The sequence below is a fragment of the Salvelinus fontinalis genome, chromosome 22, assembly GCF_029448725.1.
Source record: "Salvelinus fontinalis isolate EN_2023a chromosome 22, ASM2944872v1, whole genome shotgun sequence".
In the NCBI taxonomy this organism is placed as follows: Eukaryota; Metazoa; Chordata; class Actinopteri; order Salmoniformes; family Salmonidae; genus Salvelinus; species Salvelinus fontinalis.
In genome coordinates, this window is record NC_074686.1 from 13,717,908 (window position 1) to 13,832,622 (window position 114,715).

General features: G+C 46.3%; 4 protein-coding genes across 10 annotated transcripts; 2 read left to right on the forward strand and 2 right to left on the reverse strand.

The window, feature by feature from the left end:
• Positions 1 to 14,419: 14,419 nt before the first annotated feature.
• On the forward strand, positions 14,420 to 20,814 carry LOC129819885 (serine/threonine-protein kinase DCLK3-like). Its single transcript, XM_055876539.1, has 6 exons — positions 14,420 to 15,057; positions 15,291 to 15,422; positions 15,498 to 16,817; positions 16,970 to 17,102; positions 19,133 to 19,300; positions 19,522 to 20,814. Exons 1-6 carry the CDS (start codon positions 14,860 to 14,862, stop codon positions 20,523 to 20,525), a joined length of 2,955 nt encoding a protein of 984 aa, XP_055732514.1. The 5' UTR covers positions 14,420 to 14,859; the 3' UTR covers positions 20,526 to 20,814.
• A 60-nt stretch (positions 20,815 to 20,874) lies between these two features.
• Positions 20,875 to 64,018, reverse strand: arhgap4b (Rho GTPase activating protein 4b). Of its 4 annotated transcripts, none has more exons than XM_055876536.1 (23): positions 63,562 to 64,014; positions 62,177 to 62,306; positions 37,197 to 37,368; positions 36,786 to 36,948; positions 36,533 to 36,595; positions 36,241 to 36,414; positions 35,635 to 35,763; positions 35,093 to 35,314; positions 34,779 to 34,880; positions 34,493 to 34,678; positions 34,141 to 34,225; positions 32,994 to 33,021; positions 32,638 to 32,734; positions 31,279 to 31,417; positions 30,877 to 31,005; positions 30,404 to 30,509; positions 30,038 to 30,265; positions 29,424 to 29,479; positions 28,553 to 28,724; positions 22,444 to 22,530; positions 22,118 to 22,231; positions 21,840 to 21,930; positions 20,875 to 21,632 (listed from the first exon to the last, which is right to left on the reverse strand). In XM_055876536.1, exons 2-23 carry the CDS (start codon positions 62,244 to 62,246, stop codon positions 21,429 to 21,431), a joined length of 2,817 nt encoding a protein of 938 aa, XP_055732511.1. In that variant the 5' UTR covers positions 62,247 to 62,306; positions 63,562 to 64,014; the 3' UTR covers positions 20,875 to 21,428. The 4 variants fall into 4 exon arrangements, with proteins under 4 accessions (XP_055732511.1, XP_055732510.1, XP_055732512.1 ...); XM_055876535.1 differs by having other exon boundaries at positions 62,177 to 62,310; XM_055876537.1 differs by lacking the exon at positions 32,638 to 32,734 and adding an exon at positions 31,570 to 31,597 and having other exon boundaries at positions 62,177 to 62,310; positions 63,562 to 64,011.
• A 3,549-nt stretch (positions 64,019 to 67,567) lies between these two features.
• zftraf1 (zinc finger TRAF-type containing 1) lies at positions 67,568 to 74,771 on the forward strand. Of its 4 annotated transcripts, none has more exons than XM_055876541.1 (6): positions 67,568 to 68,733; positions 69,447 to 69,541; positions 69,699 to 69,857; positions 70,460 to 70,680; positions 70,818 to 70,996; positions 71,071 to 74,771. In XM_055876541.1, the coding sequence occupies exons 1-6, from the start codon at positions 68,431 to 68,433 to the stop codon at positions 71,281 to 71,283; spliced, it is 1,170 nt and encodes a 389-aa protein (XP_055732516.1). In that variant the 5' UTR covers positions 67,568 to 68,430; the 3' UTR covers positions 71,284 to 74,771. The 4 variants fall into 4 exon arrangements, with proteins under 4 accessions (XP_055732516.1, XP_055732519.1, XP_055732520.1 ...); XM_055876544.1 differs by having other exon boundaries at positions 67,570 to 68,733; positions 69,699 to 69,842; XM_055876545.1 differs by having other exon boundaries at positions 67,571 to 68,733; positions 69,699 to 69,842; positions 70,460 to 70,671.
• A 1,437-nt stretch (positions 74,772 to 76,208) lies between these two features.
• arpp21 (cAMP-regulated phosphoprotein, 21) lies at positions 76,209 to 88,821 on the reverse strand. The gene is made up of 19 exons (XM_055876540.1): positions 88,397 to 88,821; positions 83,873 to 84,019; positions 83,710 to 83,754; positions 83,479 to 83,562; positions 83,180 to 83,352; positions 83,025 to 83,084; positions 82,756 to 82,893; positions 82,519 to 82,615; positions 82,131 to 82,229; positions 82,002 to 82,024; positions 81,828 to 81,881; positions 81,490 to 81,692; positions 80,607 to 80,699; positions 78,782 to 78,915; positions 78,520 to 78,573; positions 78,235 to 78,402; positions 78,041 to 78,128; positions 77,630 to 77,763; positions 76,209 to 76,729 (listed from the first exon to the last, which is right to left on the reverse strand). The coding sequence occupies exons 2-19, from the start codon at positions 84,005 to 84,007 to the stop codon at positions 76,547 to 76,549; spliced, it is 1,965 nt and encodes a 654-aa protein (XP_055732515.1). The 5' UTR covers positions 84,008 to 84,019; positions 88,397 to 88,821; the 3' UTR covers positions 76,209 to 76,546.
• Between the last annotated feature and the right edge of the window lie 25,894 nt (positions 88,822 to 114,715).

The following is a 114,715-nucleotide window of genomic DNA, read 5'->3' on the forward strand; positions in this document are numbered from 1 at the left end:
GTGCTACTACAATGGTATGCTTCTACAGTGCTACTACAGTGGTATGCTGCTACAGTGATACTACAGTGGTATGCTACTACAGTGGTATGGTACTACAGTGGTATGCTTCTACAGTGGTACTACAGTGGCATGGTACTACAGTGGTATGCTACTACAGTGGTACTAGAGTGGTATGCTACTACAGTGGTATGCTACTACAGTGCTACTACAGTGGTATGCTACTACAGTGGTATGCTACTACAGTGGTATGCTGCTACAGTGATACTACAGTGGTATGCTACTACAGTGGTATGCTGCTACAGTGGTACTACAGTGGTATGCTACTACAGTGGTACTACAGTGGTATGCTACTACAGTGGTACTACAGTGGTATGCTGCTACAGTGGTACTACAGTGGTATGCTACTACAGTGGTACTACAGTGGTATGCTGCTACAGTGGTACTACAGTGGTATGCTGCTACAGTGGTACTACAGTGGTATGCTACTACAGTGGTACTACAGTGGTATGCTACTACAGTGGTATGCTACTACAGTGGTATGCTACTACAGTGGTATGCTACTACAGTGATACTACAGTGGTATGCTACTACAGTGGTATGCTACTACAGTGGTACTACAATGGTATGCTACTACAGTGGTACTACAGTGGTATGCTACTACAGTGGTATGCTACTACAGTGGTACTACAGTGGTATGCTACTACAGTGGTATGCTACTACAGTGGTACTACAATGGTATGCTACTACAGTGGTACTACAGCGGCATGCTGCTACAGTGGTACTACAGTGGTATGCTACTACAGTGCTACTACAGTGGTATGCTACTACAGTGGCATGCTACTACAGTGCTACTACAGTGGTATGCTACTACAGTGGCATGCTACTACAGTGCTACTACAGTGGTATGCTACTACAGTGGCATGCTACTACAGTGGTATGCTACTACAGTGCTACTACAGTGGTATGCTACTACAGTGGCATGCTACTACAGTGGTATATTACTACAGTGGCATGCTACTACAGTGGTATGCTACTACAGTGGTATGCTACTACAGTGCTACTACAGTGGTATGCTACTACAGTGCTACTACAGTGGTATGCTACTACAGTGGCATGCTACTACAGTGGTATGCTGCTACAGTGGTACTACAGTGGTACTACAGTGGTATGCTAATACAGTGATACTACAGTGGTATGCTACTACAGTGGAATGCTACTACAGTAGTATGCTACTACAGTGCTACTACAGTGGTATGCTACTACAGTGGCATGCTACTACAGTGGTATATTACTACAGTGGCATGCTACTACAGTGGTATGCTACTACAGTGGCATGCTACTACAGTGCTACTACAGTGGTATGCTACTACAGTGGCATGCTACTACAGTGCTACTACAGTGGTATGCTACTACAGTGGCATGCTACTACAGTGGCATGCTACTACAGTGGTATGCTGCTACAGTGGTACTACAGTGGTACTACAGTGGTATGCTAATACAGTGGTACTACAGTGGTATGCTACTACAGTGGTACTACAGTGGTATGCTGCTACAGTGGTACTACAGTGGTATGCTGCTACAGTGGTACTACAGTGGTATGCTACTACAGTGGTACTACAGTGGTATGCTACTACAGTGGTATGCTACTACAGTGGTATGCTACTACAGTGGTATGCTACTACAGTGATACTACAGTGGTATGCTACTACAGTGGTATGCTACTACAGTGGTACTACAATGGTATGCTACTACAGTGGTACTACAGTGGTATGCTACTACAGTGGTATGCTACTACAGTGGTACTACAGTGGTATGCTACTACAGTGGTATGCTACTACAGTGGTACTACAATGGTATGCTACTACAGTGGTACTACAGCGGCATGCTGCTACAGTGGTACTACAGTGGTATGCTACTACAGTGCTACTACAGTGGTATGCTACTACAGTGGCATGCTACTACAGTGCTACTACAGTGGTATGCTACTACAGTGGCATGCTACTACAGTGCTACTACAGTGGTATGCTACTACAGTGGCATGCTACTACAGTGGTATGCTACTACAGTGCTACTACAGTGGTATGCTACTACAGTGGCATGCTACTACAGTGGTATATTACTACAGTGGCATGCTACTACAGTGGTATGCTACTACAGTGGTATGCTACTACAGTGCTACTACAGTGGTATGCTACTACAGTGCTACTACAGTGGTATGCTACTACAGTGGCATGCTACTACAGTGGTATGCTGCTACAGTGGTACTACAGTGGTACTACAGTGGTATGCTAATACAGTGATACTACAGTGGTATGCTACTACAGTGGAATGCTACTACAGTAGTATGTAGTAGCACTACTACAGTGGTATGCTACTACAGTGATACTACAATGGTATGCTACTACAGTGCTACTACGATGGTATGCTACTACAGTGATACTACAATGGTATGCTACTACAGTGCTACTACAATGGTATGCTACTACAGTGGCACTACAGTGGTATGCTACTACAGTGATACTACAATGGTATGCTACTACAGTGCTACTACAATGGTATGCTACTACAGTGCTACTACAATGGTATGCTTCTGCAGTGCTTCTACAGTGCTTCTACAGTGCTACTACAGTGGTATGCTACTACAGTGCTACTACAAAGGTATGCTACTACAGTGCTACTACAATGGTATGCTACTACAGTGGTATGCTGCTACAGTGATACTACAGTGGTATGCTACTACAGTAGGTATGCTGCTACAGTGGTACTACAGTGGTATGCTATTACAGTGGTACTACAGTGGTATGCTACTACAGTGATACTACAGTGGTATGCTGCTACAGTGGTACTACAGTGGTATGCTACTACAGTGGTACTACAGTGGTATGCTGCTACAGTGGTACTACAGTGGTATGCTGCTACAGTGGTACTACAGTGGTATGCTACTACAGTGGTACTGCAGTGGTATGCTACTACAGTGGTATGCTACTACAGTGGTATGCTACTACAGTGGTATGCTATTACAGTGATACTACAGTGGTATGCTACTACAGTGGTATGCTACTACAGTGGTACTACAATGGTATGCTACTACAGTGGTACTACAGTGGTATGCTACTACAGTGGTATGCTGCTACAGTGCTACTACAGTGGTATGCTACTACAGTGGCATGCTACTACAGTGCTACTACAGTGGTATGCTACTACAGTGGCATGCTACTACAGTGGTATGCTACTACAGTGCTACTACAGTGGTATGCTACTACAGTGGCATGCTACTACAGTGGTATGCTACTACAGTGGCATGCTACTACAGTGGTATGCTACTACAGTGGTATGCTACTACAGTGCTACTACAGTGGTATGCTACTACAGTGCTACTACAGTGGTATGCTACTACAGTGGCATGCTACTACAGTGGTATGCTGCTACAGTGGTACTACAGTGGTACTACAGTGGTATGCTAATACAGTGATACTACAGTGGTATGCTACTACAGTGGAATGCTACTACAGTAGTATGTAGTAGCACTACTACAGTGGTATGCTACTACAGTGATACTACAATGGTATGCTGCTACAGTGCTACTACGATGGTATGCTACTACAGTGATACTACAGTGGTATGCTACTACAGTGATACTACAATGGTATGCTACTACAGTGCTACTACAATGGTATGCTACTACAGTGGTACTACAGTGGTATGCTACTACAGTGATACTACAATGGTATGCTACTACAGTGCTACTACAATGGTATGCTACTACAGTGCTACTACAATGGTATGCTTCTGCAGTGCTTCTACAGTGCTTCTACAGTGCTACTACAGTGGTATGCTACTACAGTGCTACTACAAAGGTATGCTACTACAGTGCTACTACAATGGTATGCTTTTACAGTGCTACTACAGTGGTATGCTTCTACAGTGCTACTACAGTGGTATGCTACTACAGTGGTACTACAGTGGTATGCTACTACAGTGCTACTACAGTGGTATGCTACTACAGTGGCATGCTACTACAGTGGTATGCTGCTACAGTGGTACTACAGTGGTACTACAGTGGTATGCTAATACAGTGATACTACAGTGGTATGCTACTACAGTGGAATGCTACTACAGTAGTATGTAGTAGCACTACTACAGTGGTATGCTACTACAGTGATACTACAATGGTATGCTACTACAGTGCTACTACGATGGTATGCTACTACAGTGATACTACAATGGTATGCTACTACAGTGCTACTACAATGGTATGCTACTACAGTGGTACTACAGTGGTATGCTACTACAGTGATACTACAATGGTATGCTACTACAGTGCTACTACAATGGTATGCTACTACAGTGCTACTACAATGGTATGCTTCTGCAGTGCTTCTACAGTGCTTCTACAGTGCTACTACAGTGGTATGCTACTACAGTGCTACTACAAAGGTATGCTACTACAGTGCTACTACAATGGTATGCTTTTACAGTGCTACTACAGTGGTATGCTTCTACAGTGCTACTACAGTGGTATGCTACTACAGTGGTACTACAGTGGTATGCTACTACAGTGGTACTACAATGGTATGCTTCTACAGTGCTACTACAGTGGTATGCTTCTACAGTGCTTCTACAGTGGTATGCTACTACAGTGAGTGTCTTCTGCTCTCTGGTGGTGAGATAGACAATGTTTCATTCCTCTGATAGTTAACGTGGACTCAGCATTATGACATCATACAGAACAGGTCAACTTCCTGCTTGGAGAAATCAACAACAGAATTCACATCTGGCCAGACTGCCCCTATTGGTGATTCCCAATGTAGGCAAGCTCCAAGACCCTCATATACCCGTACCCCTCCTGCAGCATGCACTACCTCGGTATTGACAAACACTAAAGGCATCCGGTGGAACCTTAATTGGGGAGGATGGCTCATAGTAATGGCTGTAACGGAATTGATGGTATGGTATCGAACACATCAAACACATGGTTTCCATGTGTTTGATACCATTCCATTCCCTCCATTTCAGCCATTATTATGAGCCATCCTCCCCTCAGCAGCCTTCTGTGACACACACACTCACACAAACCCACCTACCCACACATACATCCTGTTATCTGATGAATAGATCCAGGATGAGTATCCGGAATGAGACTCATCGCCGGGTACCCGGTGTTAGCAGTAACCGTGGTAACTGACCTGGTGTTAACAGTAACCATGGTGACGGACCCTTGGGGAGAGCGGGACAAAGAGACGGGCCAGACAGAGGTGGGATTCCACCTCAGCTACGCCTGAAACTAGAGAGACCACCACTCTAACTCTCTCTTTCTCTTTTTCACCTCCCCCCTCTCTCCTCTTGTCTGTCTGTCTGCCTGCCTGCCTGCCTGTCTGTCTGTCTGTCTGTCTGTCTCTCTGTTTTTGTTTCTTAATTTCTTTGTCAGTTTATTTTTCTTCCTCTCTCTGTTTCTCTCTCTCTCGCGCTCTCTCCCTCTCTCTCTCTCTCGCTCTCTCCATATCTCTCTCCCTCCCTCTCTCTCGCGCGCTCTCTCCCTCCCTCTCTCTCTCGCGCTCTCTCCATATCTCTCTCCCTCCCTCTCTCTCGCGCGCTCTCTCCCTCCCTCTCTCTCTCGCGCTCTCTCCATATCTCTCTCCCTCCCTCTCTCTCTCTCGCGCTCTCTCCATATCTCTCTCCATATCTCTCTCCCTCCCTCTCTCTCTCTCGCGCTCTCTCCATATCTCTCTCCCTCCCTCTCTCTCTCTCGCTCTCTCCATATCTCTCTCCCTCCCTCTCTCTCTCCGCTCAGCGAATCTCCACCACACATCTGAGGGACAGAAACACACATTTTCAAATCAAAAAAATTCCTATAAATTTGTTTTCACAAACTGTGTAGGGCTACACTGTAAAAAAAACAAAACAAGCACAAATCTAGTTGTTTCAACTAATTATTACTAGGGAATCTTCACTACAAAAGGCTGTGAAACTGGTGACACATAAATAGTGCTTTTAACACAATGTTTTCAACTTACATATTTTACAAACAGTACATGATTACATTGTGCATGTTAATTCATACAGTAGTTATTATTCATCATGTCCTCACCTGGGATTTAAACTCACAATCTCTTGGTTCATGGCATTCCGATCTTCTTGATATGCCATATTCTCTCATCACTGCTTTGCAATTGTAGTTTTTTTGCTGTATAGCTGTCGAAGATAGGTGGTGCATACTACTTTGTTTAAATGGTACTCCATAACCTGTCGGATAAATACAATTGTTTTTCTTGAATGTTCTTTTAACAGAGCTGAGATTTACTTTGAAGTGCAAAGTGTAGCAATGCAGGTGAAATCAGTTATTGACACAGGCATGGTGGCTTAGCAGGAAGACTGGAATGCTGTGAACTAAGAGGTTGTGAATTCAAATCCCAGGTGAGGAAATGTTGAACATGAATTACTGTATAAATAAACATGTACAATATAATAAAGTATGTGAAATATGTAGAGTACCAGTCAAAAGTTTGGACACACCTACTCATTCAAGGGTTTTTCTTAATTTTTACTATTTTCTACATTGTAGAATAATAGTGAAGACATCAACACTACGAAATAATACATATGGAATCATGTAGTAACCAAAAAAGTGTTAAACAAATCAAAATATATTTGATATTTTAGATTCTTCAAAGTAGCTACCCTTTGCCTTGACAGCTTTGCACACTCTTAGCATTCTCTCAACCAGCTTCACCTGGAATGCTTTTCCAACAGTCTTGAAGGAGTTCCCACATATGCTTAGCAATTGTTGGCTGCTTTTCCTTCACTATGCGGTCCAACTCATCCCAAACAATCTCAATTGGTTTGAGGTCGGGTGATTGTTGAGGCCAGGTCATCTGATGCAACACTCCATCACTCTCCTTCTTGGTCAAATAGCCCTTACATAGCCTGGAGGTGTGTTGGGTCATTGTCCTGTTGAAAAACAAATGATAGTCCCACTAAGCGCAAACCAGATGGGATGGTGTATCGCTGCAGAATGCTGTAGTAGCCATGCTGGTTAAGTGTGCCTTGAATTCTAAATAATTCACAGACAATGTCACCAGCAAAGCACTGCCACACCATCATACGTCGTCCTTCATGCTTCACGGTGGGAACCACAGTAATGTCCATTGCTCGTGGTTCTTGGCCCAAGCAAGTCTCTTCTTTTTATTGGTGTCCTTTAGTAGCGGTTTCTTTGCAGCAATTTGACCATGAAGGCCTGACTCACAAAGTCTCCTCTGAACAGTTGATGTTGAGATGTGTCTGTTACTTGAACTCTGTGAAGCATTTATTTGGGCTGCAATTTCTGAGGCTGGTAACTCTAATGAACTCATCCTCTGCAGCAAAGGTAACTCTGGGTCTTCCTTTCCTGTGGCGCTCCTAATGAGAGCCAGTTTAATCATAGTGCTTTTTTGCGACTGCACTTGAAGAAACTTTCAACGTTTTTGAAATGTTGGGCACAAATTTGTTTACATCCCTGTTATTGAACCTTTCTCCTTTGCCAAGATAATACATCCACCTGACAGGTGTGGCATATCAAGAAGCTGATTAAACCGCATGATCATTACACAGGTGCACCTTGTGTTGGGGACAATAAAAGACCACTCTAAATTGTAAAGTTTTGTCACACAACACAATGCCACAGATGTCTCAAGTGTTGAGGAAGCATGCAATTGGCATGCTGACGGCAGGAATGTCCACCAGAGCTGTTGCCAGAAAATTAAATGTTAATTTCTCTACCATAAGCCACCTCCAACATCCTGTTTAGAGAATTTGGCAGTACTTCCAACTGGCCTCACAAAACAAATGTATTTATAAAGCACTTTTTACATCAGCAGATGTCACAAATGGCTTATATAGAAAAACAGACTAAAACCCCAAACAGCAAAAAATGCAGATGTAGAAGCACGGACCAACTGCACACCATGTGTAACCACACCAGCGCAGGACCTCTATATCTGGCTTCTTCACCTACGGGATTGTCTCAGAACAGCCACCCGGACAGCTGATGAAACTGTGGGTTTGCACAACCAAAGAAATTCTGCACAAACTGTCATAAACCGTCACAGGGAAGCTCATCTGCGTGCTCGTCGTCCTCACCAGGGTCTTGACCTGACTGCAGTTCTGACTTCAGTGGACAAATGCTCACCTTCGATGGCCACTGGCACGCTGGAGAAGTGTGCTCTTCACGGATGAATCCCGGTTTCAACTGTACCGGACAGATGTTTGGCGTTGTGTGGGTGAGCAGTTTGCTGATGTCAACATTGAACAGAGTGCCCCATGGTGGCGGTGGGGTTATGGTATGAGCAGGCATAAGCTACGGACAATGAACACAATTGCGTTTTATCGATGGCAATTTTAATGCAGAGATACTGTGATGAGATCCTGAGGCCCATTGTCATGCCATTCATCCGTCACCATCACCTCATGTTTAATGCACTTCCCCATGTCGCAAGGATCAGTACAGAATTCCTGGAAGCTGAAAATGTCCCAGATGATGGCTTCATGGCCTTCATACTTCATACCAGACATGTCACCCATTTAAAAAAAAAAATTACTTTTATTTAACTAGGCAAGTAAGTTAAGAACAAATTCTTAGTTACAATGACAGCCTAGGAACAGTGGGTTAACTGTCTTGTTCAGGGGCAGAATGACAGATGTTTACCTTGTCAGCTCAGGGATTCGATCTAGCAACCTTTCAGGTTACTGGCCCAACGCTCTAACCACTAGGCTACCTGCCGCCATTGAGTACATTTGGGATGCTCTGGATCGATGTATACAACAGCGTTTTCCAGTTCCCTCCAATATCCAGCAACTTCGCACAGCCATTGAAGAGGAGTGGGACAACATTCCACAGGGAACAATCAACAGCCTGATCAACTCTATGTGAAGTATTCCCAGTCATGTTAAATCCATAGATTAGGGCCTAATGATTTTATTTCAATTGACTGATTTCTTTATATGAACTGTAACTCAGTAAAATCTTTTAAATTGTTGCATGTTGCATTTATAGCTCCACAGCCTTTATTTAGGTAAGATGGCCAATTAAAAATTTCTAGTTGAATGAACATGAGACAATTTGAGCAAACACATCGTTTTAAGTTGAGTGAATTTTGCCTATGTTTTGGCATCCAGTAAGGACATCTGGTCATGTGGATGGTGGTCATAAACCTTCCACCTCCATGAAGAGAAAAACTCCTCTATGGGGTTTAGGAAGGGGGAATATGGAGGCAGGAATAGAACTGACATCCTGGGATGTGCAGCAAACCAGTCTGACTGCAGCAGAGTGGTGGAATGCCACATTATCCCACACAACAACGAAGTAGGGGAGTTTCTTGCCCCTCTCTCCTCTGCTGGCACAAGTTGATTATGCAGGTCATCCAGAAAATAAATTAGCCTCTCTGTATTGTAGGGGCCAATGAGTGGTTTGTGTAACAGCAAACCATCATTGGACAGTGCTGCACTCATTGTGATGTTAGCTCCTCTCTGGCCTGGGACATCCACAGTTGCTCTCTGTCCAATCACATTTCTTCCCCTGTAGCGTGTTTTTGCCAGGTTGAACTCAGTTTCATCCACAAAGATGAATATCTGTGTAGTTTGCCTGGCTTCCATCTCTATTACTCTCTAAAATACAGTAAATCCACAGTACTTTACATTATGCATAGCTGTGTATGTACCCTGTTTGGTTATTGAACATCTTACTAGACATATTGATACCGGAGTTCTTCACACGTTCACCGTTTCTCTCAAAGGGTACAGTGTACAACTGCTTCCTCCTTATTTTTTGTTTCTCTAGGACTCTGGCAATTGTCGTTGTGCTGACCGTATTCACATTCCCAAAAGTGATATTATCTGCCAGCACTCTGTCCCGAATTTCCAGCAGTTTTATTGTATTGTTGCCAATTACCATGTCAGCAATGGCAATTTCCTGTGCATCTGATAATATTCTGCCTCTCCCTCCTGTGGGAGGCAACCTTTGGATCCTACTGAAAAACACAAAACAATCAATATATTTCAAAATGTCAGTACATGTAAAAATGTGAACATACTGTATTGTACTGTAATATGTAGTTCAATTATCATTGAAGGATGCACATCTCACCTGTTGTTTTGCCGGAAAATTCGTACTATTGATGCAACTGTTGAACGCTGCAGATTTGGTTGCACCCTTAAACTAGCCTCTCTCAAAGAGAGACCATGGTTTACAACATGGTCAATAATTGTGGCCCTTATCTCATCAGAGACCACTGCTCTTCGTCTTCCTCTCCTTTGTCCTCCACGCATTCTCCCTCTCCCTGCCACTCTTCTTTCCCCACCAACCTGTCTTCCTTGATCCATGTTTCCAAACTAAATCATTCCGAAGCTGTCCTCTTTTGTCTGTTTGGTAAGGAGACTAAAAACAGGACACTTGGGTAGGGTAACTTGGGTAGCTGAAATTGCAATCAGCTGTGTTTGGAATGATTTGTCTTTTTAAATCGCTAGGACCCATTTCTTAATACTTAATTCACTTTTCAAAACTCTTTACACAGTTCTCCTAACCAACTTTCAGCTTGGGACAGCAGTTAATTTCACATTCAAAATGCCCTAAAACTACCAAAACACTTCATACATGTCTCAAATCAACTCGTTCTTCCATAAAACTAGCAAAGGTTCTCCCAACAAGCACACGTTGTCACCCATAAAACAATGACCTAAACAACACTAACAACAGGTAGCATTACACAATGTTTTATTTTGTCAAATGTTTTTACAAAACAAGAGTGACACCTCTCTACTGTTTAGAATACATTTACATTTAAGTCATTTAGCAGACGCTCTTATCCAGAGCGACTTACAAATTGGAAAGTTCATACATATTCATCCTGGTCCCCCCGTGGGGAATGAACCCACAACCCTGGCGTTGCAAGCGCCATGCTCTACCAACTGAGCCACACGGGACCACTAGAATACACTGCAGTATATGTTACAGGAATGAATCAGACATGAAGCAATATGCTTTAATATGTTTTATGTCATTTTATGGCATTGAGTGATTCCAAAATACAAGAATTTGTATATACACCATCTACCAATACAGATACAGTAGCAATACTAGTCAACCCCGTCTTATGCATTTGGCCACAGGTTCCCATCCACGTCACATCTTATGTCATCTTGGGCAATACACCTAGGAAATAATATTTTGGCATGCCTGGTCCATCCCTGGAAATCTTCTGCAAATATGTCCAGGCATCCAGCATTCATTGCGTCCAGGAGGGACATTTGATCATGTGAATGGTGGTCATAAACCTTCCACCTCCATGAGGAAAATAATTCCTCTATGGGGTTAATAGAGAGTAAGGAAGGAGGAAAAGTGGCATCATCCTGGGATGGGCTGCAAACCACTCTGTGACTGCATGGGAGTGGTGAAATGCCACATTGTCCCATACAATTACAAACGTTGGACGATTTCGCCTCACTGCAACCCTTTCCTCACATGGCACAACCCTTCCATAGAGGTCATCCAGGAATGAAATGAGACGCTGTGTTGTATGGCTCAATTAACGGTTTGTGTAACAGCAATCCATCAGAGGATATTGCTGCACACATTGTGATGTTGGCACCCCTCTGGCCTGGGACATCCACTGTGGCTCTTTTCCCAATCACATTCCTTCCTCGCCGCAGTGTTTTGGCCAAGTTGAAACCAGCCTCATCCACAAAGATGAATATGTGGGGTGTTTGCCTTGCTTCTATCTCCATGACTCTCTAAAATAAATCCACAAGGCAACATAAGAGTTAGGCTATTACGGTAGTTTACATTATACCTTAAAACATGCCATTGTGTGCCTCTGCCCTGTTTGGTTCTGTTCAAAACCAGTTCTGTATTTTATAGTCATTTTACCTGGACATATTGGTTCCTGAGTTGCTTGACTCGTTCAGAGTTCCTCTCAAAGGGGACAGTGTACAACTGCTTCATCCTGACTTGATGTTGTTTCAGGACTCTAGAAATAGTTGTTATGCTTACATTGTGAATATTTCCAAATGCAATGTTGTCTGCCAACACTCTGTCGTGAATCTCTGTGAGTTTTATGCCATTGTTTCTGATGACCATATCAACGATTGCAGTTTCCTGCACAGCAGTGAAAATCCTACCTCTCCCGCCTGTAGGAGGTAACCGTTGGGTCCTAAGCAGAAATGCAAAAACAATTACACACAAGTGGGTTTGTTGGCTTTGCTCAATTTACTTCTGTAATGTGCAGTTCAGTCAGATGCCCTTGCAGAATGCACATCTTACCTGTTGTTTTGCCGGACATTTCTCAGAATAGATGCCACTGTTGAGCGTTGCAGATTTGTCTGTACTCTCAGACCAGCCTCTCTCATTGATAGACCAGGATTTATTACATGATCAATTATAGTAGCCCTAATCTCATCTGAGACTACAGCTCTTTATCTTCTTCTCAGTCTTCTTCCACCACGCATATGTACTCCTCTCCCTCTCCCAGCCACTCTTCTTCCTCTGTCAGCCACTTCTCTATCTCTGGCTGGGTCCATGTTTACATTACAGTACAGCATTATTCCTAAGATGTACCCATTTGTCTAGATGGTAATGAAATTGAAAGACTAACACCTGGATAGGTGTTCAGCTACAATGGGAATCAGCTGTGGTTGGTCTAAATGTTTTTGTAACAGATGTGAAATGGCTAGCTAGTTAGCGGGTACTCGCTAATAGCGTTTCAATCAGTTACGTCACTTGCTCTGAAACCTAGAAGTAGTGTTTCCCCTGGGTGACTGTTGTTGATGTGAGGGTCCCTGGTTCGAGGGTGTGAGGGTCCCTGGTTCGCGCCCGGGTCGGGGGCGAGGGCCATAAAGTTAAACTGTTACATTTTGATAGTATAAAGTTTTTTAGATTTGGAATATATTTCAATACGGTATTACTGTAGAAATGTAGCAAATTGCTGTCTTATTCAATTTTGTGTTATTTTAGGTTTTGAACTTAAGTTTAACCGTTTTGAAAAGAGTATGTAAACATGTGCAAATTGGGTTTTGGTGGTGGTTGTGTCTGAGTGAGAAAAGAGTTAATGAAAATTGAAAGATGTAGTCATTGAATGCATTTTGTGACCGGGGCTGTTTGGAAACGGGCTCGAGCTGTGCTAGAGCGGTGACGCATCTCTCCCGTTATCCTGGCAATGATCACCTGGACTCACCTTGTTATTGTTACCGTCCCGGTTTGGCGGTAGTGTTGTTGTACGCTAACATCCCATTCGACGCACAGGTTTCGGTTGACCCTGCCCGCCTTCCCTTTCTTATAACTTTCGAGAGAGCGTTTTAAGTTGTACAACTGGACTCCTCCCACGCGCACCCGTAGCAACCCGGGTGTTCCTTCTATGTTCTGGTCAAAGCCGTTCAACGCGCGCATCCAGTCAACTACTGTAGCCCTATCCCTCATCTCTCTTCCAAAAACGGAAAAGGAAGACGATATTGCATTGAAATAATGACCACCGCTGCCGGTAAAGAAATGTCCAACTGAAACTCCGAATGATTGTGCTAGAAGTGAACAGGTAGGCTATGACGCCCGTGTGGAAACAACCGTTCGGATGCGGTTACGCGGCGCCAGGCACGAGACGGAGAACGGCATGCCAGTCAAGAGGTGAAAACGCTCAATCTTAATGCTTTATAAGTAAAAATTATAATTTCTCTCAAAATATATATTGTTTAGTCTTTATTTCTTATTTTTAGTCTTTATTTAAATTTCTTCTGTATTTTAGAAAAATATATAGATTATTTTTATGTAAAAAAAAAGTAGCAAATTGTGAGGCTCATCCCATGAAGAATGAGCATGCCGTTGTGGCTTCATCTGTGCATAAACCTCAGCGCTGTGGCCTTGTTCTTATTGTTGTGTTAGAGTTATTTTTTATCAGGTGTTTGTTTATAGGAGGTTAGGATCTGCCTCAGTGAAAAGCTGACAGAACAACTGTTTTGTAGCTTGGTGGGATATGGTGAATTTTTGGGATAGCCTTGTTATAGGGGTAAAATAGGTTCATGGCACATACTGGATGGAGTGTGTGTCAGGGACGGATCCCATACCTCCTCTCCAACTCCATGGATAACACAGGTGTGTGTGTGTGTGTGTGTGTGTGTGTGTGTGTGTGTGTGTGTGTGTGTGTGTGTGTGTGTGTGTGTGTGTGTGTGTGTGTGTGTGTGTGTGTGTGTGTGTCTGAAAGTGAAACATCTTCAACTTTGACACTGTGTCTAATGCTTCATTAATCATGCAGCTTCAGGAAAGAACTAGGCCACGCTTTTGTTGTTGTAGTTTGTGTGTGTGTGTGTGTGTGTGTGTGTGTGTGTGTGTGTGTGTGTGTGTGTGTGTGTGTGTGTGTGTGTGTGTGTGTGTGTGTGTGTGTGTGTGTGTGTGTGTGTGTGTGTGTGTGTGTGTGTGTGTGTAAACAAATCCGGCTGATCAGATTTGAGCCTTTTCCATGGACTGCATGAGATTCTTTGAGCGCCCCGCTCTCCTGCCTAAATTATTAACGCTTCCTTAAGACACACATACACACTCATACATACACGATGAGGACCACGCATCATGTTACTTCCTTGCTTATCTAAAGAAAAGCAATAACTCAGTTAACCTATACAGACAGTTGATGATGACAAATTTGGAAAGTGGAAAGAAATCGTCTCAACTAACTTATCTAACTAACCCGTTGATTCTTTCATCTCTCTCTCAACCCTACACTCTTTACCCTCTTTTCCGGCACCCTCTCTTTCTCACCCCTTTCCCCACATCTTTCATTTCTCTCTCTTCCTGCCTCCCCACCATCCTCTCTCCCCCCATCTCTCTCAGATTCCTCCCTCTCTAAACGTATGGGGGGTATTCCTCACCCTCAGGCCTGGCCCTCTCTCCCACTCCCCCTCCCCCACATTGACCCCCTCCCTCCAGCCACTAGGACACATCTCCCTAGTCCTTTTCCAGTCTTCCACACTCGTCATGCTGAGCAGAGTGCCGAGCGACCACGCTTGGTTACTGTGGTCCGACCATGCAGTCACAGCACCCTCATGAAGGTAACGGTCCAGAATGAAAGGATTAATGATTACAAAGAAGTCATCAACCCTCTTTCTGGAGAGCTACTGGATCTGCAGGATTTTGTTCCATTCCTGCACTAACACACCTGATTCATAACGGAAGAAGTTGGCTTCAATTACATTTTATTCAATTGTAATGATATGGTTGGCTTGGCGCCCACATGTTCAGTTCTTCCTGGTTTCTTGATGACATCATCTTTATGCCTGGTCAGGTGACATTGCTGTTGAACCGTAGGAGCGTGGTCTCGTACGAGCAGCTTCTATTGGACGTCTCCGAGGCGCTGGGGTTCCCTCGCTGGCACAGGGCCAGAGTCACACGCCTCTACACACCACACGCACGAGAGGTAACTACACACACACACACACAACAGCAACAACAACACACCTCTAAATCCAGGTGCTTGTGTCTAACCCTCCAGGTGCGGGGTGTGTGTGATTTCTTCCGTGGCGACGCAGCGTTCCTTGCATTGGGAAAGTCTCGTCCAGAGCTCCGGAGTGTCGAGGAGGCCCTGGAGGAGCTGTTTCCACAACATTCCTGTTACCGCAACGACGCACTCCAGGCCTGGGAGAGGAGATTACAACCTCCACCTGATAAAGCTGCCAAGGCCGACAGCGGATACAGCGAGGGGACAGACATACACACACACCCTGACAAGGATACACACACAAGCCTCGACACGAACACACAGACATACAGTGTTACATACACACAGGGATGCAACCTGGACACACACACACATACTCACCAAGACACACTGACACAAACCAATACACACCCAAAAACACTGACACACAACAATAAACACCCAAACAGGCACTCCACACACAAAAACAAACACCCAACTAGACAGCCCATACACCCTATTCACACCCACCTCGATACGGATGCGCACACACATACACACCCTAACACGCATTCTAACCAACACTCCACACACCCCTCTCGCCCCCCCAATCACCTTCAGAGGGTCAAAGTGAAAGTTGCAGCCAGAGAGATTCTCTCCTCACCGATAGGTCCCTCCACCCAGGGGGAGGAGCTAGGGGGAACTGTACTCTGCAGGAACTGTAAGCCTTCTGAAGGACCCAATCCGAGAGCAGGGAGGGCTCTACTTCCTCCCGTAACCAGGAAGCAAACAGGAAATGGACCAAACGACCAGGAAGTAAAGAAACCTCACGTCGGTCCCACCACACTCCACACTGGACCAATCTGCAGGCTTGAGCAGGAGTCCCTCAGCCAATCAGAACCTTCATCCTCAGATTCTAAACAGGAAGAGGCAAGGACTAAACAGGAAGTGATATATGATCTCCAAACTGATGGTAGCGATGTCACCCTGTCAGACATTGAGCGTTGCTATGACATTGGCCGCATGGTCGGAGACGGGAACTTTGCTGTTGTGCACGAGTGTCATCGGCGCGACAATGGGGAAGCCTTCGCTGTGAAGATTGTGGAGCACTCAAAGCTCATTGGCCGAGAGCACATGATGCAGAATGAGCTGAGCCTTCTGGGTAGCCTGTCACACCCCCGCGTGGTTCGCCTTTTCACACACCACCACACACACACACACTCCTATCTCGTCATGGAGATGGTTGCCGGGGGCGACCTGTTTGAGGCAATCGCGGTCCGTGGGAAGTTTCCAGAAAAGGAGGCAGGGCTGATGGTGTGTGATGTCAGCGAGGCTCTGAGATACATCCATAGCAAGACCATAGTACACAGAGATCTGAAACCTGAAAACCTACTGGTGAGGGAGAGGGTGTGTGTGTGTCTGTGTGTCTGTGCAGGTGCGTGTGTGTGTGTGAATACAAGCATTCCAAGCATCTCTCTCTGTAACCCACTCTCTCCTTGCTGCTCTCTCCCCCCTCTCTCTCTCTCTCCCCTCCCTCTCTCTTCTAGGTGGAGTTCAGTAGTGATGGTGTCAGTAGGTTGAAGCTGGGTGATTTTGGTCTGGCCATGGTTGTAACAGAACCCATCTTCACTGTGTGTGGAACTCCCACCTATGTCGCCCCGGAGATCCTCTCAGAGACAGGTGACTATGTCTATCACTTTATTTATACCTTTATCTATCGCTCTACAGTAGCTGTGCCTGTGTTGTGACAATTGCGATGTTTGCTCTGTAACCTATTAGTTCATATGCCTTGCTTAGACAATAAGAAGACACAGTGGCAGATTAAATTCAACCACACCTTTGTTTCATCACAAAACCGGAGAGCAACATCTGTCTGGTGAAGTCCACAAACCCACCATTTTGCATGTAACACACAGTAAAATGACCTACAGCATGGTCAAGCAAGTTAATGAGTATGTTAACATGCACACTAATAATTCGATATTAAATGTATTATGACATTAGTCATGTAAACACCTTACTCTGCTTATCTTAATCAGCGTAAGGTCATAATCGAAGTAAGCATGTACCAATTAAAACACCTGGTTTTGTGTGCAATCTTTAGATTTATTAGGACACGTAAACAGCTTAATTGGCATCCCAGTGGTGTATTTGATCTGCACATTGGCCAGCAACGGTTAGCGCAAGCTTCCCTAAAATGGACGAGTGAAGTGAGTTTGGAAAAACTGAAAGTATGCATCTTATAAATAGTTTTCACATACAAACTTTATATATCCGGACTCAGAATCTAATAGTCTTCGCAAAAATATCATGGTCACTGTGGTAGAACATTTATTTTGATTGGCGATTTTCAGCATTTATCAAAAGTCCCATCAGTAGCTTGATTTCAGATGTGTCCATGTAAACAGGAATATTAGAGAAACCGTTCTTCTTGCAAAGTATGTAAACGTTTTAAACAAACTATTATATTAACCTATCCACAAAAATCATATTATTGTGTGCATGTAACTTTGCTCAATGTTTCCAACATTTTCAGACCACTAAACAACCATTGATTTAGAACCACAGAGAGTTACCGCAAGTCACAAAGAAACCAGGAGCTGCCTCCACTATTCCAGCACCATTTCAACTTCAACATTTTAACATCATCATATCACCTCTGCTTAGTCTAATACAGTGACAACTAAAAGATACCAAAAACAATGTAGTCCAATCAACGTAAACTAAATATGATGTGGCCGTCCATGGTATTGATTTGTGTGTGTGTGTGTGTGTGTGTGCAAGTAGAAAAACATGTTGACTCACCCTACTGGTAGAGAAATGCTAATGACATCCTCCTCTCTTTCATGTTGCCGAAACGGTCTATGACAGTCATACAGTACACACTTTTAGTTTTTGTTGTCGTAGGCTACCTGGCTAAAATGCTTGCTTGCTAGCCTAACTTCCTTTCATGGGCAACGATGCGCCAGGCTAGCTAGTTAACATTAGCCTTCTACATCTAGCTACATATTGCACTTCCATCCTCTCAGGCCAGGGGCACAATGTATGAATGAATGGTTGGATCAGAATTAAGTAAAATCACAAATCTAAATCCCTATCTCCATCCATGGCTAGTTTAGGAAAGGGACGATTTTAGCTAGCTAGCCACCAGAAGACAATGAGATGCAACAATTACATTTTTTTTTCTGTAAATGAGTTCTGCTTTTGATGTGATGTGAATGGTGTAAAGCCAAACCCAAACTGGCTTCCCTTAACTTTTTTTTGGTGCGCCAGGACCATTCCCAGTTGAGCTCACTCAGTTTAGCTCAACACTGATTGGCTGTTATTTTATTTATTTATTTTTATCAAGGGAGTCCAAACACTCTCTGGCTTCCCTTCCATTCAATGCTAGGGGTGGCAACAATGTCATACTATTTCTGACCAGACAGTATCAGATAGATGGGCTTTGGCTTCACATACTGAGACAGAGGGGCGCTGTTTCGATCGCTCGGATGCTTTCTCCTGTGAGATACGTTCAGCCTCTTGTGAATTGAAGAAAAACTATGAAACACAGACAGGCGAAAGATTAACTGTTTTAAATGGAGGGTTTTCTCTTTTTTTTTTTCATTTTTGGGGAAGCCTGGCTTCCCTTAGCATCCATGAATACACGCCACTGTCACTCTATCAATCACTTACCTCTACCTCTGTCTCTCTCTCTCATCCCTCCGCAGGGTACGGCCTGCCAGTAGACCTGTGGGCATTGGGAGTGATACTGTACGTCCTTCTCTGTGGGTTCCCTCCGTTCCGGAGCAGAGACAGAGACCAAGGGGAGCTGTTCCAGATGATCAGAGAGGCTCACCTCACCTTCCTGTCACCTTACTGGGATGACATCTCAGACGGTGAGACACACACATGGTTATAGACATAAGCAGGCACATACACACATGCTTGTACAAACACACATACACACGCACATGCGCACACACACACACACACACACACACACACACACACTTGTAGACACACATGTATACACACACATGCTCACACATATTGTACCCTGTGTGTGTGTGTGTGTGTGTGTGTGTGTGTGTGTGTGTGTGTGTGTGTGTGTGTGTAGGAGCGCGAGGCCTGGTGAGAGCCTTGCTGCAGGTGGATCCAACAGAAAGACTGACGGCAGCTCAGACTCTGATGCACCCCTGGATTCAGACCACTACTGACCAGCACAGACCAACACAGATCACTACTGACCAGCAGAGCCCAGCACAGCCGAGCAAAGGCCAACACAGACATGAACCGATCAGTGCAAACCAGCAGAGCCCAGCAAAGACCAGCACAGAACACTACAGAGCAGTACAGAGTCCAACCATAGACCAGTCCCGACTAGCACAGACCACTACAGAACACCACAGACCAGTACCAACCCCAGAACAACAGCGACCACAACACCCAATCCCCCCAGCGCACCACCCACCCACCCAGCCAACCCCATCTCCTCACTCCAGCACCCAGCCAACCCCATCTCCTCACTCCAGCACCCAGCCAGCCCCATCTCCTCACTCCACCACCCAGCCAGCCCCATCTCCTCATTCCAGCATCCAGCCAGCCCCATCTCCTCACTCCACCACCCAGCCAGCCCCATCTCCTCACTCCACCACCCAGCCAGCCCCATCTCCTCACTCCACCACCCAGCCAGCCCCATCTCCTCACTCCACCACCCAGCCAGCCCCATCTCCTCACTCCACCACCCAGCCAGCCCCATCTCCTCACTCCACCACCCAGCCAGCCCCATCTCCTCACTCCACCACCCAGCAGGACCCATCAACTCCCCCCCAGCCCCCCGGCAGTAGCACCTCTCAACCCCCCCACCCAATTTCCCCACCCTCCATCTTATCCACAGCAACACCCAAACCCAGCTCCCACCCACCTGGCAGAACCCCTCAATCTGCCCTCCCACTCTACCCAGCCTCCCTCCCTCCACCCACCCTGCCTCCCTCCCAACACCCACCCATTCCCAGCCGAATACCCACCCAGTCCCAGCACACCACACACCCACCAGCAGTGTCCCACCCCTCAACAGCAGCACCCAAGCCCCACTTCTCCTCAACACATCCTCCTGATTGATGGGGTTCCTGAAACGTTAAACACTTCTCCAGGAATTGAAAAGATCTGGTGTTCTGCACAGACCCTGTTCAGGATCTGTGTATCTGGAACTCACCAATTGTCATACACTGATGTTCAGTTCCACTCCAATAAAATAGTCATCAACAACTTTACCATTTGGGTTGTAGTATTTAGTTCAGTAGATGATCTAGCATAACAGATAACTCTAATAGTTTCAATACATGTTTTTTTCTGACAATGTGTGTATTACACACACTTCCCCTTTGTACTGCACTAACAATAAATAACTTTGAACTGACTTTTGATTTACGTTGTGATGTATGACAACCGATAACAACAGACCAGCCAATCAGAATCTAATATTTATTATTTATTCGTTTTACCACAGAAGTATTTTAATACAGCTATTCCAGTGACATCATCAACAGTGGTCCAGGGAAGAGGGAGGTGGGTTGCATCCATAGAAATATGATGACTAGAGTGAACAAAGCCCCTCAGACCATAGAGTTAGAATTACTAGAGTGGTGGAAAGAATCATTTTCACAGTTTAACCAGCATCCCAGGATCTGGTGTGGAGGCCATCTTGGATATGCTATTGGACCCAGTTTCCAGTATTATAATTAAGAAGTAAGTTGTTATACTCTTACTAAGTGGTTTAAATGAGTGTTTATCAAGTTTAAAAACAATTTACCACAGAAATAGGTAAGTTACCCCAGCCCTGAGTTATTGGAAACCAAACCCATCCTTGTTCTAATAGAGAACGATAGACAGCACTGAGACAGGTGTAAAAGACTAGCAATATCACACACAAACATCATCACACACTAATATCATATCACACACAAACGTGTCAGAAAAATAAATCATCATTATTATCATTATCATAATCCTGCTTCAGTCCTCCTATTGGTCCGTTGGTCTGAAGAGAGCCCGCCCTCTGAGGCTGAACCCCACCTTCCTGCCTCCTGGGAGAGAGGAGGAGAGGGATGAAGAGGAAGAGGAGGAGGAAGGGAGGGAGGAGGAAGGTGCCTGGGTTGCAGCAGGATGTAGGGACGGCTGGCGAGAGAGAAGCTCCTTGAATACAGAGTTCATCTGTTTACTGATGTCCTGAAAGAGAGAGCGAGGGGGAGGGAGAGAGCGAGGGAGAGGGAGAGACGTTTCAGTGTCTTAGACGTACAGGATCCAGCCACATCTAGCTCAAAAGTAAACATCTGCAATGCTTCAAATTTACTATTTGCACTAAATTCCTTTCAATGTATTTAATTTCAGCAGTCTCAAGGGCGAGTCCCCAAAAATGACTTAATCTCCACCCACCGGTCTTTCAATAGATCCTCCATCTGTCTGTCTCTCTATGGCTCCTGCCCTCTGCCTCACACTGTCCAAGGTGTGCCTACGCTCCTGATTCCTGAGAGAGGAGAGAGCGGGGGAGGGGAGAAAGAAGAGAGGGAGAGGGAAAGAGAGAGAGGGGAGAGAAAGGGAGGGAGTAAGATTACTGATGGAGTGTTTTTGGAACATTACAGGTGTGTATGAGTGTGTTAGTTTGTGTGTGTTTGTGTGTGTGTGTGTGTGCGTGCATGCGTAGCATGTTGTACCCTGTGTTTTGACGTGTCACAGGGGAGAGGGGGTTCTTTCGGACAGGACTGCCTCTGCCCTCCGCTGCCCTCTGTCTTCCAGGCAACGAAGCACTGTCGCTGTTCACCCGCAGCCTGTCAAACACACACACACACACACACAAACACACACACACAAACACATAGACCTTGCTTTATTAGTTCTTGATATATACAGGTCGACGCCCTCAAGCATTTGCATGTGTGTGTGTGTGTGTGTGTGTGTGTGTGTGTGTGTGTGTGTGTGTGTGTGTGTGTGTGTGTGTGTGTGTGTGTGTGTGTGTGTGTGTGTGTGTGTGTGTGTGTACCGGGTCGTGTTCTCAGTCTGAAGCTCTTCTGAAGCCAGGTTTCCAGTGCTTCCTCCACTGACCTCATCCCTCCTCCCTCGCTCCGCTCTGAAGTAGGAGAAGAGAGAGGGAACAGGGAAAAGTAGGTGAAGAGAGAGGGAAGAGGGAAAAGTAGGAGAAGAGAGAGGGAACAGGGAAAAGTAGGAGAGGAGAGAGGGAACAGGGACAAGTAGGTGAAGAGAGAGGGAATAGGGAAAAGTAGGTGAAGAGAGGGAAGAGGGAAAAGTAGGAGAGGAGAGAGGGAACAGGGAAAAGTAGGAGAGGAGAGAGGGAACAGGGACAAGTAGGTGAAGAGAGAGGGAATAGGGAAAAGTATGAGAAGAGAGAGGGAATAGGGAAAAGTAGGAGAAGAGAGAGGGAACAGGGAAAAGTAGGGGAAGAGAGAGGGAACAGGGAAAAGTATGAGAAGAGAGAGGGAACAGGGAAAAGTAGGGGAAGAGAGGGAAGAGGGAAAAGTAGGTGAAGAGAGGGAAGAGGGAAAAGTAGGAGAGGAGAGAGGGAACAGGGAAAAGTAGGAGAGGAGAGAGGGAACAGGGACAAGTAGGTGAAGAGAGAGGGAATAGGGAAAAGTATGAGAAGAGAGAGGGAATAGGGAAAAGTAGGAGAAGAGAGAGGGAACAGGGAAAAGTAGGGGAAGAGAGAGGGAACAGGGAAAAGTATGAGAAGAGAGAGGGAACAGGGAAAAGTAGGGGAAGAGAGAGGGAACAGGGAAAAGTATGAGAAGAGAGAGGGAACAGGGACAAGTAGGTGAAGAGAGAGGGAACAGGGAAAAGTAGGAGAAGAGAGAGGGAACAGGGAAAAGTATGAGAAGAGAGAGGGAACAGGGAAAAGTATGAGAAGAGAGAGGGAACAGGGAAAAGTAGGGGAAGAGAGAGGGAACAGGGAAAAGTAGGTGAAGAGAGGGAACAGGGAAAAGTAGGTGAAGAGAGGGAACAGGGAAAAGTAGGTGAAGAGAGAGAACAGGGAAAAGTAGGTGAAGAGAGGGAAGAGGGAAAAGTAGGTGAAGAGAGGGAAGAGGGAAAAGTATGAGAAGAGAGAGGGAACAGGGAAAAGTAGGAGAAGAGAGAGGGAACAGGGAAAAGTAGGTGAAGAGAGAGGGAACAAGGAAAAGTATGAGAAGAGAGAGGGAACAGGGAAAAGTAGGTGAAGAGAGGGAAGAGGGAAAAGTAGGTGAAGAGAGGGAACAGGGAAAAGTAGGGGAAGAGAGAGGGAACAGGGAAAAGTAGGTGAAGAGAGAGAACAGGGAAAAGTAGGTGAAGAGAGGGAACAGGGAAAAGTAGGTGAAGAGAGGGAAGAGGGAAAAGTAGGTGAAGAGAGGGAACAGGGAAAAGTAGGTGAAGAGAGAGAACAGGGAAAAGTAGGTGAAGAGAGAGAACAGGGAAAAGTAGGTGAAGAGAGGGAAGAGGGAAAAGTATGAGAAGAGAGAGGGAACAGGGAAAAGTAGGAGAAGAGAGAGGGAACAGGGAAAAGTAGGTGAAGAGAGAGGGAACAAGGAAAAGTATGAGAAGAGAGGGAACAGGGAAAAGTAGGTGAAGAGAGGGAACAGGGAAAAGTAGAAGAAGAGAGGGAACAGGGAAAAGTAGGTGAAGAGAGAGGGAACAGGGAAAAGTATGAGAAGAGAGAGAGAACAGGGAAAAGTAGGTGAAGAGAGGGAAGAGGGAAAAGTAGGTGAAGAGAGAGAGAACAGGGAAAAGTAGGTGAAGAGAGGGAAGAGGGAAAAGTAGGAGAGGAGAGAGGGAACAGGGAAAAGTAGGTGAAGAGAGGGAAGAGGGAAAAGTAGGAGAGGAGAGAGGGAACAGGGAAAAGTAGGGGAAGAGAGAGGGAACAGGGAAAAGTAGGAGAAGAGAGAGGGAACAGGGACAAGTAGGTGAAGAGAGAGGGAACAGGGAAAAGTAGGAGAAGAGAGAGGGAACAGGGAAAAGTATGAGAAGAGAGAGGGAACAGGGAAAAGTATGAGAAGAGAGGGGGAACAGGGAAAAGTAGGTGAAGAGAGGGAAGAGGGAAAAGTAGGAGAGGAGAGAGGGAACAGGGAAAAGTAGGAGAGGAGAGAGGGAACAGGGACAAGTAGGTGAAGAGAGAGGGAATAGGGAAAAGTATGAGAAGAGAGAGGGAATAGGGAAAAGTAGGAGAAGAGAGAGGGAACAGGGAAAAGTAGGGGAAGAGAGAGGGAACAGGGAAAAGTATGAGAAGAGAGAGGGAACAGGGACAAGTAGGTGAAGAGAGAGGGAACAGGGAAAAGTAGGAGAAGAGAGAGGGAACAGGGAAAAGTATGAGAAGAGAGAGGGAACAGGGAAAAGTATGAGAAGAGAGGGGGAACAGGGAAAAGTAGGTGAAGAGAGAGGGAAGAGGGAAAAGTAGGTGAAGAGAGAGGGAACAGGGAAAAGTAGGTGAAGAGAGGGAACAGGGAAAAGTAGGTGAAGAGAGAGAACAGGGAAAAGTAGGGGAAGAGAGGGAACAGGGAAAAGTAGGTGAAGAGAGGGAACAGGGAAAAGTAGGGGAAGAGAGAGGGAACAGGGAAAAGTATGAGAAGAGAGAGGGAACAGGGAAAAGTAGGTGAAGAGAGGGAAGAGGGAAAAGTAGGTGAAGAGAGGGAACAGGGAAAAGTATGAGAAGAGAGAGGGAACAGGGAAAAGTAGGTGAAGAGAGAGAACAGGGAAAAGTAGGTGAAGAGAGGGAAGAGGGAAAAGTATGAGAAGAGAGAGAACAGGGAAAAGTAGGTGAAGAGAGGGAAGAGGGAAAAGTATGAGAAGAGAGAGGGAACAGGGAAAAGTAGGAGAAGAGAGAGGGAACAGGGAAAAGTAGGTGAAGAGAGAGGGAACAAGGAAAAGTATGAGAAGAGAGGGAACAGGGAAAAGTAGGTGAAGAGAGGGAACAGGGAAAAGTAGAAGAAGAGAGGGAACAGGGAAAAGTAGGTGAAGAGAGAGGGAACAGGGAAAAGTATGAGAAGAGAGAGAGAACAGGGAAAAGTAGGTGAAGAGAGGGAAGAGGGAAAAGTAGGTGAAGAGAGAGAGAACAGGGAAAAGTAGGAGAAGAGAGAGGGAACAGGGAAAAGTAGGAGAAGAGAGGGAAGAGGGAAAAGTATGAGAAGAGAGAGGGAACAGGGAAAAGTAGGAGAAGAGAGAGGGAACAGGGAAAAGTAGGAGAAGAGAGAGGGAACAGGGAAAAGTAGGTGAAGAGAGAGGGAACAGGGAAAAGTAGGAGAGGAGAGAGGGAACAGGGAAAAGTAGGAGAAGAGAGAGGGAACAGGGAAAAGTAGGTGAAGAGAGAGGGAACAAGGAAAAGTATGAGAAGAGAGGGAACAGGGAAAAGTAGGTGAAGAGAGGGAACAGGGAAAAGTAGAAGAAGAGAGGGAACAGGGAAAAGTAGGTGAAGAGAGAGGGAACAGGGAAAAGTAGGGGAAGAGAGAGAGAACAGGGAAAAGTAGGTGAAGAGAGAGAACAGGGAAAAGTAGGTGAAGAGAGGGAAGAGGGAAAAGTATGAGAAGAGAGAGAACAGGGAAAAGTAGGTGAAGAGAGGGAAGAGGGAAAAGTATGAGAAGAGAGAGGGAACAGGGAAAAGTAGGAGAAGAGAGAGGGAACAGGGAAAAGTAGGTGAAGAGAGAGGGAACAAGGAAAAGTATGAGAAGAGAGGGAACAGGGAAAAGTAGGTGAAGAGAGGGAACAGGGAAAAGTAGAAGAAGAGAGGGAACAGGGAAAAGTAGGTGAAGAGAGAGGGAACAGGGAAAAGTATGAGAAGAGAGAGAGAACAGGGAAAAGTAGGTGAAGAGAGGGAAGAGGGAAAAGTAGGTGAAGAGAGAGGTTACAGGGAAAAGTAGGTGAAGAGAGAGGGAACAGGGAAAAGTAGGTGAAGAGAGGGAAGAGGGAAAAGTAGGAGAGGAGAGAGGGAACAGGGAAAAGTAGGGGAAGAGAGAGGGAACAGGGAAAAGTAGGAGAAGAGAGAGGGAACAGGGACAAGTAGGTGAAGAGAGAGGGAACAGGGAAAAGTAGGAGAAGAGAGAGGGAACAGGGAAAAGTATGAGAAGAGAGAGGGAACAGGGAAAAGTATGAGAAGAGAGGGGGAACAGGGAAAAGTAGGTGAAGAGAGGGAAGAGGGAAAAGTAGGAGAGGAGAGAGGGAACAGGGAAAAGTAGGGGAAGAGAGAGGGAACAGGGAAAAGTAGGAGAAGAGAGAGGGAACAGGGAAAAGTAGGGGAAGAGAGAGGGAACAGGGAAAAGTATGAGAAGAGAGAGGGAACAGGGACAAGTAGGTGAAGAGAGAGGGAACAGGGAAAAGTAGGAGAAGAGAGAGGGAACAGGGAAAAGTATGAGAAGAGAGAGGGAACAGGGAAAAGTATGAGAAGAGAGGGGGAACAGGGAAAAGTAGGTGAAGAGAGAGGTTACAGGGAAAAGTAGGTGAAGAGAGGGAACAGGGAAAAGTAGGTGAAGAGAGGGAAGAGGGAAAAGTAGGTGAAGAGAGGGAACAGGGAAAAGTAGGAGAAGAGAGAGGGAACATGGAAAAGTAGGTAAAGAGAGAGGGAAGAGGGAAAAGTAGGTGAAGAGAGGGAACAGGGACAAGTAGGAGAGGAGAGAGGGAACAGGGAAAAGTAGGAGAGGAGAGAGGGAACAGGGACAAGTAGGTGAAGAGAGAGGGAATAGGGAAAAGTATGAGAAGAGAGAGGGAATAGGGAAAAGTAGGAGAAGAGAGAGGGAACAGGGAAAAGTAGGGGAAGAGAGAGGGAACAGGGAAAAGTATGAGAAGAGAGAGGGAACAGGGACAAGTAGGTGAAGAGAGAGGGAACAGGGAAAAGTAGGAGAAGAGAGAGGGAACAGGGAAAAGTATGAGAAGAGAGAGGGAACAGGGAAAAGTATGAGAAGAGAGGGGGAACAGGGAAAAGTAGGTGAAGAGAGAGGGAAGAGGGAAAAGTAGGTGAAGAGAGAGGGAACAGGGAAAAGTAGGTGAAGAGAGGGAACAGGGAAAAGTAGGTGAAGAGAGAGAACAGGGAAAAGTAGGGGAAGAGAGGGAACAGGGAAAAGTAGGTGAAGAGAGGGAACAGGGAAAAGTAGGGGAAGAGAGAGGGAACAGGGAAAAGTATGAGAAGAGAGAGGGAACAGGGAAAAGTAGGTGAAGAGAGGGAAGAGGGAAAAGTAGGTGAAGAGAGGGAACAGGGAAAAGTATGAGAAGAGAGAGGGAACAGGGAAAAGTAGGTGAAGAGAGAGAACAGGGAAAAGTAGGTGAAGAGAGGGAAGAGGGAAAAGTATGAGAAGAGAGAGGGAACAGGGAAAAGTAGGAGAAGAGAGAGGGAACAGGGAAAAGTAGGTGAAGAGAGAGGGAACAAGGAAAAGTATGAGAAGAGAGGGAACAGGGAAAAGTAGGTGAAGAGAGGGAACAGGGAAAAGTAGAAGAAGAGAGGGAACAGGGAAAAGTAGGTGAAGAGAGAGGGAACAGGGAAAAGTATGAGAAGAGAGAGAGAACAGGGAAAAGTAGGTGAAGAGAGGGAAGAGGGAAAAGTAGGTGAAGAAAGAGGGAACAGGGAAAAGTAGGGGAAGAGAGAGAACAGGGAAAAGTAGGTGAAGAAAGAGGGAACAGGGAAAAGTAGGTGAAGAGAGGTTACAGGGAAAAGTAGGAGAAGAGGGAACAGGGAAAAGTAGGTGAAGAGAGAGGGAACAGGGAAAAGTAGGTGAAGAGAGAGGGAACAGGGAAAAGTAGGAAAAGAGAGGGAAGAGGGAAAAGTAGGTGAAGAGAGGGAACAAGGAAAAGTAGGGGAAGAGAGGGAAGAGGGAAAAGTAGGTGAAGAGAGAGGGAACAAGGAAAAGTAGGTGAAGAGAGAGGGAACAAGGAAAAGTAGGTGAAGAGAGAGGGAACAAGGAAAAGTAGGTGAAGAGAGAGGGAACAGGGAAAAGTAGGTGAAGAGAGAGGGAACAGGGAAAAGTAGGAAAAGAGAGGGAAGAGGGAAAAGTAGGTGAAGAGAGGGAACAAGGAAAAGTAGGTGAAGAGAGGAAACAGGGAAAAGTAGGTGAAGAGATGGAACAGGGAAAAGTAGGAGAAGAGAGGGAAGAGGTATTTCTCTAGACTCTTGTTTACATTTTACTCACCCTTCCAACACACTGATGTATTTATGCGGTATGAGACCCCTAACTCCTCCCGCTTCCCCTCTCCACCAATCAGAAGAGGCCTTGCTGTGCAGAAGGAGTGGATCCCCCTGCTTAAAGGACAGTTCAGTAGCAGACCGCGCAGTGTAATCAAACATGGCCACCGCCTCCCACTCTACAAGAAATACAAAACTTTATTGTACATTTCTGAAGAAAGAGAGTGGTGTGAGCGTGTGTGCATGTGTTTGTGTGTGTGTGTGTGTGTGTTTCTGTGTTGTGGGGGAAAAAAATTGTATTTGCATTACTTTAAATGATAGGTATGTACAATCCTGTATTCTGGTTGTGTAAATTGCTGTGCCTAATCCACCTCTTGTGTTCTTGCCCCCACCCTCTTTACTCTGAAACTTGCATGTTCGGAACGAGGTATCTCTGTTCTGAACAAAAGTCTCTCCTTAACCTCTATTCTAAGAACAAACAGTTCTTAGTACTCACAAGAGACACAGAGTACAGAATATTTGGACACATCTTGTAGATAGGGGTTGGTTCGACACATTGAGACAGTTGTGGTGGATTGTAGGAAATGTAGCAAGGTTGGGCTGTATAAGACAAGCCCCAACCCAGAAACATTGAGCTCTCACTTGATCCAATGTTGTGACGGCTCCCTTATTAATAAGTACAATAAAGATTTTTTATCAAGTATAACCAGATTTGGTGATTGGTTCTTGCTCTCCTCATTTGTTAAATGAAAATATCTACCACAGTGTGTGTGTGTGTGTGTGTGTGTGTGTGTGTGTGTGTGTGTGTGTGTGTGTGTGTGTGTGTGCGTGCGTGCGTGCGTGCGTGCGTGCGTGTGTGTTTATATGTGCGTGCTCACCATCCTCAATGTGGAATTGTTCAGTCTCCCCATCTCCCTCCTCTGTGATTGGTTCACTACAAATAGAAACAACATCAGTCTTTTTCTCTCTGTTCCACAAGTAAACAATATCGTCAGTAGTGCCAGAATAAAAGCCAATGTACGCTTGATCCGATGTGGCCGAAGGATCCGTATGGAGGGTGTGACGCGGAGCATCCTGAGGCATATTAGAGGCCAAATTGAGCACTGTACCGCATCGCCGTGCACCTCCCAAATGTTATAACAATGCGGAGTGCTCCGTAGGCTCCGTGTAGCTTCACATTGACATGATTGGTTGCCGGTGGGTGGGAGAGGGAGGTCTGTATAAATACAAGCTACTTTCCTTGACAGCTTCCTTCACAACAGCTCTGCTCAACAGCTCTGCTCCGAAGCACGAGAAGTATGAATGCCCTGACTTCTGCAGAGATTTCACTGTAAATGCTGCACAGCCAATGCAGACGTCAGATTGGCCATGCAGCACCTTTAAGAGATGTTTAAATGTGACACAATGATTGTGCTTTATGGTAACTGGTTTATAAATCAGGATACTACAGTATTTGTTAGTATCTATCTATCTCTCTCTCTCTCTATCTTACCAGTACTCCTGCTCCAGAGTCATGTGCTTCTCGTACACGGGCCCGGGCAGCTCTGATTGGCACGGGAAGATGACATCATACTGGAGGATCATGGTCTTGACGAGGTCATTGACCTGTGGTTGCCTAGCGACAACATCACCAGAATCCGACCCTCTCAGGAGGCTCGGCCCGAAACACACCGCCAGGTTATAGGGCTGCATCATGTTCTCATCGCTGTACTGGGACACACTACACACACACCAGACACATACACAGCCACACGTATGCACGCACACACACCCACCCACCGCCAAGTTATACAGCTGTGTAAGGTAGTTGGCTCTGTGAAGACACACACAGGACATGAATGTGCAAACTGAAACGTACTGGTTGAGAAAAGCGAAGAGGTAACGTATGACGATAAGGAGAGGTCGAGGGAAGGAGGAGACAACTGACTTTATCTGAGCTGCTTTCTCTGCCAATCCCTCGTTTTCTGAGAGAGAGAGAGGGAGAGAGAGAGCAATGGTGGGAGAGAGAGAGAGAGACAGAGATAGAGGGAGGGAGAGAGAGAGAGAGAGAGAGAGAGAGAGAGAGCAAGGGAGGGAGAGAGAGAGAGAGAGAGAGCAAGGGAGGGAGAGCAAGGGAGGGAGGGAGGGAGGGAGGGAGGGAGGGAGGGAGGGACACAGAGAGAGACACAGAGAGAGAGAGAGAGCAAGGGAGGGAGAGAGAGAGAGACACAGAGAAAGGGAGAGAGGGAGAAATAGGGAGGGAGAGAGAGAGGCATGATATCATACAGTACATGTGTTTAGTTACAGACATAAGTCAGTAGTGTCAGTAGTGTGTGTGTGTGTTTGACTTACGGACACAGTCCAATAGTTCTGTGTAGTATTCATCAGGGAACAGCGGTGGGTCCAGTCCTCTGAAGTACAGCTTCAACACACCAGCCACCGAATCAATGTCACAGTCACTGTCTGCTAGAGGGTCCTCTCCTACAAACACACACACACACACACACACACACACACACACACACACACACACACACACACACACACACACACACACACACACACACACACACACACACACACACACACACACACACACACACACACACACACACACACACACACATGTTGTTGACATCTCAGCTTCCATGCACACATACACACTGCATCCCCCAAATATAATCTTTGCATGGGCATCTGATGCAACACTCCCCAGTACCTCTCTCAGACAACACCTATGTGTGTGTAGGCTACCTCTCTCAAAGGCGTCCCTGATGTGGTTGACCTCTCTCTGGGACCCTGGAACACGGAATATCCCCTCATGGTGCAGACCATGAAGATTTATGAAGCGAATGCAGCTTTCAACCACCACAGGAATCTGCTGCCCTGAACTCTGAGAGAGAGAGAGAGAGAGAGAGAGAGAGAGAGAGAGAGAGAGAGAGAGAGAGAGAGAGAGAGAGAGAGAGAGAGAGAGAGTCAAACGGAAGTCAGAGCAACATACACCACACACACACAAACACACACGACAAGTAGAGTCAATAATACCTGTGTCCTAGACATTCTCCTCCTTCTTCTACACTCAGCCAAGCAGAACGAGAGAGAGAAAGGGAAAGAGAAAGAGAGAGATTGAAGAGAAGATTATAAAAGTGAAAGAAAGCACAAGAGGGGAACAAGGCACACTCACAGGAGTAGGAGTAAGACTACTGTTTAAGATCACTCACAGGAGTAGGAGTGAGACTACTGTTTAAGATCACTCACAGGAGTAGGAGTGAGACTACTGTTTAAGATCACTCACATGAGTAGGAGTGAGACTACTGTTTAAGATCACTCACAGGAGTAGGAGAGAGACTACTGTTTAAGATCACTCACAGGAGTAGAAGAGAGAGAGACTACTGTTTAAGATCACTCACATGAGTAGGAGAGAGACTACTGTTTAAGATCCCTCACATGAGTAGGAGAGAGACTACTGTTTAAGATCCCTCACAGGAGTAGAAGAGAGAGAGACTACTGTTTAAGATCACTCACAGGAGTAGAAGAGAGAGAGACTACTGTTTAAGATCACTCACAGGAGTAGAAGAGACACTACTGTTTAATATCACTCACAGGAGTAGGAGAGAGCCTACTGTTTAAGATCACTCACAGGAGTAGAAGAGAGACAGACTACTGTTTAAGATCACTCACAGGAGTAGAAGAGAGACAGACTACTGTTTAAGATCACTCACAGGAGTAGGAGAGAGCCTACTGTTTAAGATCACTCACAGGAGTAGGAGAGAGCCTACTGTTTAAGATCACTCACAGGAGTAGGAGTGAGACTACTGTTTAAGATCACTCACAGGAGTAGAAGAGAGACTACTGTTTACGTTCACTCACAGGAGTAGGAGAGAGACTACTGTTTAAGCTCTCAGAAGAGGCGAATTTAGAGAGAGAAAGAAAGTTGACGAGAGAGAACAAAAGTGCCGAAGAGCTTTTTGACACATTGTCAGTATTAGTGTTGGAGTGTGGAGATTTCCTGAAGCTTCTCTCCACACACTGCATATCTCTCCTACACATGTTAGCGTTATGACATATTAGTGTGTATGTTTGTGTGTGTGTGTGTGTGTGTGTGTGTGTTACCTGTATGAAACCCAGCATATCAGAGGTGAAGAGAGTGTGGCTGTACATGGAACAGGGTCTGGACCTCCGCACACGCACTGACCTAGCACACTGCATTCTGGGAGATATACAGCATCACTCACCAGTCATACACTGATACACACACACACATCATGCTTTTCAACAGTAAAAGTGTAGTGTTGTTTTTGCTACAGTCTTGGATTTGTTGCTGTGTTGAAGATTATACTCTCTCTTTCTCTCTTTCTCTTTCATCTCTTTTTCTTTCTCTCTCGTCTTTCTTTTTCTCTCTCATTTCTCTCTCTCTCTCCATGTCTCTCTCCCTTTCTCTCTCTCAGAGAAATAACATGAATGTTTACCTGGAGGGGTCGCTATCAACGGCCTTAGCTGGAAAGCAAACAGATATTTGAAGATAGAGGGGGTGAGGGAGGGGGGCGATGGGGGTGGAGGGGGGGGGGGGGGCGAGGGAGGGAGGAAGAATGGGAGAGGGAGAAGGAAGAAGGAGAGCGAGAGGGAGAGAGTTAGGAATAGCGTAAGATTAGTTGTGTCGTAGTTGTGTGGTATTATACAGTTCTAGTAAAGTAGTAGTAGTACAGTAGAACAGTAGTAGTGTGGTAGCAGTATAGTCAGAGTATAGTAGTAGTAGTTGTAGAGTTGTGTAGTAGTAGTGCAGTAGTAGTGTGGTAGCAGTATAGTCAGAGTATAGTAGTAGTGCAGCAGCAGTAATGAAGTAATGTAGTGGCAGTATAGACGCAGTGCAGTAGTAGTATAGTAGTAGTATAGTAGTAGTATAGTAGTAGTATAGTAGCAGCACAGTGGTAGTATAGTAGTAGTGCAGTAGTAGAGTAGCGTAGTAGTAGTACAGTAGTAGTGCTGTAGCAGTATAGGCATAGTATAGTAGCAGTATAGCAGTAGTGCAGTGGTAGTATAGTAGTAGTATATTAGTAGTATGGTGGTAGTATAGTAGTAGCATAGTAGTAGTGCAGTAGTAGTATAGTGGTAGTATAGTAGTAGTACAATAGTAGGGTAGTCGTGCGTAGCAGTATAGTGGTGGTATAGTAGTAGTGTAGTTGTGCAGTAGCAGTATAGTAGTAGAATAGTAGTAGTACAGTAGTAGTGCAGTAGTAGTGCAGTAGCAGAAAAGTAGTAGTATAGTAGCAGTATACTATTAATGCAGCCGTATTGTAGTAGAATAGTAGTAGTATAGTAGTAGTGCAGCAGCAGTATAGTAGTATAGTAGTATAGTAGTAGCAATATAGTAGCAGTATAGTATTAATACAGTGGTATTGCAGCGGCAGTACAGTGGTTGTATAGTATTAGTATAGTAGTGGTATTGTAGTATAGTAGTAGAAATATAGTAGTGGTACAGTTGTAGTATATAGTATTAGTATAGTAGTATGGTGGTACAGTAGTGGTGCAGTAGTAGTATAGTATTAGTAAAGTAGTAGAATAGTAGTAGTACAGTAGTAGTGCAGTAGTAGTATAGTAATAGTATAGTAGAAGTACCTTTCTGTATGGCCTCCTGCAGCAGGTCATGTTTAGCCTGTAGTTTGGAGATCAGGGAGCTTCCAATCAGATACTCCTTAACTTTCTGACAAACGACAGAAACAGAGATACACACTTTAATCTTTGCAGCTTTAGCTTGTTTACACAGCTTTAGCTTGTTTACACAGCTTTATGTTTACACAGCTTTAGCTTGTTTACACAGCTTTAGCTCAGTTGGCTAACACAGTCTTGTGTTTTTCAGATGTCCTGGGTTTCAAACCTAGTTGGTCACAGAAGCACTATAAGGAGACAATCCATAATGCTATCATTAGACTCCCCTCACACCTTCCCCTGACCAATGGGATGTCCTCACCGTAAAGTAGAATGTCTCTGTTTCCTGCTGATTGGCTCTCCGCTTGGCAAGGGCTAGTTTGGAGGCAGAGGCGGTTCCCATGGGGTCGTGTGATAGGCTGATGGGCAGGTCAGGGGGGGGGTTACTGTCACTGTCACACATATTGTCCAATAGAGCGGAGAGGGTGGCTTTGAGTGTCTTACTGACCTGGAAAATAGATACATACAATATATAGAAAATGGATCAATGGATTGATCGATGGATCGATAAATCAATGGATAGATTAAGAATAGAGCGAAGACCTCACCTCCTCTGTTTCCAAGGTTTCAGTGGAGAGGCGGGACTGGAGTTGTTGGAACCTGGTCTCTAACTCATACCTCACCTGGCTCTCCGCACTCACCTCGCCCACCTGGAAAACATTAGGGATGTGTATAGTATAACAGGTGTACTGGTGTGTGAACCAACAGCTCTTCCTGTGGGAGCTCAGCATATCATGTTCAGTGTGTCACAGAATATACAGGACACATATTGGCCTCGTCACCAGCCATCTTTGCACTCCATAATTCTGATCAAATGTGCCACGGTCATCATCCACTGATGGATGAACATGAATGTGTGTACCTGGTCTCCCTCATGGGGATGGTAACTGAAACGGAAGGGCAGACAGAATGCTGTGTCGTGGTTCTGTAGGAGAGCGTCTCTGTCTCCGCCCTGATCCAGTGATGTCACTTCCTGTTCCAGCTGCTTCAGCCCGGCCTCCTCAGCCTTCAGGACACGCCCCCTACTGGCCAGGTATGACCTCATCACTCGCTCCAAGGAGAGATGGAACCCCAGGTCAGTACACTGAATCGGAGAGAGTGTGTGTGTGAGAGAGAGAGAGAGAGAGAGAGAGAGAGAGAGAGAGAGAGAGAGAGAGAGAGAGAGAGAGAGAGATGAATACTTAGTTTGTCTGTTAAACATTTTATAATATAAGATTGCGTAACAGACACACACAAAGGTACCAGCGCACACGAAAACACGCATACACATACGTACACACACACACACACACACACACACACACACACACACACACACACACACACACACACACACACACACACACACACACACACACACACACACACACACACACACACACACACACACACACAGTGACTCACGTCTATGAGTGTGCTGAGATCCTGTAGATAATATTTGTTCATAGTTGCGTTTGCAGCTGCCAGATTCAGCAGATAGTCATTACGAGCCTTAGTGCACTTCAGCTGGGTCTCCTGCACTCTGCCATGTCTCTATGGAGAGCACACACACACACAATTTGGTTAAAAGAATAGCCAATGGCAACGAAGGTCACTTCATTCATACTGCCTTTGGTACAGGCTCAGGTCAGGGGTTAGAGGTTAGGGTTTAGGATCAAGGGGTTTGAATCTAGCTGTAGTTGGTTTGATTTGTCACTACAGAAGTAGCTCACATTATTGTTCCGTTGTGTGTGGTTTTCATGTGGCACAGGATGTCTGACTCAAAACTCTACAAAACTGTCTGTATCCTGTGCCACATGAAAACCACACACATCTCAACAACAACCTTGGCCACCCTCCAGGCCGACTTCATTGTAGACGATGCATTGCATTAACAAATGGTTATGTGCCATATCATGGACTGTGCAGTCGGGCATCAGATTGTTATATCATACGATGTGGTTAGCTGTTATAGTAAAGACCTATCCAGACATAATGAGATCTGGCAGTGTAGTCAGACGCGACCCTTACCTTTTCCATCATTTTCTCCATCTTCTTCACAGAGCTCCGCCTCTGGCCTCCTGATTGGGTTATCCCCAGTTCAGCAGACTTGCCCGTCTGTCTCTCCTCCAATCGTGTGGCTTCCTTTAGTTTCCCCTCCGCTGTCAGACTGTCTGTATGGTACTGGTGGTATGTCCTCAGAGCCTACACACACACACGCACGCACGCACGCACGCACGCACACACGCACACACACACTAGTAATACAATCTTCATCTTTTTACTATTGTCCACATCGTTAGTGACTGAGGTATGTTCGTACCGTCTGCAGTTCAGTGGTGACCTTCAGTAGCTCATCTTGCATCTGAACTCCCACCTCCTTACTCTGATCAGAGACATATCAGTCATCAGACAGTGTAACACACTATCCCATTTTCACTTTTAGATTTTGGAGTTGTGTAGATCAGTGAAAAATACATATCATTTTATGTACAGACAGTCTTGACTGGAAGCCAACGGAAGTGGGTCAATCATTCGTTCAGGTACTGTAAATATGAATGTGTGTGTGTGTTTACCCGTTTTGCCAGGCGGTGTGTGTCCTCTGAGCAGTGTGTGAGTCGCTGTGTGAGTGTGTGTGAACAGGAGTCACTCAGCGCTGCGTGTTCTCTGCTCTCTGCACGTGTCTGAGTCAACAGAACTGACCAACACTGAGACACCGACTGACCACTCTGCTCCTTCCTACAGGGTGGGGGAGGAGGGAGGAGAGGAGAGAAAGACAGAGGGGGAAAGACAGATAGGGAGAGACAGATGGGGAGAGACAGGGCGAGGACAGAGAGGGCAAGACTTAATATTATCGTTGAGTTCCCTATACTAACATTGCACCAATAATAATGTCTGCCAGTCAGTATAAACAGATCAAGCAATAAAAGCAAAATAAACAATGCATAATTTTCTTTTTACACACACACACACACACACACACACACCTCTTGGTCTTCAGGGTGAACCTCTCTGTAAGTTTGTCGAGGGCACGGGCATACTCCGCCTCAATGTCACCACGACGACGGAAGAACTCGGACAGGTCAGACAGCTGTTGACCTTTGACCTCCACCTGACCGTCCAGAACCTTCATCTGGTCACACAGCTGGGCCCGCAGGTCTACACACACACACACATACAAACACACACACATGCGCACACACACACAGACACACACACGCACACACACATAGATACACACACAGAAACACACAGACACACGTATGAAGTTCACAACAGAGGTGATCACGAACAGATCTGATCAAAAAACATAATTATTAATGGGCCGTCATTGTAAATATGAATTTGTTCTTAACTGACTTGCTTTAAATTAAGGTTACATAAAAAAATGTAAATGTACGTTGCACTCGAAAACACTCGTAAGTGCATTGTTAGATGCTTTTTTGCCATCCCGAGTCATTATATACACAGAAGAGCTCAGCTAAACATAAAATCACATGGTTTATCCATCTATCTGACCTCTGATAACTTCAGAACAAAGGTGACTACAAATGCAAAGGTACCAATGTCTATTCAATTGATACAAACAAGCTACATATAAAAATATGCTTCAAATGAAAACTGAGATGACTGCATTAAAATATAAACAGTAGGCTATAGGCCTATTTCAATCATATTGAAATACAGTGCCTTGAAAAAGTATTCATCCCCCTTGGCGTTTTTCCTATTTTGTTGCATTGCAACCTGTAATTTAAATGGATTTTTATTTGGATTTACACAAAATAGTCCAAATCGGTGAAGTGAAATGAAAAAAAGAACTTTTCTCAAAACATTCTAAAAAAATGACAATCGTAAAAGTGGTGCGTGCATGTGTATTCACCCCCTTTGCTATGAAGCCCCTAAATAAGATCTGGTGCAACCAATTACCTTCAGAAGTCACATAATTGGTTAAATAAAGTTTACCTGATAGGGCCTCCCGGGTGGCGCAGTGGTCTAGGAACTGCGCCACCAGAGTCTTTGGTTTGCGCCCAGGCTCTGTCGCAGCCAGCCGCGACCGGGAGGTCCGTGGGGCGATGCACAATTGGGCTAGCGTCGTCCGGGTTAGGGAGGGTTTGGCCGGTAGGGGTATCCTTGTCTCATCGCGCTCCAGCGACTCCTGTGGCGGGCCGGGCGCAGTGCGCGCTAACCAAGGGGGCCAGGTGCACGGTGTTTCCTCCGACACATTGGTGCGGCTGGCTTCCGGGTTGGAGGCGCGCTGTGTTAAAGAAGCAGTGCGGCTTGGCTTGGTTGGGTTGTGCTTCGGAGGACGCATGGCTTTCGACCTTCGTCTCTCCCGAGCCCGTACGGGAGTTGTAGCGATGAGACAAGATAGTAATTACTAGCGATTGGATACCACGAAAATTGGGGAGAAAAGGGGATAAAAAATTAAAAAAATAATAATAATAAAAATAAAATAAAAAGTCTACCTGTATGCAATCTAAGTGTCACATGATCTGTCACATAATCTCAGTATATATACACCTGTTCTGAAAGGCCCCAGAGTCTGCAACACCACTAAGCAAGGGGTACCACCAAGCAAGCAGCACTATGAAGACCAAGGAGCTCTCCAAACAGGTCAGGGACAAAGTTGTGGAGAAGTAAAGATCAGGTTTGGGTTATAAAAAAAATATATCAGAAACTTTGAACATCCCACAGAGCATAATTAAATCTATTATTAAAGAATGTAAAGGATATGGCATCACAACAAACCTTCCAAGAGAGGGCCGCCCACCATAACTCACGGACCAGGCAAGGTGTGCATTAATCAGAGAGGCAACAAAGAGACCAAAGATAACCCTGAAGGAGCTGCAAAGCTCCACTGCGGAGATAGGAGTATCTGTCCATAGGACCACTTTAAGCCATACACTCCACAGAGCTGGGCTTTACGGAAGATTGGCCAGTAAAAAGCCATTGCTTAAAGAAAAAAATAAGCAAAAACGTTTGGTGTTCGCCAAAAGACATGTGGGAGACTCCCCAAACATATGGAAGAAGGTACTCTGGTCAGATGAGACTGACATTTAGCTTTTTGGCCATCAAGGAAAATGCTATGTCTGGCGCAAACCCAACACCTCTCATTACCCCGAGAACACCAACCCCACAGTGAAGCATGGTGGTGGCAGCATCATGCTGTGGGGATGTTTTTCATCGCCAGGGACTGGGAAACTGGTCAGAATTAAAGAAATGATGGATGGCGCTAAATACAGGGAAATTCTTGAGGGAAAACTGTTTCAGTCTTCCAGAGATTTGAGACTAGGACAGAGGTTCACCTTCCAGCAGGACAATGAGCCTAAGCATACTGCTAAAGCAACACTCGAGTGGTTTAAGGGGAAACATTTAAATGTCTTGGAATGGCCTAGACAAAGCCCAGACCTCAATCCAATTGAGAACCTGTGGTATGACTTAAATATTGCTGTACACCAGCGGAACCCATCCAACTTGAAGGAGCTGGATCAGTTTTGCCTTGAAGAATGGCTAGATGTGCCAAGAGATTCGCTGCAAAAGGTGGCTCTATAAAGGATTGACTTTGGTGGGGTGAATAGTTATGCACGCTCAAGTTTTCTATTTTTTTGTCTTATTGTCTTATTTATTTTTCATCTTTAAAGTGTTAGGCATGTTGTCTAAATCAAATGATTCAAACCCCCCAAAAATCTATTTCAATTACAGTTTGTAAGGCAACAAAATAAGAAAAATGCCAAGAGGGTTGAATACTTTTGCAAGCCATGTACATTTCATGTTCAAACAATAAAGTTATATTTTTCTACTTGTTGGTTAGGCTTAATCTGTAATTTGTCTCAATATATTTCATGAAGTGTAGCTTCCATAAAATTGGAACTGATATGACGCTCCAGCAAACTGGATGTCTTCCAACTAGCTTGGAAAGACAGTACCGTGCAATATCGAAGAGCCCTCATTGCTGCTCGATCAGCCTAGTTTTCCAACCTAAATAAGGAGATCAAAAACAATCTCAAACTTTTTGATACTGTCTCAAAGCTAACTAAAAAGTAGCATTCCCCAAGAGAGGATAGCTTTCACTTCAGCAGTGATGAATTCATGAACTTCTTATATGGAATTATCATGATCATTAGAAAGAAAATTACGGACTCCTCTTCGAATCTGGTATTTCTCCAAAACTCAGTTGTCAAGAGTCTGCACAGAAGTGCCAGGACCTAAATTCAATGGAGACACTCAAGTTTTTTAATCTTGTATATATCGACACATTCACAAAAGTATTCATGGCCTCTAAAACTTCCCACTGCCTACTAGACCCTATTCCAACTACACTACTGAAAGAGCTACTTCCTGTGCCTGGCCCTCCTATGTTGAACATAATAAATGGCTCTCTATCCTCCGGATGTGTACCAAACTCACGTAAAGAGTCAGTAATATAGCCGCTCCTGAAAAAGCCCAACCTTGACCCGGAAAATTTGAAAAATTATCAGCCTATATCGATTCTCCCATTCCTTTCAAAAATGTTAGAAAAAGCTGTTGCGCAGCAACTCACTGCCTTCCTGAAGACAAATAATGCATACAAAACACTTCAGTCTGGTTTTAGACCACATCATAACACTGAGACTGCACTCGTGAAGGTGGTAAATTACCTTTTAACGGCATCAGACCAAGGCTTTGCATATGTCCTCATGCTCCTAGACCTTAGTGCTGCTTTTGACACCATCGATCACCACATTCTTTTGGAGAGATTGGAAACCCTAATTGGTCTACACGGACAAGTTCTTGGCTGGTTTAGAACTTATCTGTCAGAAAGATATCAGTTCGTCTCTTTGGATGGTTTGTCCTCTGACTTTATCAATTGTTCACTATATATTCTATCTCATGGTCATTCGGAAACACAATGTCAACTTTCACTGGTATGCGGACAACACACAGCTGTACATTTCGATGAAACATAGGGAACCCCCAAAATTGCCTGCTCTGGAAGACTGTGTTTCAGACATAAGGAAGAGGATGGCGGCAAATGTTTTACTTTTAAACTTGGACCAAGCAGATATGCTAGTTCTGAGTCCCAAGAAACAAAGAGAACTGCTGTTAGATCTGAAAATGTATCTTGATGGTTGTACAGTCGTCTCAAATAAAACTGTGAAGGACCTCGGTGTTACTCTGGACCCTGATCTCTCTTTTGACGATCGTACGAAGAATATTTTTTACATCTTCGTAACGTTGCAAAAATCTTCAACTTTTTGTCAAAAAATTATGCAGAAAAGCTAATCCATGCTTTTGTCACTTCTAGATTAGACTACTACAATGTTCTACTCTCTGGCTAACCGGATAAAGCACTAAATAAACTTCAGTTAGTGCTAAATATGGCTGCTAGAATCTTGACTAGAACCCCAAATGATCATATTCCTGTTAAGGCTAGAGCTGATTTCAAGGTTTTACTGCTAACCTACAAAGCATTACATGGACTTTCTCCTACCTATCTCTCCGGTTTGGTCCTGCCGTACGTACAGTGGGGCAAAAAAGTATTTAGTCAGCCACCAATTGTGCAAGTTCTCCCACTTAAAAAGAGGAGAGAGGCCTGTAATTTTCACCATAGGTACACTTCAACTGTAACAGACAAAAAAAAGAAAAAAAAATCCAGAAAATCACATTGTAGGATTTTTTATGAATTTATTTGCAAATTATGGTGGAAAATAAGTATTTGGTCAATAACAAAAGTTTATCTCAATACTTTGTTATATACCCTTTGTTGGCAATGACAGAGGTCAAACGTTTTCTGTAAGTCTTCACAAGGTTTTCACACACTGTTGCTGGTATTTTGGCCCATTCCTCCATGCAGATCTCCTCTAGAGCAGTGATGTTTTGGGGCTGTTGCTGGGCAACACGGACTTTCAACTCCCTCCAAAGATTTTCTATAGGGTTGAGATCTGGAGACTGGCTAGGCCACTCCAGGACCTTGAAATGCTTCTTACAAAGCCACTCCTTCGTTGCCCGGGCGGTGTGTTTGGGATCCTTGTCACACTGAAAGACCCAGCCACATTTCATCTTCAATGCCCTTGCTGATGGAAGGAGGTTTTCACTCAAAATCTCACGATACATGGCCCCATTCATTCTTTCCTTTACACGGATCAGTCGTCCTGGTCCCATTGCAGAAAAACAGCCCCAAAGCATGATGTTTCCACCCCATGCTTCACAGTAGGTATGGTGTTCTTTGGACGCAACTCAGCATTCTTTGTCCTCCAAACACAACAAGTTCAGTTTTTACCAAAATATAACTTTTATAATCAAGTTATATTTTGGTTTCATCTGACCATATTGTCACGTTCCTGACCTGTTTTCTGTTGTTTTGTATGTGTTTAGTTGGTCGGGGCGTGAGTTGGGGTGGGTATTCTATGTTGTGTGTCTAGTTCGTCTGTTTCTGTGTTCAGCCTAATATGGTTCTCAATCAGAGACAGCTGTCAATCGTTGTCCCTGATTGAGAATCATATATAGGTGGCTTGTTTTGTGTTGGGGATTGTGGGTGGTTGTTTCCTGTCTCTGTGTTTGTGTTCTGCACCAGATAGGACTGTCTCGGCTTTCACGTTTGTTATTTTGTTATTTGTTAATGTTCATTGTTTATTGTTTAATTAAACATGTTGAACACTAACTGCGCTGCATTTTGGTCCTCTCCTTCATCCCAGGAAGAAAGCCGTTACAGAACCACCCACCAAACAAGGATCAAGCAGCGTGGCAACGGGCAGCAGCGACAGCAGCAGCGGTACCAGGAGGAATGGTCATGGGAGCAAATATTTAACGGAGAAGGACCCTGGGCTAAGGTTGGAGAAGATCGCCGCTCTCGGGAAGAGATGGAGGCAGCTAAAGCCCAGGAGCGGTGGTCTGAGGAGGCAGCACGGAAGCGGGGCTGGAAGCCCGTGAAGAAGCCCCAAAAATGTCTTGGGGGGGGGGGGGGGGCTAAAGGGTAGTGTGGCGAGGGCAGGTAGGAAACCTGCGCTCACTTCCCATGCTTACCGTGGAGAGCAGGAGTACGGGCAGACACCGTGTTATGCGGAAGAGCGCACGGTGTCTCCTGTACGGGTGCATAGCCCGGTGCGGGTTATTCCACCTCCCCGCACTGGGCGGGCTAGAGTGAGCATTGAGCCAAGTGCCATGAAGCCGGCTCTACATATCTGGCCTCCAGTACGTCTCCTCGGGCCGGTGTACATGGCACCAGCCTTACGCATGGTGTCCCCGGTTCGCCAACACAGCCCAGTGCGGGTTATTCCACCTCCCCGCACTGGACGGGCTATGGGGAGCATGCAACCAGGTAAGGTTGGGCAGGCTCAGTGCTCAAGGGAGCCAGTACGCCTGCACGATCCGGTATATCCGGCACTACCTTCCCGCCCCAGCCCAGTACCTCCAGTTCCGGCACCACGCACCAAGCCTCCTGTGCGTCTCCAGAGCCCTGTACGCACTGTTCCTTCTCCCCACACTCGCCCTGAGGTGCGTGCCCTCAGCCCGGTACCACCAGTGCCGGTACCACGCACCAGGTCTTTAGTGCACATCGAGAGTCCAGTGTGCCCTGTTCCTGCTCCCCGCACTAGCTTTGAGGTGCGTGTCTCCAGTCCGGTACCACCAGTTCCGGCACCACGCACCAGGCCTACTGTGCGCCTCAGCAGGTCAGAGCCGGCCGTCTGCCCAACGCCGCCTGCACTGCTCGTCTGTCCAGCGCCGTCTGAGCTGCCTGCCTGCCCAGCGCCGTCTGAACTGCCTGCACTGCTCGTCTGTCCAGCGCCGTCTGAGCTGCCTGCCTGCCCAGCGCCGTCTGAGCTGCCTGCCTGCCCAGCGCCGTCTGAACTGCCTGCACTGCTCGTCTGCTCAACGCCGCCTGCACTGCTCGTCTGTCCAGCGCCGTCTGAGCTGCCTGCCTGCCCAGCGCCGTCTGAACTGCCTGCACTGCTCGTCTGCTCAACGGCGCCTGCAATGCTTGCCTGCCCAGCGCCATCTGAGCCATCCGTCTGCCCAGCGCCATCTGAGCCATCCGTCTGCCCAGCGCCGTCTGAGCCATCCGTCTGCCCAGCGCCATCTGAGCCATCCGTCTGCCCAGCGCCATCTGAGCCGCCCGTCTGCCACGAGCCTTCAGAGCCGCCCGTCTGCCACGAGCCTTCAGAGCCGCCCGTCTGCCAGGAGCCGCTAGAGCCGTCCGCCAGTCAGGAGCCGCCAGAGCCGTCCGCCAGTCAGGAGCCGCCAGAGCCGTCCGCCAGTCAGGAGCCGCCAGAGCCGTCCGCCAGTCAGGAGCCGCCAGAGCCGTCCGCCAGTCAGGAGCCGCCAGAGCCGTCCGCCAGTCAGGAGCCGCCAGAGCCGCCAGCCAGTCAGGAGCCGCCAGAGCCGCCAGCCAGTCAGGAGCCGCCAGAGCCGCCAGCCAGTCAGGAGCCGCCAGAGCCGCCAGCCAGTCAGGAGCCGCCAGAGCCGCCAGCCAGTCAGGAGCCGCCAGAGCCGCCAGCCAGTCAGGAGCCGCCAGAGCCGCCAGCCAGTCAGGAGCCGCCAGAGCCGCCAGCCAGTCAGGAGCCGCCAGAGCCGCCAGCCAGTCAGGAGCCGCCAGAGCCGCCAGCCAGTCAGGAGCCGCCAGAGCCGCCAGCCAGTCAGGAGCTGCCAGAGCTGCCCTTCAGTCATGAGCTGCCCTTCAGTCATGAGCTGCCCTTCAGTCATGTGCTGCCCTCCAGTCATGTGCTGCCCTCCAGTCATGAGCTGCCATTCAGTCATGAGCTGCCATTCAGTCCGGAGCTGCCATTCAGTCCGGAGCTGCCATTCAGTCCGGAGCTGCCATTCAGTCCGGAGCTGCCACTCAGTCCGGAGCTGCCATTAGTCCAGAGTTGTCCCTCTGTCCTAAGCTACCTCTCTGTCCGGAGCGAATTCTCTGTCCTGAGCTACCTCTCTGTCCTGAGCTACCTCTCTGTCCTGAGCTACCTCTCTGTCCTGAGATACTTCTCTGTCCTGAGTTGTCTCCTCTATTTAGGAGGGGCCTTGGTGAAGGTTCCTGGACCATGGTCGGGGGCGAGGGTCGCCACTCAAAGGACGCTAAGGAGGGGGACAAAGACAGTGGTGGAGTGGTGTCCTCGTCCACCGCCGGAGCCGCCACCGCGGACAGATGCCAACCCAGACCCTCCCCTTGAGTTTTAGGGGTACGCCCGGAGTTCGCACCTTGAGGGGGGGGGTTCTGTCACGTTCCTGACCTGTTTTCTGTTGTTTTGTATGTGTTTAGTTGGTCGGGGCGTGAGTTGGGGTGGGTATTCTATGTTGTGTGTCTAGTTCGTCTGTTTCTGTGTTCAGCCTAATATGGTTCTCAATCAGAGACAGCTGTCAATCGTTGTCCCTGATTGAGAATCATATATAGGTGGCATGTTTTGTGTTGGGGATTGTGGGTGGTTGTTTCCTGTCTCTGTGTTTGTGTTCTGCACCAGATAGGACTGTCTCGGCTTTCACGTTTGTTATTTTGTTATTTGTTAATATTCATTGTTATTGTTTAATTAAACATGTTGAACACTAACTGCACTGCATTTTGGTCCTCTCCTTCATCCCAGGAAGAAATCCGTTACACATATGACATTCTCCCAATCTTCTTCTGGATCATCCAAATGCTCTCTAGCAAACTTCAGACGGGCCTGGACATGTACTGGCTTAAGCAGGGGGACACGTCTCGCACTGCAGGATTTGAGTCCCTGGCGGCGTAGTGTGTTACTGATGGTAGGCTTTGTTACTTTGGTCCCAGCTCTCTGCAGGTCATTCACTAGGTCCCCCCGTGTGGTTCTGGGATTTGTGCTCACCGTTCTTGTGATCATTTTGACCCCACGGGGTGAGATCTTGCGTGGAGCCCCAGATCGAGGGAGATTATCAGTGGTCTTGTATGTCTTCCATTTCCTAATAATTGCTCCCACAGTTGATTTCTTCAAACCAAGCTGCTTACCTATTGCAGATTCAGTCTTCCCAGCCTGGTGCAGGTCTACAATTTTGTTTCTGGTGTCCTTTGACAGCTCTTTGGTCTTGGCCATAGTGGAGTTTGGAGTGTGACTGTTTGAGGTTGTGGACAGGTGTCTTTTATACTGATAACAAGTTCAAACAGGTGCCATTAATACAGGTAACGAGTGGAGGACAGAGGAGCCTCTTAAAGAAGAAGTTACAGGTCTGTTTGTAGGTGACCAAATACTTATTTTCCACCATAATTTGCAAATAAATTCATTAAAAATCCTACAATGTGATTTTCTGGTTTTATTTTTCTCATTTTGTCTGTCACAGTTGAAGTGTAGCTATGATGAAAATTACAGGCCTCTCTCATCTTTTTAAGTGGGACAACTTGCACAATTGGTGGCTGACTAAATACTTTTTTGCCCCACTGTACCTACACAGACGCTACATTCACAAGACGCAGGCCTCCTTATTATTCCTACGCAGGGCTTTCTCCTATAGAGCTTAATTTTTATGGAATGGTTTGCCTATCCATGTGAGGGACAGATTCGGTCTCGAACTTTGTCTTTATTGAAGACTCATCTCTTCAGTAGGTACTATGATTGAGTGTAGTCTGGCCCAGGAGTGTGAAGGTGAACGGCAAGGCACTGTAGTAACGAACCGCCCTTGCTGTCTCTGCCTGGCCGGCTACCCTCTCTCCACTGGGATTTTCTGCCTCTGACCCCATTACGGGGGTTGAGTCACTGGTTTACTAGTGCTCTTCCATGCTGTCCCTAGGAGGGGTGCGTCATGTCGTGCCAGGCTTTTTTTACTATACACGACTTGAGTGGGTTCAGTCACTGACGTGATTTTCCTGTCCAATTTTGCCCCCACTCGGGCTTGTGCAGTGGAGGAGATCTTCGTGGGCTATACTCAGCCTTGTCTCTAGTGGTGCGGGGGCTGTGCTTTGGAAAGTAGGTGGGGTAATATCCTGCCTGGTTGGCCCTGTCCGGGAGTATAGGTCGGACAGGGCCACAGTGTCCCCCGACCCCCCCTGTCTCAGCCTCCAATATCTATGCTGCGATAGTCTATGTGTCGGGGGGCTAGGGTCAATCTGTCCAATCCAGTGAAATTCTCCTGTCTTATCTGGTGTTCTGTGTGAACTTAAGTATGCTCCCTCTAATTGTCCTATCTCTCTCTCGGAGGACCTAAGGCCTAGGGCCATGCCTTAGGACTACCTGGCCTAATGACTCCTGGTTGTCCCCAGTCCACCTGGTTGTGCTGCTGATCCAGTTTCTGCTGTTTTGCTTGTGGCTATGGAACCCTGACCTGTTCACCAGATGTGCTACCTTGTCCAGGACCTGCTGTTTCAACCCTCTCTCTCTTGTTCTCCATCTCTCTCTCTCTCTCTCTGTACCTCACCTCCTCTCTTGACCTCTGAATGCTCGGCTATGAAAAGCCAACTGAAATTTACTCCTGAGGTGCTGACCTATTGCACCCTCTACAACCACTGTGATTATTATTTGACTCTGCTGGTCATCTATGAATGTTTGAAAATCTTGAAGAATGATCTGGCCTTAATGGCCATGTACTCTTATAATCTCCACCTGGCACAGACAGAGGAGGACTGGCCACCCCTCATAGCCTGGTTCCTCACTAGGTTTCTTCCTAGGTTCCTGCCTTTCTAGGGAGTTTTTCCTAGTCACCGTGTTTCTACATCTGCATTGCTTGCTGTTTGGGGTTTTAGGCTGGGTTTCTGTATAAGCACATTGTGTCATGTCTACTCCTGCTCCTCTCCTCCGGCATGCGACGTCGCAGGAATAATAACCACCGGTCCTGGGAATCATCATTGCGCACACCTGGCACTCATCGTTGTGATTCACACCTGGACCTCATTACCTCCCCTTCATAGGTCCCTTCCTTTTATTAATTCCTCAGTTGGTATTGCACCTGTGTTCATGTTACTACACTTCTGTTACGCTGTCGTGGTTCATGTTTGTTGTTTTCATTAAACGTTTTACCGGCTTCTTGAATCACGGCGTCATCATTACAGAATACCAACTCAAACAATGGAAGCAGCTTTAAATGTATCTTTGATCATCCCCGGAGAGCAGAGAGGGAGATGAGCGTCTACTTCAATTACGGCAGGGGGATCAGAGCGCTCACCTTCCAGACAGAAGCAGCATCCAGTGGATGGAATGAATCGGCGCTCATTCTCACCCTCACTGTGGAGTCCAATCATCAGGAGAATATCCCCTTCAGCACCAGTTCACAAGATCATCCTCGGCCTCCCTTGGCTTCAATGCCATAACCCCATTTCATGGTTGAGGATGAGAATCTCAGACTGGTCACTTGAATTCCAGAGTACCTGCTTCCCTGTACCATGTGGTTCCATGTCGGTTGAGAGTCTTTTGGTTTCCTTCAGCCCAACATCCCGGAGGTTTACCAGGAGGGAAGTATTCTCCAAGACCCGGGCCACCTGTCTTCCTCATCGCCCCTGGGACTGTGCATCGACCTGCATGCTGACCCTCTGTCTGTGACTGAGACCCAGGCCATGGAGGATTACATTCAGGAGGCGGTCCAACAGGGGTTCATCCGCACGTCCACCTGCATCGGCTGGTTTCTTCTTTGTGGCCAAGAATAATGGAGTATTATGCCCTTGCATTGATTACAGAGGACTCAATGAAGTTACCAAGAAGTATCGGTACCCCCTCCCGTTGGTGCCATCGAGCAGCTCCGTGGGGCCCGGTTCTTAACCAAACCGGACCTGCGGAGTGCCTACAATCTCATCCGCATCCGGGAAGGGGATGAGTGGAAGACGGCGTTCAACACAATGTCTGGTCACTACGAGTACTTGGTGATGCCCTTTGGCTTAGCTAATGCTCTGTCAGTGTTCCAGGCATTCGTCAACGAGGTGTTCAGGACATGCTCGGACGCCAAGTGATTGTATACATTGAGGACATCTTGATCTGCTCGGTTAATCTGGGGGATCACATCACACACGTTCGAGCAGTCTTGGAACGCCTCCTGGCCCATCACTTGTTCGTCAAGGTTGAGAAGTGTCAATTCCATCAGAGGGTGGTCTCCTTCTTGGGTTACCAAATCAGCCTGCAGGGAGTGAAGATGGATGACAAGAAGGTAGATGCAGTCAGGTCAGGGCCAGTCCCAACCACCATTAAAGGCTTACGTTTTTTGGGGTTTGCAAACTTCTATCGTCGTTTCATCAGGAATTTCAGCTCTGTTGCCGCTCATCTCACCTCTCTCGAGGGAGGCTCCCGTAGGTTGGTGTGGGGTCCAGCAGCCAACGAGGCCTTCCATCTTCTCAAGGGATTTTTCACCTGAAACATCCAGATCCCACAATATCCTTTGTGGTGGAGGTGGACGGTTCCGAGTTAGGCACAGGGGCAGTTTTGTCTCAACGACAGGGGAACCCACAGAAGCTGTACCCATGTGCGTTTTATTTTAAGAAACTGTCCCTTGCAGAGAGGAACTACGACGTCGGCGATCAGGAGCTCCTGGCGATGAAGTTGGCATTAGAGGAGTGGAGACACTGGTTAGAGAGCGCCAAGGAACCATTCGTCATCCTCACTGACCACAGGAACCTGGAGTACATACGGACAGCGTGGTGGCTGAATCCGCGCCAAGCAAGGTAGGCCCTTTTCTTCACAAGGTTTAACTTCACGCTAACCTATCGCCCAGGCTCAAAGAACACCAAGGCTGATGCCTTGTCCCGCCTCTACGATTTGGGAGAGGGCCCTGTCCTGAGTGAGCATATAATCCCATCCTCCCGAGTCGTAGCTCCTGTGGTCTGGAACATAGATGTGGAGGTCCGCCAGGCTCTGGAGAGGGAGCCCGCACCCCTGAACTGTCTTCCCGAGCGCACCTACATTCCCACAGGGATTGGCTGCTGACCTGGGCACACACAGCTGTCGTTGCTGGACATCCAGGTATTTCTCGCACCATCCACTCCATCGCTGAGAAGTACTGGTGGCCCACCTTGGCGCAGGATGTCACTCATTATGTAAACTCCTGTTCTGTATGTGCCCAAACCAAGTCTCCCCTAAATGCTCCAGCAGGGTAGCTCCTACCGCTTCCCTGCCTCAGCGACCCAGTCTCATCTATCCATTGACTTTGTAACCAATCTCTCCTCCTCTGGATAGATTTTCGAAGGCATGTCGAAGAATTCCTCTTCCTGGTCTCCCCACTGCTCTCCAGGTCACAGAGGCACTCTTCTAGCAGATCTCTCACATTTGTATTTCTATTTATTGTGGATGCACCATTAGCTACTGCCAAAGCAGCAGCTACTCTTCCTGGGGTCCAGCAAAATTAAGGCAGTTTATACAATTTTAAAACATTACAATACATTTCACAACACACTGTGTGCCCTCAGGCCCCTACTCCACCACTACCACATATCTACAGTACTCTGTGTGTGTGCCAATGTTTTGTCGCTGGGGTATGCATGGGTGTCCAAGCTGTGTGCCAGTAGTTTAGATGGGCAGCTTGGTGCATTCAACATGTCAATACCTCTCATAAATAAAAGTAGTGATGAAGTCAATCTCTCCTCCACTTTCAGCCAGGAGAGATTGACATGCATATTATCATTAGCTTTCTGTGTACATGCATGTGCCAGCCGTGCTGGCCTAAGTCCTTTTTTGTGGCACCTGACCACACAACTGAACAGTATTCAAGGTGTGACAAAACTAGGGCCTGTAGGACCTGCCTTGTTGATAGTGTTGTTAAGAAGGCAGAGCATTGCTTTATTAAAGACAAAGTTCTCCCCATCTTAGCTACTACTGCATCAATATGTTTTGACCATGACAGTTTACAATCTAGTGTTACTCCAAGCAGTTTAGTCATCTTAACTTGCTCAATTTCCACATTATTTAGATGAGGTTTCGGATTTAGTGAGTGTTTAGTTCCAAATACAATGCTTTTAGTTTTAGCCCTAAATATTTCTAACTTATTCCTTGCTACCCACTCTGAAACTAACTGCAGCTCTTTGTTGAGTGTTGCAGTCATTTCAGTCGCTGTAGTAGCTGACGTGTATAGTGTTGAGTCATCCGCATACATAGAAACTCTGGCTTTACTCAGTCAGTGGTATGTCGTTGTAAATTTTTTTTAAAGCAAGGGGCCTAAACAGCTACTCTGGGGAATTCCTGATTCTAACTGAATTATATTTGACAGGCTTCCATTAAAGAACACCCTCTGTGTTCTGTTAGACAAGTAGCTCTTTATCCACATTATAGCAGGGGGTGTAAAGCCATAACACCTGTTTTTCCAGCAGCAGACTATGATCAATAATGTCAAAAGCTGCACTGTAGTCTAAAAAGACAGCCCCCACAATCATTTTATCATGAATTTCTCTCAGCCAATCATCCGTCATTTGCGTAAGTGCTGTGCTTGTTGAGTGTCCTTCCCTATAAGCATGCTGAAATTCTGTCAATTTGTTTACTGTGAAATAGCATTGTATCTGGTCAAACACAATTTTTCCCCCAGAAGTTTACTAAGGGTTGGTAACAGGCTGATTGGTTGGCTATTTGAGCCAGTAAAGGGGGCTTTACTATTCTTAGGTAGCGGAATTACTTTTGCTTCCCTACAGGCCTGAGGGCACATGCTCTCTAGTAGGCTTAAATTGAAGATGTGGCAAATAGGAGTGGCAATATCGTCTGCTATTATTCTCAGTAAATTGTCCGATCCTGGTGGCTTGTCATTGTTGATAGACAACCATTTTTTCACCTCTTCCACACTGACTTTACGGTGTTCAAAAGTACAATTCAGTCCAACTGGCAGGTGGAGAAGACGAACCAGGAGCGTTATGGCCTTCCGGAGGACATCGTCTCCGACCGTGGTCCCCAATTCACATCACGAGTATGGAAGGCCTTCATGGAGAAGCTCAGGGTCACGGTCAGCCTCACTTCTGGGTATCAGCATCAGTCCAACAGGCAGGTGGAGAGGATGAACCAGGAGCTGGGGAGGTTCCTGAAGAGTCACTGTCTGAACCGGTGTAACAGTTTAACTTTAGTCCATCCCCTCGCCCCGACCCGGGCGCGAACCAGGGACCCTCTGCACACATCAACAACTGACACCCACGAAGCATCGTTACCCATCGCTCCACAAAAGCCGCGGCCCTTGCAGAGCAAGTGGAACCACTACTTCAAGGTCTCAAAGCGAGTGACGTAACCGATTGAAACGCTATTAGCGCGCACCACCGCTAACTAGCTAGCCATTTCACATCCGTTACACCGGCAGGGTGAGTGGGCAAGATTCCTTCCATAGGCAGAGTACGCCCAGAATTCGCTGTGACACTCCTCCACTGGGTTGTCTCCCTTCCAGTGTGTTCTGGGTTTTCAGCCGGCCCTGGCTCCGTGGACTCCAACGCTCCTGCGGTTGAGTGGTTCCAGTGCACTGAAGAAGTGTGGAGCTGCTGTATCTCACCCTCGTTTCAGGTCTCCCTTCTCAGGCCAGTGGTTCCTGGTCCCCTAGCTGGGTCTGCTCCAGTATCTGGTGGACTGGGAGGGGTATGTCCCTGAGGCGATGTGTTGGGTTCCGGTAGAGGACATTCTGGATACCAACATCATCCGTGATTTCAATCTTCGCCGCCTGGATTGATCCGATCCTCGTCCCCGGGGTCATCCTCCTGGTCGACGTCGTCCTTCAGCAAGAGCCGCGCGTCAGGGGGGGGGGGGGGGGGGGGGACTGTCACATCTGCTCCTCCCCTCCGGCGTGCGACGTCGCTGGAATACTAACCACCGGTCCTGGGAAACATCATTACGTGCTGGCACTCATCGTTATGATTCACACCTGGACCTCATTACCTCCCCTTTACTTTTGTTCATAGGTTCTTTCCTTTTGTTCATTGCTCAGTTGGTCTTGCACCTGTGTGCATGGTACCGCGCTTCTGTTACGCTGTCTTGTTTCATGTTTGTTGTTTTCATTAAACATTTTACCTGCACCTGCTTCTTGACTCACGGAGTCATCATTACACTTTGACATCTGCTGATTTAAAAAGGGTTTCATAAATACATTTGATAGCCTAACATGTGACAAATCTGATTTAGTGTATTTTCATTGGGTAAGCATTACAATAAGCTGCCTCAATATTTGCAGCCGTAGGTGGTAATATCTATCTAGGAGTTCTGAAATAATTCTAATGTTATGGAAAGATTTGAATCGAGGAAGCTGATCCGAGAGCAGCGCTCCTTTTCTTTTCGATCCTTTGGTTCCCTGTGTGCTGTTTTGGGAAACGCATGTCACATATTCTGCTGTTGTAGGAAAGATGGATTGTTAAAACACTTCTTACTTCTTAAAACACCCATCACTATTGGGAAACCGGGCCCTGGTACCTTTATACACATGATTTGGGAATGCCCTTAGGTGTCTATATTCTGGGATGAAGTAGCATCAAACTTGTCCACTGTGTTAAATATTCCTGCATCTCCTTTTATTTTACTTTTTAAATGTTTTTCTGTACTTCATTTATCTTTGTCAGATGCACATTCTTCCATTCTGACCAATTGGAATCTATGCTTCAAGATTGTTTTGATCACGCGGACATGGAAATGTTCCGGGTTGCCTCTGAGAATAGTATCAATGTACATTGAGTAAACAAAACATTAAGAACACCTGCTCTTTCCATGACATAGACTGACCAGGTGAATCCAGGTGAAAGCTATGATCCCTTATTGATGTCACTTGTTAAATCCACTTCAGTCAGTGTAGATGAAGAGATGGGTTAAAGGAGTTTAAAGCCTTGAGATAATTGCGACATGGATTGTGTATGTGTGCCATTGAGGGTGAATGGGCAAGACATGGTATGGTAGCGGGTGCTATGTGTCAAGAACTGCAAGGCTGCTGGGTTTTTCACACAACAGTTTCCTGTGTGTATCAAGAATGGTCCACCACCCAAATGACATCCAGCCAACTTGACACAACTGTGGGAAGCATTGGAGTCAACATGGGCCAGCATCCCTTTGTAACACTTTTGACACCTTGTAGAGTCCATGCCCTGACGAATTGAGGGCAAAAGGGAAGGGTGGGTGCAACTCAATATTAGGAAGATGTTCCTAATGTTTTGTATATTCAGTGTATACACTGACTGTGACTGGGTTAATCAGGAAGTGCATAGAACACCACATTTAACCATAGCAAGGTGACTGGGAAAAATGGACTTGCACAAGCAGACCAGCTACGTCCTCTGTAAGGCAATCAAAGAGGCAAAACGACAGTACAGGGACAAAGTGGAGTTGCAATTCAACGGTTCAGACATGAGACCTATGTGACAGGGACTCCAGACAATCACGGATTACAAAGGGAAAGCCAGCCACATTGCGGACACCAACGCCTCGCTCCTGGACGAGCTAAACACCTTCTTCGCCCGCTTCGAGGAAAACAACATCGAGCCACCGACACGGGCCTCCGGCGCTCATGAGGACTGTGTGCTCTCGTTCTCCATGATCGACGTAAGTAAGTCATTTAAGCGTTTTAACCCTCGCAAGGCTGCTGGCTCAGATGGCATTCCAAGCTGCGTACTCAGAGCATATGCAGATGTCTGGAGTGTTTACAGACATATTCAATCACTCCATGTTCCAGTCAGTTGTCCCCACATGCTTCAAGATGTCCACTATTGTTCCTGTACCCAAGAAGGCGGAGGTAACTGAACTAAATGACTATCGCCCTGTAGCACTCTCTTCTGTAATCATGAAGTGCTTTGAGAGGCTAGTTAGTGACCGTATCAACTCCACCTTACCCGACACCCTAGACCAACTGCAATTCACTTATCGCCTCAACAGATCCACGGATGACGCAATCGCCATTGCACTGCACACTTCCCTATCCTACCTGGACAAGAGAAATGCCTATAAGAATGCTGTTCCTCAACTACAGCTCAGCCTTCAACACCATAGTGCCCTCCAAGCTCATCACTAAGCTCAGTTCCCTGGGTCTGAACCCCTCCCTGTGCAACTGGGTCTTGGGCTGACCCCAAGTGGTGAAGGTAGGCAACAACACCTCCACCACGCTGACCCTCAATACGGGGGCCCCACAGGGGTGCATGCTCAGCCCCCTCCTGTACTCCCTGTTCACCCATGACTGCGTGAACACGCATGTCTCCAACTCAATCATCAAGTTTGCTGATGACACAACAGTGGTAGGTCTGATTACCAAAAACGATGAGAAAGCCTACAGGGAGGAAGTGAGAGCTCTGCAGGAGAAGTGCCAAGAAAACAACTTCTCCCTCAACATGAACAAAACTAAGGAGCTGATCGTGGACTACAGGAGACAACAGAAAGAGCACGCCCCCATCCATATCGACGGGCCGCATTGGAGAGTGTAAAAAGCTTCAAGTTCCTTGGCATGCAGCAGGCTGAAGAAATTTGACTTGGTCCCTAAGACACTCACGAACATCTATAGATGCACCATTGAGAAAATCATGTCGGCTGTGTGAACGCTTGGTACCGCAATTGCACTGCCCGCAACTGTAGGGTTCTCCAGAGTGTGCGGTCAACCCAACGTGTCACCGGGGCACACTGCCTGCCCTCCAGGACCTCTACAGCACCCAGTGTAACAGGAAGGCCAAGAAGATCATCAAGGACCTCAACCACCCGAGCCACGGCCTGTTCACCCAGCTACCATCTAGAGCGGGGAGACAGTACAGCTGCATTATAGCTGGGACAGAGAGACTGAGAAATAGCTTCTATATCCAGAACATCAGACTGGTAAATAGTCACCACTAGCCAGCCTCTGCCCAGTACCCTGCCCTGCACCTTAGTCACTGTTACTAGCCACCTACCACCCGGTACCCTGCCCTGAACCTTAGTCACTGTTACTAGCCACCTACCACCCGGTACCCTGCCCTGAACCTTAGTCACTGTTACTAGCCACCTACGACCCGGTACCCTGTCATAAATCTTAGTCACTGTTCTAGCTGACCTCCACTCAGTACCCTGCCCTGAACCTTACTCACTGTTCTAGTTGACCTCCACCCAGTACCCTGTCCTGAACCTTAGTCACCGTTCTAGCTGACCTCCACCCAGTACCCTGTCCTGAACCTTAGTCACTGTTCTAGCTGACCTCCACCCAGTACCCTGCCCTGAACCTTAGTCACTGTTCTAGCTGACCTCCACCCAGTACCCTGCCATGAACCTTAGTCACTGTTCTAGCTGACCTCCACCCAGTACCCTGCCCTGAACCTTAGTCACTGTTCTAGCTGACCTCCACCCAGTACCCTGCCATGAACCTTAGTCACTGTTCTAGCTGATCTCCACCCAGTACCCTGCCATGAATCTTAGTCACTGTTCTAGCTGGCTACCACCCAGTACCCTGCCCTGAACCTTAGTCACTGTTCTAGCTGACCTCCACTCAGTACCCTGCCATAAACCCCAGACACTGTTCTAGCTGACCTCTACCCAGTACCCTGCCCTGAACCTTAGTCACTGTTCTAGCTGACCTCCACTCAGTACCCTGCCCTGAACCTTAGTCACTGTTCTAGCTGACCTCTACCCAGTACCCTGCCCTGAACCTTAGTCACTGTTCTAGTTGACCTCCACCCAGTACCCTGCCCTGAACCTTAGTCACTGTTCTAGTTGACCTCCACCCAGTACCCTGTCCTGAACCTTAGTCACTGTTCTAGTTGGCCTCCACTCAGTACCCTGCCCTGAACCTTAGTCACTGTTCTAGCTGACCTCCACCCAGTACCCTGCCCTGAACCTTAGTCACTGTTCTAGCTGACCTCTATCCAGTACCCTGCCCTGAACCTTAGTCACTGTTCTAGCTGACCTCCACCCAGTACCCTGTCTTGAACCTTAGTCACTGTTCTAGCTGACCTCCACCCAGTACCCTGTCCTGAACCTTAGTCACTGTTCTAGCTGACCTCCACCCAGTAACCTGCCCTGAACCTTAGTCACTGTTCTAGTTGACCTCCACCCAGTACCCTGTCCTGAACCTTAGTCACTGTTCTAGCTGACCTCCACCCAGTACCCTGCCCTGAACCTTAGTCACTGTTCTAATTGACCTCCACCCAGTACCCTGCCCTGAACCTTAGTCACTGTTCTAGCTGACCTCCACCCAGTACCCTGTCCTGAACCTTAGTCACTGTTCTAGCTGACCTCCACCCAGTAACCTGCCCTGAACCTTAGTCACTGTTCTAGCTGACCTCCACCCAGTACCCTGCCATAAACCCCAGACACTGTTATAGCTGACCTCCACCCAGTACCCTGCCCTGAACCTTAGTCACTGTTCTAGCTGACCTCCACCCAGTACCCTGCCCTGATCCTTAGTCACTGTTCTAGCTGACCTCCACCCAGTACCCTGCCCTGAACCTTAGTCACTGTTCTAGCTGACCTCCACCCAGTACCCTGCCCTGAACCTTAGTCACTGTTCTAGCTGACCTCCACCCAGTACCCTGCCATGAACCTTAGTCACTGTTCTAGCTGACCTCCACCCAGTACCCTGCCCTGAACCTTAGTCACTGTTCTAGCTGACCTCCACCCAGTACCCTGCCCTGAACCTTAGTCACTGTTCTAGCTGACCTCCACCCAGTACCCTGCCATGAACCTTAGTCACTGTTCTAGCTGACCTCCACTCAGTACCTTGCCCTGAACCTTAGTCACTGTTCTAGCTGACCTCTACCCAGTACCCTGCCCTGAACCTTAGTCACTGTTCTAGTTGACCTCCACCCAGTACCCTGCCCTGAACCTTAGTCACTGTTCTAGTTGACCTCCACCCAGTACCCTGTCCTGAACCTTAGTCACTGTTCTAGTTGGCCTCCACTCAGTACCCTGCCCTGAACCTTAGTCACTGTTCTAGCTGACCTCCACCCAGTACCCTGCCCTGAACCTTAGTCACTGTTCTAGCTGACCTCTACCCAGTACCCTGCCCTGAACCTTAGTCACTGTTCTAGCTGACCTCCACCCAGTACCCTGTCTTGAACCTTAGTCACTGTTCTAGCTGACCTCCACCCAGTACCCTGCCCTGAACCTTAGTCACTGTTCTAGTTGACCTCCACCCAGTAACTTGCCCTGAACCTTAGTCACTGTTCTAGCTGACCTCCACCCAGAACCCTGCCCTGAACCTTAGTCACTGTTCTAGTTGACCTCCACCCAGGACCCTGCCCTGAACCTTAGTCACTGTTCTAGCTGAACTCCACCCAGTACCCTGCCCTGAACCTTAGTCACTGTTCTAGCTGACCTCCACCCAGTACCCTGCCCTGAACCTTAGTCACTGTTATAGCTGACCTCCACCCAGTACCCTGCCCTGAACCGTAGTCACTGTTCTAGTTGACCTCCACCCAGGACCCTGCCCTGAACCTTAGTCACTGTTCTAGCTGACCTCCACCCAGTACCAGGTCCTGAACCTTAGTCACTGTTCTAGCTGACCTCCACCCAGTACCCTGCCCTGAACCTTAGTCACTGTTCTAATTGACCTCCACCCAGTACCCTGCCCTGAACCTTAGTCACTGTTCTAGCTGACCTCCACCCAGTACCCTGTCCTGAACCTTAGTCACTGTTCTAGCTGACCTCCACCCAGTACCCTGCCCTGAACCTTAGTCACTGTTCTAGCTGACCTCCACCCAGTACCCTGCCCTGAACCTTAGTCACTGTTCTAGTTGACCTCCACCCAGTACCCTGCCCTGAACCTTAGTCACTGTTCTAGCTGACCTCCACCCAGTACCCTGCCATAAACCCCAGACACTGTTATAGCTGACCTCCACCCAGTACCCTGCCCTGAACCTTAGTCACTGTTCTAGCTGACCTCCACCCAGTACCCTGCCCTGAACCTTAGTCACTGTTCTAATTGACCTCCACCCAGTACCTTGCCCTGAACCTTAGTCACTGTTCTAGCTGACCTCCACCCAGTACCCTGTCCTGAACCTTAGTCACTGTTCTAGCTGACCTCCACCCAGTACCCTGCCATGAATCTTATTCACTGTTCTAGCTGAACTCCACCCAGTACCCTGCCCTGAACCTTAGTCACTGTTCTAGCTGACCTCCACCCAGTACCCTGCCCTGAACCTTAATAACTGTTCTAGCTGACCTCCACCCAGTACCCTGCCCTGAACCTTAGTCACTGTTCTAGCTGACCTCCACCCAGTAACTTGCCCTGAACCTTAGTCACTGTTCTAGCTGACCTCCACCCAGTACCATGTCCTGAACCTTAGTCACTGTTCTAGCTGACCTCCACCCAGTACCCTGCCCTGAACCTTAGTCACTGTTCTAGCTGACCTCCACCCAGTACCCTGCCCTGAACCTTAGTCACTGTTCTAGCTGGCCTCCACCCAGGACCCTGCCCTGAACCTTAGTCACTGTTCTAGCTGACCTCCACCCAGTACCCTGTCCTGAACCTTAGTCACTGTTCTAGTTGACATCCACCCAGTACCCTGCCCTGAACCTTAGTCACTGTTCTAGCTGACCTCCACCCAGTACCCTGCCCTGAACCTTAGTCACTGTTCTAGCTGACCTCCACCCAGTACCCTGCCCTGAACCTTAGTCACTGTTCTAGCTGACCTCCACCCAGTACCCTGCCATGAATCTTAGTCACTGTTCTAGCTGAACTCCACCCAGTACCCTGCCCTGAACCTTAGTCACTGTTCTAGCTGACCTCCACCCAGTACCCTGCCCTGAACCTTAGTCACTGTTCTAGCTGACCTCCACCCAGTACCCTGCCATGAATCTTAGTCACTGTTCTAGCTGAACTCCACCCAGTACCCTGCCCTGAACCTTAGTCACTGTTCTAGCTGACCTCCACCCAGTACCCTGCCCTGAACCTTAGTCACTGTTCTAGTTGACCTCCACTCAGTACCCTGCCCTGAACCTTAGTCACTGTTCTAGCTGACCTCCACCCAATACCCTGCCCTGCACCTTAGTCACTATTCTAGTTGACCTCCACCCAGTACCCTGCCCTGAACCTTAGTCACTATTCTAGTTGACCTCCTCCCAGTAACCTGCCTTGAACCTTAGTCACTATTCTAGTTGACCTCCTCCCAGTAACCTGCCCTGAACCTTAGTCACTATTCTAGTTGACCTCCTCCCAGTAACCTGCCTTGAACCTTAGTCACTGTTCTAGCCGGCTTCCATCTGGTATTCTACCCTGCTGCACCTACAGTGGGGCAAAAAAGTATTTAGTCAGCCACCAATTGTGCAAGTTGTCCCACTTAAAAAGATGAGAGAGGCCTGTAATTTTCATCATAGGTACACTTCAACTATGACAGACAAAATGAGAAAAAAAAATCCAGAAAATCACATTGTAGGATTTTTAATGAATTTATTTGCAAATTATGGTGGAAAATAAGTATTTGGTATTAGTGCGTAATAATATATATTTTTTTATTGCTAGGTATTTCGGCACTGTTCGCTGAACCTGTGATAACATCTGCTAATCTGTGTACATGATTTGATTTGATTTCTTGCTGGACTAACTGCTGCAAAGAAAATGATTGTAGTACGATGGAAGCCTCAAAACTCACTCTTTATCCATCAATGTATACTCACTTTTTTGGTGTACAAAACATTAGGAAGACAAAGGAGAGGAGACAGGTTAAAGAAGGATTTTTAAGCCTTGTGTCAATTGAGACATGCATTGTGTGTGTGTTCCATTTAGGGTGAATGTGCAAGACAAAAGATTTAAGTGCCTTTGAATGGGGTATGGTACTAGGTGTCAGGCACACTGGTTTGAATGTGTCAAGAACTGCAACTCTCTTGGGTCTTTCACACTCAACAGTTTCCCATGTGTATCAAGAATGGTCCACTACCTAAAGGACATCCAGCCAACGGCAGGCCAGTGGTCAAAAATAGGTAATTGATGAAAAAGGACAAAGGAGGCAGACACGAATTGTGCAGAGCAACAGACAGGCTACATTTAGTCAACTGACAGTCCATTACAACATTGTTGCTCAAAGACCCATAAAAGAAGGCACAACTTGTTGTATCTTGACATGAATTGGGTATGGCAGCCAACGACCTTACAGAGTTCCACTTATTTCAGCAAAAAACAAGAAACTGCAGTTGCAGTGGGCTAAGGAATGAAAACACTGGACAATGGAGAATTGGGAAAATATTGCCTGGTCTGATGAACCCCGGTTCCTGCTGTTTCACACTGATGGGAGGACCACGGTATGGAGAAAACCACATGAGTACATGCATCCATCATGCCATGTGTCAACATTGCAGGCTGGTGACGGTGGTGTGATGGTGTGGGGTGTGTTTTTATGCCACACATTGGGCCCCTTGATAAAAGTGGAGCAATGTTTGAATGCCACAGGATAGCTGAACATCATTGCCAATCAGGTGCATCCCTTCATCGCAGCAATGTATCCATCTGCAGATAAAAAAAATTCTGCAGGATAATGCCCAATGCCACAAGGCTAGGATTGTCCAGGAAAGGTTCCACGAACATGACAGTGAATTCAGCTTACTGCAGTGGCCTGCCCAGTCACCAGATCTCAATCCAATTGAGCATCTGAGGGATGAGATGGAACAAGCTATTTTCGGATTAGAGATCCACTACCAGCCAACTCGACACAACTGTGGGAAGCATTGGAGTCAACATGGGCCAGCATCACTGTGGAATGCTTTTGACACCTTGTAGAGTCCATGCCCCAACAAAGTGAGGCTGTTCTGAGGGCAAAAGGGGGTGTAACGCAATATTAGGAAGGGGTTCCTAATATTTTGTACAGTCAGTGTCTGTGATGCGTTCGTGGAGCTAAAGAAGATACTTTGAATGTGCTGCTTTGAGTTTTTTTTTCTTTTTTTTCTGGTCAATGTGTGTTGATTTCATTTGATCCCAAAAGTCCTCGGGAGGGATGGGGATGGGGGAGGGGAGTTGCAACCTAATTGTGTATGTATGTATTCATGTTTGCTGACAGTTATTATTACTAAATAAAAAACATTTGATCACAAAAGTTCACACAGTACATGCATGAACACACACACGAACACACGTGTACACACATACACACATGTATGAACTCACATGAACATACACACGACAACACAAGTTAGACAGTACATGCAGTATACTGTATGTATGAACACACACACAGAAAAGTATGTGTTCTCACCTTTGATCTGGGAGTCATACTCATATAGACTCCCTCTCTGCATCCTCAGCTTTCCATGTGATGTCATCATGTCTGCCTAGTCCCTGACCTCTAACCCTGTCAATATATCCTCCAGGTCTCCAATGTGAATCTGTCTAAGCAGATGAACATGAGTGAGAGAGAGAGAGAGAGAAATGGAGAGAGAGAGAGAAATAGAGTGAGAGAGAGAGAGAGAGAGAGAGAGAAAGAAAGAGAGGGAGAGAGGTGAAAAGAGAGAAAGAAAGAAAAAGATAGAGAGAGAAAGACAGAGAAAGAGGAAGCGAGAGAGAGATAAGGAGATTTGATTTAATTTGATTAGGATCTCCTTTAGTCCTCATTTGGACTAATCTTCCAAGAGTCCTTAAACATTCAAATACAATTTAAAATACAATCACATTTTCACCTACAACACACTGTTACAAACAGCAGACATAACACACTGCCATATTGACCAGATAAATACTCTGGCAGTCTGAAAAGGTAGATTGGTTCCTTCATCTACCATAGTCCTGCGCATCCGCATCGGGAGACGATGAGTAATCTGAATAATGAAGGTTATGAAGTGCTGTAGGGTTAGGGTTCACACACACACAAACACACGCACACACACACACATCCTGCCACATCCTGTGCTGCTAACAGACAGCTTCACCTTGCCTTTTAGAACCTCTTCCATGTTGCTTTCTATTAAAACTAACTGGCTAGCACATGCTAATCCACTGATAGCTAGCTGGAACATCAGTGGATAGGCTATAGATACTGTATATGATATGAAGAGTCTCAGATACGTCTGCTCCAATAGAAATCCCTGATCACGCTATTAAGTAGTGTGACACACACACACATTATGAAGCCTTGTCATGGCGATGTTGGCTAGCTGAGCTCATGCGCAGAAACATTTGATCATGTCAAATTGCCCAACTGTGCATGTGCACACACAATATATGAAACGAATGAACACACACACACACACACACACACCTAAACACATTCATCGGCACGATTTATATACACATCCACATACACACCATTAAGATATATAGACAAACACACACACAGACACACGGACACACTGAAAATTCTGCACTAACATTACATCATTAATAATCTAACCGTATTCCATCCATCATACATCAGCAAACGCAGGGTCAATGCAGTCATACACACACACACACACACACACACACACACACACACACACACACACACACACACACACACACACACACACACACACACACACACACACACACACACACAACACACACACACACACAGCCTAATTTATGAATTGTTCATACATACACACAAACTCATACACACGCCTCTGTCATAGCTATGAATAAAGCAACCCATGACAGCCATACCTCACTGTGCAGTCCTGTGTTCTCTCGCTTCTTCTTCCTATCCTCTCTTCTTATCCGCCTCTCTTCTCCTCCTCCCTCTCTCCTCTATCGCAGAGACCAGTGTGCGGATCAGACAGATTTTTCTCAGCTCAGTTCTCTCCTTTTCCTCCTCCCTCCTCCGTTTTCAAGCACATCCTCAAAACAGCCCTCCCTCAATCTCTTTTTTCTCCTCCCTCTATCAAACACAGCTCTCTTATATTTCCCTCTTTTTCTCCCTCTCTTTTACACACACAGCTCTCTTCTCTGTCCCCGTCTCATTTTCATCCTCTCTGTCACATACATACTTAGCCCTCCTCCCTGTCTCCCTCTCTCACACACACAGCCCCCCCTTTCACACACACACACACACACACACACACACAGAACTCTCTCTCTCTCTCAGTGAATTTCATAACCTAAGCCACACCCCCATCCTCTCCTCTTTCCTCCTCGAGGCCTACTAGAAATACCAGATACTGTCTTCCCCTCTCAGCCTCTCTCTCTCTCCCTCTCTCCATCTCCCTTTCCCTCACACCCTCCCTCCCTGTCTATATCGCCCTCCATCTCTCCCTCCCATTCTCTCGAACTCTCCCCCCATCTCCCTTTCTCTTTCTCAGCCATTAAATGTTTTTCTGACGACCTTGTATTGTTTAGTTTAATACAATCACCATCGAACAGCCCCTTGTCTCTCAACACACATGCATGCACGAAGTGCACACACACATACACTCACATTCATATATACACACAGATACACACAGTGTTGCTCACTGTCTCCTCTGCATCCTTCATCTCTGCTCAGTCACAGCGGATGTGGTGAGTAGAGAGAACGCTAGTTATAACACATATTTGATACAGAGTCATTTTCAACATATGTAGCCAACAATGGTTAATTGGCTGATTCAGATTCTCTATTGGCCCATTGCAGGGCAATTTGGTTTCAGCATAATAAAAACAGCAGACATTTATATTCAGAGAAAAAAATATACATAGGTTGCTATACCCCCCAAAAACGTTATACTTACAGAGAAAATAAATATGACATTTTCAATTATAAGGTTCATTAGTGCAAAGAACAGTGGCAGCAGTATCAAAAAACAGGTCACGACATAGACGAACACTGTATAGATGTGATATGCTTTTGATTCAATTCCAGAACAATAGCCTTTTTTGGCGTATTGGCACCACCGGGTGTATACGGAGGGAAACGCTAGCTATATTGGTATCTGAGGAAACTACAAATCACTATTGCAATGTGGAGAATGTAGTTATGTGATGTCAATGATAAACCCTCAATAAAACCACAACCGAATCCCCGAGACAGTTTTTGGCAGAGGAGGCTGGTGGGAGGAGTTATTGGAGGAGGGGCTCATTATAATGACTGGAAGAGAATGAATGGAACAGAGTCAAACGTGGTTTCCTTATGTTTGATACCATTCAATTTATTAAATTCCAGCCATTACAATGAGTTCTTCCTCCTATAGCTTCTCCCACCAGCCTCCTCTGTTTTGTGATATGTAGTCTTGGGGATTTGACTATAGCCAGGGTAAGATAAAGAGATTCTCTGGTACTTTTGTATTCTTTTTAGCCAGTAGTTCTGAAAGCAACGCTCACGAGCCAAAAGTGGTCCCTGAAAATTTCTTACTACTACACATGTCATTGCTCTCTCTCTCTCTTTGTGTGCATGATGTGCCACTTGCTAGCTGTCACTCATATGGCGAGGGGCTGAAGCTCATTGGCTGAACTCGAATTGCTAGGGTGCTGGCTCAAGTTGGGGGAAAATGTAGAGAAAATGGCGCAGCACACCTTCCAGAAAAACAGTCGCTTTCAAACTAGGGATATTGTGGCTAATTGAGGTAAAACAGTCATTCTGATCATAGATTATGCATGTATGAACTACACATTGACACATCCAGCTCAAAGCAGGAGCTTTCAAAAATACTTACTAGTCGCCAAAGTTCCGAAGCATGTCTTTAAGTTAATTTGGAGTGGTTCAGTGTGAGAGGGAGGTGATGATGATGGGTGTCACCAATGGCAGTGTGACTTTTGTGGCACAGGTTCACTTCCTGCCTCCTCCTGGGTGTAAAGGGGAAAGGGAACTGTTTTGTGTACATATGCTACATATTAATCTTGTTTGACGATTGGTGGTAGGGTAGTGACAACTGAGTAACCTGTGTGTGTGTGTGTGTGTGTGTGTGTGTGTGTGTGTGTGTGTGTGTGTGTGTGTGTGTGTGTGTGTGTGTGTGTGTGTGTGTGTGTGTGTGTGCTCGCACGCGCGCATAGCTGATATTGGTCTCTGATTATGTCATTTAGCTCATTTAAGGCATGTCCCTTTGGCCAATGACATGCTACGACCCTACGCTGCCTGATCAGACAGCTGACACCATGACATCCTGCCCCTGCACACATACGCACACATCTAAACCCCCCCCACCCACCCACCCACCCACTCCGACATACAAAACTGCAACCTCAAGTCAAACCCCTCCACACACTATTCAGACTAGCTCCCCCTTCCTGCCCTGAGGATATCCTGGGTTGCTCAGCCGTTTTGATTGACAGCTGTCACCCCCCATAAACACCTCACAGCAACCAGATTGGCACAACAGGGAGATGGGGGAAGGGACTGAAGGTTTCACTCTTGTGAATGAATATAGTCAAATACAGTAAAACAACATAAAGCAGTCAAATACAATAAAGAAAATGTATACAGTCAAGTACAGTAAATAAAAATGTATACAGTCAAGTACAGTAAAAAAATGAATACAGTCAAATACAGTAAAAAAATGAATACAGTCAAATACAGTAAAAAAAAACAGCAACAAAAGAGTCCCATGATTGAAACTAAAGGAAGCCATAGATTTCACACACACATCGTCTGCTTACATAACTCAATTCTCACACACACAAACCTAAAAAGAATGTTCGTAATAACTACCATCGACACTCACAGAATTACACAACAGACAGACAAGGCTTACTCAAACTCTAACCCCACCTGCTCACTTTCTTCTCTGGCTCACTTGCTAATATGGGAGTTTCAGATACAAGACAAACATTTATGGCAATTTTCCTTTGAGAGTCTTTTATTTTGAGTGACCAATCAGTGTAATAACAGTGTAATGATCCTTAACAAGATCGCAACACCTGGGTCCTCTGGGGATGGCCTATCGCCGAATGTATCAGTCTATTAGCCTACATCATTTGACAAATGAAGGATAGGCCTATTGTTGGTACTGTTTGTAGGCTAGCCTACACTGTATGTACAAAACATTAAGAACACCTGCTCTTTCCATGACATAGACTGACCAGGTGAATCCAGGTGAAAGCTATGATCCCTTATTGAGGTCACTTGTTAAATCAGTGTAGATGAAGGGGAGGACACAGGTTAAATAAGGATTTTTAAGCCTTGAGACAATTGAGACATGGATTGTGTATGTGTGCCATTCAGAGGGTGAATGTACAAGACAGAATATTTAAGTGCCTTTCAACGGGGTATGGTAGTAGGTGCCAGGCACACTGGTTTGAACGTGTCAAGAACTGCAACACACCTGGGTCTTTCACGCTCAACAGTTTCCCATATGTATCAAGAATGGTCCACCACCCAAAGGACATCCAGCCAACTTGGCACAACCGTGTGACGCATTGAAGTCAACATAGGCCAGCATCCCCATGGAACGCTTTCGACACCTTGTAGAGTCCATGCCCCAACAAATTGAGGCTGTTCTGAGGGCAAAAGGAGGGGTACAAATACAACTCAATATTACAAGGTGTTCTTCATGATTTGTACAGTGTATATTGTGCAGGGGCAGGGTCAACCAGGGGTTTTCTGGTAGCATGATTTGTCTGGTCATTTCTGGCTGTGTCCAGGAAGGTGACTCCATGCTGGTAAGGTGACGTGCTCCATTTTAGTTAAATCCATCCTACCAGTATATTCAGTCATTGGTCCTACCACGCTGACCCTGCAGACAGCCACTACGCATGCGCATCCACACTCAACTCCCCCAAGTCATCTGATACAACAAAACATTCCACTGATAGCCAATCCGCGACGCAGCCAAGGGACTGGCAAGAAAGGCCATAACAGCTACTGGCAAAATATTGACAGTTTCTCCGAAACTCGGGCTTAGTTTTTTTGTGACCTTGGCTGAGTAACACCAGTAAGGATCAGAAATATTTAGCGCCGAGCTAGGGTGTAGTGAAGTCGGGAGAAGAGGAGGCGACCGTCCGGACAGGAGAAAAACAAAGATGGCTGTGTAGTTAGAGAGTAGTCCCAGCGAACTGTCTGAACATATCTCTGCTTTTTCCAAAACTGACACTTCCCGGGGGCTGGTGGATAGTGAGCTGGCACAGGGGAAAAGACATTAACCGATCTGCCGAATCGGGCAGTTGCTGAACGACCGCTCACGCGCTGGCACAACAAACGAAAGAGAATGGACAACACAAAAACATCTGACGGGGTGTTTTGTTATAGCTAGACAGCGGAGAGAGCTGGAGTGTTTTGTGAGCTTGATACTTATAGCCTAGTAGCTAGCTGAATTGAGCTTATCTGCCAACATCGCTAAATATCCATCTACAAATCTACAAAACGATCATCAAATAACAATTTTGGATATTCCAGAACGTTCGTGTATCTAAATTCCAAGCGCGTTATTGCGTAACATTGCCTACGAACAGGCAAGCTATCTAGCTAGCCAACTTGCGTTCCAGCTCTGCTCGCTCGCTAGCCAACTGACCCTTAGCTGGGTGGCCTGGTTTTCCCCTGCCTAGCCTGTGACGTTAAACCTGCCAGCTAGGTAACATTTTGGTGACGGGTAGCTAGCTAACGCCTGACAATCACCACCACCCACCATGTCCTCGGTGGAAGAGCGGGGGGAGGTGGGCGTCGCGGCCGCTCCAGGCTCCTCCTCAGGCGGCCTGGGGGTTGTGGCGGTGGGGGCAGCCCTGGAGGCAGTCGTCGGGGGGCCGTCTATGCAGGAGGAGGTGAGCATCCGGAGAGGAGAGGGGCTCGGTCCCGAGTCGGATCCGGACGAGCCGCCGCCCAAGAAGCGGATGAGACTGCCGGAGGGAGAGTCGGGAAAGCTGGAAGAGAGGCTGTATTCAGTCCTGTGCTGCACTGTATGTCTAGACCTGCCCAAAGCCTCCGTTTATCAGGTAAATACTGTCACAAACACGCCTACTGACTTTGGACCTCTTGTCAATGCTAGCTAACTTCGTATGAAGTAAGCCTAACTAACATGTATGTTAGCTAGCTAACTAGGCTGTCAGGCAAGAAGTGGGGGTTGAAGACAGTTTGTAGGCCTATTGAGCACCACCTGTCATGGACTGTAACGATAGGCGAAGAGTTGTAGGGCCCAGGGCCGCAGCCTAGCAGCTACGTTCATTCTGTAGATAACTTGTTCAGGAGGGTTAGCCAGAGCTCAGCGCAGTGCAGAGAGATTATCAGATCTATAAATCATCTGGATGTAGATAGCTAGGTGTCTGAAATGGCTGCCGATTCTATTCAGATTAGCCAACAACAAGACATGAACAGATACAGATGTGTGCATCCCAGGCTGCCCCTTAGGAGTTAGGAATAGGCAAACCCCAACACATCAGCATGTAACACTGAATGAACTGCCTGCCTCACACCCAGTTTACACCTGTGTCATTACTGTGGTTTGGTACTGAGTAGTATGCCCTCAAATAACACCTGCTCTCCACACTCCCAAAGACTGGTTTGAAAAGATGGCCATTCACAAACATACACACACCTGTGTGTTTCTCTATACTATGCATTTCTGTATAGCGTATGAACACTGATTTATAAAGACGACTCTCCACAGTATGGACACCAAACACACCTACATTAACCCTCTGTTCTATAGTGCACCAACGGTCACCTGATGTGTGCTGGCTGTTTTATCCACCTGCTGGCTGACTCTCGTCTGAAAGAAGAACAGGCCACGTGTCCTAACTGCAGGTCTGTACACACACAGTTTATAAATACAGTTACATTGAGTGAGTGATTGACTGATTTACGTGACTCTGTTTTAAGTGTGAGATTAGTAACCGTGTCTCTATACAAATATAATTGAATTGACTGGCTGATTGATTACCCCCCCCCCCCCTCCCTTTAGGTGTGAGATCAGTAAGTCCCTGTGTTGTAGGAACCTGGCTGTAGAGAAGGCTGTGAGTGAGCTGCCCACAGACTGCCCCTTCTGTCTCAAACAGTTCCCTCGCTCTAGCCTAGAGAGGCACCAGAGAGAGGAGTGCCAAGACAGGTACACACCTCATTGGTACACACACACACTTTGTTTTTCTATCCTCGTGGGGACCTACAATGTATTTCCATTCCAAATCTTATTTTACCTAAACCCTACCCCTTACCCCCCCTCTCCTCCTCCCACAAACACACACACAGAAATGTGGTTTGCTTTGGCCTTGGGGAGGGGGGGGGGGGTGAATGGGAAAATATGACTTGCTGCTCTTCTGAAAAGAAAACAGCTGATCTACTTACTGACCAAACTGATTACAGGGTGTGTGTGCGTGCGCCTGTTCTGTTGTTGTTATGACGATCAGACGACCCTGGTGCAGGTGTTACTGACAGCACCAGCAGAAATTATACAGTCGGTCCCAAATCACTTCTTACCCCTCCCCCTCTGCCCTAACCCCTCCATGTTTGTAGATCTATAGGGTGATGGGTATAAGCAGTGCAGTGGTGGAGATTGTACCATATTCCTTCCACCTTACAGATCTGCAGAAACTAGGGGGTTGGACCAAGGGGGAAGGGTAGGAAGCGTTTTGGGACTGGATGATAGAGAGACAAAAACGAATTTGCTTATGGTCTTATTCCTCCTTATGATTGGCCCTAAACTCCCACCTCCTGATATGTTGCCAGGGTGACACAGTGTAAGTACAAGCGGATTGGCTGCCCGTGGAAGGGGCCGTTCCACGAGCTGCCGGCCCACGAGGAGGAGTGCTGCCACCCCACCAAGACTGGCACAGAGCTGATGGGCATCCTGGGGGAGATGGACCAGAGCCACCGCAGAGAACTAACTCTTTACAACTCTATATTCTCCCTGCTCTGTTACGAGAAGATTGGCTTCACAGGTAGGCTAGGTACACAGTACGCACTGTCTTACACACAGTACCTGACTACCAGGACAATCGTTCCTATCTGTCTTGAAAGACCAGTCACACACATAGAAAACATGGATCTCTCTAATTCATTCCTCCCCTCCCTCTCCCCTGCGCAGAGGTCCAGTTCAGGCCGTACCGCACAGATGACTTTATAACCCGTCTGTACTATGAGACTCCTCGTTTCACCGTGTTGAACCAAACCTGGGTTCTGAAGGCCAGGGTCAACGACTCTGAACGAAACCCTAACCTCTCCTGCAAACGCACCCTCTCCTTCCAGCTCATCCTCAAGAGCAAGGTACACACTCACTGAACTTATGCGCACACACTGACATACACACACACTCTCGCTAACCCTCCTCCTTTCTGTAGGTGAACTCCGCTATAGAGTGTTCCTTCCTGCTGTTGAAAGGTCCGTACGATGACGTGAGGATCAAGCCTGTGATCCACCACCACGCGTTCAGCAACGACACCAACGAGACAGACTACGTCCCCCTGCCCATCACCGACTCTGTGGAGTGTAACAAACTACTGGCTGCCAAAAACATCAACCTTCGACTCTTTATCTTCCAGATCCAGAAATAGACAGGGGGGTAGAGGAAGGGGGGAGAGAGGACCGAGAGAGGGATAGAGGAAGGGGGGAGAGAAGACCGAGAGAGGGGTAGAGGAAGGGGAGAGAGAAGACCGAGAGAGGGGTAGAGGAAGGGGGGGAGAGAAAACCGAGAGAGGGGTAGAGGAAGGGGGGGAGAGAGAGAGAGCTTGTTCACCCCCTGAAGTTTGAGATTAAAGTGATACACCACTGAACCACTGATACCTCTTTACACACACACACACACACACACACACACACACACACACACACACACACACACACACACACACCACTGGCTGACATATTTCTGAGAGTTATACAACCCTAACTTGGGGTGCTTTCATTGTTGCTATGAAGACGAGGTGGTGTTGCCAGGGAAATTTGTCTGTTGAGACTGACATGGTTGTTCCTATGGAGACGGGGATGTTGCTAGGGGAGAGAGGGTGTTGTTGCTATGGACTCGGTGGTGACACCTGAGCCTAAGGTAGCACATGCAGTGTATTCGGAAAGTATTCAGACCCCTTTCCACATTTTGTTATGTTACAGCCTTATTCTAAAATAATTATTCTACACACAATACCCCATAATGACAAGGCAAAAACATGTTTATAAATTTTATTATAAATAAAAACTTTAATAGCACATTTACACAAATATTCAGACCCTTTACTCAGTACTTTGTTGAAGCACCTTTGGCAGCGATTACACCCTTAATTCTTCTTGGGTATGACGCTACAAGCTTGGCACACCTGTATTTGGGGAGTTTCTCCCTATTCTTCTCTGCAGATCATCTCAAGCTCTGGAGCAGGTTTTCATCAAGGATCTCTCTGTACTTTGCTCCGTTTATCTTTCCCTCGATCCTGACTAATCTCCCAATCCCTGCCACAGATGGTGCCAGGTTTCCTCCAGACGTGACTCTTGGCATTCAGGCCAAAGAGTTTAATTTTGGTTTCATCGGACAAGAGAATCTTGTTTCTCATGGTCTGAGTACTTTAGGCAAATGGGCTGTTAGGTGCCTTTTCCTGAGGAGTGGCTTCTGTCTGGCCATTCTACCATAAAGGCCTGATTGGTGGAGGGCTACAGAGATGGCTGTCCTTCTGGAAGGTTCTCCCATATCCACAGAGGAATTCTGGAGCTCTGTCAGAGTGACCATCGGGTTCTTGGTCACCTCCCTGAACAAGGCCCTTCTCCCCCGAATGCTCAGTTTGGCTGGGCGGCCAGCTCTAGGAACAGTCTTGGTGGTTCCAAACTTCTTCCATTTAAGAATGATGGAGGCCACTGTGTTCCTGGAGACCTTCAATGCTGCAGAAATGTTTTGGTACCCTTCCCCAGATCTGTGTCTCGGCACAACCCTGTCTCGGAGCTCTACGGACAATTCCTTCGACCTCATGGCTTGGTTTTTGCTTTGACATGCACTGTCAACTGTGGGAAGTTATATAGACAGGTGTGTGCCTTTCCAAATCATGTCCAATCAAATGAATTTACCACAGGTGGACTCCAATCAAGTTGTAGAAACATCTCAAGGATGATCAATGGAAACAGGATGTACCTGAGCTCAGTTTTGAGTCTCATAGCAAAGGGTCTGAATATTTATGTAATAAGGTATTTAAAAAAAAAAAAGTGCAAACATTTAAAAAACCTGTTTTCACTTTTGTTATTTTGGGGTATTGTGTGTAGATTGATGAGGACATTTTTTCCATTTAATCCATTTTAAGAATAAGGACGTAACAGAATGTTTAAAAAAATCAATGGGTCTGAATACTTTACGAATGCATTGTACCAACCAAAGCAGGATGGTCCGCGAGTGTGTGCGTGTTCCAAAGATGTGAATGTGAATTTTGAATTCTGTTGACCACTCAGTTAGTCTGTCCAATGGAGAGGTAAAGGGTGTATGTGTGTCTTTGAGCCACCTGTATGCACACACACACTTGCTCCCTGACATGCTCCTAGTCTGTGTGTTTAGGACAGGTGTTAATTTTGTATCTGAGAGCAGCCAAGACCAGACCCAAGATGGCTGTGTTTTGCCCTTTGACACACAGGAGAGGTGTTCTGCATGCTCCTTTTTAGTTAGTCCTTTCAACATTAGTTGTGATTTATATATTAACGTTATAAGCTAATTTATACCAATTCATATTTCCTTTTAACCCTGAATATTTAAATACCTGTGAACTTTTCCTTTTTAGTTAGTTTTTGTGTGTGTGTGTGTGTTGAGACAGATTAATTTTGGGCCCAAGTGAACACATCCCTATAAACACACTTGCACACATGTGAACTCCTTCCTCTGCTCTGGTTGGTCTGTACTAGAGACCTGCTAGAATTGGAGAACCCCAGCTTGCTCTGAGAGGGGAGGCCCAGCTAGTGTGACAGACTGGGTGTGAACCCAGTTTATCTGCGTGCCACGAGACTGTGTTGGTCCTCTGAGCTGAAGTGTAGGCATTAGCTTGGGGAGGTACCTCAAGTCTTCAAGTCTCAGATAAAGTTATTGGCGATGGGAGGGTGGTTCATCTCAGAGAGAGGGAAAATATAACCTGAACGGTCCACCAGCTCAACCTTGTTCTAGAGGACTAGACCATGACTCCGGTTCTAAAGGGGGAGAAACCTCTGGGGCGGTGTGTGTGTGTGTGTGAGTGTGAGTGAGTGTGTGTATAGGGGGTGGGTGTGGTGCATTACTATGGCGACGTGTTTAGAGCGTTAGACTTACTTGAATGACGCTATGATGACGATTGACGTTACTAAAAGTAGAATCTACTGTGATAGATCAGGAGTAGAGACAGATCTATCTAGGTTGAGTATTTCTATAGATCTGTCTCACCTCCAGGCCTATCTAGGTCTTGTATTCTGTGTTTTAATGCTTTTTGTCTCTATACCAATAGACTCACTGACTCATCTCACTATGGCTGCCTTTTTATTAAACATCATGGAAACTGACAAATACATTCCTCTCCTGTGAGTGAGTGAGTGTGTGTGTGTGTGTGTGTGTGTGTGCTTGCGCGTGTGTGAGAGTTATCCAAATTGTTAACTGCTGAAACTAGTCACAATGAGATAACCCCTTTGGTCGGTCACGTATACTAAGTTTTGCTTTGCTTACTTCAATACTGTGGTGTGTATTTTGTCCTTTTATGGAAAAAGATGGCAGTGTTTGTGTTCCTGGGTCACTTCCTGGGCTATACTCACCAATGCCGACTGGCCACCTGTAGGGTGCCATGAAGCTAAATTGCCAAGCAGACAGCTCACATCCCTTTGCATTTTGAAAGACGGGGGGAGTGGAGTTGTGAGGTGTCTCCCCCACACTGACAGAAGCCAGGCAAAAAGTGTGTGTTTTATCAACTTGTGTTTCTTATCATTGACCATGTTGCATCAGTAAAGGTTTGTGTGTGTGTGAGAGAGTTAGTTAGTGATGGAGACCATGAGAGTGAGTGAGAGAAAGACAGCTAGATACTGAGCAGAAAGGGTGAACAAAAAAATTGCCACATGAAATGTCTTGAGTGGTTTTGTCTTTTTTAAAACCTCACATCACTCTTTTCCTTTCTGCAAAAGTGACAGCAGTGGTTGTTATGGTAGTGGCTGTCCTCATCTACTACAGATGTACAGAGCCTACTGTCCCCCAACTACTAACTCCTCGATTGACCCTTAAGAGTGAAGACAAGACTTTGGAGACAGGACCACAAGAAAAGGTGTAAATATACTGAAATATATATATAAATGCAACATGCATTAATTTCACTGAGTTAGTTCATAAGGAAATCCCTCAATTGAAATAAATTCATTAGGCCCTAATCTAGGTATTTCACGACTGGAAATACAGACATGCATCTGTTGGTCACAAATGTAGGGGCGTATATCAGAAAACCAGTCAGTATCTGGTTTGACCACCATTTGCTTCATGCAGCGTGACACATCTCTTTCTCATAGAGTTGATCAGGCTGTTGATTGTGGCCTATGGAACGTTGTCCCACTCTTCAACAGCTGTGTGAAGTTGCTTGATATTGGCGGGAACTGGAAGACGCTGTCGTGCAAGTCGATCCTGAGCATCCCAAACATGCTCAATGGGTGACATGTCTGGTGAGTATGCAGGCTATGGAAGAACTGGGACATTTTCAGCTTCCGGGAATTGTGTAGAAATCCTTGCGACATGGGGCTATGCATTATCATGCTAAAAAAATGAGGTGATGGCTGCGGATGAATGGCACAAAAATGGGCCTTGATCTCAAATTGGCATCGATAAAATGCAATTGTGTTCGTTGTCCGTAGCTTTTGCCTACCCATACCATAACCCCACCACCACCATGGGGCATTCTGTATACAATGTTGACATTGGCAAACCGCTCACCAACACAATGCCATAAATGTGGTCTGCAGTTGTGATGCCGGTTGAACGTACTGCCAAATTCTCTAAAATGGCGTTGTTGGTGGCTTATGGTAGAGAAATTAGCATTACATTTCTGCAGTCATGTCAATTGCACGCTCCCTCAACTTGAGACATCTGTGGCATTGTGTTGTGTGACAACAGCAAATTTTACAGTGGCCTTTTATTGTCCCCAGCACAAGATACACTTGTGTAATGATAATGCTGTTTAATCAGCTTCTTGATATGCCACCTGTCAAATGGATGAATTATCTTGGCAAAGGAGAGAAGCTCACTAACAGGGATGTAAATAAATGTGTGCACAAAATTTGAGATATATGGAAAATATCTGGGATCTTTTACATGTTGCGTTTTATATTTTTTGATGTGTAAGACTATTGTTATAGATTGCTCTCTGTGAATTACATTCTGGATATATCAAATGTAAAAAATAATAATTTTAAAACCATCCGTTCAACAATTTAATAATTGTGATACAATCATTGGTAACAATGTCGGCAGTGTGTAGATTAGAAAATCAGATCAAATACTCAATGTGAAAGAGACCACAGCTGTTAGAAAGGTGACCTGTCAAATCAGCCACATCAGTTTATTCTGCTCAAACACTACAATACATATATAGAATCATTTCATATCCATACAAAACTCAACTGGAGTATATCAATTATGCTTTTAAATCAGTACAGTACCTCTGATACAGCTTTGGCACAATACATTGTCTGTGGTATACTGTGTGTGTGTGTGTGTGTGTAACAGTTTGAACACTGGTTGCATCTCAATCTGAACACAGTCCAGTGGGGTTGTGCAAGTAGAGGTGGGGGGGAAGGGAGGTCAAGTGTGTATATGTGTGGGGGTTATGTAAGTTTAGGTTAGGTGGGGGCGTGTGTGTGTCAGTATTTGCCCGCCCACCCCTGGCTGCTGATGTTGCTACAGCTGGAGGCATGGCAGCCGGTGTGTAGAGGGGGAGGGGGTATGGGACCAGGGGGACAGGTTGGAGATACCATGCAGCAGTAACCCCCCTCACCCCGCGACATGAGACCAGTCTGGGGGTACGATACCCCCACACCACCCTGCTGGAGAAAGAGAGGGAGAGATTCAATTTAGGCACAGATTTGATTAGTAGCCTGACAACACTGCAACTTCAATTCAACACTGAGGAATTACTGTGGCCAGTTTATTAGGTACACCCATCTAGTACCAGGTCGGACCCCCTTTGCCTCCAGAACAGACAGAATTCTTCAGGGCATGGAAATGTTGCTTATTTGGTATAATATATGCCATTTAGCAGATGCTTTTATCCAAAGCGACTTACAGTCATGCGTGCATTCATTTTACATTCCCCACACCATTACACCACCGCCACCAGCCTGTACCGTTGACACCAGGCAGGATGGGTCCATGGACTCATGCTGCTTACGCCAAATCCTGACTGCAATTGGCATGACGCAACAGAAACCAGTTGGTGATTGCGTGACCACTTGAGCCGGCTCTTCTTGATTTTAGCTGATAGTAGTACCAGGTGTGATCGTCTGTTGCAATAGCCAATCCGTGACAAGGTCCGACAAGTGCGTTCCGAGGTGCCGTTTTACCGACCACTGTTGTACTCTCATCAAGGAGCTGTTTTCGCCCACAGAACTGCCGCTGACTGGATGTTTCTGTTTGTGGCACCATTCTCTGTAAACCCTAGATACTGTCAAACGTGAAACGCCCAGGAGTCCAGCTGTTTCTGAGATACTGAAACCGGTGTGCCTGGCACCGACGATCATACCACGCTCAAAATCACTTGGGCCACATGTTTTGCCCATTCTAACGTTCAATCAAACAGGAACTGAATGCTTCGATGCCTGTCTGCCTGCTTTATATAGCAAGCCACAGCTACGTGACTCACTGTAGGAGCTCACCATTTCCGTGAACAGGGTGGTGTACCTAATACAATGGCCACGAGTATATGATACTGTGGTTGTCATAGTTACCTGTGTTACACCACATGGGTGGGAGGAGCCAGGTGGATAAGAACCCAGCAATCTTTGGGCTTGGCTCTGAGGCAGCTGCAAACCCATCATCCCCTGGTAACTTTGCTGCTGATTGGCTACGACAGGAGAGTAACCTACAAATACACACAGAGACAGATAAACGACCAGCAGATTATTCATAAAACATCGATCAATTACTTGTTTGTTTAAAGCTAATTCAAAGCTGTATCATTTGCTGTAATATCTGACAAATGGAGGACTAGCAGCAAATCAGGATGTCTCTGTAGAGTAGAAGCAGCAGGAAAAGAGACCGGTTCACTGTGAGACCTCAGACTACATCTCTTACAGTGTAACGGCCCCCCTCCCTACTGCCAGACACACACACACAGACACACACACACACACGTGTACCTGTAGGCTGTATGGCCTGGGTAGGTGTGGCAGGTCTTTGGGGTGCTGGGGTAGGATACTGAGTAGTAGAGTAGTAATACACAGGCACCTACAGTACAGAGTTCAACATCATGTCAACACATGGGATTATTCTGTTCTATCATTCTACGATTCTATGCTACCATTCTATTATGATTGTGTTGTGTTATTCCTACCTGGGTTGGAGGGGGTTGGCAGTAGCTGGGGGGGTTGTGAGGAGGGGGAGGGGCGGTATAGACATAACTCTGTGTGGGAGAGGCTAAGGGAGGGTATAGAGACGGAGCTTCCCCCAGTGGCTGACAGCTCACAGTCATGTGACCAAACTGGGACGACAGGTCCTCGCTCTGAGGACCACAGAGAGCACGTTAACAAAGACACGCAGATAGACACAATACATTTATATTGTTCATGCATACACTGTTATATCCACAAAAACATACATGCATGGAAAAACTTAGTACCGTAGAGTATTGCAACTGCTGGGGAGAGTAAGAGACGGACGAATATTGAACCACCTGAGAGAGAGAGAAAGCGTTGTTATTGCCAGTCTTCTATTACAAAAACGGGCTCTGTTTATTGCTATTATCGACACGGCTGGAACACAATTTTGCCAATCGGGTTGCGTGGCCAGGGCTGTTTATACATTTAGTATAACTAATGAATAGGTAGATTATTGTATTTGTATACAAATTCTATTTGGTTACTGTGCAATCAGTGTTGTACCTGAGGGACTGTGTGGCCAGCCATTGGCTGCTGCGGCAGAGGGGCCTGCTGCTGAGGCTGGCTTCTTGTTGGCTGCTGGGGATCGGGGGGATTGTAGATGGCAGGAGTTCCGTCTGGGTTCAAGAAGGGCTGGCCTGGGGTTAGAGGTCAAGGTTAAACTCACAATTCCCTTTTCACATATACATGTACGTGTGCATGTACAGTGGGGCAAAAAAGTATTTAGTCAGCCACCAATTGTGCAAGTTCTCCCACTTAAAAAGATGAGAGAGGCCTGTAATTTTCATCATAGGTACACTTCAACTTTGACAGACAAAATTAGGGAAAAAAATCCAGAAAATCACATTGTAGGATTTTTAATGAATTTATTTGCAAATTATGGTGGAAAATAAGTATTTGGTCACCTACAAACAAGCAAGATTTCTGGCTCTCACAGACCTGTAACTTCTTCTTTAAGAGGCTCCTCTGTCCTCCACTCGTTACCTGTATTAATGGCACCTGTTTGAACTTGTTATCAGTATAAAAGACACCTGTCCACAACCTCCAACAGTCACACTCCAAACTCCACTATGGCCAAGACCAAAGAGCTGTCAAAGGACACCAGAAACAAAATTGTAGACCTGCACCAGGCTGGGAAGACTGAATCTGCAATAGGTAAGCAGCTTGGTTTGAAGAAATCAACTGTGGGAGCAATTATTAGGAAATGGAAGACATACAAGACCACTGATAATCTCCCTCGATCTGGGACTCCACGCAAGATCTCACCTCGTGGGGTCAAAATGATCACAAGAACGGTGAGCAAAAATCCCAGAACCACACGGGGGGACCTAGTGAATGACCTGCAGAGAGCTGGGACCAAAGTAACAAAGCCTACCATCAGTAACACACTACGCCGCCAGGGACTCAAATCCTGCAGTGCGAGACGTGTCCCCCTGCTTAAGCCAGTACATGTCCAGGCCCGTCTGAAGTTTGCTAGAGAGCATTTGGATGATCCAGAAGAAGATTGGGAGAATGCCATATGGTCAGATGAAACCAAAATATAACTTTTTGGTAAAAACTCAACTCGTTGTGTTTGGAGGACAAAGAATGCTGAGTTGAATCCAAAGAATACCATATCTACTGTGAAGCATGGGGGTGGAAACATCATGCTTTGGGGCTGTTTTTCTGCAAAGGGACCAGGACGACTGATCCGTGTAAAGGAAAGAATGAATGGGGCCATGTATCGTGAGATTTTGAGTGAAAACCTCCTTCCATCAGCAAGGGCATTGAAGATGAAACGTGGCAGGGTCTTTCAGCATGACAATGATCCCAAACACACCGCCCGGGCAACGAAGGAGTGGCTTCGTAAGAAGCATTTCAAGGTCCTGGAGTGGCCTAGCCAGTCTCCAGATCTCAACCCCATAGAAAATCTTTGGAGGGAGTTGAAAGTCCGTGTTGCCCAGCAACAGCCCCAAAACATCACTGCTCTAGAGGAGATCTGCATGGAGGAATGGGCCAAAATACCAGCAACAGTGTGTGAAAACCTTGTGAAGACTTACAGAAAACGTTTGACCTCTGTCATTGCCAACAAAGGGTATATAACAAAGTATTGAGATAAACTTTTGTTATTGACCAAATACTTATTTTCCACCATAATTTGCAAATAAATTCATTAAAATTCCTACAATGTGATTTTCTGGATTTTTTTTCTCATTTTGTCTGTCATAGTTGAATTGTACCTATGATGAAAATTACAGGCCTCTCATCTTTTTAAGTGGGAGAACTTGCACAATTGGTGGCTGACTAAATACTTTTTTCCCCCACTGTATGTATGTGTTTGTGTGTGTACCTGTATGTGGGTTCAGTAATATACTTCCTGGTGGAATCCCGTTCTCCATGGGCACCGTGAGATAGTTGGAGCCTGTGGTGGGGGCATGGTCATCTGGGAGAGACAGATGAGGAGGTAAAGGGAGAAAGGAGGAGAGAAGGTGGGAAAGGGAGAGAGGAGGAGAGAAGGTAGGAAAGGGAGAGAGGAGGAGAGAAGGTAGGAAAGGGAGAGAGGAGGAGAGAAGGTGGGAAAGGGAGAGAGGAGGAGAGAAGGTGGGAAAGGGAGAGAGGAGGAGAGAAGGTGGGAAAGGGAGAGAGGAGGAGAGAAGGTGGGAAAGGGAGAGAGGAGGAGAGAAGGTGGGAAAGGGATAGAGGAGGAGAGAAGGTGGGAAAGGGAGAGAGGAGGAGAGAAGGTGGGAAAGGGAGAGAGGAGGAGAGAAGGTGGGAAAGGGATAGAGGAGGAGAGAAGGTGGGAAAGGGAGAGAGGAGGAGAGAAGGTGGGAAAGGGAGAGAGGAGGAGAGAAGGTGGGAAAGGGATAGAGGAGGAGAGAAGGTGGGAAAGGGAGAGAGGAGAGAAGGTGGGAAAGGGAGAGAGGAGGAGAGAAGGTGGGAAAGGAAGAGAGGAGGAGAGAAGGTGGGAAAGGGAGAGAGGAGGAGAGAAGGTGGGAAAGGGAGAGAGGAGGAGAGAAGGTGGGAAAGGGATAGAGGAGGAGAGAAGGTGGGAAAGGGAGAGAGGAGGAGAGAAGGTGGGAAAGGGAGAGAGGGTGGGAAAGGGAGAGAGGAGGAGAGAAGGTGGGAAAGGGAGAGAGGAGGAGAGAAGGTGGGAAAGGGAGAGAAGGTAGACATTAAAGTACATGGAAAAGGATCAGGATCATAGTTCAATTCAATTAGATTGTCTTCTTTACCTCGTGCATCCCAGCTGTGATTGGCTGGTCGGGCCTTGGGGGCGGGGTTTGGCCTCTGATAGGCAGAGTCTGAGTCTGTGCTGCTCCAGGGTCGGGGGTCGTTGCTATAGCGACCTGAGTCAGTGCTGCTCCAGTTACTATAGCGACTGTAGTCAGTCTCCGTGCTGCTCTGTCGGCTTGAGCCCGAGTTACCCCTGGTACCCCTGTAGGACACACAGACCAGCAACTGATTTAGACTAGTAAACTGGTCATTAAAGGCCCGGTAGTGTGTTCAGCTAAACGCTACTGGTACGGTCAAGATTCAGTACCACTCAGCCACCAGTCGAGAGCACACTCACCTAAAGAGCTGCCTTCTCTGGGTCGCAGCATGGGGGCTACCATCCTCTATAGACCTGCAATAACAACACACAATAATCAGTTATTCATCACAATGTTATTACAACCGTCCATTGGGGAACATAAAAAAAACTTCAACCCAACTTTATTTACGTCTAACATAAAAACAATATTACCTGGTCTCCTGGGGACAGGCAGGCTGTGGAAGACAGAAGAAAGAATCAGATATGAGAGAGAGAGAGTGTGTGTGTGTGTGTGTGTGTGTGTGTGTGTGTGTGTGTGTGTGTGTGTGTGTGTGTGTGTACCTCCTGGTTGAATATCCTTTCTCTAGCTCTCTGGTACTCCTCCTCTCTCTCTTCCATTGATTTGCTCCGCCTCTCCTCGCGTAGTGGGTGGAGCCTCGCCTGGTGGGGGCAGGATAAGAACACAACATCTCAAAATCTGGAACTCTGACAAGGACCTCTAAAAGCTGTCCAAATATGCAAGCTGGTATAGTGCTTACATGCTACTAAGACAGACAGACAGACAGACAGACAGAGAAAGACAGACAGACAGACAGAGAAAGACAGACAGACAGAGAGAGAGACAGAGAGACAGACAGACAGACAGACAAAGAGACAGAGAGACAGACAGACAGACAGAGAGAGACAGACAGAGAGAGACAGAGAGACAGACAGAGAGACAGAGCGCTACCTGGTTTTCTTCAGCGTTGTCTCTCTTCAGTATGGTTCTCCACTGAGTCTCCTCTCCTCTCTCCTCCTGGACATAGTCCAGAAACCTCTGCTCTGGTCTACACACATACAGAAATATAGAATAATACAACAGCAATAAGATGTCCTTTAGCAGACACTTTTATGTTCAAAGCGGGAATCAAACCCACGAGCCTGTTGTTGCAAGCGTACTGATATACCACAGAGAAGAGTTACGTACATGCGTGTGTTACTGGTGCTATTGATGATGACAGATTTGCCAGTCTGGTCCACATTGTGTTCCATGCCAAAGTAGGCTGCTACCCGGTGGACCAACATACGATGGTAGGAAGACATGTGAGGGAATTTCTTATAGGGACTGAGAGAGGGAGAGAGAAGAAGATGGGAGGGGATGACAGTCCTGCTTAGACAACACATTGAAGTAAATACAGTAAATCATATTTGCATTAAAAACAAATTATGGCCACACACACACACACACACACATACCCGTTGTCTGTGATGAAGTCGATCATGTCCTGCTCCAGTTTCAACAGCATCATCCTGTCCCTGAAAGATGACAACACCATGACATCATATTATTACCATGACATCATTGCCAGGTAAGCAGTTACACACACACACACACACACAGTTTTTTGTACCTGGGGTTGCTGTTCAGGGTGGTGATGATAAACTGGTGCAGGTCGATCCCAGTAGAGTCTGTGTATTCCTGACTGGTGTCTGAGATAATTAGCGTGGGCACGTTTGGCTCTTTGCGCTGCTCTTCCTCCTCGTTGTCATGGCAACCTGGCCGCATGGTGACTTCAACAGAGCTCTAAAACATCAAACATCACATGATGTGTGTGTATGTTGTGCGTGCGTACGTGTTTTGTGTCTGTGTATGTGTGTGTGTGTTATGAGAGTATGTGTTGTGCGTGCGTGTTATGTGTGTGTGTGTTACCGGGCTGTCTTGGGTGGTGTCAGGAGGGGATGGTGGGAATGACTCCTCACACACAGCCATGCTCCTCACCAACCTGCCTTTGGCCTGAAACAAGCAACAACATTAACCAATGAAATAGCCTCAGAAGTGCAAACCCTGCCCACCCGGGGCTAAATCAACTCTGACACAGCGTACATACACAACAGTGATATATATGGCTCTACGTAGGTGTGTGACAGAAACAGAGTCTACCTTGGTTCTCTTCCTGGCTGGTTGCCCCTGGTTACTGACGGGTTTCTGTGGGACAAAATGTGACAAATCATCACACAGTGACATCACATGGCATTCCTCAAGGACCACCAGTCATGTCACCTATCTGATCTATAATAACACCTCATTCAGTCGCAAGTCTTACCTGCTGCTCCACCTTTCTGTTGTCATGGTGACACTCATCCTCTGTGGCAAGGGGGGGTGAGGATGGCAGAGCGGAGGTGCATAACTCGTTACATGACCTCAGCCCTGAGGATTCTGGGACGATCGCTTCAGACATCCTCTCTGAAAACTACAAAACACACACGTCAGTTACTGATATAAACACACACACACCTACTTAATGTCACTTGCAGATCCCATAGAACGTCTTTTACATATGCTGCCTCTCTCTCTGACCTCCTTCCCCCTGTACAACACACTCCATGGCTGCCTGGTTGGGTCTAAGGGTGTGTGCATGAGCGTGTGTGTACATAGTAATGTGTGTGCGCAGTGAGTGTATGCGTAACATGTGTATTCTTAGGCTTTTCTTAGTAACAGCAGCTGTGAGAGACATCATCCGATCTGCCGGCGGCAATATTCCCAGAATTCCGAGCTGAGCTCCTGATCCCACTGGTGGGAAAAACCACATTCCGGCCAGCGCTCCAACCCCTTGGACGGGAACACTTATTCCTGTAACACCACAGTGTCATAGGGAACACGTATTCCTGTAAAACCACAGGGTCATAGAGGACACTTATTCCTGTAACACCACAGGGTCATAGGGAACACTTATTCCTGTAACACCACAGGGTCATAGGGAACACATATTCCTGTAACACCACAGGGTCATAGGGGACACTTATTCCTGTAACACCACAGGGTCATAGGGAACACTTATTCCTGTAACACCACAGGGTCATAGGGGACACTTATTCCTGTAACACCAGTGTCGTAGGGGTGATTTATATATGTAACACCACCCTATTATAGTTATGATTACTAATGTTGCGTCTAAAGCATTTTGTCTAATAGATAGTTTGGACAGACGCGGTCTGCGTTTCAAATGGCACCCATTTCCTTATGTAGTGTCTGGTCCAAAGTAGTGCACTGCATAGGGAATAGAGGTGCCATTTGGGACACAGCCCTGGCTACAAAGAAAGTGTCTTACATAGATCCAGAAAGAGGGGTAAAGAGATTTAGGGATATGGACAGAGAGAGATGGGAGAGAGAAAGGATACAGAAAAAGATGGGGAGAAGCAGTGATGAAAAGAGAGAGAGATCATAAAGAGGGATGGAAAAGAGGGTAGGGAAAGTGTAGAATCAGCAGGAAGAGGAGAGTGGAGCATATGGCTGCTGGGTTGAACTGATCACCGTGGTAACAAAGCTTTATGGGAGGCTTTAAGGAGGAGAGGATAGTTTTAGCTGAACACTGCAGAAACTGTGACACGCTTGTTGGAGTGTGACAGATGGAGTCGGGACACGGGGACCTGTGTCTGTGTGTTTAGGCCCGTGCACCATCATTCATCTGCTGATCCAAATGCCCCTGTGCCCGAGGAGAGAAAAGGTTAGTTACCAGTTCTTCACCTGCAGAAAAAAGTGGTTTTGCACACCATATCTAGTAGCCTACTAAACTATACTGAACAAAAATATAAACGCAACAATTTCAATTTTTTTACTGACTTACAGTTCATATAAGGAAATCAGGCAATTGAAATAAATGAGGCCCTAATCTATGAATTTCACATGACTGGGCAGGGGCATAGCTATGGGAGGGCATAGACCCACCCACTTTGGAGCCAGGCCCACCTAATGGGGAGCCATGCCCAGCCAATCTGAGTTTTTTTCCCCACAAATGGGCTTTATTACAGACAGAAATATTCCTCAGTTTCATCAGCTGTCCGGCTGGCTGGTCTCAGACTAAGCCGGATGTGGAGGTCCTGGGCTGGCGTGGTTACACGTGGTTGGTGGTTGTGAGGCTGGTTGGACATACTGCCAAATTCTTCTAAAATGATGTTAGATGGCAGCTTATGGTAGAGAAATGAACATTCAATTCTCTGGCAACAGCTCTGGTGGACATTCCTGGAGTCAGCATGCCATTTGCACGCTCCCGCAAAACTTGAGACAATTGTGGCATTGTTGTGTGGCAAAACTGAACATTTTAGAGTGGCCTTTTATTGTCCCCAGCACAAGGTGGACCTGTGTAATGATCATGCCGTTTAATCAGCTTCTTGATATGCCACACCTGTAAGGGGGATGGATTATCATGGCAAAGTAGAAATGCTCACTAACAGGGACGTAAACAAATTTATGCACAACATTTGAGAGAAATAAGCTTTTGTTTGTATGGAACATTTCGGGGATCTTTTATTTCAGCTCATGAAACATGGGACCAACACTACATGTTGAATTAATATTTTTGTTCAATGTAGTTCTGGGTGGAAAAAGTTTTTTAAAATCTGGTTAACGTTGTGTCCGACCTTGTACGGCCAACCCGAGAATGGAACCTTACAACAATAACAACACTTGGTACCTGCAGTCGGCTAACCACTGGTCAACCAGAGTGGTGACTGGGGGCCACACGTGTACGTACAGTGCACTCAAAGTATTCAGGCCCCTTGACTTTTTCCACATTTTTATTACATTACAGCCTTATTCTAAAATCATTTTTTTTCTTCATTAGTGTACACACAATACTCCATAATGACAAAGCAAAACAGGTTTTTAGATTTTTTTTCAAATGTCAAAAAATAAACGGAAATATCACAATTACATAAGTATTCAGACCCTTTACTCAGTACTTTGTTGAAACACCTTTGGCAGCAATTACAACCTTGAGTCTTCTTGGGTATGACGCCACAAGCCTGGCACACCTGTGTTTGGGGAGTTTCTCCCATTCTTCTCTGCAGATCGTCTCAAGCTCTGTCAGGTTGGATGGGGAGCGTCGCTGCACAGCTATTTTCAGGTCTCTCCAGAGATGTTCGGTCGGGTTCAAGTCCGGGCTCTGGCTGGGCCACTCAAGGACATTCAGAGACTTGTCCCGAAGCCACTCCTGCATTGTCTTGGCTGTGTGCTTAGGGTTGTTGTCCTGTTGGAAGGTGAACCTTCGCCCCAGTCTGAGGTCCTGAGCGCTCTGGAGCAGGTTTTCATCAAGGATCTCTCTGTACTTTGCTTCGTTCATCTTTCCCTCGATCCTGACTAATCTCCCAGTCCCTGCCGCTAAAAAACAGCCCCACAGCATGATGCTGCCACCACCATGCTTCCCCGTAGGGATGGTGTCAGGTTTCCTCCAGACTTGACACTTGGCATTCAGGCCAAAGAGTTCAATCTTGGTTTCATAAGACCTTTCTAGAGGCAGCTCTAGGAAGAATCTTGGTAGTTTCAAACTTCTCCCATTTAAGAATGATGGAGGCCACTGTGTTCTTGGGGACCTTCAATGCTGCAGAAATGTTTTGGTACCCTTCCCCAGATCTGTGCCTTGACACAATACTGTCTCGGCGCTCTACAGACAATTCCGTCGACCTCATTGCTTGGTTTTTGCTCTGATTGTGGGAACTTATATAGACAGGTGTGTGCCTTTCCAAATAATGTTCAATCAATTGAATTTACCACAGGTGGACTCCAATCAAGTTGTAAAAACATCTCAAGGACGATCAATGGAATCAGGATGCACCTGAGCTCAATTTCTAGTGTCATAGCAAAGGGTCTGAACACTTATGTAAATAAGGTATTTGTTTTTTATTTGTAATACATTTGCAAACATTTCAAAAAACTTGTTTTCGCTTTGTCATTATGAGGTATTGAGTGTAGATTGATGAGGGAAAAAACTTATTTAATCCATTTTAGATTAAGGCTGTTACGTAACAAAATGTGGAAAAAGTAAAGGTCTGAATACTTTATGAATGCACTGTATGTGTATGTGTGTATCATATTTCTCTGTAGAATCCACTTGACCCACTGAGACAGAGCTGATATAACCATAGTGGCCAGTCAAGCTACTATTCAGGGTGTGTGTGTGTGGCATTCCTGTGCCCTGGCTGAGCTAAGACACATGATATTTTTACCCCTATAGACCTCCTGCTCACAACCTTCATTGGGCTGTCAACTAAACCTCTCTCTCCTTACCCCCCCCCCTCCCCCTCTCTCTAACTCTCTCCCTCTGTCTTCCTCTCTCTTTCGCTCTCTCCCTATCTGTCTCTCTACTTCCCCCTCTCACGCTCCTTTTCTTTATTCTTTTCTCTCTCTGGGATGACAGGAGCACACCGTCACTGCCAGTTCACCACGTATTTCAGTTGCTATTTGACCTAATTATTCCTCTGGTAAACCGAGAAGGTAGCCTGCGTACAGGGCCCATTCAGCAAAACTTGTCCAAATAAATGAATTGTCAAGGACAAAATCAGTATCTGGTGTTTGTGGACATTTAGCACACATTTAGTAACAACATCTGACTGACCATGTGGACTTGTCTGTCAGCCCTCAGTATGAAAATAGGTAAAGCCATTTGGCCGGGGGATGACTAACCCATGGACATAGGTTCATCTATAAAAACTGCAAGAACCCGAAGTCGAAGACACAGCACAACTCGATAGCACAGCGACATAAACAACAATAACAACATCATCCTCATCATCACCCACAACAACAACATCAACAGCCACTTCAGTAAACAGTGGGAGTGTGTTTATTTTACCTCGCGGGAGATGATTCGTAAACCAGGAGCTCCTCGAGCGCTGTGTCCGTGTCAAATCTCTCCTCAGACGCTCGGGTCGGCTCTTTTTAGATGTGTATTTTTGAGTGAGTCACGGTTGGTTTCCACTACGCGCCTTTCGCTTTTCTATATATGTCAGACACCGGCACAGTGCACGAGCTGCCTCTCTCTCCACCCACACGCTGTATCTCCGACACACACACCAGCTCTGCTGCCTGACACTGAAAGGCACGCGCACAAAATTCTCTCTCTCTCTCCCTTTCCCATCTATCTATCCATCTATCTCTCTCGTACACACAGTAGCCTAGTTGTCACCTGCTAGTCTAGGTTTAGGCGGTATGGTTGGCACGGCGTGCAGAGATGGAGACTGGGTGTCGGCCTCATCTCCCCATGGCACACTGTCAGAAATAGACCCACCTATTATATAAAGCCTATTAGAAAGAGGACAGCTGTGTGTGTGTGAGAGAGACACTCAGCTGGTACATCAGCTATAGCTCTCTAGTACGTCTGTACTGTGAGGTGTTTACTGTAAGTGTAGCATTTGGGGAAGAGAGCAGAGCAGCCTAATACAATTTACTATATGCTACATATTAATGTACTCTACTTAACTTGGTTTGTTAGGACATCCTTTGAATGCTCTGCACTTGTGTGTGTGTGTGTGTGTGTGTGTGTGTGTGTGTGTGTGTGTGTGTGTGTGTGTGTGTGTGTGTGTGTGTGTGTGTGTGTGTGTGTGTGTGTGTGTGTGTGTGTGTGTGCACCTGTTATACCACACCTGTCTCATTGTGGCTTAGTGGTGGGTAACGAACGTTTGCATAGAACAGCTAGAGGTTTTCTTACTCCCTTTTAATCTCTCATTTCCTTCTCTGCTTCACTCCCCCACTCTCCCTCTTGGCTATTTATCTAGACAGAGGGAAAGAAAGAGAGAGAGAGAGAGAAAGGTATAATTATTGTTAACTGTCCTGGACTAATTTGCAGACAGAAGCTGTAAAAAGTCCTTCTCAAGTGTGTGAAAACAGCACTTCAGACACTAGAGAGACAGTGAAGGGGGTGGGAGGTGAGGAAGAGAGAGAGCTCTCAAGCTTACACATTTTAGGCCAACAGGTCTCAACACTCTCCGATGTGGGTATCATGAAGATGATGATGCGGCAACTCGATGATGGCTATTTATATTTGTTCCTAATGAATTGAGATTTTTCGCCGACATAGCGACAGTCTCTATGGATACTCAGCAGTTAGATACCAGAGCAGATCAACCTATTTAGTCTTCTGAAGTCTCTTATTATGGGCTGTGGTACCCAGAGCCTGACCTCTGTGTGTGTGCGTGCGTGTACGTGTACGTGTTTAACCAGAAGTCCCCACAAGAATAGTAATCAAACAAAAAGTAACATCTGAAAAAAGTAACATTTGTGTTTTATCCCCATACAGTCCAATACCATTTCTAGGGGGTTTAGAATTAGCTTCAGGAACTATGGTTTGTTTTAGGTATTTATCTTTATTTAACAAGGGAAGTCAGTTCTTATTTACAATGACAGCCTACACAGGCCAAACCCAGATGATGCTGGGACAATTGAGCACCACCGTATGAGACTCCCAATCATGGCCAGTTGTGATACAGCCTGGATTCGAACCAGGGTGTCTGAAGTAACACCTCTAGCACTGAGACACAGTGCCTTAGACCGCTGCGCCACTGGGGAAGTTACGTTTTTTGGGTTAAGGTTTGTTTTTTGGGTTACGGTTAGGTTAGGGAAAATAGGATTTTGAATGGGACTGAAATATGTGTCCTACATGGTTAGTTACACAAGACCCAGTGTGTGTGTGTGTAGGACTGACTATGAGTGACAGGTCATCACAGACACGCAGATTAATTAACATAGAGTAGGCAGTTTATCTTTCTCTCTGTTTCCCTATTTCTCTATCACTGTTTCGGTATCTTTCTCTCTCTACCTTCCTCTACTGTATCTATCTCTTCAATCTGTAGGAGGAATAAGTTAAAAGAGAAAGGAGAAAACAATATTGTGTGTGTGTTAGAGTGTGCATGTGTGTGAGAGCGAGGAAGAGAGAGAAAGATGGAGCTGACTATAGTGTAGCTAACCTAAGTTAGAGTAAGATCCTGTATGTAATTTAGGCTACTGTATGAGTCTTTTCTAGGTTTATGTTTATGCTACTAAAGACGGTTCAGTCAGCTGTGTGTGTCAGTATTTCTGCTACTAAAGACGGGTCAGTCAGCTGTGTGTGTCAGTGTTTCTGCTACCAAAGACGGGCCAGTCAGCTGTGTGTCAGTGTCTGTGTGTGTAAGTGTTTCCGATACTAAAGACGGAACAATTAGCTGTGTGTGTCAGTGTTTCTGCCACTAAAGACGGTTCAGTCAGCTGTGTGTCAGTGTTTCTGCTACTAAAAACGGGTCAGTCAGCTGTGTGTCAGTGTTTCTGCTACTAAAGACGGTTCAGTCAGCTGTGTGTCAGTGTTTCTGCTACTAAAAACGGGTCAGTCAGCTGTGTGTCAGTGTTTATGCTACTATAGACGGGTCAATCAGCTGTGTGTGTCAGTGTTTCTGCTACTAAAGACGGGTCAATCAGCTGTGTGTGTCAGTGTTTCTGCTATTAAAGACGGGTCAGTCAGCTGTGTGTGTCAGTGTTTCTGCTACTACAGACGGGTCAGTCAGCGTTTCTTCTACTAACGACGGGTCAGTCAGCGTTTCTGCTATTAAAGACGGGTCAGTCAGCTGTGTGTGTCAGTGTTTCTGCTACTACAGACGGGTCAGTCAGCGTTTCTTCTACTAACGACGGGTCAGTCAGCGTTTCTGCTACTAAAGACGGGTCAGTCAGCTGTGTGTGTCAGTGTTTCTGCTACTACAGACGGGTCAGTCAGCGTTTCTGCTACTAAAGACGGGTCAGTCAGTGTTTCTGCTACTAAAGACGGGTCAGTCAGCTGTGTGTCAGTGTTTCTGCTACTACAGACGGGTCAGTCAGCGTTTCTGCTACTAAAGACGGGTCAGTCAGTGTTTCTGCTATTAAAGACGGGTCAGTCAGTTGTGTGTGTCAGTGTTTCTGCAACTAAAGATGGTTCAGTCAGCTGTGTGTCAGTGTTTCTGCTACTGAAGACGGGTCAGTCAGTTGTGTGTGTCAGTGTTTCTTCTACTAACGACGGGTCAGTCAGCTGTGTGTCAGTGTTTCTGCTACTAAAGATGGGTCAGTCAGCTGTGTGTCAGTGTTTCTGCTACTAAAGACGGGTCAGTCAGCGTTTCTGCTACTAAAGACGGGTCAGTAAGCTGTGTGTCAGCGTTTCTGCTACTAAAGACGGGTCAGTCAGCGTTTCTGCTACTAAAGACGGGTCAGTCAGCGTTTCTGCTACTAAAGATGGGTCAGTAAGCTGTGTGTCAGTGTTTCTGCTACTACAGACGGGTCAGTCAGCGTTTCTGCTACTAAAGAAGGGTCAGTCAGCTGTGTGTGTCAGTGTTTCTGCTACTAAAGACGGGTCAGTCAGTTGTGTGTGTCAGTGTTTCTCCAACTAAAGACGGGTCAGTCAGCTGTGTGTCAGTGTTTCTGCTACTACAGACGGGTCAGTCAGTTGTGTGTGTCAGTGTTTCTGCTATTAAAGACGGGTCAGTCAGTTGTGTGTGTCAGTGTTTCTGCTACTAAAGACGGGTCAGTCAGCTGTGTGTCAGTGTTTCTGCTACTAAAGACGGGTCAGTCAGCTGTGTGTGTCAGTGTTTCTCCAACTAAAGATGGGTCAGTCAGCTGTGTGTGTCAATCCTCCTGCTACTAAAAACGGGTAAGTCAGCGTTTCTGCTACAATAGACGGGTCAGTTAGCGTTTCTGCTACTAAAGACGGGTCAGTCAGCGTTTCTGCTACAAAAGACGGGTCAGTCAGCTGTGTGTGTCAGTGTGTCTGCTGATAAAGACGGGTCAGTCAGCTGTGTGTGTCAGTGGTTCTGCTACTAAAGACGGGTCACTCAGCTATGTGTCAGTGTTTCTGCTACTAAAACAGGTCAGTCAGCTGTGTGTGTCAGTGTTTCTGCTACAAAAGACGGGTCAGTCAGCTGTGTGTCAGTGTTTCTGCTACTAAAGACGGGTCAGTCAGCTGTGTGTGTCAGTGTTTCTCCAACTAAAGACGCGTCAGTCAGCTGTGTGTGTCAGTGTTTCTGCTACTAAAGACGGGTCAGTCAGTTGTGTGTCAGTGTTTCTGCTACTGAAGAAGCATCAGTCAGCTGTGTGTGTTGGTGTTTCTGCTACTAAAGACGGGTCAGTTAGTTGTGTGTGTCAGTGTTTCTGCAACTAAAGATGGGTCAGTCAGCTGTGTGTGTCAGCGTTTCTGCTACTAAAGATGGGTCAGTCAGCTGTGTGTGTCAGTGTGTCTGCTGCTAAAGACGGGTCAGTCAGCTGTGTGTCAGTGTCTCTGCTACTAAAAACGGGTCAGTCAGCTGTGTGTGTCAGTGTGTCTACTGCTAAAGACGGGTCAGTCAGCTGTGTGTCAGTGTCTCTGCTACTAAAGACGGGTCAGTCCGCTGTGTGTGTCAGCGTTTCTGCTACTAAAGACGGGTCAGTCCGCTGTGTGTGTCAGCGTTTCTGCTACTAAAGATGGGTGAGTCCGCTGTGTGTGTCAGCGTTTCTGCTACTAAAGACGGTTCAGTCGGTGTTTCTGCTACTAAAGACGGGTCAGTCAGTTGTGTGTGTCAGTGTTTCTGCTACTAAAGACGGGTCAGTCAGCTGTGTGTGTCAGTCCGTCTGCTACTAAAGACGGGTCAGTCAGCTGTGTGTGTCAGTGTTTCTGCTACTAAAAACGTGTCAGTTAGCAGTGTGTGTCAGTGTTTCTGCTACTAAAAACGGGTCAGTCACCTGTGTGTGTCAGTGTTTCTGCTACTAAAAACGGGTCAGTCACCTGTGTGTGTCAGTGTTTCTGCTACTAAAGACGGGTCAGTTAGCGTTTCTGCTACTAAAGACGGGTCAGTCAGCTGTGTGTGTCAGTGTGTCTGCTGATAAAGACGGGTCAGTCAGCTGTGTGTCAGTGTCTCTCCTACTAAAGACGGGTCAGTAAGCTGTGTGTCAGTGTTTCTGCTACTACAGACGGGTCAGTCAGCGTTTCTGCTACTAAAGATGGGTCAGTCAGCTGTGTGTCAGTGTTTCTGCTACTAAAGATGGGTCAGTAAGCTGAGGGTGTCAGTGTTTCTGCTACTACAGACGGGTCAGTCAGCGTTTCTGCTACTAAAGATGGGTCAGTCAGTTGTGTGTGTCAGTGGTTCTGCTACTAAAGACGGGTCACTCAGCTATGTGTCAGTGTTTCTGCTACTAAAACAGGTCAGTCAGCTGTGTGTGTCAGTGTTTCTGCTACTAAAGACGGGTCAGTCAGCTATGTGTGTCAGTGTTTCTCCAACTAAAGACGCGTCAGTCAGCTGTGTGTGTCAGTGTTTCTGCTACTAAAGACGGGTCAGTCAGTTGTGTGTCAGTGTTTCTGCTACTGAAGAAGCATCAGTCAGCTGTGTGTGTCAGTGTGTCTGCTGCTAAAGACGGGTCAGTCAGCTGTGTGTCAGTGTCTCTGCTACTAAAAACGGGTCAGTCAGCTGTGTGTGTCAGTGTGTCTGCTGCTAAAGACGGGTCAGTCAGCTGTGTGTCAGTGTCTCTGCTACTAAAGACGGGTCAGTCCGCTGTGTGTGTCAGCGTTTCTGCTACTAAAGACGGGTCAGTCCGCTGTGTGTGTCAGCGTTTCTGCTACTAAAGATGGGTCAGTCCGCTGTGTGTGTCAGCGTTTCTGCTACTAAAGACGGTTCAGTCAGCGTTTCTGCTACTAAAGACGGTTCAGTCGGTGTTTCTGCTACTAAAGACGGGTCAGTCAGTTGTGTGTGTCAGTGTTTCTGCTACTAAAGACGGGTCAGTCAGCTGTGTGTGTCAGTCCGTCTGCTACTAAAGACGGGTCAGTCAGCTGTGTGTGTCAGTGTTTCTGCTACTAAAAACATGTCAGTTAGCAGTGTGTGTCAGTGTTTCTGCTACTAAAGACGGGTCAGTCAGCTGTGTGTGTTAGTGTTTCTGCTACTATAGACGGGTCAGTCAGCTGTGTGTGTCAGTGTTTCTCCAACTAAAGATGGGTCAGTCAGCTGTGTGTGTCAGTGTTTCTGCTACTAAAAACGGGTCAGTCACCTGTGTGTGTCAGTGTTTCTGCTACTAAAGACGGGTCAGTCAGCGTTTCTGCTACGATAGACGGGTCAGTTAGCATTTCTGCTACTAAAGACGGGTCAGTCACCTGTGTGTGTCAGTGTTTCTGCTACTAAAGACGGGTCAGTCAGCGTTTCTGCTACAATAGACGGGTCAGTTAGCGTTTCTGTTACTAAAGACGGGTCAGTCAGCTGTGTGTGTCAGTGTGTCTGCTGATAAAGACGGGTCAGTCAGCTGTGTGTCAGTGTCTCTGCTACTAAAGACGGGTCAGTCAGCTGTGTGTCAGTGTTTCTGCTACTAAAGATGGGTCAGTCAGCTTATTGTGTCAGCAGTTCTGCTACTAAAGACGGGTCAGTCAGCTGTGTGTGTCAGTGGTTCTGCTACTAAAGACGGGTCACTCAGCTATGTGTCAGTGTTTCTGCTACTAAAACAGGTCAGTCAGCTGTGTGTGTCAGTGTTTCTGCTACAAAAGACGGGTCAGTCAGCTGTGTGTCAGTGTTTCTGCTACTAAAGACGGGTCAGTCAGTTGTGTGTCAGTGTTTCTGCTACTAAAAACGGGTCAGTCAGCTGTGTGTCAGTGTTTCTGCTACTAAAGATGGGTCAGTCAGCTGTGTGTCAGTGTTTCTCCAACTAAAGACGGGTCAGTCAGCTGTGTGTCAGTGTTTCTGCTACTGAAGAAGCATCAGTCAGCTGTGTGTGTTAGTGTTTCTGCTACTAAAGACGGGTCAGTCAGTTGTGTGTGTCAGTGTTTCTGCAACTAAAGATGGGTCAGTCAGCTGTGTGTGTCAGTGTTTCTGCTACTAAAGACGGGTCAGTCAGCTGTGTGTGTCAGTGTTTCTGCTACTAAAGACGGGTCAGTCAGTTGTGTGTGTCAGTGTTTCTGCAACTAAAGATGGGTCAGTCAGCTGTGTGTGTCAGTCCTTCTGCTACTAAAGACGGGTCAGTCAGCTGTGTGTGTGTGTCAGTGTTTCTCCAACTAAAGATGGGTCAGTCAGTTGTGTGTGTCAGTGTGTCTGCTGCTAAAGACGGGTCAGTCAGCTGTGTGTCAGTGTTTCTGCTACTAAAGATGGGTCAGTCCGCTGTGTGTGTCAGTGTTTCTGCTACTAAAGACGGTTCAGTCAGCGTTTCTGCTACTAAAGACGGGTCAGTCAGCGTTTCTGCTACTAAAGACGGGTCAGTCAGCGTTTCTGCTACTAAAGACGGGTCAATCAGCTGTGTGTGTTAGTGTTTCTGCTACTAAAGACGGGTCACTCAGCTGTGTGTGTCAGTGGTTTTGCTACTACAGACGGGTCACTCAGCTATGTGTCAGTGTTTCTGCTACTAAAACAGGTCAGTCAGCTGTGTGTGTCAGTGTTTCTGCTACTGAAGACGCATCAGTCAGCTGTGTGTGTCGGTGTTTCTGCTACTAAAAACGTGTCAGTTGTCAGTGTTTCTGCTACTAAAGACAGGTCAATCAGCTGTGTGTGTTAGTGTTTATGCTACTAAAGACGGGTCAGTCAGCTGTGTGTCAGTGTTTCTGCTACTAAAGACGGGTCAGTCAGCTGTGTGTGTCAGTGTTTCTGCTACTAAAGACAGGTCAATCAGCTGTGTGTGTTAGTGTTTCTGCTACTAAAGACAGGTCAATCAGCTGTGTGTGTTAGTGTTTCTGCTACTAAAGACAGGTCAATCAGCTGTGTGTGTCAGTGTTTCCGCTACTAAAGACGGGTCAGTCAGCTGTGTGTGTCAGTGTTTCTGCTACTATAGATGGGTCAGTCAGCTGTGTGTCAGTGTTTCTGCTACTAAAGACGGGTCAGTCAGCTGTGTGTCAGTGTTTCTGCTACTAAAGACGGTTCAGTCAGTGTTTCTGCTACTAAAGACGGGTCAATCAGCTGTGTGTCAGCATTTCTGCTTCTAAAGACGGGTCAGTCAGCTGTGTGTCAGTGTTTCTGCTACTAAAGATGGGTCAGTCAGCTGTGTGTGTGTCAGTGTTTCTCCAACTAAAGATGGGTCAGTCAGTTGTGTGTGTCAGTGTGTCTGCTGCTAAAGACGGGTCAGTCAGCTGTGTGTGTCAGTGTTTCTGCTACTAAAGACGGGTCAGTCAGTTGTGTGTGTCAGTGTTTCTGCAACTAAAGATGGGTCAGTCAGCTGTGTGTGTCAGTCCTTCTGCTACTAAAGACGGGTCAGTCAGCTGTGTGTGTGTGTCAGTGTTTCTCCAACTAAAGATGGGTCAGTCAGTTGTGTGTGTCAGTGTTTCTGCTACTAAAGATGGGTCAGTCCGCTGTGTGTGTCAGTGTTTCTGCTACTAAAGACGGTTCAGTCAGCGTTTCTGCTACTAAAGACGGGTCAGTCTGCGTTTCTGCTACTAAAGACGGGTCAGTCAGCGTTTCTTCTACTGAAGACGGGTCAGTCAGCTGTGTGTCAGTGTTTCTGCTACTATAGACGGGTCAGTCAGCGTTTCTGCTACTAAAGAGGGGTCAGTCAGCTGTGTGTGTCAGTGGTTTTGCTACTACAGACGGGTCACTCAGCTATGTGTCAGTGTTTCTGCTACTAAAACAGGTCAGTCAGCTGTGTGTGTCAGTGTTTCTGCTACTGAAGACGCATCAGTCAGCTGTGTGTGTCGGTGTTTCTGCTACTATAGACGGGTCAGTCAGCAGTGTGTGTCAGTGTTTCTGCTACTAAAGACAGGTCAATCAGCTGTGTGTGTTAGTGTTTATGCTACTAAAGACGGGTCAGTCAGCTGTGTGTCAGTGTTTCTGCTACTAAAGACGGGTCAGTCAGCTGTGTGTGTCAGTGTTTCTGCTACTAAAGACAGGTCAATCAGCTGTGTGTGTTAGTGTTTCTGCTACTAAAGACAGGTCAATCAGCTGTGTGTGTTAGTGTTTCTGCTACTAAAGACAGGTCAATCAGCTGTGTGTGTTAGTGTTTCTGCTACTAAAGACAGGTCAATCAGCTGTGTGTGTAAGTGTTTCCGCTACTAAAGACGGGTCAGTCAGCTGTGTGTGTCAGTGTTTCTGCTACTAAAGACGGGTCAGTCAGCTGTGTGTGTCGGTGTTTCTGCTACTAAAGACGGGTCAGTCAGTTGTGTGTGTCAGTGTTTCTGCTACTAAAGACGGGTCAGTCAGCTGTGTGTGTCAGTCCTTCTGCTACTAAAGACTGGTCAGTCAGCTGTGTGTGTTAGTGTTTCTGCTACTAAAACAGGTCAGTCAGCTGTGTGTGTCAGTGTTTCTGCTACTAAAGACGGGTCAGTCAGCTGTGTGTGTTAGTGTTTATGCTACTAAAGACGGGTCAGTCAGCTGTGTGTGTTAGTGTTTCTGCTACTAAAACAGGTCAGTCAGCTGTGTGTGTCAGTGTTTCTGCTACTAAAGACGGGTCAGTCAGCTGTGTGTGTTAGTGTTTATGCTACTATAGACGGGTCAGTCAGCTGTGTGTCAGTGTTTCTGCTACTAAAGACGGGTCAGTCAGCTGTGTGTCAGTGTTTCTGCTACTAAAGACGGGTCAGTCAGCTGTGTGTGTCGGTGTTTCTGTTACTAAAGACGGGTCAATCAGCTGTGTGTGTCAGTGTTTCTGCTACTAAAGACGGGTCAATCAGCTGTGTGTCAGCATTTCTGCTTCTAAAGACGGGTCAGTCAGCTGTGTGTCAGTGTTTCTGCTACTAAAGACGGGTCAGTCAGCTGTGTGTCAGTGTTTCTGCTACTAAAGACGGGTCAGTCAGCTGTGTGTGTTAGTGTTTCTGCTACTAAAGACGGGTCAGTCAGCTGTGTGTCAGTGTCTCTGCTACTAAAGACGGGTCAGTCAGCTGTGTGTCAGTGAGAGGGACAGTTAAGCCCTCAGATATGATAAGTGAGTTTCAGGCACGGCAGAATCCACAGAGACTGACACTGGAGAACAGACAGCAGAGTGTGTGTGTATTGGGGAGACAGTACGTCAGCAGTGCCACCTGCTCCAGAGGGACGAAGGCCAGAGGAACACACATACGCACACTGTTGGTTTTACTATCCAAGTGGGCACCAAAAAATGTATTCCCATTCAAAATCCTATTTTCCCTAACCCTTATCTTACCCTAACACCAAACCCCTAAAACAAAACCTAACCCCTAACCCTAATTGTAACCCTAACCCAGGGGTTCTTAAACTTTTTCAGCTTGGGACCCAAATGAGAAATTCTGTGTTTTCCTGGGACCCAAGCTTATGAAAACATGCAACTATACGTAAATATCGGTACTTTTCATATTGCCCTTACGCCTAAAACAAATGCAATACAGACAAATAGTAAATAACAATGAAATATAATAATATAAATACAGTTGAAGTCAGAAGTTTACATACTCCTTAGTCAAATACATTTTAAAGTAAGTTTTTCACAATTCCTGACATTTAATCCTTGTAAAAATTCCCTGTCATAGGTCAGTTAAGATCACCACTTTATTTTAAGAATGTGAAATGTCAGAAAAATAGTAGAGAGAATGATTTATTTCAGCTTTTATTTCTTTCATCACATTCCCAGTGGGTCAGAAGTTTACACACACTCAATTAGTATTTGGGTGCATTGCCTTAAAATTGTTTCACTTGGGTCAAACTTTTCGGGTAGCCTTCAACAAGCTTCCCACAATAAGTTGGGTCAATTTTGGCCCATTCCTCCTGACAGAGCTGGTGTAACCGAGTCAGGTTTGTAGCCCTCCTTGCTCGCACACATTTTTTCAGTTCTGCCCACAAATTTTCTATGGGATTGAGGTCAGGGCTTTGTGATGGCCACTCCAATACCTTGACTTTGCTGTCCTTAAGCCATTTTGCCACAACTTTAGAATTATGCTTGGCGTCATTGTCCATTTGGAAGACCCATTTGTGACCAAGCTTTAACATCCTGACTGATGTCTTCAGATGTTGCTTCAATATATCCACATAATTTTCCTTCATCAGGATGCCATCTATTTGTGAAGTGCACCAGTCCCTCCTGTAGCAAAGCACCCCCACAACATGGTGCTGCCACCCCCGTGCTTCACGGTTGGGATGGTGTTCTTCGGGTTGCAAGCATCCCCCTTTTTCCTCCAAACATAACGATGGTGATTATGGCCAAACAGCTCTATTTTTCTTTCATCAGACCAGAGGACACTTCTCCAAAAAGTACGATCCCCATGTGCAGTTGCAAACCGTAGTCTGTCTTTTTTTATGGCGGTTTTGGAGCAGTAGCTGCTTCCTTCCCGAGCGGCCTTTCAGGTTATGTCGATATAGGATTCGTTTTACTGTGGATATAGATACTTTGGTACCTGTTTCCTACAGCATCTTCACAAGGTTCTTTGCTGATGTTCTGGGATTGATTTGTACTTTTCACACCAAAGTATGTTAATCTCTAGGAGACAGAACGCGTCTCCTTCCTGAGCGGTATGACGGCTGCGTGGTCCCATGGTGTTTATACTTTCGTACTATTGTTTGTACAGACGAACGTGGTACCTTCAGGCGTTTGGAAATTGCTCCCAAGGATGAACCAGACTTGAGGTCTACCATTTTTTTAATGAGGTCTTGGCTGATTTCTTTTGATTTTCCCATGATGTCAAGCAAAGAGGCACTGAGCTTGAAGGTAGGCCTTGAAATACATTCACAGGTACACCTCCAATTAACTCAAATTTTGTCAATTAGCCTATCAGAAGCTTCGAAAGCCAATTTTCCAAGCTGTTTAAAGGCACAGTCAACTTAGTGTATGTAAACTTCTGACCCACTGGAATTGTGGGTCAGAAATAATCAAAAATAATCTGTCTGTAAACAATTGTTGGAAAAAATACTTGTGTCATGCACAAAGTAGATGGCCTAACCGATTTGCCAAAACTATAGTTTGTTAACAAGAAATTTGTGGAGTGGTTGAAAAATGAGTTTTTATGACTCCAACCGAAGTGTATGTAAACTTCCGACTTCAACTGTTGCTATTCATGTCTATTTTTCCCCATTAAAAACACTTACAGTGCATTCGGAAAGTATTCATACCCCTTGATCTCTGGAGCAGGTTTTCATCAAGGATCTCTCTGTACTTTGCTCTGTTCATCTTTGCCTCGATCCTGACTAGTCTCCCAGTCCCTACCTCTGAAAAGCATCCCCACAGCAAGAAGATATTTGTTCTTAACTGACTTGCCTAGTTAAAAAAAGGTTCAATAAAAATATATATTTTTGAAGACTAACGTAACAAAATGTGGGGAAAGGGTCTGAATACTTTCCTAATGCACTGTACTCATCTGTCTAGGTTGGAACTGCTGCTGTTAAAATATAAGAAATCATTTTAATTCTGAACCGGAATAAGCTGATTGTCACGTTCTGACCTTAGTTCCTTTTTTATGTCTTTGTGTTAGGTTAGTCAGGGCGTAAGTTGGGGTGGGTAGTCTATGTTCTTTTTTCTATGTTGTTATATTTCTGTGTGTGGCCTGGCATGGTTCTCAATCAGAGGCAGCTGTCGATCGTTGTCTCTGATTGAGAATCATACTTAGGTAGCCTGTTTTCCCCATTTTGGTTGTGGGTGTTTATTTTCTGTGTAGTGTCTGTTCACCTTGCATAACTGTTTCGTTTTCTCCTCGTTGTTATTTTGTGTAGTGTTCAGTTTTCTATTTAATTATGACGAACACTTACCACGCTGCATTTTGGTCCTCTTCTCCTTCACCAGACAAGAATCGTTACACTGATTGATCACATCACACAGATGTAGACCAGAAAACACACACACAGGCTCAGTTTTTGATAGAGCAACCCTAAGTAACAGTACAGAAGAAACATGATCAGGCCTACTGTACATCTTACTGTAGAAACTATTGTTGAAAAAGGTTGGAAGGTTGGAACTGTTGTTAAAATACAATAAATTATTTGCATTCTGAATTGGAATACACTGACTGATCACATCACACAGATGTAGAGCAGAAAACACACACAGTCCTAATGAGAGGTGTGTGGCTGGTTGAAGCTTTCAACAAGCATTTCTATTCTGGGCTCAGTTTTTAACAGTGCAACCCTGAGGTCATGCTCGGCATGGAGTCTGTTTCTGTACTTGTTTTTTAAGTATGCCAGAGTTGAGAACCCTGACTGACATAGGTATGTGGTGCCAAACTGGACCAGAACATCTACTGCTTTCTCAGTCAGGTAGGAGACTGCTTCCTGCTGTAGATGAGCAACCCAGAACTGTGTGTGAGTTTGCCTCAAAAAGCATCTTGCTTCAATCAGTTTATTCCAGTTCAGTTCTTGTATTTTAACAGCAACAGTTCCAACCTAGACTTGTTTTCAACAACCCTTTCTACAGTAAGATGTACAATAGGCCTAACCATTTTATCTTCATATGTACTGTAACTTAGGTTGCACTATTAGTATAGCTAGCTAGCTTGCTTGCTTTGGCTAATATTAGCAATCTAACTAACGGTAATAGCTGTCTACAAGGGAATTGTTTGAAAGAGAAATTCACATCTACTACTTTGATAGTATTCCCTTGTTTCTGCTTATCATCACCTGTTATAAAATGACAACAGTGCCTTGCAAGTTGACTTACTTTTCCACTGTCGAGGCAATGTTTTCTGAAGTATTCTGCCCTGTTCTGAAAGAACTCCCTGGGTTTTACCGTCATGCTGTGGATGTTTGGTCAGAATGTGTCGTTTTAATTTGTTCGTTTTAAGAGACTCATTACTAAGCACTTCCCCGCACAAAACACATTGTGGGTGCCCCTCGTTCTTTCTCAAGGTTTGTATGAAACCAAGAGAGAGAAACTCATCGCTGTATTTGCGTTTCATGACGATTGAGCTGTCAGAACTTGTGGCTAGCTTGACTCCATTTGATGACATCGGCGAGTGAGATAGCGCATCATCTGCTGCTGAACTACAGCGCTGCATCGTGTGCGTCGCTGGGTGATCTTCAAGAAAACTTCATTTTAAAAAATCTGGTAAACTGCGAAGCACACGGGCATCTCCCTCCCACTCGCGCAGTTGCCAAATTTACACCGCTGCTAAGTAGAGAGCGCAATAAACAGAGTCCATTTGCACTTGGCCAAATCAATTCCAGTAATAATGAAATAATTATACATTTACTCTAACACGTCGCAACCCATACTTTAAGAAAGTCTGCCCTAACCCCTAAATAGACTTTTGGGGACCGGCGAAAAGTCCTGAGGACTTTTGGAACCCAAAAGGTTAGTAAAGTTAGACCACACATGCACGCACGATTCCAAGACCCCTCTCATATCCTTGTCTGCTTTATGGCTGAGTCATCAGGGACAGTTTAACATATCACAGAGACAGACAGACATAGACCTGACACAACAATGCAGCAACTGTCACTGTGTGTGTGTTTGGTTTTACTATCCTTGTGGGGACCAGAAGTCCTAAAGCCTATGCATGCTATGCCTATGAGCGTGAGGAGCTAACACAAGTCTTCAGGTCTCCAAGGTTATTCTTGAATCGCCTTTGTTTGGGCCCATTTATTGATTGGTTGTTTAGGCAGGAAATGACATGGTAGGGGACCCCAGTCAGAGAGTTTGTGCGGGTGTTTGTCTAAGTGCCTCTGTCCACCAGTAGTAGATCATATCTGTGACAGTGAACGGGTGCAGTGAGTCATTCTGGCATGCTGGGTAATTAATAATGTCACAGTTATGTTCTCCCGCTCTCTTTCCCCCCTTCTTTTTCAAGCAATTAAAAGTGACACTCATGTAGTTACACGTTGTGAATTACTGACTGACGACATGCAGACACTTTAGATGAACACAGTGAAACTGTCCTTCGCTACATTCATCTTGTCTGAGAGATGGAGTTAGAGCGAGAAGTAGAAGGTAAGTCTTACTGAGCTGACCTCTCCATCTCTCCTACCAGACCTCAGTCTGGACACTCATCTGTCACACACACACTCAGTGGAACATCATTTGCATACTAATTAACTTGGAGATGCCCAGAGCTCAGGGGTGTGATTAGTGGAACAGAATTATCGGTCACAAATAAAATAACTATCTTTTTGTGTGTGTGTGTGTGTGTTCAATTTTTCCAAGCTATACGGAGGGTGCTCTAGCAAACAAACAGCAGAGACCTGAGGACACCGTCCAACCTGGAACTGAGTGAGTAGTGTTTGGTCTGATGCTATTTTGGAAGCCAAGAATAAAAAGAAAAAAGAAAAGAAAAATAAAGTACATTACAATGATATAATTTACTTTATGGAGACTGAATGCTGAGTTAAGGCTCCCAGGCTTGCAAGGACAGACCAGATACAACTCAATTAGCACCAAGGTGTGAAGTAAAAGGTGCCGAGACCTTTGGGTCCAACAAGTGGCAGAAGTCTTTGAAGCGTCCTCTGAAGCCCCCTCCTGCTGTTCAAAGCCCATTCACTGGCATTTTCTACAAGATATCTGCCTCAAAATAAAAGCTTTTCCCAATTGGATGTGACACCTACTCCCGTTACCTGCTGCACTGCTGCTTGGATTCCACCTGGCAATCTGTTCACCGCCTGCCCTGGCCTGTCTCCCCCTGTCTGGTACAGGAACCCCCACCACACTCATCCCTCTCTCCTGAGCTTTCGCTCGCCTCCAGCACACACGCACTGTTGGGGCGAGTGACTCTGAACTTACAATGGCTAGCCCCAAGTCGATAAATATATTTTTTATTTTCTTGTGCATTTTGCTATTTGCCTCATGACTCCTGCATACCTTTTATTTTAATTTTATATATATACAGTGGGGAGAACAAGTATTTGATACACTGCCGATTTTGCAGGTTTTCCTACTTACAAAGCATGTAGAGGTCTGTAATTTTTATCATAGGTACACTTCAACTGCGAGAGACGGAATCTAAAACAAAAATCCAGAAAATAAGCTCCAGTCAACCCCTCCCACCCATCTCTGAACACCATCCATGTTGGATTTCTATTTGCCATATATTTTTCAACTGTGCTGTGATGCTTGACAAAAGTACTGGACCTTTCTATTCTCATAGCTCCTACAGATTGTAAATTAAAAATAAACATTTTTGCTCAAATAATTATTATAGTATTGATTGATCGACTTTGGCTTTTCAAATCACCGAGTATTGCTATCTGTAGCGTTAGTTCTAGGCAAATGTTGCAATTCTTCAGCCATTCCTGGACCTGTGACCAAAAACGAGCTACATATGGACAATACCAAAATAAATTATCTAATGACTTTGCCTCCTCACAGCAAAATCTCCAGAGCTGGGAAGATTGTATCCCCCATATATATAACATTCTATTGGTTGCAAGAATTTTGTATAGTAATTTAAATTGAAAAATTCGAAGTGTCCGGTGTTGTTTTGCGTATCAATTCATAAACCATGTGCCATGGAATGGGTACATCGAAAATCTCTTCCCAACTATTTTGCAATTTATTAAATGAAATTGATAAATGTTTTTATTTATCACAAATTTCTTTAACCATTTATGTTCTTTAATACAGGGCCGGCATACAAGTTCTTTACTTTTTTCCCGTTCTACTTGCCTCTTCCATTTTTGTGGTAATGCTGCTAGCAATTAGTTGGTTGTAATTTTGGGTAGAGCAGACATTTCCATATGTCTGTGTTAGCTGCATGTGTGCCATAACTCCACCAGTCCTATTTATGATATCATTCCCCAAATTATACATTTTCAAAAATGTCTTTGAACAGAGGATGAGACATTCCTACCAATTTACTAGAGAATCCGTTTGGATTTAAGTATAACTTTTGTATGTGTAAGGACTGGGTGTCGGAGTGCGAAGTCAGGCGCAGGAAGACAGAGGATATAATGATCACGTTCATTTAATGAACCACTGACAAACAACGGCCACCCCACTTGGCACTGGTGGCTCCCAATAAACTGCCCCAGACACGGGGAACGAAAACAGTTCAGAAAATGCACACTAACACAAACACGTAAAGTCAGACTAACAAACACCAAGCTTACAATAAAACAATCCCGCACAAAGAAATGGGCGGGCCGGCTGACAGATAAAGCCCAACTAATTACGAACAAACACAAAACAGGTGTAACCAATGAACACATAAGGAGGGGGAGGAAAAGATCAGTGGCAGCTAATAGGCCGGTGACGACGACCGCCGAGCGCCACCCGAACGGGAAGGAGGGCCTGCCTCGGTCGGAGTCGTGACAGTGTGACTGATGCCTTTAGTGAGAGGTCTAATGCTTTAATATTTAATAATTTCTGCCCTCCGAATTCATATTCATTATATAAATAGGCCCTTTTAATTTTGTCTGGGTTGCCATTCCAAAAAAAATTGAATCTTTTTTGTTTATATAATTTAAATTAAAAAAGCAGGTCACTAGGTGTAGGCAAAACCATAAGCAAATAGGTCAACTGTGATATAACTAAAGAGTTAATCAGGGTGATTTTTCCACAAATAGACAGGTATTTTCCTTTCCATGGTAGCAAGATCTTATCTATTTTTGATAACTTTCTATAAAAATGTATTGGAGTGAGATCATTTCTTTTTGGGGGGATTTGTATACCAAGTATGTCCACATCTCCGTCAGACCATTTAATTGGTAAACTACATGGTAATGTAAAATTAGCATTTGTTATTGATCCAATACGTAATATCATAATCATAATTATCATAATTTGGTTTTAGAAAAAGTATCTAGATCCTCTATGAGGCCGTGGAGAGATTCTAATTGTGGTTTAAAAAAAAACATGAATCATCAGCGTACAATGATACCTTAGTTTTTAAACCACGGATTTACATTTACATTTACATTTAAGTCATTTAGCAGATGCTCTTATCCAGAGCGACTTACAAATTGGTGCATTCACCTTATGACATCCAGTGGAACAGCCACTTTACAATAGTGCATCTAAATCTTTTAAGGGGGGGGGGGGGATCAGAAGGATTGCTTTATCCTATCCTAGGTATTCCTTAAAGAGGTGGGGTTTCAGGTGTCTCCGGAAGGTGGTGATTGACTCCGCTGTCCTGGCGTCGTGAGGGAGTTTGTTCCACCATTGGGGTGCCAGAGCAGCGAACAGTTTTGACTGGGCTGAGCGGGAACTGTACTTCCTCAGTGGTAGGGAGGCGAGCAGGCCAGAGGTGGATGAACGCAGTGCCCTTGTTTGGGTGTAGGGCCTGATCAGAGCCTGAAGGTACTGAGGTGCCGTTCCCCTCACAGCTCCGTAGGCAAGCACCATGGTCTTGTAGCGCATGCGAGCTTCAACTGGAAGCCAGTGGAGAGAGCGGAGGAGCGGGGTGACGTGAGAGAACTTGGGAAGGTTGAACACCAGACGGGCTGCGGCGTTCTGGATGAGTTGTAGGGGTTTAATGGCACAGGCAGGGAGCCCAGCCAACAGCGAGTTGCAGTAATCCAGACGGGAGATGACAAGTGCCTGGATTAGGACCTGTGCCGCTTCCTGTGTGAGGCAGGGTTGTACTCTGCGGATGTTGTAGAGCATGAACCTACAGGAACGGGCCACCGCCTTGATGTTAGTTGAGAACGACAGGGTGTTGTCCAGGATCACGCCAAGGTTCTTAGCGCTCTGGGAGGAGGACACAATGGAGTTGTCAACCGTGATGGCGAGATCATGGAACGGGCAGTCCTTCCCCGGGAGGAAGAGCAGCTCCGTCTTGCCGAGGTTCAGCTTGAGGTGGTGATCCGTCATCCACACTGATATGTCTGCCAGACATGCAGAGATGCGATTCGCCACCTGGTCATCAGAAGGGGGAAAGGAGAAGATTAATTGTGTGTCGTCTGCATAGCAATGATAGGAGAGACCATGTGAGGTTATGACAGAGCCAAGTGACTTTGTGTATAGCGAGAATAGGAGAGGGCCTAGAACAGAGCCCTGGGGGACACCAGTGGTGAGAGCACGTGGTGAGGAGACAGATTCTCGCTACGCCACCTGGTAGGAGCGACCTGTCAGGTAGGACGCAATCCAAGCGTGGGCCGCGCCGGAGATGCCCAACTCGGAGAGGGTGGAGAGGAGGATCTGATGGTTCACAGTATCGAAGGCAGCCGATAGGTCTAGAAGGATGAGAGCAGAGGAGAGAGAGTTAGCTTTAGCAGTGCGGAGCGCCTCCGTGATACAGAGAAGAGCAGTCTCAGTTGAATGACTAGTCTTGAAACCTGACTGATTTGGATCAAGAAGGTCATTCTGAGAGAGATAGCAGGAGAGCTGGCCAAGGACGGCACGTTCAAGAGTTTTGGAGAGAAAAGAAAGAAGGGATACTGGTCTGTAGTTGTTGACATCGGAGGGATCGAGTGTAGGTTTTTTCAGAAGGGGTGCAACTCTCGCTCTCTTGAAGACGGAAGGGACGTAGCCAGTGGTCAAGGATGAGTTGATGAGCGAGGTGAGGTAAGGGAGAAGGTCTCCGGAAATGGTCTGGAGAAGAGAGGGGGGGCTGGGTCAAGCGGGCAGGTTGTTGGGCGGCCGGCCGTCACAAGACGCGAGATTTCATCTGGAGAGAGAGGGGAGAAAGAGGTCAGAGCACAGGGTAGGGCAGTGTGAGCAGAACCAGCGGTGTCGTTTGACTTAGCAAACGAGGATCGGATGTCGTCGACCTTCTTTTCAAAATGGTTGACGAAGTCATCTGCAGAGAGGGAGGAGGGGGGGGGGAGGATTCAGAAGGGAGGAGAAGGTGGAAAAGAGCTTCCTAGGGTTAGAGGCAGATGCTTGGAATTTAGAGTGGTAGAAAGTGGCTTTAGCAGCAGAGACAGAAGAGGAAAATGTAGAGAGGAGGGAGTGAAAGGATGCCAGGTCCGCAGGGAGGCGAGTTTTCCTCCATTTCCGCTCGGCTGCCCGGAGCCCTGATTTCTAATCCCTTAATATTATTGTTTGGTCTAATTTTAACAGCTAACATTTCGATGGCAATAGTAAGTAGATATGCCGATAGTGGACAACCTTGTTTTACTCCTCTAGATAGTTTAAAACTTTCTGAGATGTAGCCATTATTTATTATTTTACACCTAGGGTTACTGTACATAACTTTAACACATTTTATAAGAGATTCCCCTAAATTTAAATATTCTAGGCATTTATATATAAACTCCAGTCGTACTTTATCAAAAGTCTTTTCAAAATCAGCTATGAAAACCAGGCCTGGTGTCCTCGATATGGAAAAGAATTTGGTGCATTTTTCCCCATATTCCATCCAGTTATATTACACTGGATCTTTCTTGAATAAGTTCCTCCATTTCTTTTTCTTTCTCAATTTACATCAACAACATAGCTCAGGCAGTGGGAAGCTCTCTCGTCCATTTATATGCAGATGATACAGTTTTATACTCAGCTGGCCCCTCCCCGGATTTTGTGTTAAATGCTCTACAACAAAGCTTTCTTAGTGTCCAGCAAGATTCCTCAATCAATCAAATGTATTTATAAAGCCCTTCTTACATCAGCTGATGTCACAAAGTGCTGTACAGAAACCCAGCCTAAAACCCCAAACAGCAGGCAATGTAGGTGTAGAAGCACGGTGGCTAGGAAAAACTCCCTAGAAAGGCCAGGACCTAGGAAGAAGCACAGAGAGAAACCAGGCTATGAGGGGTGACCAGTCCTCTTCTGGCTGTGCCGGGTGGAGATTATACCAGAACATGGCCAAGATGTTCAAATGTTCATAGATGACCAGCAGGGTCAAATAATAATAATGGTTGGTTGTAGAGGCTGCAATAGGTCAACACCTCAGGAGTAAATGTCAGTTGGCTTTCATAGCCGATCATTCAGAGTATCTCTACCGCTCCTGCTGTCTCTAGAGAGTTGAAAACAGCAGGTCTGGGACAGGTAGCACGTCCGGTGAACAGGTCAGGGTTCCATAGCCGCAGGTAGAACAGTTGAAACCGGAGCAGCAGCACGACCAGGTGGACTGGGGACAGCAAGGAGTCATCAGGCCAGGTAGTCCTGAGGCATGGTCCTAGGGCTATGGTCCTCCGAGAGAGAGAAAGAAAGAAAGAAAGAAAGAAAGAAAGAGAGAGAGAAAAAGAGAGTGAGAATTAGAGAGAGCATACTTAAATTCACACAGGACACCGGATAAGACAGGAGAAATACTCCAAATATAACAGACTGACCCTAGCCCCCCGACACATAAACAATTGCAGCATAAATACTGGAGGCTGAGACAGGAGGGGTCGGGACGATACCCCCAGACAGGGCCAAACAGGCAGGATATAACCCCACCCACTTTGCCAAAGCACAGCCCCCACACCACTAGAGGGATATCTTCAACCACCAACTTACCATCCTGAGACAAGGCCGAGTATAGCCCACAAAGATCTCCCCCACGCCACAACCCAAGGGGGGTGCCAACCCAGACAGGAAGATCACGTCAGTGACTCAACCCACTCAAGTGACGCACCCCTCCTAGGGCTGGCATGGAAGAGCACCAGTAAGCCAGTGACTCAGTCCTTGTAATAAGGTTTGAGGCAGAGAATCCCAGTGGAGAGAGGGGAACCCGCCAGGCAGAGACAGCAAGGGTGGTTCGTTGCTCCAGTGCCATTCCGTTCACCTTCACACTCCTGGGCCAGACTACACTCAATCATAGGACCTACTGAAGAGATGAGTCTTCAATAAAGAAAGGTTGAGACCGAGTCTGCGTCTCTCACTTGGATAGGCAGACCATTCCATAAAAATACAGCTCTATGGGAGAAAGCCTTGCCTCAAGCAGTTTGCTTAGAAATTCTATGGACAATAAGGAGGCCTGCGTCTTGTGACCGTAGCGTACGTGTAGGTATGTACGGCAGGACCAAATCGGAAAGATAGGTAGGAGCAAGCCCATGTAATGCTTTGTAGGTTAGCAGTAAAACCTTGAAATCAGCCCTTGCCTTAACAGGAAGCCAGGGTAGAGAGGCTAGCACTGGAGTAATATGATCACATTTTTTGGTTCTAGTCAAGATTCTAGCAGCCGTGTTTAGCACTAACTGAAGCTTATTTTTTGCTTTATTTGGGTAGCCGGAAAGTAGAGCATTGCAGTAATCTAACCTAGAAGTGACAAAAGCATGGATAGATTTTTCTGCATCATTTTTGGACAGAAAGTTTCTGATTTTTTCAATGTTACTTAACCTTGTTCTGAACACCTCCAGAACAAAGGTATATCAGTCAATCTAATCATATCAATCCATGATGGCGTAGCAGTAGGACGTCTGATTGTCTGTTTGTTTTCTTTGTATACATTTCTTATATATTTTTCATATACTTTTTTAAAATCTCAATTTCCATCTACGAACTGAACATACTCTCCTGCAACCCGCCTCACCCAATGCGGTACGGATCTGCTATTTTTGCACTTTAGAACCGGAACCCCCATCAGGAGCTAGCCAGCTAACTAGCTACTAGCTAGTAGTCAGTTAGCCACTGCTAGCGGTCATCACTGTTAACTCAGACATCAGCCAGCCTCAGCCCGGTCAATTTCTGCCAGTCTGCACAGGGCGATATCAACCCAGAGCACATCGGACTGCTTTTTCTCAACCACATCTCTGGATTCCTACCGCAAGCTCTTAACCTAGCTGCTATCTGAGTTGCTACTCCTGGCTAACGTCTCTGTCCCAAAGCAAGCACCAGTTAGCCTGGAACTAGCCTGGAGCTAGGCCCATCTCCCGGCTAGCTGAAGAGGTCCATGAGACAATTCTTTCTGCAATACCTATTTTGCCAATTGGCCTGGACCCTTTTATTGCCGACACGGAGCCCAGCCGATCCATCACAACTGGTCTGACGACGTAACCGTCCGAGGGTTTTCAACAGGCTCTTACGTTGCGACGTCCCCCGAAGGATCATCTGCTAGCCTGCCTGCCCAGGCCCGCTAGCTGTCTGAATCACTGTGTCTCCAGCTCGTTTAGCTACTCACTGGACCCTATGATCACTCGGCTACACATGCCTCTCCCTAATGTCATAATGCCTTGTCTATTGCTGTTTTGGTTAGTGATTATTGTCTTGTTTCACTGTAGAGCCTCCAGCCCTGCTCAATATGCCTTAGCTAGCCCTTTTGTTCCACCCCCCCACGCATGCAGTGACCTCACCTGGCTTAAATGGTGCCTCTAGAGACAAAACCTCTCTCATCGTCACTCAATGCCTAGGTTTACCTCCACTGTATTCACATCCTACCATACCCTTGTCTGTACAATATGCCTTGAATCTATTCTTCCGCGCCCAGAAATCTGCTCCTTTACCTCTCTGTTCCGAACGCACTAGACGACCAGTTCTTATAGCCTTTAGCTGTACCCTTATCCTACTCCTCCTCTGTTCCTCTGGTGATGTAGCGGTTAACCCAGGCCCTGCAACCCCTAGCTCCTACTCCCATTCCCCAGGCGCTCTCAATTGTTGACTTCTGTAACCGTAAAAGCCTTGGTTTCATTCATGTTAACATCAGAAGCCTCCTCCCTAAGTTTGTTTTATTCACTGCTTTAGCACACTCCGCCAACCCGGATGTCCTAGCCATGTCTGAATCCTGGCTTAGGAAGGCCACCAAAAATCCAGAAATTTCCATCCCTAACTATAACATTTTCCGACAAGATAGAACTGCCAAAGGGGGCGGAGTTGCAATCTGCTGCAGAGATAGCCTGCAGAGTTCTGTCTTACTATCCAGGTCTGTGCCCAAACAATTCAAGCTTCTACTTTTAAAAATCCACCTTTCCAGAAACAAGTCTCTCACCATTGCCGCTTGATATAGACCCCCTTCAGCCCCCAGCTGTGCCCTGGACACCATATATGAATTGATTGCCCCCATCTATTTTCAGAGTTCGTAATGTTGGGTGACCTAAACTGGGACATGCTTAACACCCCGACCGTCCCCCGACCGTCCTACAATTGAAGCTAGATGCCCTCAATCTCACACAAATTATCAATGAATTTACCAGGTTCAACCCTAAATTCGTAACCATGGGCACCCTCTTAGATATCATTCTGACCAACTTGCCCTCTAAATACACCTCTGCTGTCTTCAACCAGGATCTCAGCGATCATTGCCTCATTGCCTGTGTGCGTAATGGGTCCACGGTCAAACGACCACCCCTCATCACTGTCAAACGCTCCCTAAAACACTTCAGAGAACAGGCCTTTCTAATCGACCTGGCCCGGGTATCCTGGAAGGATATTGACCTCATCCCGTCAGTAGAGGTTGCCTGGTTGCTCTTTAAAAGTGTTTTCCTCACCGTCTGAAATAAGCATGCCTCATTTCAATAAGCAATTTTCTACGGCTGGCCATGCTTTCCACCTGGCTACCCCTACCCTGGCCAACATCTCAGCACCCCCTGCAGCAACTTGCCTAAGGCCCCCCCCCCCACACTTCTCCTTCACCCAAATCCAGACAGCTGATGTTCTGAAAGAGCTGCAAAATCTGGATCCCTACAAGTCAGCTGGGCTAGACAATCTGGACCCTCACAATTGGCATAGCGTCGTCCGGGTTAGGGAGGGTTTGGCCGGTAGGGATATCCTTGTCTCATCGCGCTCCAGCGACTCCTGTGGCGGGCCGGGCGCAGTGCGCGCTAACCGAGGGGGCCAGGTGCACGGTGTTTCCTCCGACACATTGGTGCGGCTGGCTTCCGGGTTGGATGCGCGCTGTGTTAAGAAGCAGTGCGGCTTGTTTGGGTTGTGCTTCGGAGGACGCATGGCTTTCGACCTTCGTCTCTCCCGAGCCCGTACGGGAGTTGTAGCGATGAGACAAGATAGTAATTACTAGCGATTGGATACCACGAAAATTGGGGAGAAAAGGGGATACATTATTATTTTTTTTTTTAAATGTGTCAAATCGGAGGGCTTGTTGTCCGGACCTCTGGTAGTCTCTACGGGGGTGCCACAGGGTTCAATTCTTGGGCCGACTCTTTTCTCTGTATATATCAATGATATCGCTCTTGCTGCTGATGATTCATTCTGTATACATCTGGCCCTTCTTTGGACACTGTGCTAACAAACCTCCAAATGAGCTTCAATGCCATACAACACCCCTTCCGAGGCCTCCAACTGCTTTTAAATGCTAGTAAAACTAAGTGCATGCTCTTCAACCGATTGCTGCCCACACCCTCCTGCCCGACTACCATCACTACTCTGGACGGTTCTGACTTAGAATATGTGGACAACTACAAATACTTAGGTGTTAGGGTTAGATCGGTAAGCTGTCAGAGCAGCTTACCGATCACTGTACCTGTACACAGCCCATCTGTAAATAGCACACCCAACTACCTCATCCCCATATTGTTACTTATCCTCTTGCTCTTTTGCACCCCAGTATCTCTACTTGCACATCATCATCTGCACATATCACTCGTGTTAATGCTAAATTATAATTATTTCACCTCCATAGCCTATTTATTGCCTTACCTCCCTACACTTCTACATTTGCACACACTGTACATAGATTTTTCTATTGTGTTATTGATTGTACTTTTGCTTATGTGTAACTCTGTGTTGTTGTTTTTGTCGCACTGCTTTGCTTTATCTTGGCCAGGTCGCAGTTGTAAATGAGAACTTGTTCTCAGCTGGCCTACCTGGTTAAATAAAAAAATAAAAGTAATGTGGTTTGGTAAGACAAATGCCCCTCTCCCCACAGGTGTGATTACGACCTCTGAGGGTTTAGAACTTGAGGTAGTCACCTCATACAAGTACTTGGGAGTATGGCTAGACGGTACACTGCCCTTCTCTCAGCACATATCAAAGCTGCTGGCTGAAGCTAAATCTAGACTTGGTTTCCTCTATCAAAATCGCTCCTCTTTCACCCCAGCTGCCAAACTAGCTGATTCAGATGACCATCCTACCCACGCTAGCTAAGGGTGCTCTCGACCGGCTAAATATTCGGCCATCAGATTTGCCACCAATGCTCCTTATAGGACACATCACAGCACTCTATACTCCTCTGTAAACTGGTCATCTCTGTATACCCGTCGCAAGACCCACTGGTTGATGCTTATTTATTAAACCCTCTTAGGCCTCACTTCCCCCTATCTGAGATATCTACTGCAGCCCTCATCCTCCACATACAACACCCGTCCTGCCAGTCACATTCTGTTAAAGGTCCCAAAAACACACGTCCCTTGGTCGCTCCTCTTTTCAGTTCGCTGCAGCTAACTGGAACGAGCTGCAACAAACACGCAAACTGGACAGGTTTATCTCAATCTCTTCATTCAAAGACTCAATCATGGACACTCTTACTGACAGTTGTGGATGCTTTGCGTGACTATTGTTGTCTCTGCCCAATAATGTTTGTACCATGTTTTGTGTTGTTACCATGTTGTTTTGTGTTACTACCATCCTGTATTGTCATGTG

Coding starts and splice junctions, on each gene's coding strand:
- LOC129819885 (XM_055876539.1), top strand. CDS start 14,860: ATGGGGGGTATTCCTCACCCTCAGGCCTGGCCCTCTCTCCCACTCCCC. Junction 15,058..15,290: donor GTCACAGCACCCTCATGAAG/GTAACGGTCCAG, acceptor ATGCCTGGTCAG/GTGACATTGCTGTTGAACCG. Junction 19,301..19,521: donor CTGGGATGACATCTCAGACG/GTGAGACACACA, acceptor GTGTGTGTGTAG/GAGCGCGAGGCCTGGTGAGA.
- arhgap4b (XM_055876536.1), bottom strand. CDS start 62,246: ATGATGACATCACATGGAAAGCTGAGGATGCAGAGAGGGAGTCTATAT. Junction 35,764..36,240: donor TGGAGAAAATGATGGAAAAG/GTAAGGGTCGCG, acceptor TGCTCTCCATAG/AGACATGGCAGAGTGCAGGA. Junction 31,418..32,637: donor ATATGCTGGGTTTCATACAG/GTAACACACACA, acceptor TCTCTCTCTCAG/AGTTCAGGGCAGCAGATTCC.
- zftraf1 (XM_055876541.1), top strand. CDS start 68,431: ATGTCCTCGGTGGAAGAGCGGGGGGAGGTGGGCGTCGCGGCCGCTCCA. Junction 68,734..69,446: donor CCAAAGCCTCCGTTTATCAG/GTAAATACTGTC, acceptor TCTGTTCTATAG/TGCACCAACGGTCACCTGAT. Junction 70,681..70,817: donor TGGCTTCACAGGTAGGCTAG/GTACACAGTACG, acceptor TCCCCTGCGCAG/AGGTCCAGTTCAGGCCGTAC.
- arpp21 (XM_055876540.1), bottom strand. CDS start 84,007: ATGTCTGAAGCGATCGTCCCAGAATCCTCAGGGCTGAGGTCATGTAAC. Junction 81,882..82,001: donor GCCTGTCCCCAGGAGACCAG/GTAATATTGTTT, acceptor TTGTTATTGCAG/GTCTATAGAGGATGGTAGCC. Junction 81,693..81,827: donor CAGAGAAGGCAGCTCTTTAG/GTGAGTGTGCTC, acceptor TGTGTCCTACAG/GGGTACCAGGGGTAACTCGG.